The sequence below is a fragment of the Neoarius graeffei genome, chromosome 18 (assembly GCF_027579695.1).
Source record: "Neoarius graeffei isolate fNeoGra1 chromosome 18, fNeoGra1.pri, whole genome shotgun sequence".
Lineage (NCBI taxonomy): Eukaryota > Metazoa > Chordata > Actinopteri > Siluriformes > Ariidae > Neoarius > Neoarius graeffei.
Window position 1 is genome coordinate 30,097,180 of NC_083586.1, and position 127,473 is coordinate 30,224,652.

General features: G+C 41.9%; 2 protein-coding genes across 2 annotated transcripts; one reads left to right on the plus strand and one right to left on the minus strand.

Moving 5' to 3' along the window:
• Positions 1 to 5,202: 5,202 nt before the first annotated feature.
• gas6 (growth arrest-specific 6) lies at positions 5,203 to 61,782 on the plus strand. Its single transcript, XM_060898660.1, has 15 exons — positions 5,203 to 5,490; positions 5,714 to 5,874; positions 15,091 to 15,115; positions 15,253 to 15,309; positions 16,153 to 16,275; positions 20,503 to 20,622; positions 23,575 to 23,700; positions 25,161 to 25,282; positions 25,529 to 25,647; positions 37,521 to 37,710; positions 39,654 to 39,818; positions 56,384 to 56,552; positions 56,714 to 56,856; positions 60,543 to 60,750; positions 60,835 to 61,782. The coding sequence occupies exons 1-15, from the start codon at positions 5,418 to 5,420 to the stop codon at positions 60,984 to 60,986; spliced, it is 1,953 nt and encodes a 650-aa protein (XP_060754643.1). The 5' UTR covers positions 5,203 to 5,417; the 3' UTR covers positions 60,987 to 61,782.
• A 4,171-nt stretch (positions 61,783 to 65,953) lies between these two features.
• On the minus strand, positions 65,954 to 121,586 carry LOC132866696 (transmembrane protein 255B). Its single transcript, XM_060899480.1, has 9 exons — positions 121,541 to 121,586; positions 116,240 to 116,382; positions 113,127 to 113,189; positions 85,273 to 85,362; positions 83,599 to 83,679; positions 69,011 to 69,096; positions 68,696 to 68,855; positions 66,655 to 66,804; positions 65,954 to 66,181 (listed from the first exon to the last, which is right to left on the minus strand). The coding sequence occupies exons 1-9, from the start codon at positions 121,584 to 121,586 to the stop codon at positions 65,954 to 65,956; spliced, it is 1,047 nt and encodes a 348-aa protein (XP_060755463.1).
• Positions 121,587 to 127,473: the final 5,887 nt, after the last annotated feature.

A 127,473-nucleotide genomic window follows, 5' to 3' on the forward strand; every position in this document is an offset into this window, starting at 1 on the left:
CAGACATTTACAGACTGTTGTAAAGAGAAAAGGGGATGTCTCACAGTGGTAAACATGGCCTTGTCCCAACTTTTTTGAGATGTGTTGTTGTCATGAAATTTAAAATCACCTAATTTTTCTCTTTAAATGATACATTTTCTCAGTTTAAACATTTGATATGTCATCTATGTTCTATTCTGAATAAAATATGGAATTTTGAAACTTCCACATCATTGCATTCCATTTTTATTTACAATTTGTACTTTGTCCCAACTTTTTTGGAATCGGGGTTGCATTTGCATAATTAATAATTAATTAACCAGTTCCTTTAGTATCACTTGGATGACAAATAGCATGTTCTAGCAGTTTCTGTAGTCAGGATCAAGCTTGCGATGTGAGAAAGGAATCTGTAGAACCTGCTGGTTGAGGTAATGAAGGTGTTTATAAAAGGTCAAGTATGATGGAATTTGTAGCTATTAGTAGTTTTAGATGATGGATCTCCACCCAGGTGATGTCAAATGTCCAGTATATTCAACAAGACTTAGGATGTTGGACTAGACCCATCCATCCGTTATCCGTAACTGCTTATCCTGTGCAGGCTCACAGGCAAGCTGGAGCCTATCCCAGCTGACTATGGGTGAGAGGCAGGGTACACCCTGGACAAGTCACCAGATCATCGCAGGGCTGACACATAGAGACAAACAACCATTCACACTCACATTCACACCTATGGTCAATTTAGGGTCACCTGCATGTGACTATGGGGGAAACCAGAGCACCCAGAGAAAACCCACGCAGACACGGGGAGAACATGCAAACTCCACACAGAAAGGCCCCCATCGGCCACTGGGCTCGAACCCAGAACCTTCTTGCTGTGAGGTGACAGTGCTAACCACTACTTCTGATTACACAGTGACTCTGGATGGCCTTTCTGTTTCTTCACGTGCAGCAGTAAAAGACCTCGGAGTGATTATTGACCCCAGTCTTTCATTTGAAACTCACATTGATAACATTACCCGGATAGCTTTCTTTCATCTCAGAAATATTGCTAAGATAAGAAATTTAATGTCACTACATGACGCAGAAAAACTAGTTCATGCTTTCGTTACCTCCAGGTTAGATTATTGTAATGCCTTACTGTCTGGATGTTCCAATAAGTGCATAAACAAGCTCCAGTTAGTTCAAAATGCAGCAGCAAGAGTCCTTACTAGAACTAGAAAATATGACCACATCACGCCTGTCTTATCCACACTGCATTGGCTCCCAATCAAATTTCGTATTGATTATAAAATACTACTGTTGACCTTTAAAGCACTAAATGGTCTCGCACCACAGTACCTGAGTGAACTTCTGCTCCTCTATGACCCGCCACGCCTACTTAGATCAAAAGGTGCAGGCTATCTGCTGGTACCTCGTATAGTGAAGGCTACATCAGGGGGCAGAGCCTTTTCTTACAAAGCCCCACAGTTATGGAACAGCCTTCCAAGTAATGTTCGGGAATCGGACACAGTCTCAGCATTTCAGTCTAGGCTGAAAACATATCTGTTTAGTCAAGCCTTTTGTTAATGGTGTTTATGAGGTAAAGGAGTAGATCTGGAGGGTCCTCAGACATAGAGTGTTTTGGTAAACTGGGATGTATGGATGCTGTCAGTCCCCACTCGCTTGCTCACTCGAGTTTGTTGACGGTGTAGTGGCTGGCTGCTTTATGTCCTGGGGTTCCCTCATGCCTGTGTTACCTTCTGGCTCTCCCCTTTTAGTTATGCTGTCATAGTTAGTTGCCGGAGTCCCTACTTGTACTCAGTGCAATATGTATACTGTTCCTACTTATTCAGGTGACATTGGGCATACCTAACAACCAGTGTTTTCTCCCCCCCCCCCCCCCCCCCCCCCAAATCTGTCCCTCTGAGTTACATGGAGTCAACAGGAAATCTTTTGGTGGAGAGGGTGGAGACCTCGACTGGTTATTGTAGCCTGCAGGGAATCAGCCGTCAGACATTCTGTCGCATGTCCCAGACCCGGTGAAATGTAACTGAATTGTCTTGGCCAGCCCTAAGGGTCCCATCTGCATCCCATCATTGCTGAGGAGTGTGCTCCCATCACCCAATCAAGCATCCAGCCAGAGCAGGTCATGATATTTTTTAACCATATTAACATGCCATTGTTGTGTATTATGCCTGATGTCAAGACTCTCGTCTCTGCGAACCTACCACACAGACTTAATACTTGTGTCATTTTTAGGGCATACCTAACAACCTGTGTTTTCTCTCCCTCCCTCCCCCCCCAATCTGTCCCTCTGAGTTACATGTTGGTCCTGAGATTGAGATGCTGACCTCTTCTGCCCCTTGGACCTGCTTGATCCATCCTGGTGCCCTGTGTCTGGTTGGAGTTTTATTGCATCGCTCCTGTGGAGGACGGCCCCATGAGGACAGTTGAAAGTTACACCTGGAGGACGCTCTGGACTCTTACAGTAACGCTTTTATGGCTGAGGACTACAGTTGACTTGCTAACTTTAGGACTGCAGTTGTCATGAACAGTTTTGCACTCAAATTTCCATCAGTGAAGAGTTACAACATCAACGAAACTGTCTTCATGTTAAAACTGTTAATGTTATAGTCATGCTGTCTGTTGTTGCCCAAATGAGGATGGGTTCCCTTTTGAGTCTGGTTCCTCTCGAGGTTTCTTCCTCATGTCGTCTGAGGGAGTTTTTCCTTGCCACCTCGCCACAGGCTTGCTCATTGGGGATAGATTAGGGACAAAATTAGCTCATGTTTTAAGTCGTACAAATTCTGTAAAGCTGCTTTGTGACAATGTTTATTGTTAAAAGCGCTATACAAATAAACTTGACTTGACTACACCACCGTGCCACCTGGGCTAGACCCTTGGAATGGAAACTAGGACCATCCATCCATCCATCATCTGTAGCCGCTTATCCTGTTCTACAGTGTCGCAGGCAAGCTGGATCTTATCCCAGCTGACTATGGGTGAGAGCTGGGGTACACCCTGGACAAGTCACCAGGTTATTGCAAACAACCATTCGCACTCACACCTATGGTCAATTTAGAGCCACCGATTAACCTAACCTGCATGTCTTTGGACTGTGGGGGAAACCAGAACACCCAGAGGAAACCCACGCAGACACGGGGAGAACATGCAAACTCCACACAGAAAGGCCCCTGTTGGCTGCTGGGCTCGAACCCAGAACCTTCTTGCTGTGAGGTGACAGTGCTAACCACTACACCACCGTACCACCTGGGCTAGACCCATGGAATGGAAACTAGGACCAGTGTTTCAAAAACTGAGAAAGAAAGGAACACACGCACAACCATGCCATTATCAATACTGTGCTAAGAATGACCCAAATATCTACTCAAACATGGCAGGTGTATTTGATAAAAGGCTAACAGGTGTAGATATCAGGTGGGGGTATATAATAAAGTACCTACTGCTTAGCATTATTAACACACACACTCCACACAGAAAGGCCCCTCTCAGCAACTGGGCTTGCACCCAGGACCTTCTTACTGTGAGGCGACAGTGCTTCCGCTACACCACCATGCCACCTGGGCTAGACCCTTGGAATGGAAACTAGGACCAGTGTGTTAAAAACTGAGAAAGAAACACACACACACACACAAAACCATGCTATCATCAATACTGTGGGCGGCACGGTGGTGTAAATGGTTAGCACTGTCACCTCACAGCAAGAAGGTTCTGGGTTCGAGCCCAGTGGCTGGCGGGGGCCTTTCTGTGTCTGTGTGGGTTTCCTCTGGGTGCTCTGGTTTTCCCCACAGTCCCAAGACATGTGGTTAGGTTAACATGGGGCGGCCTTGAGCAAAGCAGCTAACTCTCGGGTGCTGTTAGTATGGCTGCCCACTGCTCTGGGTATGTGTGATGAATAAAGTTGTTCTTTCTTTCTAAGAATGACCCAAATATCTACTCAGACATGGCAGGTGTATTTGATAAAAGGCTAACAGGTGTAGATATGGGGCGGCATGGTGATGTAGTGGTTAGCGCTGTCGCCTCACAGCAAGAAGGTCCGGGTCCGAGCCCCGTGGCCGGCGAGGGCCTTTCTGTGTGGAGTTTGCATGTTCTCCCCGTGTCCTCATGGGTTTCCTCCACATGCAGGTTAGGTTAACTGGTGACTCTAAATTGACCGTAGGTGTGAATGTGAGTGTGAATGGTTGTCTGTGTCTATGTGTCAGCCCTGTGATGACCTGGCGACTTGTCCAGGGTGCACCCCGCTTTTCACCCCTAGTCAGCTGGGATAGGCTCCAGCTTGCCTGCGACCCTGTAGGACAGGATAAAGCGGCTACAGATAATGAGATGAGAGGTGTAGATACAGGGCGTCACGGTGGTGTAGTGGTTAGCACTGTTGCCTCATGGCAAGAAGGTCCGGATTTGGGCCCCGTGGCTGGCGAGGGCCTTTCTGTGCGGAGTTGTCATGTTGTCCGCGTGGGTTTCCTCCACATGCAGGTTAGGTTAACTGGCGACTCTAAATTGACTGTAGGTGTGAATGGTTGTCTGTGTCTATGTGTCAGCCCTGTGATGACCTGGCGATTTGTCCAGGGTGTACCCCGCCTTTCGCCCGTAGTCAGCTGGGATAGGCTCCAGCTTGCCTGCGACCCTGTAGGACAGGATAAAACGGCTACAGATAATGAGATGAGAGGTGTAGATATGGGGTGGCACGGTGGTGTAGTGGTTAGCGCTGTTGCCTCACGGCAAGAAGGTCCGGATTTGAGCCCCGTGGCTGGCGAGGGCCTTTCTGTGCAGAGTTTGCATGTTGTCCGTGTGGGTTTCCTCCACATGCAGGTTAGGTCAACTGGCGACTCTAAATTGACTGTTGGTGTGAATGGTTGTCTGTGTCTATGTGTCAGCCCTGTGATGACCTGGCGACTTGTCCAGGGTGTACCCCGCCTTTCGCCCGTAGTCAGCTGGGATAGGCTCCAGCTCGCCTGCGACCCTGTAGGACAGGATAAAGTGGCTAGAGATAATGAGATGAGATGAGGTGTAGATTTCAGGTGGGGGTATATCATAAAGTACCTACTGCTTAGCATTACTAACACACACACACACACACACTTCTAATGCACTGCAGTGTGTGTGTGAGGTAAATTGTGCACGTGAGCTCTTTCCTGACTGAGAGAGAGAGAGGGAAAAAAAAAATCTGCATTGAGGAATGGACCTCCCTGCGCGTGCAGCAAACTTTCCACCAATCAGAGTTCAGCATCGAGAGAGAGAGAGTGAGTGTCAGACTCTCTCTCTCTCTGTGTGAGTGAGTGAAAGAGAAGGAGAGAGAGAAAGAGAGAGAAGGTCGGTTGGTGTGCTCGGCTCTGTGGTATTTTGTCTGAGCTGAATGTAGAGAGAACGCTGTGGCTCCTCGGTTTGCTGTAACGGATAAACACACAGAAGCTTCCCGAGTTTGCCGCAGAGCCTGAGCCATGTCTCTGACCCCGGGGCAGCTTCTGTCGGGCTCCATGTTAATCCTGCTGTTGGTCGGCAGCTCCTCGGAGTGTAAGTAAACAAACACGAAAGCGAGCTGTGATGTTATTCTTAGTGTTAGTGTTGCTGTAACCTGCAGCCGGAGCTAACACTCAGTGCTGTGAATGTGAAGGACAGAGACCGAGCTGCTCAGCTAACTTCACTTCACTGCACTTCACCTCTCTCTCTCTCTCTCTCTCTCACACACTTTCACGGTGCTGTGTTCAGTAACTGCTGTGCACTCGGTGTTTCACAGTGTCCTTATCGCCTGAAGAAGCCAACCAGTTCCTCAGGAGACACCGGAGAGCGAACCAGGTTTTTGAGGAAACCAAGCAAGGGCATTTGGAGAGGGAGTGTGTGGAGGAGAGGTGCACTAAAGAGGAGGCGAGAGAAGTGTTTGAAAACGACCCTGAAACGGTACAGCTTTGGTTTGTTTGTTTATATAACATTAGCATTGTTGAGTTCTTGTCCTTGGCCATCATGACCTCGCAAAACGCTCAAGTGTCGTGATTGATTTAAATCCGTGTGCTTCTGCTAACCGTGTAGCTTATTCGTAGGATCCGTTAGATTCGATCAGAAACGAGTCGATTCCTCGATTCGAGTTGTTTCTGTGCGTTTTAAACACACACACACACACACACACACGAGACGCAGGATTTTTAAATAAAAAAGTAGCAGAGATTGATTATGCATTTTGATTTGATTTTAATATTGTGCTGTTTTTTAATACAAGATACCCTTCTGGCCTGTACTGTCTTTTTTTTATTTTGTGGAATCGAATTTAATTTGAATCAGAGTCGAGTCTGATTCCCTCCCTATATATATGATGTATGTTTTAAACACACACAGATGACACAGGATTTTAACATTTAAAAAGTAGTAGAGATTGATTATGCATTTGATTGATTTAATATTGCACTTTTTTTTTTAAATACAAGATATTGTGGAATCGACTCCACAATTTGAATCAGAGTCGAGTCTGATTCCCTCCCTATATATATGATGTATGTTTTAAATACACAACAGATGACACAGGATTTTAAAATTTAAAAAGTAGCAGAGATTGATTGATTGATTATGCATTTGATTGATTTAATATTGCACTTTTTTTTTTTAATACAAGATATTGTGGAATCGACTCCACAATTTGAATCAGAGTCGAGTCTGATTCCCTCCCTATATATATGATGTATGTTTTAAATACACAACAGATGACACAGGATTTTAAAATTTAAAAAGTAGCAGAGATTGATTGATTGATTATGCATTTGATTGATTTAATATTGCACTTTTTTTTTTTTAATACAAGATATTGTGGAATCGACTCCACAATTTGAATCAGAGTCGAGTCTGATTCCCTCCCTATATAAAACGCGCACAGATGACACAGGATTTTAAAATTAAAAAAGTAGGAAAGATGGATTATGCATTTGATTGATTTTAATATTGCACTTTTTTTTTAAATACAAGATACCCTTCTGGCCTGCACTGTCTTTTTTTATTTTGTGGAATCGACTCCTCAATTTGAATCAGAGTCGAGTCTGATCCCCCCCCCCCCCCAATATGTTTTAAACACACAATGGCACAGGATTTTAAAATTAAAAAAGTAGGAAAGCTGGATTATGCATTTGATTTGATTTAATACTGCACTTTTTTTTTTTTTAATACAAGATTTTGTGGAATCGACTCTGCAATTTGAATCAGAGTCAAGTCTGATTCCCTCTCTATATATAATATGAGGTGTTTAGAATGACTGACAGCTCTGGCTTTTTTTTTTTTTTTAAATCCGAAAAGATGCTTGTCAGAGAGTGTTAACAATCCTGCACCCTATTTTCTATGCCCTAGTTTTATAATCACTAGCGATTTGATTTGTAACCCTGAATATATATTTGCTTTCCAGATATATGGAAAGCAATAGGTTTATTTATTTATTTACTTTACCAGGGGATACATATTGCCTATAGGCATTTTTCAAATAGATGAGGTTACTAAATGAAGGTTCCATCTGTTTTGGCGTATCACTACAGTGACGTGGCTGGTCTGACGGCTTCAGCCATCAAAGTGTCTAGGGAACGTTGCAGTAGTGTTTTCCCGTTGCCTTCTACTGGATTATTATAGAGGTTTTCTCCTCTCAACCATTCACACTCATGGACAATTTAGAGCCACCGGTTAACTTAAGTGTGGGAGAACATGCAAACTTGTCACAGAAAGGCCCCCGTTGGCCGCTGGGCTTGAACCTGGAACCTTCTTGCCGTGAGGCAACAGTGCTTACCACTACACCAGTGTGCCGCCCAAATAAAGATTAGAATACTCCTAAGGTACTTTGCTGATTGTATGGAGCGATTTCAGGCATACTCTGTGTCTTAAACTTCATTACGACATTTCCTGTGCATATTTTCCCCTCAGTGTTTCCATATACACCTAGCCTAGGCTCAGTATTCTGACATTGTACAGGGAGCCAATATTATTTGTAAACTTTCTCTCTATTCCTGCAGACGGTGCTACTAGACGGCACGTGTGATTTTTATGGCTATCTATATGCACTTTTTTGAAAAATATTGAATGCCTGTAAGCTCTAAACGGCGTCTTGAGTCAAGAAAGTGAGCACGTAGGTGATTTATGTAAACAAATCACTGTCTAATGTCTGTGACATTAGTGATTGTCCCAGAGCAGCCACTTAAAATAACGGTGATGACGGAGTCACTCGGGAATGTCTTCATCTCAGATATGTTCCTTCTGGGCGTCCTGTTACACGAGCACTCGTGTCTGTTGCGCTGTTCTCCCCACTCCGTGCATATGAATGTATTATACCTGCTTTCATTCTGCGAGATGCCAAGTGCTATTATTAGACTGGGTTTAATTAGTGAATTTTTTTTTATTTTTTATTTTTTTTTTTTTATGCACCAGTGGGCCCTTTGAAGGGAGAATAAAGGGGCCCAGGCAACTGAGTGTGCACTATATACAAGGAAGTAGAAATGAAATAAGAAGGAAAAGATAGAGTGGTGGCGGCACGGTGGTGTAGTGGTTAGCGCTGTCGCCTCACAGCAAGAAGGTCCTGGGTTCGAGCCCCGGGGACGGCGAGGGCCTTTCTGTGTGGAGTTTGCATGTTCTCCCCGTGTCCGCGTGGGTTTCCTCCGGGTGCTCCGGTTTCCCCTACAGTCCAAAGACATGCAGGTTAGGTTAACTGGTGACTCTAAATTGAGCGTAGGTGTGAATGTGAGTGTGAATGGTTGTCTGTGTCTATGTGTCAGCCCTGTGATGACCTGGCGACTTGTCCAGGGTGTACCCCGCCTTTCACCCGTAGTCAGCTGGGATAGGCTCCAGCTTGCCTGCGACCCTGTAGAAGGATAAAGCGGCTAGAGATGAGATGAAGATAGAGTGGTGGCCATCCTTAATGCTGTGACCCTATGTGTATATGTGCAGGGGTTCAGTGCTCTGTGTGACCATCGCTCATGGTGTCCAAGTGGAGATATGTGTATTATTCATGGTGCAGTTGTGGAATCTGTATCTGACTCAGCAGAATTGTGACTCGGCAGCTTTCAGACTGCAGCAGCTATACAACTGAACTGATTAACCTGCAGCTGCAGAATGAAGCACACACACTCAGTAATGTGCTCTTAGTCGTGTGCACCTCCTTATCTGTCGTTGTTGCCGTGTATACACACACACAATCTGTAAAGAGAGCAGAACTGTAGATAATGTCAGATTGTTTTGACAGCCTTACGCAGCGTCACAACATTTCTGTCCAGAGTTGCATTAATTTTTCACCGAGATTCTTGTCTTGATGATGGGAGAGTCGAGTCACTCTGTAAAGCCTTCTCCAGCACATCCCAAAGACTTTAAATTGGGTTAAGGTCAGGACTCTGGTGCTTAATTCTTGTGTGAAAATGATTCGTCATGCTCCCTGAACCACTGTTTCACAATTTGAGACTGATGAATCCTGGCATTGTCATCCTCGAATATTCCTGTGCCATCAGGGAAGGAAAAAAAAACATTAAATGTGATAATCTGGTCATTCAGCAGGGTTTTTTCTAGAAAAATTTAGTATGAGGGCGCTCACCATGGCGAGGGAGTGAAGCGACGGGGGGGGGGGGATGGTGCCGGTTGTCTGTCCCCCCCCCTTCCGCCGTGTGAAGCCTTTGAAAAATTGAGGCTACAATGGGATATTCTGAGGCTATCTGAGAGGGAAATTGTAACAAATTGTCTGTCAACATTGAAAAAGAAAGAAGTAATCTAATTCTACCCCGGACAGTCTTTGGCTTTCTTCCGTTTCATGCCGCGGGATGACATCTTTAAATGCCCAAGTGTCAACAAAAACAACTCGCGAAGTACTTCTGTCAAAAGCTCCCGCGCCGGTGGGTGAAAGGTCATTCAGTCTCAAGAAATCTCGCTCTACAAGTCAGCTGACCTTGTATGTAACCCATGTCAAATCTCGCAAGAGAAGCCGCAACAAGTAAACAACTAAACAACATGGCGCCTCAGTCTGGAAAACGCCAATTCGGGTTGTTTTTGCACCGTCTGGCGGTGTATCTACTATGATTGGAATATTTTTGGAGCAGTTATAACGTGTTTGATGATCAGACACATTGTCACTTGGTGTTGCTGGGATGTTTTCACGGAGAAAAGCTCGTTTTGAGAAAGATTGCATGTTGTGCAGTAGCATATAAGCGCATGGCCTAAGTGTGACTTGGGGTTCAATCGGCATTTCGGTAAGAGGGTGCAGCGCCCCTGTTCCCCAGTTTAGACGAAAGCCTGATTCAGGTCGTCAGCTGACTTCATTTTATTGCCACATAATGTTCCTGAGCCTCGACCTGATCAACTGAATCAACCCCAGATCATAACGCTGCCTCCAGAGGCTTTACAGGGGCCACTATACATAATGGGTGCATCGCTTCATGCGCTTCCCTTCTTACCCTGACACACCCATCACTCAGGAGTCAGGTCAATCTGGACTCATCGGACCACATGACCTTCTTTCATTACTCCAGAGTCTAATCTTTATGCTCCCAAGCAAAGTTGAAGCCTTTTCCCCTGATTAGTCTCACTAACAAGTGGTTTTCTTCTGGCCACACAGCTGTTTAGTCTCAATCCTGTGAGTTCTTGTAGCACTGCGAGTGTGGGAATGCTCTTAACTTCACTATTAAACATAGCCATGAGGTCTACTGTTGAAATTATTGACCAAGTCTTGATAGTTAGTTGAGAATTTTTTTTTTTTCCGACCATATTTCTTCCATGAAGTTGATGGCTCGCCACTATCTTTCAGGGTATTAGACTAATAATGCGTTGGACAGTTCTTAACCCAATTCCAGTCATTTCAGTTATCTTTGCTTTACGCAGGTCATTAATTTGACCCTTCTGAAACACAGTAACATCTTTTCCATGAGCACGGGATACGTCTTCCGACATGTTTGTTTCAGAAATGCGAAGCTACTCACTGCATCAGTTTGGGTTAAAAGAACTGTTGCCAGCTGAAACACATTCATCACTGCACTAATTATCCAATCAAAGGCTCCTATGTGTTTGCTTATTTAAATCCAGATGGCAACTTTTTTTCTGGCCATATATTTAAGTTTTTCCATGAAATCGAGTCATATATGAGCTGATGAGGTGCATAGCGCTGAGTTGGCTATAAGTCATGTATGACGAGATTGAGTGATTGGATTCTATCCACATTCACTGGATTTTGAGAAACGGAACATTTTTATTTTTAGCAAATTCGATAAAGGGCGGCACGGTGGTGTAGTGGTTAGCGCTGTCGCCTCACAGCAAGAAGGTCCGGGTTCGAGCCCCATGGCCGGCGAGGGCCTTTCTGTGCGGAGTTTGCATGTTCTCCCCGTGTCCGCGTGGGTTTCCTCCGGGTGCTCCGGTTTCCCCCACAGTCCAAAGACATGCAGGTTAGGTTAACTGGTGACTCTAAATTGACCGTAGGTGTGAATGTGAGTGTGAATGGTTGTCTGTGTCTATGTGTCAGCCCTGTGATGGCCTGGCGACTTGTCCAGGGTGTACCCCGCCTTTCACCCGTAGTCAGCTGTTTCTACAAAACATCTGACAAAATAATTTCCACTTATAATCTAAACAAACTGGCGAAATGGCAGGAGCAATTTGCGAAAAGCACGATAATAATTCTTGAAAAATTAAAAAAAAGATACGTTCTTACCATCAAATACTTTTTTTATTTCTTTTTTTTTTGTGTGCGTGCATTTTTTGGGGTTTTGTTTTCGAGTAGAGTTTTTATTTTGTCCTCGGTTGGTTCAGTTCACTGAGCTCTATGTAAAAATCTAGAGAGCTCATAGGCTCGTCAGAGTAAAGTCATCTGGCCGCCATCTTACCACTCTCATCGTGGAGCGGAACGGTCATTTAGGCTACTGGAAGCTATACAAAACTGAAAAAGTTATTTGTGTAGTTGGTGAGAGAAATTACAAGAAAAATGCCTGCTTGTGCAGCATTGAACTGTACAAACAGTCAAGTCAAAGGTTGTGGACGGACATTTCACCTAGTGTGTGATCATTTTTACACGTGTGTGTGCACAGTGCCATTTGCATGGACCCCCTATGGACCCTTTTCACGTGACGTCACGACAAACGCGGCCGCCATTTTGGACGTGTACTACCAGTAGTTTACCACAGCCAGCATTGAGGAACGGCAGCAAAGAAAGTGTTTATTTTCAGCAAGACTTCCATCATGCCACTATATTGTTGTGCACCTGGATGTAGTAACCATCAACAAACAAGGCAAGGGTTATCATTTTATCGGATCCCGGTAGATGCTGACCGACGGAGAAGATGGATAGCGGCATACCAGCGCTTGTGTAATGACCACTTTGTTGGAGGTAAGACGAATAAAATTAGCCAGAAAAGGCATTACATTGCTGTTAACATTCCATTCTAGTTTACTGTAATTATGATCCGGCAGCTATTTACACCGGATCCAGTGTAAATAGCCGCCGGAGCCAACGTCCGAGGTTCCGGAGCGCGCTTGCTCGCGGCCCGGCCGGACGTTGGCTCTGGCAGCTATTTACACTGGATCCGGTGTAAATAGCTGCCGGATCATAATTACAGTAAACTAGTAAATAGTTTTCTGCATCTCGCTCCTTTTTCTTTCATGTTTGTTGCCTTCAAACCGATTTGAGCCGAAGTCCACTACATGTCCAAAATGGCGGTCGCGTTTACGAAGGTCACGTGACTGAAAAGGGTCCATAGTGTTTTATGATGGCTTGCAGGAGCAAAAAGGAAAAAAACAATAACAAAAAACGCAGAAAATCTGTCTCCTCGTCTTGTGTATTTTTGTTGAAAATCTGACCTTGATATCTGGGATGAACACTGTGACTGTCAGATTTTTGATGGAAATGTCCCAGACTGCATCAAAGCCAAAGTCTAGACGTTTGATATTGAATGTGAGAGCTCAAGCTCGACAGCTCAAATTCAGAAATAAAAATGAATGGAGTAAATTTAGCCTCAGGAGCCTAAATGAAGGAAGGACCATAGACTGAGGCAGAACTGGTAGTGAGGCATACAAATAGAGGGAGAGAGATGTTATTGTTCTAGTTTGGTCGGAGTTATTTTCATGTACCTAAGGCTAAGCACAGCTGACAGTGTAGATCATCTACACGTCACACCCACTTTCACAAATTGATAAAATGGGCATGATCGTCTGTTTTAACTGCATGATTTGAGTTTAAATCGAGTGCAAATATATTGACAAGTACTCTTAAATCAGGGTTGGTCATATTTCCTGGTCAACGCCATATTTCATGGACGGTGTCTGATAGATATGATTTCCTGTACGAGGAAAAATTGAAATAATCTCAGTAAACATAATTATAGTACTAAAAGAGCCGTTCAAAAAAATTTACCAGAGACTGGACTGTAAAGGGGAAAAAACCAAAACAAAACCCAATAACAACGAAGTGGCGCACTATAAAGATACGTAAGGAATGTGGGTAAAGTTGAGAAAATAAGAGGAGGTAATGAAAGGGGGGGAAAGTCAGGAAATGCTTTTCTTGGGACAAATTTAATCAGATACGACGGTTTAACACGATGTGAGTAAGATGGTGGCCAGATGGCTTCATTCGTCTATACAGCAGGGAATAGGCTATGAGCTCTCCAGATTTTTTACATAGAGCTCAGTGGTTCATTAACACGTGCTGCCAGTTTCTTGTCTTTTTTTTTTGGCAGTTGGCAAACCGACTTAAAAGTGCATTACCGCCAACGACTGGGCTGAAGTGTGGAACAGGAGATATTGGGCGTGGCTGGGGGACGACAACTATACATTCTTTTAGCTATTTTTGTTTCTTTTGAATACTTGATGACAAAGTGATGTATCTGACTTGATGCGCTCCACCATTTTGTTTTTCCTCTACTCACGGTATACGAGCTGATATCCTAGTAGTAGAGTCAGGGTGCACAATTGCTCATATCCAGTAAATAAATAAATATAATATATAATGTGCGTATGTATGTATAAATATACAGTATGTGATTTTATTTTATTGCCACCCTTTATAAAGTTTAGTTAAAAATCATTATGGAAAAAAAAATCCACTTTTTGGTGAAGTCGCTTCATCTCCCACTGAAAACATGAGAAAAATCCAACCTTTAATTGAAATAAAATTTATGAGAAAAACAAATCCCTCATCAAGAAATAATTATTTTTCCAAAAAAAAAAAAAGTGCTACTATTATTGGCACCCCTGGAAAATATAGTGAACGCAGTGTAATGGTGGATTTTTTTTTTCTTTTTTCCCCCAAACCCTTTTTATTAATCTTTACAAGGGGTGCCAATAATTGTGGAGGGTGCAGTTTATATGGATAGACAGGATGATGATGATGATGATGATGCCTCAAAAAAGTCTCAAGGAAGACAGTTGTGCAGCTTGGCCACACCCCATACCGCTGCAGGGTTTGATCAGTTTCCAGAGACGCACATTTTGCACACTGTAATAAGTCTGGTTCCCGACACAAACGGATGAAAAGATCTTCAGGCCCAACATGTTCTGACAGGACAGTGAGATTAAAGGCAACTTCAGAGCAAAAGTGGTTGCATCACATCTTCCAGCTCCAGTGTTGCTCAGAGTGTGGGAGTTACAGTGGAACTGGGAATAATTTCTCTAACCGGAAATCTACGCTGGATTGCATTTGTAGTACCTCAAAGCATGTCTTTTCAAACCGATTAAAGCAATGTAGATTTAGTAACACTTGGCTTAATATGTTTTGTTTAAACTACTTTCTAATGCCCGAGCGGCATAAGAACGCATGATTGCTCTCGTTAATCATATCACGAATATGCAGTTTGAAAATGTCTTCCTGCTATCCTGAATAACTAGTTGGAAATCTGTCACCGGCCAGCACAAGAGGGGTTCAATATCGCACTCTCTCTGATGATTTGCATCATATTAGCACGAACCAAACTTCTCAATATACCACGTTAATCGCAGGTTGTTGTTTTGTCCCATCACTCTAATCTGTTAATTTTTTTTTTTTTTTGGGTAAAATCACTAATGTTACGTTTCTCTTTACCATGTTCGATGAGCTCACAAACTGGGCTTGGTTAGAAGACTCTGTAAAAATTGTTTTATAAATAAATAACGAGTTTGTGAAGATGGTGTCTAATCACTGCTCTTGCTATCCTTTTTCAGGACTATTTCTACCCCAAGTATTTGGGTAAGTTCTGAAATATGGGGGGGGGGAAACCCCTCTATTTGTCTAAACCTCAAACGAGACATTCGTAGATTATGCAGTTTAATCAAGCTTGTGTCGGAAGGTGCTTAAGCATAAATGGTGTCCCCCTGTGTCTTCAGCATGTGTGGAGAGATTTACAGACAAGAAGAAGGAAGACCTGGTCACCTGCGTCCACAGTGAGTGATGCTGTTTGTGTTCTCTGTTTGTCCGTCTCACTATTTATAAATAGTTTAAGAGGAACACAGTGCTCCGTGGCTTCTTGGTGTACTGTATGTGTGTTGCTAGAGCACTGCATTGCAGTGGTTTTTGAAGGAGCAGATAAGACACTCGGAACGAAGGCACATGTCTGTGTCTAGTCTGCAGCCTTGGTAGTGTACGCTTGTTAGATAAATGCGGGTATCTCGGTGCTTCTGGGTCGCGTGTGCGTACGCAAGCACATGACGTGATATGAGCTGGTAGCACTGATGCATTCTGGAGGCTCGTCCTTCGCCATAGGCTTCCGCTGACTCAGAGGCAGCAATGTGCCAACTCAGAATCCTTTCTTCCTATTGGTCCGTCCGTCCAGGAGCCCTGAGTCAGTAACAGTGATGCTGCGACTCTGCAGTACTCTCTCTGGCATGCCCTCTCTCTCTTTAACTCTCATGCTCTCTCATGCACTCCCACTCTTCATCCTATTCCACACGCTTTCTCAGCTCTGCCCAGACATGTCTGGACTTGGTGTAGTGAGTAGTGATACTTTGCAGCGTCAGCAGGCAGATCAGGGACTCCAGCTTTGTGCGAAAGGAAACTGAAAGACGATATTAAGCATTTCATAAACTAAGATGCAGCTGTGAAGGGAACTGTATGTGGTGGATGTTTTGGTTATTAAATAACTCGTGAGAATGAAGGGAGGGAAAATGAAAAGCAGGGATTTAGATCCATATTTGTGTTTTGACCCTGAATAATCAATCGAACATTCTGTCCTCTGGCCAAATTTCTTTCTCTCTCTCTCTCTCTCTCGCTCATTTTTCCCCTCTCAGACATTCCAAACCAGTGCTCCCCCAATCCTTGTCATCACATGGGGACGGTGCGCTGTGAGGACAAAAAGGGTGCGTTCCAGTGCCACTGTTTCACAGGTTGGACTGGTCTCAGCTGTGAGAAAGGTAAGACTCCTCAGTCATCTTTACGTACAGCACTGTTCGGCATTAAAATGACATCTGCCCCCAGAAATTCTACTGAACTACAGCACCAATTTTAGTGCTCATCGAATCCCTTTAGAGAATTAGAAAGGTCTATTATTAGATGCAGGTGGATTGGGAGGAGTGCCTGCTGCGTCCTCTTCTGCCACTCTGATTTGGCATGACTGCACATATTTCCTCTCGTCCTCTAAGGCGTCCCTTCTCCTCTTTTACAAGCTCGTGAGCAAATGGTCATGATGTTTGTGTTTTAAGTAGTAATAACAAAATTGTTCTATGCCCTTTGGCATGGTAGCTGTCTGACACTTGGGCATGCTGAATGAATAAAAGAAACGGGTAGAGGAAGAAGAATTAAATTAGCAAAAGGAAAAGTGAAAAAGGTATGGTTTCTGCTGAGACTTAAAATAGTGCTGATGAATTGTGCACGTCTCCACTGTATGTGTGAAAGCTCATGGCTACACTGTTCTGTGAACGGTTCCTTTTTTTTTCCGTCTGATGTGCCGTTAAATCAGGAATAAGTTGTACTTAAAGGGGAACAGAGGGCAATATATAGAGTAAATATACATTAACGAACCTTATTCAAGACTTACAAAAGTTTTTTTGTTCTAAGGTTGGAAAGTTATAGTGTTTTTTGAAAGTAGCTCGAGCAAACTATTTCCGCAGTTTGAACAGCCCGCCATGATGTTAATTTTATCCAATCAGAATGCACGTTCATTTTCTCTGCGTAACACTCATGACGTATGTATGTGCCCAGTTGTGTTGGCTCATTGAGGTTGGGACTAGCACGTGTGAATCAGAAAGTAGGATGAATTGTAAGTGATCGGCTACACAATGCCACAGTGTGTTGCTTTCGGGTGTAATAACAGGACCGATGGAAAGCATAACGATCCTCTTTTCACTCGTTTCCGCTGAAAAACACCAAGCGAGTTCGAGCTTTCTTCTCTTCTTTCGTCATCACCGGAGTCGAGAGTACCTCTCCTAGGTTCAAACTGGTACCCTTCTAAGCCATAGCCTGCTTGCAGTGTGTCTTGCGGGATCTCTTCGTATGATTCGACAGAGCTGTCGCTTTCACTTGATGCGCTCGACGCCATGATTACACGCTTCTCTCCTAGTGCAGTGGGTAGGGCTGACGTCACGGTCTTTTAAAAGTGGCGACTCTTGTGCCGTTTAGCGTACCGACTATTATATTTACAATTACCAAGATATTTCGTTGTTTTCTAGTATATAAATTTGATAGAATACTTAAGAATACGTTACTTTGTCACATCAGCAACTGTATATATTATATTTGGTACCCCTTTAACTACAGTGAACCAGTGTGCTCTGTATGTAAAAAATATTCAGCTATCGTTGCAAGCCATTTGGTTTTGATGAAACGGATTCAGCTCTGCAGTGGAATATTGTGATCTAGGGCTGGGTAATATATCGAGATCTTGTCACGATATCCTTTTCCAAGATAATTTTGGTACTTGTGGAACACCATCCAATTTGTTAAATGGATGCCAGTTTAGTTTTGAATCACCTTTTTTTTTTTTTTTTCTCCTTAGTTTCTATTTTGTTTGAAGCACACTATATGGTCAGAAGTGTGTGGTTATCTGACCATCACACCCATATGTGCTTGTTGAACATCCCTTTCCAAAGTATGGGAATTACTATGGCGTTAGTCCCCCTTTCCTCTTATAAATGTTCTGGGAACGTTTTCCACTAGAATTTGGAGCGTGACTGGCTATTGGGGGCCCATTCAGCCATAAGGGCATTAGTGATGTTGGGTGAGGAGGTCTGGGGTGCACTCAGTGTTCCAGTTCACCTTAAAGGTCTCAGTGGGGTTGAGGTCAGGGCTTTGTGCAGGACACAAGTTCTTCAACTCCAGCATTGGTGAAACTTTGTGCGCAGGTGCATTGTCATGCTGGAACAAGTTTGGGCCTCTTGGTCCTCGTGAAGGGAAATCTTGGCATTGCAAAGGCGTCCTATACAATTGTGCGCTTCCAACTGTAGCAAAAGTTTGCGGAAGAACCTTCTATGGGTGTGATGGGCAGGTGTCTGCAAACATTTGGCCATATAGTGTATACATTATGGGTATTTTGAGGCATAGAAATTCGTAACAAGAAGGACTAGAGCATACATGTCAACCTTTGGTCAATCAAACCTGTATAACCAACCTCCAAAATCCGTATTTCCCTTATAAAATCCGTATAAGATGCAAATTAAAATAATTTACCTAAAATTTGAATGATAATTAACAGTGATGTATCCCAGTTACTTTTTATTCAATATTAATAACAATAAACCTTCAGAATGAATACAAAGCTCCAATGTTTGACAAAAACACAGTGTTATCAGCGTAGTTACGAAGGAAATACTTCGTTGTTTGGAGACAGGTTTCACCGAGCGGCTATTATGCGCGAGACTTCATATTAGCCACAAAGTCAGGAAAATCTGTTCGTAAAATTACGTTATAATGACCAAATACAATGAAAAGTATTTTTCCAGTCTCACCTGTGAAAGGTAATCCCATGTGATCTCGTTTGGACGGTAAACCTGTTGGTACAGTTAAAGGAATACGCCACCCCCAAGTGAAATTGAGTCAGTCCCTGCAGTCCCTAGAGTTGGATGAGTGAGCCAAAGCGTTTTGTAGCCGACCCAGCCATTGTCCTGATCTGGAAACGCAGGCGCAAAGACACCACGCAGCACCTGAAAACCCTGGTTTCCCTGGTAACACTGGTGTATTGACGGAAGTTGAGGGGTTTCAGGTGCTGCGTGGCGTCTTTGCGCCTGCAGCGGTGCTTTGCCTGTGCTGTGGCCGAAAAAAATAGTTCCATATATAAGTTGGTCTAGTAAATCCCTTTGTGTTAATTTGCATTGATATGTGTACTCGATGTGAATGTACAGGTCATGAGAAATAATTATAAAAAATTTTGAGTTATTTGATTCACTTTTGCAACGACAATGCTAGCTGGACACGCCGGATTACAGCGACTACGCTAAGCTAAAGCTAACCGGGACGTTTCCAGATCAGGACAATGGCTGGGTCAGCTACAAAACGCTTTGGCTCACTCATCCAACTCTAGGGACTGCAGGGACTGACTCAATTTCACTTGGGGGTGGCGTACTCCTTTAAACGCAGCACATGAATGAGGCATCTTTATTCTCGGCTACTGTCTATGTAGACGCTATACCAGATACGGTTGAAGAATCTCCACTTTGCCACATCCAATATGGCGGCGAGGATGACGTATGATTCTACGCAGAAGGCGGCGTCTATGTTTATATGTCTATGACTTCACGGTTGGCGGGATTCTCGCAATGCGGTGTGCGCATGATCAAAAGTGGAACGAAGTCTCGCTACCACAAGATAACGCGCGATTTCATAAGACTCTTTACTGGCTGTCTGTGGTGTACAGTACGTTTGTAAATGTCGTGCGCTCTTTTATCATCGTGGGAACTGATTATAGCTCTAAATAAATATTGAAGTTTTTTTAAAGAATCCGTATAACTTTATTTATACGCCCGTATACTACGTTTATTGAATCAAATCCGTATAAAATACGGACATTCCGTATAGGTTGACATGTATGCTAGAGTTATGCCAGTGCATTTGTCATGGAGTTGGAAAGAAATCCAGTTACTGACTGGTGTATCGCTGGATTTTTCACCGTTATATTACTTGCGCATGTGAACCTATTGGGTAATTTTGTTAAATATCAGGTTATTTTGCACATGCAAACACCTTCATAGTCCCGTGTAGCAACACTGCTGCAGCTCTGAGTCAGCTGTCGGAAAGAAGAGAGAAATTCTGTCCCAAACACACAGAGCGAAGGGATTATCTGCAGTGCACACATCCACTATGACTCATTCACCTACAAGTGTGGAATGATAAGTAGATGAAAACAGGAGGGAAAAGATGTGAGAAAAAGGAGCTGGAGCTCAGCTGTGGAAAAGCACGTCATTGCTGCAGTCATTTACGTGTTACGGTTGCATTAAAATCACCCGAGGAAGTTACTTTCTGCTCTTTCAGTTGAGGGGAAAATGTGAGGTGGGGGGAGAAAACACTGAGCTAATGTGTCACAGAGTCTTCTTGTAGTCCAACCCATTCAGTTTGACCATGGTATTCAAATCTGATTGGTTTAGTAAAATCCCACCCATGTTTTTGTGACTGACTCATTTTCGTTCACTGTCTCCTTCTCTGACTGGCAGATGTAAATGAATGCAGTAAAGAAAACGGGAACTGTGATCATGAGTGCAGTAATACAGTGGGGAGTTACCACTGTTCCTGTCGGGACGGTTACAGGCTGTCCGGCCACCACCGCTGTCTGGGTAAGTTAGAGAGAGTAAGATAAAACCCACTCGGAACACAGTACTAAGAGTGAAAATAAAAAGCTGCAAACACACTTCTGTTCCCACAACAAGCTAATCACGTTTATTTACCAGAAACCTTTAATTTATGAGTTCTCCATTCTGATTGGTCAGTAGGTTTTGATTTAATTTTCCATAACAGCAGTTCTGGAAGTTGCACGTAAACCGGTTTTGACCAGGGATTTTAATAGGTTTTTGAACAGGAATTTACTGGGATTCAATTATCCTGTACAGCAGACCTGGGCATTTTACGGCCCGCGGGCCCCATCTGGCCCTTTGGTTCATTTTGACCGGCCCGCGTAAGGTTAATTAGAAATTACAAAATAAACGTATTTTCTAATTTTACCTCATGCATGGACTGAATGTGCATTGCTTTTATTTTGAAGTTGTGTTCAACAAAAACGCACTGCGCGCGACATGAAAATGACATGAAATCCCACAAAACCTAATCCCCCGATAACTACTTCCGTAATTTGTCCAGACCAACCACAAACTTGTACGTCATCCTTCAAACCATCCAGCCAATCACATCGTGTGACATCACCAGCAGGTGCCGGAGCCGATCTCCGGCGAAAAGCACCAAATGAGGTGATTAAACTACAAATGTGGGCATCATTATTATAATATGATGTATCTTGCTTGATATTTGGAGTAGAAAGACAATATTGTGATGTCTTTATTGTGTTTTGGGGTGAATGTGACTGAAAAAAAATGGTACATTCACATTTTGTTAACCATTGTTTTGGGAAATTTGATTGAATAAATGACATTTTTTGCAAGGCAACCTCGTTTTTTCCATACTCTTACCAGTCTTAGCAGCTTGTAAAAACAATGTTATTTATTGCTTTATATAAAGAAATACAATTAATATTATGCAGAATTTAGTTCCGCCTTTTGGTCCGGCCCTCCACAAAATTTTCTGTTTCTCATGTGGCCCCATGGAAAAAATAATTGCCCACTCCTGCTGTACAGGGTTGCAGGCGAGCTGGAGCCTATCCCAGCTGACTACGGGCGAAAGGCGGGGTACACCCTGGACAAGTCGCCAGGTCATCACAGGGCTGACACATAGACACAGACAACCATTCACACTCACATTCACACCTACGGTCAATTTAGAGTCACCAGTTAACCTAACCTGCATGTCTTTGGACTGTGGGGGAAACCGGAGCACCCGGAGGAAACCCACACGGACACGGGGAGAACATGCAAACTCCACACAGAAAGGCCCTCGCCGGCCACGGGGCTCGAACCCGGACCTTCTTGCTGTGAGGCGACAGTGCTAACCACTACACCACCGTGCCACTCGTGACTGAAATAGACAAGTGATTTAAACTTAACAGCGTAATCCGTATAAAAGTGCAGAAACTCATATCAAATTACATGCTTTGAAGCCAGAGGTGGACAGAGTACCCAACTTCTTCATGACTTCAGTCAAAGTACAGATCCCACTGATCAAATGTGACTCCGATACAAGTGAAAGTTGTCCAGTCAAATTTTTACTTAAGTTAAAGTCCTGAAGTACTTGCTTTTAAAAATACTTAAGTATTAAGAGTACATTTTCTGTCAACGCATTGTTGTATCATTGCCACAACGCTTACAAAACCTAATGCCGTTACCAAAAACAGAAACATGAATTCACAAAATGAACGCATGCTGTGCATCATGGTGGTTTAACATTAAGCTAGCTAGTCAGTGAAGCTCCACCTGACATGCTAGCAAACTCTTTTCAAACTCAAAATCATATTGGGTAGCTAACGCTACTAGAAAAGAAACATTTCTACATTGTTTATTTGGCAAGATTATGCTAAACATATTTCTGAAAGGACTTCACATAAGTTAACGTTATTCGTGTTCGCATAACTGTTTTTACATGCAAATTAACAGTGTTCAAGTTAGCTAGCTATGTGTTAACGTTAGCCATGGACAAGGCTACGGCAACTTGGCGGGCAAATCCATAGAAAGTCATTTGACTAACCAGACTGCATAGCTATTGCAACGTTATCGCTAGCTCTAAAAGCACAGACAACTTCGTTACAAGCTTTCTCTTGGAGTAAAACGTTTATATCCCTCAATATGCTTCCGCAGGTTGGACGGCGAGTTTTTGTAGGCCGTGATGTGGTTCGTTTTCGGCAAACAAAGCAAACATTTAAAACGAAATCAATCTTTAATCCTTTCAGAAAACTGAAACATGGGTTCTGGGTAAAGCCATGAGTGCGTTCATTCCCCAGAAGAACCGCCTCCTTCCATTCTGTCATCAACTGATCGTGTTAAATAACTCTGCTGAGAAATCACTGAACTTGATTTTATACAGTCTATGGACGTGACGTGACCCGAGTGATTACTGATCGGCTGCCTCAGTGTCACCTGCGAAAAATCCAATCGTGTTTTAGAAAAGAAAAGAAAAAAAACATCCACTTTCAAAGCTGCTTCATAGTAACGAGTAACGAGGACCTTGATAGAAATGTAGTGGAGTGAAAAGTACGATGTTTGTCTTTCAAATGTAGTGAAGTTAAAGTCATAAGTTTCCAAAAAAAATACTCAAGTAAAGTACAGATACTCGGTGTATTTAAGTACGGTACTCAAGTAAATGTACTTCGTTATTGTCCACCTCTGTTTGAAGCCGATCACTTGAAGTTCTCATTAGCTAATCTTTTTATGTGTAAATTTAGACACTGTTAGGGGCATGAATAGGATACAGACTTTTTTTTCTTTCCAAAATTTATGGAATTTTCATCAATACCAGATTTCTTCTTGTGTAAAAACTCCCTACGTTAAAAAAAAAAATACACGCTAAGCTTGTGTGCTAAGAAGTCTTCTCTTTTTTTTTTTTTTTTTTTTTTTTTCCACCGTTGTTAAATATAACTGATTGTGATTTATAAATTATAGATCATTTTCTTCCTCCTTCTGTTCCAGATGTTGATGAGTGCACAGATGTTCCAGGGGTGTGTGGCACTGCACAGTGCAGGAACCTGATAGGGGGCTACGAGTGCCGTTGTGATGCTGGCTACGTCTACAATAACGAGACCAAAACCTGTAATGGTGCGTCAGATTTCTGTTGGCTGATTCATACGTTCTGTGTAACAGTACATCCAAAAACATAATATCCCCATCAGATAAAATCCAAAGGTGATCTAGAGTAGCACTGTGCAGTTACAGACGTGCATGAGCATCAGATATCACACGTTTTGGCAAGCCAAGCTAACTTGCACATTCTACACAATGGCACCGTCTTCCAGGAAATGCAGCGTAATAACCTGTGATTAGAATCCAAGATTTCTGAAATTATTTTTTCTGGCACCAGTCTGAAAGAACATATTATCAGTCTTAGTCATTTCAACAGTCTGGGAAACCGAGCATGGTTCAAATCTTTAAAGGAACAGTCCACCGTACTTCCATAATGAAATATGCTCTTATCTGAATTGAGACGAGCTGCTCCGTACCTCTCCGAGCTTTGCGCGACCTCCCAGTCAGTCAGACGCAGTCAGACGCGCTGTCACTCCTGTTAGCAATGTAGCTAGGCTCAGCATGGCCAATGGTATTTTTTGGGGCTGTAGTTAGATGCGACCAAACTCTTCCGCATTTTTCCTGTTTACATAGGTTTATATGACCAGTGATATGAAACAAGTTCAGTTACACAAATTGAAACGTAGCGATTTTCTATGCTATGGAAAGTGCGCACTATAATGACAGGCGTACTAACACCTTCTGTGCGCTTCGGCAGCGCATTGATACGGAGCTCAGATATCAATGCGCTGCCGAAGCGCGCAGAAGGTGTTAGTACGCCTGTCATTATAGTGCGCACTTTCCATAGCATAGAAAATCGCTACGTTTCAATTTGTGTAACTGAACTTGTTTCATATCACTGGTCATATAAACCTATGTAAACAGGAAAAACGCGGAAGAGTTTGGTCGCATCTAACTACAGCCCCAAAAAATACCATTGGCCATGCTGAGCCTAGCTACATTGCTAACAGGAGTGACAGCACGTCTGACTGACTGGGAGGTCGCGCAAAGCTCGGAGAGGTACGGAGCAGCTCGTCTCAATTCAGATAAGAGCATATTTCATTATGGAAGTACGGTGGACTGTTCCTTTAAGGCTGTCATGGTGTGAGCTTTGAGTGATATTTTACAGCACAAACAAGCTGAATTATTTTAGTGTCTACGTAATGTTTTACGGCTTTTGTTTAATTTTGTTCCATGTTTTGATTTGAAACATATCAGCGTAAGCCATAACAATAACACTTTTCTAAGATTTAGGTACCATATCACAGACTGTAAGTAACCCTGGGAATGTGTACTGATCTTACTTTGTGTTAATGTTCTTATGTTTACACTGCCTTTTTTGGTCTTGGCTTATTATGTGTGGCATCAAAGTGAATAGTTCAGACATCAGAGATTTTATTTATTATTTTTTTTGTTTTACTTGTACACACATGCTTCCTTGTTGTTGCTGTCTGGAGACAGCAAGTGACTTATTCTGTTTTCTTCCTGTTCATTAGACGTGGATGAATGTGAATCACCTGTGTGTGAGGAGCAGTGTGTCAACACGCCTGGGAGTTTCCGTTGCTACTGTGATGGCAGACAGGGCAAGAAGCTCGGGCATGACCTAAGTAGCTGTGAGGTAATGAATAGGTTTCATTCATCTTCCATATGGGAAACCTTATTTCACTGCCGTGCACATTTTACTCATACATAGTGTAATGCCTACGGAACGATGACTACAGGAGTAACGGTGGTGCCCTGATCCATTCAGAAAAATATTGTCATGTGATTTTGCATCTGCTTAATTGAACACATCTGCTCTTTTCCATTTGACTGCTGTTTTTATTACTCTGTATGCTTACTCTTATACATGTACACGCTTCAGCGTATTGAGCCTTGTCTGGAATTGAACATGAAGAGAAACGCACGCTCTTTGTACCTGGGACGCATGTTCAGTGGAGTTCCTGTGGTCAAGCTACGCTTCAGACGCCTAGTTCAGACTGGGTGAGCACAGCACACTTACTGTGTTGGCAGATTTATAATAATCGTCTTGTCAGATAAGACATTTGTTTTAATAAAACTTTTTAATAACCAGGTCACAAACTAAAGATGCAACCAGTATAAACAGAACAACCCTTATAAAAAAGAAGTATACTTCAAGTTCATTTTGTAAAAGTAAACTAATGTAATGCTTCTTGGGACTAAATTGGCCCACTTTTAGGCTACATCCACACGACAACGGCAACGAGATGTTATTTAAAAAAATATCGTGTCCACATGGGCAACGATCAGTAAGATATCAGGTCCATATGGCAACGCAACGCTTGCTGAAAACGATGCAATACACATGCCACACCTCTAGGGGCGCTGTAAGACGGTCCCTTCGGAGACACCAGAACAATAGAAGAAGTAAGGACGCATGCGCATAAACTATTATGCGCGAGACTTCATATTAGCCACAAAGTCAGAAAAATCTGTTCATAAAATTACGTTATAATGACCAAATACAATGAAAAGTATTTTTCCAGTCTCACCTGTGAAAGGTAATCCCATGTGATCTCGTTTGGACGGTAAACCTGTTGGTACAGTTAAACGCAGCACATGAATGAGGCATCTTTATTCTCCACTTTGACCTATCCAATATGGCGGCGAGGATGACGTATGATTCTACGCGGAAGGCGGCATCTTTAATGGTCCAGAATAAATTGAATGCTACACGTTGATGGATTAATTTGTTCTTCTACGCCCTTTTTGAGGAATGTATTGTAGGACTTAAACCAACATCTGAAGAGGTGAGATCGCTCCTTTTTTTTTCCCTATTTTTGCTGGCGGGATTGACTCTGCCCTAAGGGCTATTTTCTCTCTCTCTCTCTCTCTCTCTCTCTCACTCTCACTTTGCACCATTACACAATAAATATTCACAGTGAAAATATTTTGTAAGCACGTTTCATGAACCAAGTTATAGGATTTGTTGACAACTCGCATCGAGTTCGTTACACTTCTACCCGGCGTGAAGCACTGACAGTCATGTGGTTGTGACGTCATCGTAAACAAATCCGTTCTACTCATCCAGACGACTTCGCAACGGCAACGTTGTCAGATCTTTCCACTCTGGGACCTGTTCTCAAAAGATTGCATTTTGGGGCACCCAAAACACCGGTGCCGTGTGGACGCCAGGCCTAAACGATAAACAATTGTATCGGATTCACCTGAATCCGTTGCCGTGTGGACAGCGCCTTAGTTTATAAAAAGTATACGAGAAGTAAACTGAGTATACAACTAGTATTTTTTTTTTATTTTATTTTTTTTAATTTTGTACTGCAAGTATACCGCAAGCAAACTTTTATATTTTACTAGTTCTATACTTGTAGTCCACTCTTTAGTTTATAAAAGTATACTTTATAGCATATTGGTAATATACTATTCGTTACTGGTTATATAGGCCTACATCTAGTCCACATTTTAGTTTTGAAGTATACTGCAATTACCCTTCTGTTAGTTTTCTAGCCCTAACCCTTACCTCATGCACACTACCAGTAGACATCGTACACTACCGTTCAAAAGTTTAGGGTCACCCAGACAATTTTGTGTTTTCCATGAAAAGTCACACTTTTATTTCCCACCATAAGTTGTAAAATGAATAGAAAATCTAGTCAAGACATTTTTCTGGCCATTTTGAGCATTTAATCGACCCCACAAATGTGATGCTCCAGAAACTCAATCTGCTCAAAGGAAGGTCAGTTTTATAGCTTCTCTAAAGAGCTCAACTGTTTTCAGCTGTGCTAACATGATTGTACAAGGGTTTTCTAATCATCCATTAGCCTTCTGAGGCAATGAGCAAACACATTGTACCATTAGAACTAGGGATGTCCCGATCAGGTTTTTTTGCCCTCCGATCCGATACCGATCATTTGATTTTGAGTATCTGCCGATACAGAGTCCCGATCCGATACTTCTTATAATCCATAAAAAATAAAGACGAGGAAAGAAACGGATCCAGGATGTTCCTCATTTTTTATTTAACACCTTATTTTAACATCCAACAACTCCGTTAGCAAACAGAGCACTTACGTGAGGCAGTTTGAACAATAAATAACAAATTTTAAAAAATAACCTTAAAATACCTGGCAGGAATGTAAACAAATAAAAAAAATAAAGTGCCACAGTGCCGGTAATTAGCTTTTAAGAACGCATCTCACAGTGGTGTACAGTCATTTCAATTAAGGAAATGAACGTTTTTCTTGATGAAAACAAGCATTTCTACCCTTTCAGGTTTGAGCCCGTTTCTTTTGTCATCCAACGAAAAAAAAAAAGATCTCATGCTTTGCTTTCCGCTTCGAACTGCTTCCGTGTTCAACTTTGCCGGCAACAGGCAGCCAATAACCAATAGCGTCTCCGCTACAAAGTGATGTCATGCCACACGCGTTGATGTTGCTGTGTTGAGACAAGAGGTCTGGTCTCACTCCGTGCCAACGCATAGCTATTGATGTGTTAAAAATGAGATTATATAGATATATATCCGATCCTTGATCGGGAGGCAATGCCCGATTCCGATCGAGTCTGAAACCATGTGATCGGGCCCGATTTCCGATCACGTGATCGGATCGGGACATCCCTAATTAGAACACTGGAGTGATAGTTGCTGGAAATGGGCCTCTATACACCTATGGAGATATTGCACCAAAAACCAGGCATTTGCAGCTAGAATAGTCATTTACCACATTAGCAATGTATAGAGTGCATTTCTGATTAGTTTAAAGTGATCTTCATTGAAAAGAACAGTGCTTTTCTTTCAGAAATAAGGACATTTCAGAGTGACCCCAAACTTTTGAACGGTAGTGTAAGTGTTTTGGACCTTAAGGTACAATGAAGTTATACAGGTAAGAATTCACAAAATAACAGATACTCAGGATTAAGAACATATTCGTTTTCTTTTAAACATCAGAATTTACTACAGGGCAAGTACACTTAAACATAAGGCACAAATATTTTAATACTTTTTTGTTAAGTATATCTTGATCAAAAGTTTAAGTATAAGCTTAATATACTTAAAGGAGATAGACAGACAGAACCTTTATTTTTAAATAAATTTGAGTGGATAGTATCTCCATCCTTGACTCTTGTATGCTGCATTAATGGGAATTTTAAAAATATATATTTTTGAGAGTTAAAATTGACCGCAAAGTTGGCATTCGAGCTGAGCCAGCCAGCCCTGAGTGCGTGATGTCACTGCAGTAACCGGTTTTAAGGCCGAGGCCTTTGACAGCTATAGACCAAAGTCATATAAACGAAAATTTATGGTGAAAGTAAGAAACACTGTTACCGACTTGCTCAACTAAGACTGATTTGACTTCACTGATTGTGGGTTGACTCTCATTAAAACAGGATGGGTGTTATAACTTATGTAACATACATGTACATGCATGCATTTTCACTGATAAAACGTAAAAGGCTAATTAAATAATCAGATGAACTGAGACAATCACATTCTGAAGCAAATTAAATAATCTTATACCGCTAACTTAAAGGTCATAGGCAAGGGTCAGAGGTGAAACGTAGAATATCAACTTTATTGTCTAGAATGGTGGTTCTCAACCGGTGGGGCCCGCCCCCCTGGGGGTGTGTGTGAGTAGGCTAGTATGAGGGGAAAAAAGTCAGGAAAAAAAATCATTTAAAAAAAATCACGAAAATTCCCATGTCGAAAATGCAAGTGGTTGGACTGCTGTAACACAGAAACAAATCAACCACACAGTTTCATTTCAAATTTACCAATCCAGGGGGTAGTATTTTGAGCCTGTGATGCGATGTCACGTAACTGCTAGGCTAGCCTACTATATAAGCGTCTGCACACGCGTTGAGCTTCATTCACTCTAGTCTAGTCTCTTACCAAGTTCGCTTGTGCCAGCTCTCGCTAGTCTCTCTGTTATCAGTGTTGATATCGATCTACTTTAGGCCTTTACTTCAAACCCAAACAGTCGTTTTAAAGACTAATACCACAAAAAGTCTTTTTAAAGACGATCCCAATCTCAGCCCTAGCTATTTTTTTAACTGCTAAGCGTGCACTTCACTAATAGGGTAAGCCTCTGCCTTTTTCACCGTGTTGCAACACATATGACACACGCGACTAATCACTCACTCACTCAGGACTACAAACTTAAGTCTTCAAATAAACTTGGTATTGCCTGCAAAATTGTTAAACACTTGCATTAAAGAACGTGCATAAGTGCCATCTGATTAGTCCCCGATACTTGTCTCTTAACATAGCCACACATCCAAATTATAATTAACAAAAATGGAGAGATTTCTAGTGAGGACCACCAAGGCAACAGACGCACCACCAGCTGCAAAAAAGCTTCGAAGGTACGATGAAGCAAACTCATAGAGTTTTTGGATTTACAGCCACGGTTGATCTGAGACCTCAGTGTGTCGTGTGTGCCGAGGTGCTAGCAAACGACAGCATGAAGCCCTGCAAACTTAAAAGGCACCTCGAAACAAAACATGCTGCTATTAAAGATAAACCGGCAGAATATTTTAAAAGAAAGCTTGATGGCCTCCATCAGCAACAGGCAGCCATTTCAGTGCACAGCACTGTGTCTAAACAGTGTTTGGAGGCAGCGTATGTAGTGGCCAAAAGAATAGCTAAACTGGGTAAACCGCATACAATTGCCGAGACTCTCATTTCGCCGGCTGCACAAGACGTGCAGAATAATGATAGGAGATAGTGCAGCAGCCAAACTCGGTGCAGTACCACTGTCCAATGACACAGTCGCTAGGAGGATTTCAGACATGTCGAATGACATCAGAGAGCAACTCAAACGCTACGTTCACACTGCAAGGCTTAATGCTCAATTCCGATTTTTTTGTGAAATCCGATTTTTTTGTGAGGTCGTTCACATTAACAAATATATGCGACTTGTATGTGATCCTCAGTATGAACGAAAAGCGACCTAAAAGTGTTCCGCATGCGCATTGCAGGATACGACGACGTCACACGCAGTGAGCATGGCCAGTGTTTACGGAAGTAAAACCGCCCGGTTGCGGTATGACTCATCCAATCTAGCTTGAATAGCTGCATCCCCCCAAATGGAAATCAGCTCCCTAACCTCTGCGTCCTTCCATTGAGAAGATTCAGAACCTTCACAGCCCGAAGCGTCCCTCGCACTGATGTCATGCGCAGGGGCGCAGATACGTTTTTTGAACTGGGGGGGACAAAAAACTGGGGGGGGGGGGACAAAGCTGCCAGCAAACCAACCCCAACCCCGATATGCCTGTCAAACTTGTTGTTAGTAACCATAGCAACCAAGCTCGAGCTCGCAACCTGTGCAGTCTGCGCAGCTCAACCAACCGAATATCAGTCTTTGTTTTGTTTTATGTGAGTTGTTGCAACTATGTATACACTGCTGTGCACCTTAATAAACCGAATGGTAATTAGTCTCTTGATTTTTCCGTGAGGTTTGCCTTATGCAAAGAAAGACAGCATAGACGTTTTTTCCTCCCTATAAGTGGGGGGGACCGAACAAGGTGAATTTAAATATGACTCGTCCCACCCTCTATCTGCGCCCGTGATTATGCGCCATGTTGTTGTAACTTTTTTTGAGAGACCCGCCGCCTACTTCAGCGCAGAATAGTGACGTTTGTGGCTTGTTGATAACGTGTAAGTCGGATGAATGCGACCTGGCGGTTCAGACTGAAGTCGCATATGAAAAGAGCGGATAGGAATCGGAATTAGCACCACATATCCAAACGGCCTGGGTCGGATTTGAAAAAATCGGATCTGTGTCGTTCATATTGTCAATAAAAGATTGGATACAGGTCACATATGGGCGAAAAGATCGGATTTGAGTCACTTCAGCCTGCAGTGTGAACGTAGCCATAGAGTTCATAAAACAGAGTCCTTACTACGTGCTGCAGCTGGACGAATCCACTGATATTGCTGGGCAGGCACAGCTCCTCGCCTATGTCTGGTATCTGCGTGACAAGGCGATTGAGGAGGATGTACTGTTTTGCCGGCCTCTTCAGTCGCACACTACAGGAGAAGCCATCTTCAATGTCCTTGATATTTTTATCCGTGAAAATGGTTTGGCTTGGGACCGATGCGTTTGCCTGTGCACGGATGGTGCATGGGCAATGATGGCCCGCGAGCGTGGCCTTGTTGCTTGTGTTCAGCAAGTAGCTCTACTTGTGAAATGGACACATTGTATGGTCCATCGCGAAGCATTAGCTGCTAAAAAAATGCCGGTTCTCTTTGACTCCATGCTGAACCAATCCGTGAAAATGACAAATCTAATCAAATCACGGCCGCTAAACTCTCGCTTGTTTGGGGTCCTCTGTCAGGAGATGGGGTCAGGGCACGAACAGCTGCTTCTGCACACTGAAGTTTGCTGGCTCTCCAGGGAGCGGGTGTTGCAGCGGTTGTATGAGCTGCAAGAGGAGGTGAAGTGTTTTTTAACAGAAATCAGATCTGGCGAAGCATCTGGATGACACTATGTGGCTTGCGTCTCTGTCCTATTTGGTCGATATATTTGACCGTTTGAATGACCTCAACCTGTCTCTGCAAGGCCGCGAAACTCATATTTTGCTCCTTGCAGACAGAGTAGACGCCTTCACACAAAAAATTGACCTCTGGCATGGCCGCATCAGTCGAGGGAACTGCGACATGTTCCCCAGCCTTGCAGACTTTAGCACTGATGCAGGCACGTCACACGATTTCTCCTCTCTATTTCAATCAGCGTCCGAGCACCTGTCTGCAATGAGAAAATAATTTGCGACGTACTTTAAAGAGGATTATCGCTCTTTTGCGTGGGTTTGAGATCCATTTGTGTGCACAGCAAACGAGCTGTCAATTGATATGCAGGAACAGCTTATTGAGCTGAAGAGTGACAGTAGGCTGAAGGAACCTTTTACCTCCTGCCCTCTTTCATCATTCTGGGCAGCACTGATGCAGGAATACCCTCAACTCTGTGACTTCGCCTTGAAGGTTCTCCTCCCTTTCGCGTCCACATATTTGTGTGAGGCGGGATTCTCAAAAATGACTGCACTCAAAACGAAATACCGCAATCGTGCACAAATCGAGGATGATTTGAGGCTATGTTTATCAGACATTGCACCAAGAATTGAGGATCTTTGCAAGGCAAAGCAGGCTCAGGTCTCATATTAACATCGCCTACCTGCAAGCTTCTGTAAAACATGCAGATGATATGCCTATTATTAGGCCTAGTAATAATAACAATAATAAAGCATAAATTCATATCAGAGGTCTAGTGCCAATTCCCAGTTATAGCAATAGCCTAGTAATGATAATAGGCCTAGTGGTGGTGATGATGATGATGATGATGATGATGATAATAACAGCAAAACATGTAACCTCATAATTGTATAGCTATAGCCTAGTAATGATAATAGGCCTACCACTACTCATAATAGTAATAATAATGATGCCTGCAAGCTCACATTAGAAGTCTGATGCTACTTCCAGTTATAACAATAGCCTAGTAATGATGATAGGCCTACCTACCGCTACTACTACTACTACTAATAATAATAATAATAATAATAGTGTGGGCCTAAAAATAAGTCTATCTATCTATGCAAGGTGGTGTAGTGGGGGTGGGGCCGGTAAGTGTGTGTGTGGGGGGGGGGGCTCCAACTGCAATGAACCAGCTTTGGGGGGGCCCAGCTTGAAAAAGGTTGAGAACCCCTGGTCTAGAAGAACGACCCAAAAAGCGAATTCAATCTTCCTGGTGTCTAATTTGCACCCTAAAATTGAATAAAACGGTTAAAATATACTGTTTTGCCCAATTTCCAAATTTTTGTTTACATCTCACTTACGCGCACTTTCATTGCCAGGGGACCGTCATCGTGACGTCATTTAAGCCAAACAGACTGGGAGCAGCTCTGTTTTTACTTGCGAACCGAGTAAACGTGTACGGACTTTGGTCGTGAGAGGTTGTGTAAAATGTCTGATAGCGATTTTGAAGTAGAAACTCTCCAAATTGAATATCGAGAGGTGAAACCATGTATGTATGAACCGATGGCCGTTGTGAAGCAATCGGTGAATGTGGCTCACTGGTTTGACCGTGTGGCCTCGGAATCAGGCAGCGACTCGGCCGACTCTGATCGCAGTGACCCCGGACCTCAACAAGACTTGCGCCCAAATGATTTATCCTGGTAATTATAATAAATTCTTACTTTCGTCGTAATACTAAATAACAGCCCTTTTGTAGAATAATTAAACCGCCCTCCCTAGTGGATATACGGTAGGTAACGATTACTGGACAGCGCACTGGTAAGCCACGTTAGCCTGCCATCCGCAGCATTATACTATTTATAGCCTACTCTAAGCGAGGAAATATCCCTTTGTCTCATTTCCACAATGATTGTACAGGATCCCTCAGGATTCTTGACTTGTCAATTGCAAACGGAAGTAAAAATATTTACCTCCAATCATCTTTTTGCTTGAGTGTCACTGCTCTGTTTCTTCTTTGATTGCTTGATTTTGTTTCACGCACACAATCCACTCACTCCGCTTCGTCTCCTCTTCCGGAAAAAAAACAACCCTCTGGCTTCATGCACACAATCCACTCTCTCTGCCTCATCTCCCCTTTCGGAAAAAGCCAACCCTCTCACTCCGCCTCTTCTCCTCTTTCGGAAAAAGCCAACCTTCTCGCGCCACCTCTTCTCCTCTCTCGGAAAAAAGGTAAAAACTTCTTCCTGAACTGGTCCCGTTGTTACAGTTCACTGCACAACAATAAGGCATGGGGTTTTTCTTTGGAAACTCCTGAACGCACGTCTGCACTCAAGCCGAACGGCAATGCAAGTAAACGGAAGTGGACTCAACTCAAGCGGTTTGTTTGGCTTAAATGACGTCACGTGCTGAGTGGTCACGGAAATAGCCGAACAGAAATTCGTCCCCCTACCCACGCTAACTTATTTTAATTATTGCTTATTAACAATACTTCTTTGGACCAGAAGAAAATTACAGAGGGGTTTTTTAACATATAAAGTTTCAAATGTGCATAAAATTAAAACCGTTGCCTATGAGCTTTAAACACACAATACAAGTTACATGTATTAATCTAAATGCAGGTAAACAGTCAGTACGTTTACATGCACGTCCAAATCGAGCTGCTGTTGGTAATCGAGCAAAGGGTCCCAGCAGGGGTGCCAGAGAAATCCAATCCTACATGCAGAAGTGAAATCAGGCTATTGTGCAAGGTGCATTGTGCACCCGAGCCACACGTGGCGCTACACGCCCCATCGTGTTGGTACACTTCCGGTTGTCGTCATGAAGAAGAGCTTATAGTGTTGCCAGATACTGCTGACGTTTTCCAGCCCAAAACGTGTTCAATTCCGCTAAAATGCACTTAAAACCCCCAATCTGGCAACACTAGCAGTTCCGTGTTCAAGCTGTTAGGCTTTTTTTTTTAAGACTATGGCTACAAACTGTCCGGCGCAGACCACTGTTTTGTAAGACAACTTATTTTGCACAATAATATTTTTCTAAAGTCCATTTTTTGCTTACAAAAAAAAAATTTTTTTTTGCTTACAATTTAACTTATGTCTTAATAAACACACAAAAAGTTCAATTGTTTTGTTTTTATTGACATTCTTCAGATGTTGGACATATAAACACACACACAAATACAATGACTTGTTTATGTACACAATTCACAGCTATGCAACAGCTGTACAGATGTATTTGGTGATACAGTAAGTGAGCTAAATTTTAACAGTGCAAACAATGCCACAAAAAGAAAAGATTCATGTCGTTGTCATGATTCGTTGTCATGCCGACCGAGGCTCTTGTGTTTCCTGCTTGTGGTCTCGTCACTCGTCACTTCCGGAAGTAGCTCGACAAGTAGCTCGATAGGGTATACATGCACAAACTAGCTCGGCAGAAATCGCATAAACTAGGTCGTGTAGCTCGATTCCGAGAAATCAAGTTCGGTTCAATTTCAGCCGAATTAAGGTGTATACATGGCATTTTGAACTTCGATTTCAGTCGAGCAACGGCAGAAATTCGATTCTCTCTATGTGCATGTAAACGTAGTGACTGTGTTTTTGTTGTGTATCCAAATGAGAGCTGGAGCTTATTCATCTGTGTTCTCGCTTCTTGAAGGCCGATCTTGTGGCCGATTTGTTTTGAAACAATCTGATTTTCAGTTGTTCGTTCAGTTCTCTGTTCATTCGCTTCTTCCACGTAAGGGCGAGATGGCAGCAATATCCAGTGGAGAAATCAGACGGCTGCTTCACTCATTCTCCATTTTCTCCATACTGAGTACTCCGCCATTACTGCTTGGCTCAGGCAATTACTAAAACCCAGGACGGAACGGGACGTCACCGGTTTTGGCAACAACTGTGGGGAGGTCACTGCCCGAGTGATATGTCCCGTCCCAGGTTTTACCAACAACCCTCGGCTCACGCTCCGGGAGAACTAGTGCAACTAAACTTGCTTTCCTTTTCTTGTAGTTTTTCTTTAACTGTTGGTACTGCACCCTCTTTCAATACGGGCTTACAGCCAACGCTCCTCAACAGATCAAAGGTCTCGTACGAGTCTTCAGTAAAATGTGCAGAGCAGAGGAGAAACCACTTCGTAGGCGCCCAATGTGCCTGTGAACTTCTTACAAAACGCGTCCAAATCTTTGCAGTTTGAACATTCTTGGGCCATGAATGCAACGTAAATCCGCCAGCAACACATCTACGTGGCATGGCGATAAATTGGCTCAAAATGGAGGATCGGAGTTGCAGTCAGCTGTGTTTTAGTATAGCGGAAATGGTGATGAGGCCAATAGACTTCCTGCTGTGACGTTGTGGATGTCAAAGTCATTCACTCAGACCGCTACCTATATAAATCACTTTAATCGTTAATTACTATATTAGATTTATTGTTAATGCTTAAAACTATTCCTGTGCCATTCTTGAGGTCTCAAGGCATTTATAAACAAAAGTGAGGCCATGGCTCTGCGTATCTGCTTTAAACTTTTCAGTATAAGCCAAGTATACTCATGTATAACTAAGTATATCTCTAATGGCCCTTTTCCACTACCCTTTTTCAGCTCGCTTCAGCCCGACACGGCTCGCATTTCGACTACCTCAGAGCAGCACGACTCGGCTCGCTTCAGCCCTGCTTAGCACCCAAAACTCACACGGTTTTGGAGTGGCGCTGAAGCGAGCCAAACCGAGCCGAGTGGGGCTAGGGGCGTGAGGAGACACTCCCCTGTGCACTGATTGGTGAGGAGGAGTGTCCTCACATGCCCACACACGCCCCGCGAGCACGCTGGGATCTGTAAACACCGTAAACCCGGAAGAAGAAGAATTACGAATTACGAGAATTTCTGAAGCCTTATGCGCCTCGCCTCATCTATACGCTCTTACCAGTATCTGTTGGCGTTGTTGGTGACAACAAGCCACAGCACCAAGACAAGCAACACTAACGACTCCATGTCCTCCATGTTTATTGTTTACTATCCGGGTCGTGAGACTACCGCTTAAAAGATCACTGATGTCACTGTTTGCGCCGCCTAACGACATCACGTGACGTCCACCCACTTTCGCTAACTCCACCCAATGTGTCCACCCACTTCCAGCCAGCACGGTTCAGCGCGGTTGTAGTCGAAATGCAACTCCAACAGCCCCGCTCAGCTCGACTCAGCACGGCACGGCTCAGCCCAACTCAGCCGCGTTTGTAGTGGAAAAGCGGCATAAGTAAATAAAAAGTAAACTGAAAGCATACTCTCTTAGTTTAAAAGTAGTATACTAGAAGCACACTTGAATAAACTTTCTTTTTTGTAAGGGAATACATACTTTTCTTTTTGTTCTATTATGAGACTACACTAGCTTGCGTACTGATTTAATATTCAGTCTCTATTCCCATCCAGCTTCAAAGCAGAGTTTGACCTGAGGACTTATGACACTGAAGGAGTTATCTTCTTCGCTGGTGGTCACTTAAACAGCTCCTGGATCGTATTGGGAATCCACCACGGGAGACTGGAGCTGCAGCTGAAATACGGAGCTGTGAGCCGGGTGACCAGCAGCGGCCCTTCAGTTAATGATGGGCAGTGGCACAAGGTAAGCAACACTTGAGGGCTCTTTCAGTCTTTTCTGAGTAAGCCATGATGTATATTAAGGATATATCAAGCCTCGACGCCAGGCGTTGCCCGATTTGCCCAATGAAGATGCTCGGGCAGAAATATTTTAGCGAGTTAGGCCCGTTTGGGTATACCTATGGTCAGCTTCTTTAAGCACAAAAATTATTTTTGAGCGAGTACAGTACAAAAACAAGACGTATTAACCAGCATCCTCACTTCCCCTGTGATCACCGTTTTGGTAGGTTTTTTTTTTTTTTCTTCCTGATTTGTAATGGCAATTCTGATTGGCTCGCTTCAGGTGCGCGTGCGCATTTGTGCTTTTCATCACTACGAGTGGTCACTGGTGCCCTTTACATTTTCCCGGGTTGAATCCAGGACGTCCACATATATATATGTTTAAAAAAAAAAAAAGAAGCTAGTGGCAAGTACGATCAGTGAATAGAAAGACATGCTTTTGTGTCTCAGATAGTAAACCACACCCTCTACAGTAAATATAGATCATTTACATAGTGAATTATCCCATAGATAAATATATCTTACCCCATTTATTGTTTGACATTGGCCCATCATGCATGTGAAGTGAAGATGGTTGGTAAGACAGTACTGCAGTACAGACTCCTGTTTTGTGATTTAGTTTTATAATTCATCTTTGCAATATTGCTAGTCATTGTTATCGGCAAAACAGTGTGTTTTTGTGTCCTAAAAAGACGTATTACGTACTAGTACTGTACATAAGTCTTGCATATATACCGCAAAATTTTAGGGCAAAAGGAAATTCAAGGGGGGGGCAAAAATCTTTTGAGGCCATTTAAGGTGTCAGAAGTTAAAGTGCATATCACGGGTAAATTCAGGAGCAAGATCAATGTAATTCTCCTATTTTATATTAAACTTTTGGGCAAATATCTGTTGCATTTTGTGCAGTTTTTTTTTTACCTTGCGCAATACCAGAAAAATTCAGTTGAAATCAAGCCATTTGAGGCGAATTGGTCCGCCTCTGAAAAAACTCGGCATTTGGATTTCCCGGCAAACATTGATTTTCGTGACGTCGCGTGCAGGACGCCTCCCTCTGAATCCTACGCCAGCACTGGTTTGTTTATGAGAAAACGACCTGGTGGTTTTCTGCAAATTTCTTCAACGTTATCGCGTAATTATTAAAATGGTTAACAGATGTATCGTAGGAGGGTGTAGCAACACCAATCTTGATGGGATTAGTACTCATCGTTTCCCAAAAGACCGGACAATGAGGGAGAAATGGGAGCGCTTCGTGTGAGGCACCTGGAAAAATTGGCTACATGCTACAGACTACAGCATTACTTGTGGTGCTCGCTTCACAAGGCCCAACGACTTTGAGAACTATTTGCAGTGGGAAATGGGCTTTGCAAGGCAACTTGATCTGAAAAAAGACACAGTTCCATCTAGCACTCAGGTGACAATTCCATATGTCAATGCAAAATTGCTAGCTGCTAAACTTGGTCTACACAGGCTGTGCACTGAAACCGTGCAAAGCTCGCGCAGCCTGCTGGCGCTTCTGCAGGTGACGTCACGAATCTGGCTCCAGACTCCCTTGAGATTTTTCCAGATGCGTTTTGTTTTAATTTTTTTTCTGCTGTAGACAGATGGCCTTGTGCAAAATTACCCTTCTGGATGAGTGTGTAAAGGGACATACTTTCATAAAAAAAAAAAAAACACGAAATTGGTCCAGGATATGCGTTTTAATGTTGAGGCCTGGATATATGTGAACCTCACTACTAGCCACTTTTTCTTCAGTACATTTTAATCCTGTGGGAAATGTACATTATCAGTAACACATGGATATACTGTGATTTTACATCAACAATTCTATAAATTGTACTTTTGTGTTCAAAACAAGTAGAAGCTTAATGGTGCTAAAAAATTGACTGACTTTGTCCAACCGTCTGCTAGATCTCCGTAGAAGAGCAGGGGCGAAGCCTTGTGATAAAGATTGACAGGGAGGCAGTGATGAAGATCGCAGTGAATGGAGATCTTTTTACTCTGAAGAAAGGCATACATGAGCTTAACCTAACTGTGGGAGGAGTTCCCTTCAAAGAGAATGGACTTCTTAATAAGGTAAGGATGGAGTTAAGCACTTATTCTTCTCTTAATCTATTCAGCATTTTTAAGTTTTGTTACTCTCACTCAGGATCTTTCTTCTTACCTTTTTTTTTTTTTTTTTAAGGATGCTCTTTCTCCCTCAGTTTTCAACCAATCATCACCAAATGTCACATGTAGAATACCTCTGGGCTGAATTACATTGCTATGACTTTTGGTGGTGATCTGGATCACTGAACAGGATTGATCCATGAACCCCCACCCCCATATCACTGATAACTCTGCCAATTTTCATGATTTTTTTTTTTTTCAATCAGGGTTGGGAGGGGGTTTGTTCAGGGCGGCAGAGCACAACTTTTCCTTGACCATCAATTGACAAAGGTCAGTTAACACAAATTACTGTGACTTTAGTCACAGCCTCTATCTAGTTTTGTTTTCTTTTTGTTCTTTCTCAGCGGACATATTTTACATCGACGTGGTATTATGATTTACATGAAATTAGTTTCGGACACACTGTCTTAAATCTAAAACGCACAAAGGCGTAATAGCTCATCTGCTTGTACTTCCAGACCCTGGTTTCCCTACATCAACAATACGTTTTCCCCTTCAAAACGTCTTTCCTACTCTGAGTGGTTTGCCTTAACATTCAGTGTGAAGACACTTTCCCCTTCCTTCATTACATGTTATTACAGTTTAAAGGTCTCTTGATTCACTTTCTTGTTGTGCAAAACTTGCATCTTATTATCTAGATTTTAATGTATGGGCTGCCAGTCATGGACATTCCTCCAGTGAACAACTCGACGAATAAGAAAAATCCTGGAAGACAAGATGCAAAACCAAAAGGATGAACGATGTACTTGGTTAACCCTTGGAACCCAACGGACATGGATTGCATCCAAATTCGCATCCCTCATTCTTGGTTGAATTGCTCATGAAGTCTGCATTGCAGCACATATCTCATGAAACAGCGCAACTTGGCCTTTTCAACAGTACAAGTTGCTTGTCTCAACAACGAAGTATTGGCAAGAAAAATAATTTAGAATCAGCATAAAATTTTATCATAGTTACAATCTGCATACAGCTCTGTGTCCATCTCCACATGCATTACCCATGAACTTGTCAGTACATAGATGTGAACCACATATCACAAAGAGTTGAACTGGAGCTTTATACTGATGCTAGTCATATACTGTATCTTGCAAAAGTATTCATCCCCCTCAGTGTTTGTCTTTTGTTGCATTACAAACTGAAATTAAAATGGATTTTTGGAGGGTTAGCACCATTTGATTTACACAACATGCCTACAACTTTAAAGGTGCAAATTGTTTTTTGTGACACAATAAGATGGAAAAAATAGTGTGCATAAGTATTCCCCCCCCCCCAAAAAAGGCAATGCTTTATAGAGCCACCTTTTTCTGCAATTACAGCTACAACTCTCTTGGGGTATGTCTTTTTATTAGTTTAGCACATCTAGCCACTGGGATTTTTGCCCATTCCTCAAGGTAAAACTGCTCCAACTCTCAAGTTAGATGGGTTGCGTTGGTGTACAGCAATCTTCAAGTTTTGCCACAGATTCTCAATTGGATTGAGGTCTGGGCTTTGACTAGGTCATTCCAGACATTTACATGTTTCCCTTTAAACCACTCCAGTGTAGCTTTAGCAGTATGTTCAGGATCATTGTCCTGCTGGAACGTGAACCTTTTTTTTTTTTTTTTTTTTTCTTTAAGCAATGGCTTTTTTCTGCCCACTCTTCCATAAAGCCCCACTCTGTGGAATGTACAGCTTAAAGTGGTCCTATGGACAGATACTCCCATCTCCGCTGTGGATCTTTGCAGCTCCTTCAGTGTTATCTTTGGTGTCTTTGTTGCATCTCTGATTAATGCCCTCCTTGCCCGGTCTGTGAGTTTTGGTGGGCAGCCTTCTCTTGTCAGGTTTGTAGTGGTGCCATATTCTTTCCATTTTGCTATAATGGATTTAATGGTGCTCCCTGGGATATTCAAAGTTTGGGATATTTTTTATAACCCAACCCTGATCTATACTTCTCCACAACTTTGTCTCTGACCTGTTTGGAGGCTCCTTGGTTTTCATGTTGCTTGCTTAGTAGTGTTGCAGAGTCGGGGTCCTTCCAGAACAGGTTGATTTATACAGACATCATGTGACACTTTGATTGCACACAGGTGGATCTTAATCAACTAATTATGTGAGTTATGAAGTGAATTGGTTGGAGCAGCTCTTTAGGGGTTTCATATGAAAGGGGGTGAATACCTATGCACACTCCAGATTTCTGGGTTGTTTTTTTTCATCTTAATTATTGTTTGTGTCACAATAAAACAATTTGCACCCTTTAAAGTGGTAGGCATGTTGTGTAAATGAAATGATGCTAAGCTCCTGAAAATCCATTTTAATTCCAGCTTGTAATGCGACAAAACAGGACAAACACCAAGGGTGATGAATACTTTTGCAAGATACTGTATGTACAGTATTTGGACATACCAAAATAATCATGCTATGACTACAGATGAAAGTTTTGCGGAGTAATATCTTTGCTAATTTTTTCATACGCCTGTTTGAGTTAAATGTCAAAGTCACGAAGTCCCTCTTACTTCACAATATACCACACATCACAGTAAAAGCAGAACTTAACATTTCTGATGATTCTAGTAATTTCTCCGTATGACACAGCGTTATTGAGTAATCTGGTTTTAAAATTGCAGCAAGTAAAATAATAACATTTGCAAATTGCTAAATCAGAGCATCCCACAGTCACATTCTGATATTGCCAGATTGCAGATAACCTCCCTTACACAGCATTTTGTGGTGAGAGACGTGTAAAAACATTTCATAAGACAGTCTTTTTTAAACTTGATGTACAGTGGGGTAAAGTATTTAGTCAGCCACCAATTGTGCAAGTTCTCCCACTTAAAAAGATGAGAGGCCTGTAATTTTCATCATAGGTACACTTCAACTATATGAGACAGAATTGGGGGAAAGAATCCAGGAAATCACATTGTAGGATTTTTAATGAATTAATTGGTAAATTCCTCGGTAAAATAAGTATTTGGTCACCTACAAACAAGCAAGATTTCTGGCTCTCACAGACCTGTAACAACTTCTTTAAGAGGCTCCTCTGTCCTCCACTCGTTACCTGTATTAATGGCACCTGTTTGAACTCGTTATCAGTATAAAAGACACCTGTCCACAACCTCAAACAGTCACACTCCAAACTCCACTATGGCCAAGACCAAAGAGCTGTCAAAGGACACCAGAAACAAAATTGTAGACCTGCACCAGGCTGGGAAGACTGAATCTGCAATAGGTAAGCAGCTTGGTGTGAAGAAATCAACTGTGGGAGCAATTATTAGAAAATGGAAGACATACAAGACCACTGATAATCTCCCTCGAGCTGGGGCTCCACACAAGATCTCACCCCGTGGGGTCAAAATGATCACAAGAACGGTGAGCAAAAATCCCAGAACCACACGGGGGGACCTAGTGAATGACCTGCAGAGAGCTGGGACCAAAGTAACAAAGGCTACCATCAGTAACACACTACGCCACCAGGGACTCAAATCCTGCAGTGCCCCCTGCTTAAGCCAGTACATGTCTAGGCCCGTCTGAAGTTTGCTAGAGAGCATTTGGATGGTCCAGAAGAGGACTGGGAGAATGTCATATGGTCAGATGAAACCAAAATAGAACTTTTTGGTAAAAACTCAACTTGTCGTGTTTGGAGGAGAAAGAATGCCGAGTTGCATCCAAAGAACACCATACCTACTGTGAAGCATGGGGGTGGAAACATCATGCTTTGGGGCTGTTTTTCTGCAAAGGGACCAGGACGACTTATCCGTGTAAAGGAAAGAATGAATGGGGCCATGTATCGTGAGATTTTGAGTGAAAACCTCCTTCCATCAGCAAGGGCATTGAAGATGAAACGTGGCTGGGTCTTTCAGCATGACAATGATCCCAAACACACCGCCCGGGCAACGAAGGAGTGGCTTCGTAAGAAGCATTTCAAGGTCCTGGAGTGGCCTAGCCAGTCTCCAGATCTCAACCCCATAGAAAATCTTTGGAGGGAGTTGAAAGTCTGTGTTGCCCAGCGACAGCCCCAAAACTTCACTGCTCTAGAGGAGATCTGCATGGAGGAATGGGCCAAAATACCAGCAACAGTGTGTGAAAACCTTGTGAAGATTTACAGAAAACGTTTGACCTCTGTCATTGCCAACAAAGGGTATATAACAAAGTATTGAGATGAACTTTTATTGACCAAATACTTATTTTCCACCATAATTTGCAAATAAATTCTTTAAAAATCAGACAGTGTGATTTTCTGGATTTTTTTTTTCTCATTTTGTCTCTCATAGTTGAGGTATACCTATGATGAAAGTTACAGGCCTCTCTCTTTTTTTTAAGTGGGAGAACTTGCACAATTGGTGACTGACTAAATACTTTTTTTGCCCCACTGTAAAGGTTAATATAAAAATGTGCATGTATGATCATATAAGATGGAAGATGTGGATAACCTAGATTGTTAAAAACAACCCAAGATCATAGTCAGGGGTCTACAAACCGTTGGTCATTCAGTGTACCATGACCTGATTCACTTTTTCTCTCTCACTGGAAACCTGAGTCAGTTTGTTAATCTACCCGTTTTCTCCAGACCAGCAATGTTCGAGTTTCTCCTGGCAAGTTTCGGTGCCCAGTTCCTGGTCCATTTCTTTTTACTTTCTCTTGTTAAAGTATCGTTCTCCTACTACAGTTACATGAACACATTCATTCTTTCCTTCCCACCATTAGACACTCTCATTGCTGATCGTCTTTTGGAATGTCTCTCACATTTACGGATGGTAGATCATCAACTAAAGCTAAAACTAGTGAGATTGATCGGCTAAATATTTCTAAATATGCATGTTCTCAGCTTTATCTTGTCAGTTCCTTTAAGAAGTGCCTGAAAATGTATGTCTTGATGCGTACATGAAACTTCATTGTAGAGTTCGACAAGAAGTTATCGTTCTCATCTTGGGATGAATCGAGAGTTTTGTTTCAGGTTGGCCACTTGTATACATTCAGAGCTTCCTCATGTTTACTGCAGCTGTTTCCTGTAGTTGCTTGTAAATAATGTACTGTATCAAACCCTGAGGCTTTCCTACACGGCCATAAATGGACCACATCCACTTGATGACAGTGGACTAATCCTGCCATCTTTAGACTACCAATATACCATGGGAGACACCCATGAAGATGCAAAAGGGACAAGCATGAACACTCGTCTCCATACCAGCACACAGGTGGTTGTACGAACTTCCCCTGGCTGCCTAAACGTTGCATGAGACATTTAGTAGACGCTTTTGTCCAGAGTGACGTACAACGAGCACACGCACATCCCCATTGCTGAAGAAGCAGTTAGGGTTTGGGTGCCTTGCTCAAGGACACTTCAGCCATGGATTTTCCTGCCGCTCCAGGGAATCGAACCAGGGCTGCTTCTCTAATCTTCAGGCCATGGCTGGTGAAACAAGTCACTTGCTTTCTTTAATCTTTCTCTTTAAAAGCACAGACAAAAATAAATCTGTGTTATGTATTGTACTTGTATATCAGCACTGATTTCTTTCTTGCAGTGACTTAAACAAAGCACTTTTTAGTAGGTCAATATGGACCAGAGCATTCATCATATATTTGACTGTCAGCAGAATTTCTAAAACAGAACTAGACAGTGATGTACAGTATATGGCCATGTCATGATGACCTACACTGCCGTTCAAAAGTTTGGGGTCACTTTGAAATTTCTTTATTTTTGAAAGAAAAGCACTGTTCTTTTCAATGAAGATCACTTTAAACTAATCAGAAATGCACTCTATACATTGCTAATGTGGTAAATGACTATTCTAGCTGCAAATGTCTGGTTTTTGGTGCAATATCTCCATAGGTGTATAGAGGCCCATTTCCAGCAACTCTCACTCCAGTGTTCTAATGGTACAATGTGTTTGCTCATTGCCTCAGAAGGCTAATGGATGATTAGAAAACCCTTGTACAATCATGTTAGCACAGCTGAAAACAGCTGAGCTCTTTAGAGAAGCTATAAAACTGACCTTCCTTTGAGCAGATTGAGTTTCTGGAGCATCACATTTGTGGGGTCGATTAAATGCTCAAAATGGCCAGAAAAATGTCTTGACTATATTTTCTATTCATTTTACAACTCCTCTCATTATCTCTAGCCGCTTTATCCTGTTCTACAGGGTCGCAGGCAAGCTGGAGCCTATCCCAGCTGACTACGGGCGAAAGGCGGGGTACACCCTGGACAAGTCGCCAGGTCATCACAGGGCTGACACATAGACACAGACAACCATTCACACTCACATTCACACCTACGGTCAATTTAGAGTCACCAGTTAACCTAACCTGCATGTCTTTGGACTGTGGGGGAAACCGGAGCACCCGGAGGAAACCCACGTGGACACGGGGAGAACATGCAAACTCCACGCAGAAAGGCCCTCGCCGGCCACGGGGCTCGAACCCGAACCTTCTTGCTGTGAGGCGACAGCGCTAACCACTACACCACCGTGCCACCTCATTTTACAACTTATGGTGGTAAATAAAAGTGTGACTTTTCATGGAAAACACAGAATTGTCTGGGTGACCTCAAACTTTTGAACGGTAGTGTAAGCCTATTCCCTGAACCCCGTTTCCAATCCCCTAACATAAGACATAAAATAGAACGTTGGACAAAGTTTTACCAAGGAACAGCTAACTACTTTTTTCAGCCCGTTGATCTACAATGTCACGAATGTGAATTCTACTTCTTGCAAGCTCAGCAGTGCTTGTTTTTTTGTTAGAACAGCCCAATTCTTCCCACACAACAGTCCCAGGCATCATAAAAAGCACCATCTTTTGTTTCTTCTTATTGCAAGTCCTATTGGAAAAACAATACCAGTGTTCGAAATACCCGTCTGCAGTCTGCATTTTGCAGAATGATTTTCAAGATTGCAAAAGAAAAATTAAACAACCTGCAATTTTGCAGAATGAAAAAATCAGGCTCGGGATTCAATGGTTCTCAATTTAGCAAACTAGCGGCGCTGTAAATAAACTGAAACCTGCGCCGCGCGAACCTGACGGCGTTTTCCAGGTCAAAGTTGAGCAACATTTACGTAATACTGACGAAAGGTGACGACAACCAAATAAGGGCAGTTGCCATTTTCCGATGTAAGATTTCGTCACTTTTAATACCCGCCGGGAGGACCTGACAACTACCTTGGCAGTATTCGGCAGTTTCCGCCATGCATCTCCCAGAATTCAATGCTGCACAACAAACATGGCTTCAAAGAAGAGGATTGTTTCTTCAGGGCAAGAGTCCGACAAAAACGCCAAGAAAACAAGGACGATTTTGTCATATCTCGGCAAAATCGGCAGCCAGCGTGACTCCAACAACAGCGACAGATCACGCGTCCGTGAGGGTGACAAAAATGAAGACAGTTGCTGTTATAGTTGCATACATATATATTGGTAAATTGTATAGGTTTGTATATGTTATATTGTTGAATCATGCAAAATTATACTGATGTCCCTTTTGAAGACAGCAACAGTATTTTACCTTTATTCATAGATACTTTTGAATATTTTGTTTTCTCATACCAAGCTACACTAATACATGTTTTGTGTACATGTTCTATTTTTTTTTACTCGTGCTGTCTTGCCTGTGGTGCAGACTAGCACAAAGTAAAACAGTTGCCCAGTAAGAGAAAGCTCATAGGTTCAGTTCTGTAGCTCTCAGTTCTGCCATGATTAGGTTGTACCCAGTTCTCTGTTGTTAGTTTAGAGCAGTGAAGCCCCTGCAGTAGTTCTCAGTTCAGTTCATGACCTTGCACTTTAGAAGCCACGCAAACACAATGAACCCAAACGTCTTTCCATTTGCCAGTTGGGTTTTATTCCTGAATGGCATCAATTCTTTGCATCATCGTAAGATGTAACGGAGTGTAGAATTGAAACCTTGCTTTCAATTTAAAACTACAGGTTGCAGATGCAAACACTGAATGAAGTACATTCTGGGTAACAATCTATTGTTCAAGCTAGAAACGTAATCTTGACAAAATGTAACATGACGTGTAACATGAAGATGAATGTTTTTGTTTCTTGAACAGTTGTGTTCTATTTTTTTATTGTGGTGATCCCTTTATTAGTATGCTGTGTGGAAGGATAATGTGCGAGTGTGATGAGTCAAGTCAACTTTATTGTCAAATATGCTATACATGCTCGACATACAGCACAGATGAAATTTCAGTCCTCTCTGACCCACGGTGCAAACAGGCAATGCAATAAATAAAATAGAATAATTGAAAAAACCAAACAATATAAACACTCTAGATAGAAACTAGACATAGACTAAACAGTATAAATAAACAGTGTAAACACTAGATAAGAACTACTAGAACATTTATGAATTAGTTGTTATACTTCAAGTTGTAGTAGCCCGTAGTGTCCGAGCGAGCGGGATGAAAGACCTGTGGAGGGATCATGGAATGATAACTTTGCTGCAGAGAAGGATCTGTGAAGACTGAAATTAAAACTAGAGTGAGAGAATAAAGAATTACAGTAATGCTATGAGTTGTAAAGCTAGATATGATGTAAATATAGGCATTATTAGGTTGAGAAGGGTGTAGTATGGAGGCTTGTGTATTTGCAGAAAATATTTCCAAATTGCAGAACAAAATTGACATTCTGCAATATTGCAGAACACTGGATAAAAGTATTTCGACCACTGAATACATAAAAACGATAGCCACTTTGAACTGTAGAATTACGGGTAGAGCTCCCTTTTTTTCCCTCCCCCCACTCTCCACCAGGAGGCAGCCATGTCTCATAAATGGGCAGGTGAACATGCCTCATGTCCAGCAGTGACCTGGATGCTGTCAATGGCTCACAAAATTTCATATGGCCCTTTTCCACTACCCTTTTTCAGCTCACTTCAGCTCGCTTCAGCTCACTTCAGCCCGACACGGCTCGCGTTTCGACTACCAAAAACCGGCACGACTCAGCTCGCTTCAGCCCTGCTTAGCCCCTAAAACTCGCACCGTTTTGGAGTGGGGCTGAAGCGAGCCAAGCCGTGCCGACTGAGGCTGGGGGTGTGAGCAGACACTCCCCTGTGCACTGATTGGTGAGGAGGAGTGTCCTCACATGCCCACACACGCCCCGCGAGCGCGCTGAGATCTGTAAACACCGCAAACCCGGAAGAATAATAATTACGAATTACGAGAATTTCTGAAGCCTTATGCGCCTCGCCTCATCTATACGCTCTTGCCAGTATCTGTTGGCGTTGTCGGTGACAACAAGCCACAGCACCAAGACCAGCAACACTAACGACTCCATGTCCTCCATGTTTATTGTTTACTATTCGGGTCGTGAGACTACCGCTTAAAAGATCACTGAATCAGTGACATACAGAGCATCGTGGACGAGTTCGCGGAGCGCAAGGCTCGTCGTATGCCCTTCAAATAATGCGCGCAGTAGGCTATTGATGTTTTATTATGAGCCATGTACAGTATGTCACCTAATGTTTTTTTGTTTCTGAGTTACATGTTCGTTTGAAGGACTTAATGTACAAAATAACATAGTTGCACCCCGTAGTGCTGAAATTGGTAAACACAGTGCATTCAGTGAGGTTTGCACCGCCCTCCTTTTATTTCTGACTCTTCCTGTCACCGTTGCAACCTCTGAGCGCTCATTCGTATGCCCTTCAAATAATGTGCGCAGTATAGGCTATTGATGTTATTATGAGCCATGTACAGTATCCTAATGTTTTTTGTTTCTGAGTTACATGTTTGTTTGAAGGACTTGATGTACTAAATAACATGGTTGCACCCCGTAGTGTTGAAATTGGTAAACACCGCAGTTGCGGACATTTTGTAGCCTAAAATGATGTTATGATAAGCTTTAATAAAGGGCCCGGTCATTTGCCCCGCCCCCGGCCCGGCTCTGACTTGTTCCGCCACTGTCACTGATGTCACTGTTTGCGCTGCTTAACGACATCACGTGACGTCCACCCACTTTCGCTAACTCCACCCAATGTGTCCACCCACTTCCAGCCAGCACGGTTCAGCGCGGTTGTAGTCGAAATGCAACTCCAACAGCCCCACTCAGCTCGACTCAGCACGGCACGGCTCAGCCGCGTTTGTAGTGGAAAAGCGCCAATAGTTTGCCATCAGAGTTCAGATGAGGATAGGTTTCTGAGTGTGTTAATATAAATGAACAACATGCTGGATGAAGATAGCCTGGCAGGCTATACTAAATGTGAATATTTAGTCTGGCCTCGATCCATAGACATTTCCGACGGGTGTAGGAGGAACAAACCGCTGTCTTTCAAACTGTCTCTGTGCGTATAGGCCAACGCTCTGACCAATCAGCGCAACAGTGACTGTGACGTAGTCAGAGCGACAGAAAGCAGTGGGGGAGGCCTTGAAATAAATAATTTTTCAAAATGCGTATTAATTAATAAACAGGTTCTAGATATTAAGAAGTTTGGAGATAATGACCACAAGTTTGGAGTCTGTACCACATACTTAACATACACTCTTATTTTTTTTTCAAGTGTTTTTCAAGGGTTTGCTTAAACTGTTTTTGAGAGTTTTTATTTAGTGGTGTTTGGTGAAATAATTTCCCTTAAATTTAAAATAACGGGAAAATAAGAAACAATCAAAGTAATGTTTCAAAGCTGTTTATTAATTCTTCGTACTGCACAAACTAGCCCCATCCTTTTGGCTACGAGCGGAGCCAGCTGGTAGATCAGACTTTTGCCATAGCCGGTCGGCAAAACAGCGAAAACGTCCTTCTTGAAAAGGAATGAGCGGAGAGCCTCTTCCTGCTCATGTTTCAACGAAAACTCCAAGTCTAATTCTTCTAAAACTGATTCCAAAGCGGAGTCAAACGCGCGCTGTTCACTAGCGGTAGCCATCTTTCCTGTTGCGCTTTCTCCAGCGTCACGCAGCCTTGTCGTCACTCCTGCAAAAGCCCGCCCAAAGAATCCAAACAAAAACCTTGCGTTGTGATTGGCGGGCACGGTTTGATGCCCAGGGTGTTTTTGTTTATATGGTGCGAGGCTAGACCCATTCGCTAGGCAAAAATATTTTTGGCCGCTAGGCGGGTGGGTCTAGTTTACTAGGCTAGGATGAAGAGGCACAGCTCACTGAAAAGTTGTATGCTTCACCAGGCCATTGATAAAGCATTGTTTCTGGAAGTTTTTTTCACAATTGATTGTCAGGAGGCTTACGGCTCCAAAGGCCAAATGATTCCATTATTTATTTATTTATTTATTTATTTTAAATTTGTTTTTTTAAACAGGACATTGGGTAATAGCAGTGTGGGAAATAAGTCAAGTTTATTTGTATAGCGCTTTTAACAATAAACATTGTCGCAAAGCAGCTTTACAGAATTTGAACGACTTAAAATATGAGCTAATTTTATCCCTAATCTATCCCCAATGAGCAAGCCTGTGGCGACGGTGGCAAGGAAAAACTCCCTCAGACGACATGAGGAAGAAACCTCGAGAGGAACCAGACTCAGAAGGGAACCCATCCTCATTTGGGCAACATGACTATAACAGTCCTAACATAAAGTCAGCTTCACTGATGCTATAAACCCCCCTCCCCACTGACGGAAACCCGACCGCAAAACCATTCACGATGACTGCAGCCCTAAAGTCAGCAAGTCAACTGCAGTCCCCAGCCACAAAAGCACCACTGCAAGAGTCCAGAGCGTCCTCCAGGCGTGACCCCCAACTGTCCACATGCGGCCGCCCTCCACAGGAGCGATGCAATGAGACTCCAACCAGACACAGGGCACCAGGATGGATCAGGCAGGTGCGAGGAGCAGAAGAGGTCAGCATCTCGATCCCAGGACCGACGTATAACTCAGAGGGACAGATTTTTTTTTGGGGGGGGGAAACAGGTTGTTAGGTATGCCCAATGTCACCTGAATAAGTAGGAACAGTAAGGCTGGACCGGCGGACATTTACCGGTAATTTTAGCATTTGTCCTAAAGCATCAAACCGGATGGCCCATGAAAAAAATTGTAAAGATATGGGTCTAATTTTCTTCTAAATGTTGCACTGGGCGAATACATTCTAACATGGCCTGTGAAGTGGGGGCCCCCGCAGGACCAACTTTAAAAATTCATAACTCGGCCACCGATGGTCCTAGCCTTGCCAAACTTTACAGGCCCCTCCCTCTCCCCGAGTGGCACACTAAATAAGACAATAATAATGCACTCAGTATTCACTGTTTTTGTTTTTATTTATTTATTTATTTATTTATTTTTAAATTGCACAATGCAGTTGAACTCGTGTTTTAGGGTTGACAGGATCTGGTTGATTTTAAGAGTTCAAGTTACATGAAACTTTGCAGTACAATATTATGTTAAGTGCCAAACTGCTAATCAGTGGTTATGCTGTTGTTGTTATGTGCATTTTTTTAATACATTTTTTTTTTTTTATAATTCATAATAAGAATGACAGTCACATGCTTTGTAGGATGTAGATTTATTTTTAAAGAGTTTTTATTTTCTTCTGTTTTCTAAGTTCTAGTTCAGCAGATTCTGAATGCCAAACAATATTACCATGTCTAGTTTTGAGTCATTTTAAAGCTATCGGTATGTGGCCTTTCGATTTCATAAAATCGGTGAAATTTAGTTTCTTCTGAAATTTGGTCATTGTGATGATTATTTTTGCAGTGTCCAAAAACAGGCCATTCTGTGGTTGGGGAGTTATTTAACTTGAGGGGATTCCCTAGCAAATAATGGGCATGAAATTACTCACTTTGCGCAGTCAAGCAGACAGAGGAAGTCCGTGTGTGCATGCGCAGGTTTACCACCATCTTTTTCTTTAGGCTTTATGGCAGCTGGCATCCAGTGTTGTATTACTGCCATCTACAGGTTTACCTTGACCATGCACTGACGGTTCCATCATTCTGTCGCTAAACAAACAGCTGATCACACCGAGGTGCTCGCTGACCGCCGATATTTATTAGTTTGGTCCTGCGTTTCCTTTCCTTCGCAACATAATGTCTTTTCTTCTCGCTTTGTTACTGTAGTCGGTCTTTCACATTTCATTTGTATCCTCCATTTTTCTCTCCCGTTTCAAATTTGTATCCCACAATGCCTTGTGTGAACTGGGAAAGCCCAGCACGTGATGCATGACGTAGTATCTTGAATTGGGTCATGGTGAAGCAGGAAAAATAGCGGCGAATTTAGGGCCACGTGACCCTGAATTCATTAATTGTTCTACTTAAAAAAAAAAAGGATAAAATGGGACGTCTAATTCAAATTCAGTAGCTTTTGGTCCACTAAACAAAAATATGATGTCAATGAAAATTCTTATTATGACCTAAACTTGAAAAATCTGAAAGTCAGTCTAGCTTTAAAAGTCATTTTGTTCCAAAGTTACTTGGAATCTCAGACTCGGTTTTAACTCTCTTATGTAAGAAGAATTGTATTGTTAATTACGAAATTTCTTATAGACTTATTATAAACATAGTCATCACTGACCATGTTTCATGAGTGTTATTATAGTACTTATATATGAATAGCAGTAAGTTGTAACCAGGGGCGATTCTAGCATCTGATCTTTGGGGGTGCTTAGCCCCCAGAGCTGACAGAGGCACCTGGCTTGAACGACAGTGTTTCCACGTTTATTCCGCATTTAGACTAGACTTAACTAGACATGAAGACTAGACTAGACAAGACTAGACTTATGCAATGTTTTAACAGAAGCTGACCCAATAAACTATGATATCTACACATTTACAACCACTGACACAAATATTTACGTTATATTTTTAACTAAACAAGACCTACTACTGCATTTGTAATGTTGGAGCTATTCATTTTGAACAGTGGTAATTGTTATTGTGTAATAATAGTGTGTATTATTATGATTTTACATTAGTAAACTCTGTTACATTAAATAAAATTGACTAGCACACGGTGGTCTAGCACCGTAGCACTTGTACAGCTCTGCACAAAAGTATCTCTATGGATGATAAATGTCATTTTTATCATTCTGTTCATAGACCAGGGAACCTCAATATTGCATTATGCATATTATTGTGTTGTGTTTAACAATTGTAACTCCAGTCCGTACCTTCACATCTCGCTATGCCAGTAATACTCAGGTGCTACTTCGAGTTCCTCATCGGCATGGAATCCAGTTAAAAAAAAACACCATGTCGTAGCAAGCACTCGCACGGACAGGCAACCCAATCAGAGGGGACACAGGGAGGAGAGGTATTTTACTGCTCATAGAGCTATCACGTAACAGGTGAATTCAAGAACACACACGCCCGCGCACACATTCATTGCGCAGTGCGCAAGGGCACTTATTTCTGAAAATTACGTCCAAAAGCAGCGTTTTTGAGGGTGCTGAGCTAGGGGGTGCTGAGTTCGTTTTTGGGGGTGCTTGAGCACCCCCAAAAATAGGCTAAACACGCCCCTGGTTGTAACCAACTGGAACAGCCTTGCCCCCCTCCATACTTTTTTTTTTTTTTTTTTTCCTAGACATGGCACCGACCTGTGTGTGCTCCTGTTTTCTTGGGTAGAACTTTAAGCATGTTTTTCTTGAATCTTCTGACATTTTCTTGTAAATTATATTCAGTTTGTACCGTAATTAGCAACTAATGCCTAGTGTAACTTGGCCTTTGAAGATCACAAAAATGTGCCTGGAAATAGCTGAGAAGCCTCTCCAGGCATCTAAAGCCCTTCAGCTTCCAGGGCTCTGGACCCCCAGCCGCATTGTTCTGGGCCTTTTGGCCCGTCGTTCGGACAGGCTGACATACATGTCAACCTTTTGGTCAATCAAACCTGTATGAGGGCAATTCCATGTAAATGTCAACCTCACCATGCAAAAATAAAGCAACATGTAATACATCAAAACCACTCCCAGAGATCTCACCTAGGCCTGTATTTTACAGATGTGAATAAGTTGAACCAATTTGTAACCAACCTAATATGTCACTGTCAGTCTTTCTTTCTTATAATGTAAAACCCAAGCTAAAATCAACTTTGATCATGTACAATTCTATATTATTGCCACAAGCCACAGAAATGTATGCTAAAATCCACAAAACAGCAAAACAATAGCCATCCTAAATATTATTTAAGAACTTTGATAGTTTTAGCTGATATTTAGACAGTTTTTCAAAGGGTTATGGTGGTTAAATTGCTGATTTTCTAAACATATGCCATGTCTATTTCAGAAGCGTCACATCCATAACGGAATTTCGTCACATCCATAACGCTGACTTTTCCTTCCGAAACTCTGCATGAAATACAAAATATTTTAAACAAAGATTTTTTAATATTCACCTTGGACCCCTCTATCAAACGGATATCTCCATTTCGACATTAGGTTTACGATTTCACAGAGTTTGATAAAAATGTACAGTCACCCAAGAAAAGTGATACTTTTTCTGTCACATCCATAACGTATCTTTTATTGTCATTTCCTGGCATGCCCCAGATGTACTATGGGAATTGTTCTTGTTCTATCACTTCTCCAGTATGGTACAGCCTTAAAATATGCAACACCTGTTTAAATACTGGGAGACAATAAAACATGCACTGGGTCATTTGTTGCCATTTTGAGTTCAAGTGTCACGTCCATAACGCTGGAATTGCCCATAACCAACCTCCAAAATCCGTATTTCCCTTATAAAATCCGTATAAGATGCAAATTAAAATAATTTACCTAAAATTTGAATGATATATCCAAGTTACTTTTTATTCAATATTAATAACAATAAACCTTCAGAATGAATACAAAGCTCCAATGTTTGACAAAAACACAGTGTCACTCTAATGTTCTGAATTGTACTCCATGACAGCTTTTTTAGCACTCTGCACCAATACCTCACTAGGCTGCATGTCACAGCAAGTGTCTGTGTTGATCTTGCCGGAGTGCCCATTCAGAATCTTTTCAGTCGCTACTGAAAGTCGCTCAGGTGGAAATACGCTTTTCAAACAAAATGTTACTTCCCGGTTGGCGGGATTCTCGCAATGCGGTGTGCGCATGATCAAAAGTGGAACGAAGTCTCGCTACCACAAGATAACGTGCGATTTCATAAGACTCTTTACTGGCTCTCTGTGCTTTCTGTGGTGTGCAGTACGTTTGTAAATGTTCTGCGCTCTTTTATCATCGTGGGAATTGATTATAGCTCTAAATAAATATTGAAGTTTTTTTTAAAAGAATCCGTATATCTTTATTTGTACACCCGTATACTACGTTTATTGAATCAAATCCGTATAAAATACGGACATTCCGTATAGGTTGACATGTATGGGCTGAAATTTGGACGGACAGACAACATTTCAGACTCTTCTGTCCTGTGACAGTCTGCTTAAAAGTCCTGATTTTCCATATTGTAATAGGTAACACTAATAGGGATTAATGCAACAGGGTGGGATGTTTTATTTATTTTTTATTAGAAGTATCATTCTGGTAGAAATGTGCACTTGTTACACTGCTGCTCTAAAACCCAAACATTTGGCTGGTCTTGTATGACCCATTAATTTAACTTGTCCCTTTATGACATTGTCTCTGTGTATATTTGCTTCAGATGAACCCACGTCTAGACGCTTGTATGAAAGAGTGGCACTGGTTGACTGATGAAGACACATCTATCCAGGAGACCATTCGCCACAACGAACGCATGCAGTGCTACTCCACTGAGGATCACAGCTCCTTTTTCCCAGGCCATGGGTTCGCCTATTTCAATCACAGCCATGGTGTGTTCAGTGTTTCCTGATTTACAGTCACATTAAATATGTTAATTATCTTAAATACAGGTACATTTATACTTGGTTAGTTGATTTTAATAGAGCCACATTTGTGCTTATGAGGGAAGAGAGTGGGAGACACCAGTCATTGAACTCACTATCTTACGCAGGCGATACACAGGTGCTCGGTGTGCAACTGACCATACGGCCAGCCTCTACAGCCGGAGTTCTGTTTGCACTCATTCGACAGGATACTGTGCCTCTCTCCATCTCCTTGTCTGACTACCATTCTGGAACTAAGCAATGGAAAGAGGTCAGTCAGTTTAGTCACACTGGTGTGTGTGTGTGTAAAATATTACATACAGTCTTGCAAAAGTATTCATCCCCCTTGGTGTTTGTCCTGTTTTGTTGCATTAAAATCAGAGCCTAATCTAGGGCGCGTAATTACGTGATAATGCGCGTTTTTTATCTGTCTGTCGCACATCCACTTTTTGGGCACGAGAGCGATATCGCGTATCTATTCATTTTGTCGCGCATTTATAAGTAGAGGGCGTGTAGTCGTGTTTTACTGAATCTTGTGCGTATCAATTTGTCAGCACCAGCTAGCAAGCACTGCGGTAAATATAGCATAGTTTACACACCAATCGGAAAATATCGGAAAGGACCGAAGTATTCCGAATGGTTTATTTAGCGGGTAAAACAGTTTTGTGAACTATTATATCATTGGTCACTGACAGCGCTCGAAACTAACGGTGTCCCGACGTCCCGGGGACCATAAAAAAATGTCATCGGGACACAAAATTATCATATCTGGGACAATCCCGGGACAATGGAAAAAATAGATCTAGAAAAAAAGTTCTACGTTAATATTATTTACAAAGCCGTAACACATACGTAGACATTCAGCTAATTTGTCAATTTTAATTTTAAAACATTAACAGCGAAAAATACATAGTAGCTACACTTTCGATGCACCTGCATCAGTAGGCTACAGAGCAGCGCATTCTGTTCGAGAATCTTCGGCCGGAGTCCGCATTATATGGACTTGGAATGGAATTGCTACTGCACACGCTGCGCCGACTCTTGCCAGAACAAAAATGCTTAAGTGGTTGAAGCGGACCGACCGCGGGGAAGAAACTGAAAGCCCAGATATAACGTCTCCGGGACCTTCAGGATCCAAAGTGTCATCGCCTGGTCTGCAGGCAACGCTAGCAACTGAATGAACTTAATGAACACTGTTAGACACGTTATAAAATACAACAGGAATGATGTGGATGATATTGACGGAAGATACCGTTCAACAGAATAAGTGAGTTTTCTTGGTGTCTTTCTAGTTCAGAAAGTTTAGTCAGTCAGCAACACAACTAGGCTCGGACCTGCCACTATGCTGATGTTGCTAACATTTGCACCCACGTTTCGGCAGCGAAAATTCATAAAATGGGTAATGGAAAGTTCATAAAAATGGATAACGGAAAGTTCATAAAAATGGATAACGGTAATGGTGAAAATGATAAGTTGGCCTTATAAGTGCCAACAGATATTCAAGGTATAAGTAAATGAAATGAACATAAAAGGGGTCTTATTTTCAACTAAAGTGTACTGCAGATGTAGGGAGTTGAAACATTTTCTGAATGAGCTAGTTGGCCCCTTTAAATAAACGGGTATCTATTCATACAGTGAGATCGCCAAAGTTTAATAAACTGAAAATGCAACAACTGTAATTTTGAAGTAGATGATGTATTGGACATGTGTCGCTTGTGTCTTGTGACTTATTGTAAAAATGATATAAAGGGTTCAAAATTGCATAGTTACAAATATAATAGTAACTTCATATGATAATATTAACCACTGGTTATTTCAGAGAGGAAAAAAATGGGGACACTATTGCTTCCATTCGGGACAATACAACACAGAATTCAGGACCACTGGGGGACACAAAGAAAAAAAGTTAATTTCAAGCCCTGGTCACTGAACCGGAAGACAGTGCATCTCGACCAATCGTGTGAAGTGTTTTAAAAATACCCAAAAGCATATGGCATATCGTTCTGTCTTATCCAAACATAACAATAAGTTTGTGTACAAATATGATCTTGGAGTAATTATATGACAGTGTGAAGACATACTAAGTCATTTGATTCTGACTGATAATGGTTTTTGAAGTTTGAATTTGATATTATTTTCCTAATGCCAGTATACAATTAGTTTGATAATGTTTGGTATTATGTAAGTTTTATTTAAAAATATTATGAAATATATTTAATCTGTTCTTGTGTAATTGTAGGTACTGTAAGATTGTAAATGATAGAGATTATATACTTTTTAGGAAGTCTAAATTTTGAGATTATCTCCAGTCATTAATGTCAATCTAGTTTAAACATGGGTAGATTCTTTAATGTTTTTCACTTTCATGAAAGGTGGTCTGAACAAAACAAATATGATAGCATTTTTAAATATTTGATAGTGATTTTATTTTATTCAGAAAGTCAGACTTTTCATCTTATTATTAATTAATAGTGGCAACACTACATGGATTTTAGACTTAACTATATCAAATGATGTAATATTAACCTAGTCATATTTGAAATGCAACGTTATACTACTGGTGGTCAAACTGGTAAAAATAGGCTAGTCACATGATTTTATAGTAAAACGGTAACCTAGTAATATAACAGAAAACTAGTCATATTTGTAAGGTTTTGCAGTATATAATTCTTCATATAGTTTTTGATCTAAAATCTTTACATTTTTAAAGTTCAGATCTGATCATAATGTTTGTGCAATACTATAAACTGTGGATAAGTGTTTGCTGATATGGTTTTCATATCACTGTATTAAAGGATATGTATAGTGTCATAATTATAATATATAGATTAACATCTGATATGAATGTTTGTTACATGTATTTAGTTTTATTAATAAAACTGTGGGCGGCACGGTGGTGTAGTGGTTAGCGCTGTCGCCTCACAGCAAGAAGGTCCGGGTTCGAGCCCCGTGGCCAGCGAGGGCCTTTCTGTGCGGAGTTTGCATGTTCTCCCCGTGTCCGCGTGGGTTTCCTCCGGGTGCTCCAGTTTCCTCCACAGTCCAAAGACATGCAGGTTAGGTTAACTGGTGACTCTAAATTGACCGTAGGTGTGAATGTGAGTGTGAATGGTTGTCTGTGTCTATGTGTCAGCCCTGTGATGACCTGGCGACTTGTCCAGGGTGTACCCCGCCTTTCGCCCGTAGTCAGCTGGGATAGGCTCCAGCTTGCCTGCGACCCTGTAGAAGGATAAAGCGGCTAGAGATAATGAGATGAGATAATAAAACTGTTCTGTGTTTAGATGTACTCTTGAAAATATCTACCAATGTATTACTTATTTTTCTGTCCCCACTAACTGGAACAAATGAGGGATATTTTTACCCATGTTAATATTTTCTGTCCCCTGTTTCTACAACTAGTGAGGGATCTGTCCCCTATTTTCAAATTCCTAGATTAGGCTCTGAAAATGGATTTTTGAGGGATTAGGCATGCTGTGTAAATCAAATGGTACCATCACTCACTTTAAAGGTGCAAATTGTTTTATTGTGACAAAATAAGAGGAAAGAAACAGAAATCTGGAGTGCGCATAGGTATTCACCCCCTTTCGTATGAAACCCCTAAATAAGAGCTGGTCCAACCAATTCACTTCATAAGTCACATAATTGGTTGATTTAAGATGTGGGTGTGTGTGTATGCTAATCTTTAATGTTATCCATGGGCATTTGAAGTTTTGTAAGGCTTTATTTGAATGGTACTGCTATTGGGACTTCATACCACATTTATAAGCATTTCATAAATAATAAACTAAAAGATCAGTTTCAGTCAGAATGATTATTTTATCAGCTGTGGAAATCGGAGTCATTTTCATTCTATACCCGTTTCCCGAGGTAAATCCAGAGTACCCAGTTGGTGCACTGTAACCAGCCACATAAATGCATTTTCAAATTAAGCAGCGTTTTATTTGTGTGTTCCCTCAACAGTACATATTGGTGTCCTTTGGCAATGTTATTGTGGCCAGTGCTGCAGTCCATCCGTGTGACTGGGAGACACACACGGTGAATGTGACTGTGGCCGGCAACAGCACCATACTGGAGGTGGATGGGCAGCTGGGCTTCACGGAGTCTGTGGAGGACTTGGAGCCTCTGGACCTCTCGTCGTCATATAGCACATTTATTGGAGGGTTGCCAGGTTGGTACATTTTGCAATACAGCAGTTAACTAGATATGCATCAAAACTAATGTACTGAGTACACACTTGGGTTTCTTTCTGCAGATGTTTCTCTGGTATCTACGCCGGTCTCTGCTTTCTACACGGGCTGCATGGACGTTTCAGTCAACGGCCATCTGTTAGACATGGATGAGGCCCAACACAAGCACAATGATGTCCGCTCTCACGCCTGCCCTCTAGTGGGCCCTCACCAGTGAAAAACAAAAGGTTAGCTGGACCAATCAGAGAAAAACGCCAGGGCAACCTCGCTCGGCCCTAGCTTAAGCTTAACCCTGCAACCAAATGCCTTTAAAAAGACAACTTTTGAGTAAAATTTTTAGTTCAAGATTAAACTTGATTTGTCTCTTTAGGACGGGCTGATAATGGCCTTACTGAACCACCCCATCTACATTATCCAAAAACCATGCACTCCTCCTGGTAACACCAACTCTTACATTTCAAACCTGAGTTTTATTCTGACATTCACTGCATACTCATGCCTCCAAAGGTAAATAATGTATACACAATCACAGACACTGTAACTTGTATAATTTATATTATACTCCTTGAGAAATGGGCGGCGAACACTTACATTAGATATCTGAAAAAGCACTGCGCCACAACACAAGCTACTGAGAGAGAGAGAGAGAGAGAGAGAGAGAGCGCGCTGTAACATAGAGTATATGTAAATACGTGACTGTACAATGCTTTTTAAACAGAAGACAAAGACATTCTGCTACCTTCACTTCTAGCATAAAAGGCCTTTATACACCACCAAAGGCTGAGTAGGTGCTCAAAGTCATTGTTTTATAATTTTATTTTTTGTCATTCTTTAAAGGTTTTTTTGTTTTGTTTGATTTTTTTTAAATCGACTGTATTATATTTGATTTTTTTTCTATGTCTCATGTTAGTCCTTGGTGCATTTAGTACTGGGGAAATCTCCAGTCTCCTCTGTCTAACTGGAGGCAGAGTGCTGTTTAAAAAAATAAATAAAAATAAAGGTGGTTGTAATAAGATGTTTGTTTGTGCTCTATTTTGTATAGAGCAGCAAAGCATTCTTTGGTCTGGATATTCTGTAGTGCAAGATTGTTAATATTGTTTGAGACTTGATTTATTTCTTACAGTCTCTTGTTCATGCTTTTAACAGAAGCCAAATGGACTGGGCAAAAAAGTAATTTATGTAGGCCTAATGCTAATCAAAGTTTGTCAAACATAGTCTGTCATAACCTATCAGAGTACAATTCAACTTTGATTCGAAGTGTTTGAGTAACTGCTCTTCCAGAAGAATCTGTAACGATGCCGTGACTCACCTGGATACGTTACAGTGGTGCTTGAAAGTTTGTGAACCCTTTAGAATTTTCTATATTTCTGCATAAATATGACCTAAAACATCATCAGATTTTCACACAAGTCCTAAAAGTAGATAAAGAGAATCCAGTTAAACAAAGGAGACAAAAATATTATACTTGGTCATTTATTTATTGAGGAAAATGATCCAATATTACATATCTGTGAGTGGCAAAAGTATGTGAACCTCTAGGATGAGCAGTTAATTTGAAGGTGAAATTAGAGTCAGGTGTTTTCAATCAATGGGATGACAATCAGGTGTGAGTGGGCACGCTGTTTTATTTAAAGAACAGGGATCTATCAAAGTCTGATCTTCACAACACGTTTGTGGAAGTGTATCATGGCATGAACAAAGGAGATTTCTGAGGGCCTCAGAAAGTGTTGTTGAAGCTCAGCAGGCTGGAAAAGGTTACAAAACCATCTCTAAAGAGTTTGGACTCCACCAATCCACAGTCAGACAGATTGTGTACAAATGGAGGAAATTCAAGACCATTGTTACCCTCCCCAGGAGTGGTCGACCAACAAAAATTACTCCAAGAGCAAGGCGTGTAATAGTCGGCGAGGTCACAAAGGACCCCAGGGTAACTTCTAAGCAGCTGAAGGCCTCTCTCACATTGGCTAATGTTCATGAGTCCACCATTAGGAGAACACTGAACAACAATGGTGTGTATGGCAGGGTTGCAAGGAGAAAGCCGCTGCGCTCCAAAAAGAACATTGCTGCTCGTCTGCGGTTTGCTAAAGATCACGTGGACAAGCCAGAAGGCTATTGGAAAAATGTTTTGTGGACAGATGAGACCAAAATAGAACTTTTTGGTTGAAATGAGAAGCATTATGTTTGGAGAAAGGAAAAACACTGCATTCCAGCATGAGAACCTTATCCCATCTGTGAAACATGGTGGTGGTAGCATCATGGTTTGGGCCTGTTTTGCTGCATCTGGGCCAGGACGGCTTGCCATCATTGATGGAACAATGAATTCTGAATTATACCAGCGAATTCTAAAGGAAAATGTCAGGACATCTGTCCATGAACTGAATTTCAAGAGAAGGCATGTCATCCAGCAAGACAACGATCCTAAGCACACGTCGTTCTACCAAAGAATGGTTAAAGAAGAATAAAGTTAATGTTTTGGAATGGCCAAGTCAAAGTCCTGACCTTAATCCAATCGAAATAATGTGGAAGGACCTGAAGCGAGCAGTTCATGTGAGGAAACCCACCAACATCCCAGAGTTGAAGCTGTTCTGTACGGAGGAATGGGCCAAGATTCCTCCAAGCCGGTGTGCAGGACTGATCAACAGTTACCGGAAATGTTTAGTTGCAGTTATTGCTGCACAAGGGGGTCACACCAGATACTGAAAGCAAAGGTTCACATACTTTTACCACTCACAGATATGTACTATTGGATCATTTTCCTGAATAAATAAATGACCAAGTATAATATTTTTGTCTCATTTGTTTAACTGGGTTCTCTTTATCTACTTTTAGGACTTGTGTGAAAATCTGATTTTGTTTTAGGTCATATTTATGCAGAAATATAGAAAATTCTCAAGGGTTCACAAACTTTCAAGCACCACTGTATGTGGGTAAACACCTATACTGAGACCTTCCAACAAAGTGGTGCATTAGTTGCAATAAATGCCAAGGACATGCAGCCATCTGGCTATAGAAGTTTCTCATCAGGATGTTTCTGGTTCTGTAAGACAAGCAACCCTAACAGTTATATACATGCATACTTGACCCCTTCTAACCCCCAGGACTAGTGAGAGGTGCCTGAATGTTATGAGGTACTCACACAACTTTTAACTGGAAATGTGCTCATACCACTGGCATGGTGATGCCCAGGTACGGTACCAGTGATGCAGACTTCCTGGAGAGGCATGCCTTTAGGTAATGCCCATGAGGAAGGGATACTACTTGTACTGTCGCATGGCACATAGAAGGCTTATGTATGAGGGGCTCTTGCATTCAGGTGTTTTCTGGATTGCTAGGTCTACACTTCCATTCAGGATGGAAGATTCATTTGGGGATGAAACCTCCAGGGTGTTCCGAAGTACCAATGGGAACTAAGTGCCTGCTGGCCGGTTTAGGGTTACAAATGGGACTCTGTGCTGAGTTCTGTCTCAGGTTGAAAGATGTACAAGGTCCACTTCTGTTAGTTGCCAAACTTGTTTCAGATCTGAGGCACCACTTCTGGGTGCAGATGCCAATCTGCCAGGTGTACACACAGTTTTGGTGACCTGTCTGCTGCACTGTACAGTCCCAGTAGGTAAGTCAGTTTCATTGAAGCTAACCATGGATAAGCCCACTTAAGGAGCTTACATGTAAGGCAAAGAATCTGTCCGACCTCCTACCACCTTGATGATTGATGTATCTGTTGCCAGAGGGAGCACCTTCAATTCTCGTTGTGTTCTGATCTCATACCAGGGGACCACACAGCTCCTGTCCTTGGTGACTCTCCAATGGGGTATCACTCATGTGGACACTCCTCCCCCCCTTTAAGTTGACCAACACAATAGAACTTGTGTCTCTCTATGACATGAGGACATGCCTCAGCCAGTTGTACTTAGGGTGCAGCTGCAGATAACACCCTTCTGAATGTCTCTTAGTTATGTTGAACCCAAGAGAATTAATGCTGAGGCTACACGAACAGAACTACTAGCTTCCACAACAGGAGCTGACAGCAAAGCGCATGGTGGCCTGCATGGGGTGACTGGGTGGCAGTATTCTCAATTAATCTAGTTTCAGGCTGATGAATTGTGTGGCCTGCTTGTCAGGAGCTCTTTTCTGACTTTGTTGCGAGACCAAGTGCCATAATACAAAGGTTATAGGGGCTTAGCAACAAAGGGTGGGTGGTATAGTGAAGGAAATGTACTAAACCACGGTAGCAGTACTTGTGTACCTGCCAGTCTGTAAGATGGTGGAAAAACCCTCAACAGAAAGATGAAGGAGGGATGTCTGTGGATAAGGTACTGGGTTAAGGATCATGACCTGAAATCCCAGCATCGCCAAGTTGCCATTGTTGGGCCTTGAGCAAGGCCCTCAACCTGTAACTGTTCAACTGTAAGTATCCTCTCAATTGTCTTTGGATAAAATCATCCGCCAAATGAGTAAAATGGAAACTGTTCCAGCCCCAGAATGCACGCTAATGAAATCCAGCTAACTTGGCAGACTCATGGAGAAAGCATGTGGTATAGCAATGGAATCCCACTGAACCATACTAGCAGCACACATACTAGACTTTGGGAGATGTGAATACGTCAAAAGAGATGGCAGTCATGGAGAACCCAATCAGGTGAGGGTATGCAAGGTGAGAGCTTCTACCGAGCAACAACACACAGCAGTTTGTAGAGCTAACTTGCAGTGATGAGAGAAAAAAACTATAATAAAGGAGAAGTCGTACACAGTTTAGCAACTAACTCTGAATGGAATACGTAGTAGTAATGGGGGGTGGGTGTGAGGTGAAGAAAAGGTAATGATGGCTGGACAAGTGTAGTACTGTATTTACTGCAAATGTGTCATACCATGACTTGACAGGAAGGTCTCAATATGCGTGCAAACACGTACAAGAAGTTATCCAGGTGGTTAGGAGGGATAAAAATAATATTTCAGATCAGGCTGTGATGTCTGCTAAAAACAGGACCAATCAGAATAAGTTCTGATTAACGAGTTCACCAGTTCATATTGTTCATACCGTTCACTAAAAGGCAACACCTTATTCTACACTTCTAAATATTTTACGAGAACCATACTCTAGTAGTCCTTTTCTAACATCCTGACAATGTTAGGCCAGGACTGTTTGTGCCCTCTATTTCTAAGCAATAAAATGGTTAACGAAGTCCTTCAGCAGGCATAGGGCGGAGGCTTTTCAAAGGGCCCTAATGAGTGTGGATAGAGCGAGGGTGCATTTGGAGTGAGCATATAGCCTGAGGTGTCTGGACAAGTGGACTGGGATGGAACTGAAGGGTTGCTGTTGCTGGGCTGAGTGGGAGGCTGGCTCTCTTCCAGTGGGGACACGGGCACCTCGGGGCTGGGCTGAGAAGGACTGGCTGCTGGGTAACTGTTGAGGTGCTGAGGGACAGAAGGATGAGAGGAAGAATTAAAAGTTGTTTATAAAACATTTTCCCTCGTACAGCTCATGAATGTCTAGTCCACCAAGTCAAGGAAACTGGACTTTTACGAGAACGGAAGAAACCCATTTGGATGAGTGTTGAGAGATCTTTTAATACAGTACAGGTTTAGCAATAATTATTCACAAACCATCATGAGGCAAAAAGTCGGCCATAATAGACCAACTCTAGGCTGAGTATGTGAGGGAGGGAGAGGAGTGTGTATGGGGATGAAGAAATGAAATGAAAGAAAACTGTCACTAATGATGTGGTTGACCACGCCCTTAATCATATCATAGGAGTTCATCTGTAAAAGTTCCTGATCTGTTTCATTAAAAGGTTTTCAGGAGAAACACACAGGATCACTGAGCGCTGCATCAGAGAACTCTCAGTGGTAAGATCTGTGAATCTATCCACACCTGCACACCTTATTACCTGCATGGGCACTGGATAATTGGGGTAAGCAGGCAGGGCTTGTCCAGATGGGCAGAATCCTGCATAAGTGACCATGTGCTGGGTTGGATTATAGAGGATGTGTGGAGGAGGAGCTGGCCTGGGAGACATCTGGGACTGAACAGCTGGAACCTGTGATGTTGGATGAGAGAGGAGTTGTGGAGCTGTGGTCAGCATTTTTGTACAATCTACTGTGTGATGCATTAAAGGAGAGTTGAAGTCATTTTTAAACTTGCTTTATTTCTTAATTAACGTGTTATTCAATGACGTTTTCGGTTTTAGTGACCTTATATCGTGGCTCGTATTGGCAACTAATTGCAATTATACTTATCGGCCTATTCGGTTTTTGGCCGTGTTGAATTTAGTTCGTTTGGTTCACGGCAGGCGTCGCTTATCCGTGTGATCTTCACAAGACTTGTGCGAGACTTCGAAACATGAAGTGTCGGCCAGACCACAACTAGGTGCAAAAAACACACTCGGCATCTTGTCTCATTTATTCCACCAAATGAACTGCTTTCCAAACAAAATATTGCACGAAAACGAGTTTAAATGACGATTGCTCATCTCATCTCATTATCTCTAGCCGCTTTATCCTTCTACAGGGTCGCAGGCAAGCTGGAGCCTATCCCAGCTGACTACGGGCGAAAGGCGGGGTACACCCTGGACAAGTCGCCAGGTCATCACAGGGCTGACACATAGACACAGACAACCATTCACACTCACATTCACACCTACGCTCAATTTAGAGTCACCAGTTAACCTAACCTGCATGTCTTTGGACTGTGGGGGAAAACCCACGCGGACACGGGGAGAACATGCAAACTCCGCACAGAAAGGCCCTCGCCGGCCCCGGGGCTCGAACCCAGGACCTTCTTGCTGTGAGGCGACAGCGCTAACCACTACACCACCGTGCCGCCCAATGACGATTGCTGATTTACTTTTTTCAAACTTTCCTGATTACTGTCAAAACTTCCGGCTTGATTACATCAGCATTCGAAAGAGAGGGCACGCGTGTCTTTTGACAACGTTGGCAGATGTTGGTCACTTTGATTTCTGCTGTACATTTTACTTCCGTCCTACGATGTCTTGCACAGGTCTCAACGAATCTCGTTTACGGACGTTGCTTTGACATATGGACTGATATATTACAGAGCATATTTCAAACACTCATAACTTGCTATAGCAGTGACAAAATAGCGATCAAACATGCATTCCTGTATTTAATAGAATTTTGATGATAAAAAAAAAAATTGCCTTCAGTTCTCCTTTAAAAATGCCCTACACAATTGAGTTTTAACTGCTGCTCTAATATAATTCCATATCAAGTAGTATTTATTTCTAATACTGACTATTCAAATGAATTAATAATAAAGAATTTTTAAAATATTTAATAGTGGATTATATATTTTTTTCAGTGTCTGATTAAATACTGAAACTTATTAGAAACATTTTACACATTTACCCTTGTATAAAATGCAAGGATGCATGAATATGCAAATCCAATGAGAAAGGAGAATATCTGATTGGTCCGTTTGTTGAAGATGGCACTGACTATTCGCACGGCATTGCGATAGACACAAAGATCTTTAATACACCCTTTTTTTGTGTGTTTAATTTTACAGAATGCTTAAATATATAGCTGCAGCATGTTATACATTCAATGGCCACTTTTATTAGAAACACCATTTTAATAAAATACCCCTAAACGCTCAGTCTCAATTATTCATAGCATTGATTCCACAAGGTGTGGGAAATATTCCTCTGAGATTCTGGTACATGATCACATCATTTCTGCAGATTTGTCAGCTGCGGCGACTCTCCTGTTCGACTACATTCTCAACATTTATCGTTAATCCTAACCTTTAAAATAAATCCTAGCAATTACGATGTTCATCACTAAACACTGCAGAGTCAAGTTCTCTATTTAGCTGTAAAATGTAAATTTGGTGCGGTGTTAAATTTCCCCAGAAGAGTTAATCATTTAAAAAAAGGTTTCGAGTTCAGGGGTAGTACAAGCTCTCACCAGGTCCTTGAAGGCTCCCAGTATGGCAGCAGTAATGATGCCCAAGAAAACTCCCAGCACATTGAGCACTACATCAGCCCACAGCAGTCTGTGCAGGTGTATCACGTCCCAGCAACTATTCACACCCGTAAACTCAAAGTAGTGTGTGTGGTACCCTGGGCTGGAGAGACAAACCCACAAACGTTTAACGTTTTTCACCCCGTTTGCCTTTATAAAGGATGTAAAGCCAACCTAGTTCAAGAGAAATGTCACATGTTAATACAGGTACTATATTACAGTATAATGTTTATACACTGCCGTTCAAACACAGCTCACCTCTCACAACTGTATAAATCACAGCAGTAACAGGTGTTTGTCTTCACCTTGAGCTTGCAATCTTGGTTATAGTTCTGACACACAACCTATGGCAAAAGGAAATAAGGGTCAGAGAGACAGACAAAAATAAGCAACAAGACTGTCCGTTAAACTCGTCCTATATAAGAGGAGCACATAAAATGGAAGTGCTGCATTTACAGTTGTGTTCAAAATAATAGCAGTGTATTTAAAAATGTGAGTAAAGCTCAAAATCCTTATAATAGTTTTTATTTCCATGCATTGGGAACAATGCACATTATATTCTACATCAAAACAAGAAGAAAAATGTATCAATATTTTAATTACTTTACAGAAAATGAAGAAAAATGAACATTGGGCTGTTCAAAAAAATAGCAGTGTCTGCATTTTTCATTACAAACTCCAAATATTTACTGTATAAACTGAAAAAATCTTAAGGATTTAGTATTCCTGTGAATCACTAAACTAATATTTAGTTGTATAACCACAGTTTCTGAGAACTTCTGGCACCTGTGAACAGGTATTCCAGCCCAGGATGATTTGACAACATTCCACAATTCCTCTGCATTTCTTGGTTTTGCCTCAGAAACAGCATTTTTGATGTCACCCCACAAGTTTTCTATCGGCTTAAGGTCCAGGGATTGGGCTGGCCGCTCCATAACTTTCATTTTGTTGGTCTTGAACCCTGATGCTGCTCGCTTACTGGTGTGTTTGGGGTCGTTGTCTTGTTGAAACACCCATTTCAAGGGCATTTCCTCTTCAGCATAAGGCAACATGACCTCCTCAAGTATTTTGATATATGCAAACTGATCCATGATCCCTGGTATGCGATAAATGGGCCCAACATCATAGTAAGAGAAACATCCCCATATCATGATGCTTGCACCACCATGCTTCACTGTCTTCAGAGTGTACTGTGGCTTGAATTCAGTGTTTGGGGGTCGTCTGAAAAACTGTCTGTGGCTCTTGGACCCAAAAAGAACAATTTTACTTTCATCAGTCCACAAAATGTTTCTCCATTTCTCTTTAGGCCAGTCGATGTGTTCTTTGGCAAATTGTATCCTCTTCAGCACGTCTTTTTTTTTTAACAGTGGAACTTTGCGGGGGCTTCTTGCCGATAGATTAGCTTCACACAGGCATCTTCTAATTGTCACAGTACTCACAGGTAACTTCAGACCGTCTTTGATCACCCTGGAGCTGATCATTGGCTGAGTCTTTGCCATTCTGGCTGTTCTTCGATCCATTCGAATGGTAGTCTTCTGTTTTCTTCCACGTCTCTCTGGCTTTGCTGTCCATTTTAAAGCACTGGAGATCATTTTAGCTGAGCAGCCCATCATTTTCTGCACTTCTTTACAGTATACGTTTTACCTCTCCAATCAACGTTTTAATCAAAGCACGCTGTTCTTCTGAACAATGTCTGGAACGACCCATGTTTCTCAGGTTTTCAGAGAGAAATGGATGTACAACATGTGCCGGCTTCATCCTTAAATTAGGGCCACCTGACTGACATCTGTTTTTTCACAGAATGAATGATCTCACTAATTAAACTCCACACTGCTATTATTTTGAACACGTCCCTTTCACTTAATTATTTGATTACACAGACTCAGGAACATACATATCATGAATGTTGGGTCTGTTGGTTTTCTATGACTCTACTACACCTACTGGTAAATTATTTGCCATGTAGTAATATAATTTCCACCAAAAACAGTGATTGATCTGGTTAGTCGTGTTGGACTGCTATTATTTTGAACACAAGTGTAAGTGTTTTTTGGTGCACTACTTCTTTTGACTGTTCCCATTAGGGGTTGCCATGGCAGATAATGTCCCTCCTGTCCTTCGTATCTTTGGTCTTCCTCTTACCTGGCAACTCCATCTCCAGCATTCTTTCCCCCAATATACCCTGGATCTCTTCTCTGTACATGTCCAAACTGTCTCAATCTCGCCTCCCTCGCTCTGTCTCCAAGCCGTCCTACATGTACTGTTCCTCTAATATACTCCTTTCTAATCCTGTCCAACTTTGTCACTCCCAATGAATATCTCAACATCTTCAACTCCGCTACCTACAGTTCAGCCTCCTGTCTCCAAAACATACAACTGTCTTACTACTGCCTTGTACACGTTCCCCTTCAGGCTTGCTGGTACCCTTCTGTCACAAATCACTCCTGACACTCTCCCTCCACCCATTCCAGCCTGCTTGCGCACTCCTTCACTTCTCTTCCTCACTTGCCATTACTTTGGACAGCTGAACCCAGATATTTGAACTTATCTGCTTTTACCACCTCTATTCCTTGCAGCTGTACCATTCCACTCTCCTCCCTCTCATTCACACACATGCACTCTGTCTTGTTCCTCCTGACTTTCATTCCCCTTCTTTCAAGTGCAGTGTTTCTCAGTCACTGGGCCATCTAGTAGGCTACAATTCCCCCCCAAGTTGAAGCTAATTTTTACTCGTAGTAGGGTAATATGGCTGAGTTGCATCCGATGTCACATCTGCCTCATTAAGCTACGGTCACACTACAGCTCGCGATGCTTTGCGATGGGTCATTGATGAAAATGAGCCATTTTGGTGGTGATGCATGGTGATATACACGTGAGCTAAAAGTTGTGGTCATAGCACGCGAACACTTGACGGTCACGCCTTTGTGCACTTGAGTCTGGCGCAGCTCGAGCGGCCGCGCTTGCTCACGGAGCACTTTGTGTGTGCTCTTGGGACCCAGTTCTTATGGGAAACACCTGATACTGATTTGAGTGCAATCAGCACACACGGATATGGACGCTGTTTTCACGGAGGCTTTGTGAAGTATCATTATAAACATGGCTAGAAACAAACGCGACCGTGATGACACTGTTTAAATACTCTGCTTTATGATTCTGCTTTGCTTTCATTTGTGTTTCGTTTTTGTAAATATTATGCCTGCTAATAAACACTCATCCTGCACTTAGATCTGTCTACCGCCGTCTATCTTGTGTCCTGATCCCCAGATCTTTAACGCAGCCATATATAAAAAGTTGTACGCCTCCATGCTCTTCCAGGTTTTCATCTGTGTGTCCGTGTAGAACGATGTCTGCAGCACCAGGTAGTTTGAGATGTCAGGGAACTTGATGGATGGATCATTTTCCAACTCCTAGGAAAAATCCTCCTTTGTTAGCGTGTAAGGATCTAATCCCATTGAGTGGTTTCTATATCCACTTCTTTTGAGTGTACTACTTGGTTTTAATAACTTGCTTGTTTTGCTGTACATAAACATGGCAATAAGTTCTTGTGTTAATGGACCAGACTCCACTTTTGGATCATTAATCCCTTTTGACTGCGAATGCCCTGCATGCATGGTTTTGTGTTGGCTTTTGGCACATCCATACAGTTTTAAATACAGTACCTACAATTAAAACCAGTTTGTGTTTTATTGCATTTATTTAATTCCTGGGCTCCCATCTGTAACAGGGAGTGATGTTGCATCCCATGAATAGCTTTATTAGATTCTAATCGGGGATCTTTTTTTAATGGGCTCCTACTTGTTACAAGTATGAATAGGTGGGCCTCAAAGTAGAAAAGGTTGAGAACCCCTGCTCTAGTGCACACCTATGTCTTCAAGTTTTCTTCCACTTGCTCCTTGTTTTCACTACAGATTACAATATCATCTGCAAACATCATTGTCCATAGGGCTTCTTGCTTGGTGTCGTCTGTCAAACTGGCCATTATCATTGCAAACAGGAAAGGGCTTAGGCCTAAGCCTTGGTGCAATCCAACATCCACCTTAAATGCCTTGGTCATTCCCACTGCACATCTCACTGCTGTCACACTGCCCTCATACATATCCTGCATACATCTCACATACTTCTCCACTCCTGATTTCCTCATGCAGTACCACAAGTCCTCTCTTGCCATCCTGTCATATGCCTTCTCTACATGCACAAAAACAGTGCAGCTCTTTCTGGCCTTCTCTGTACTTTTCCATCAACAGTAATGCAAATATCACTTGCTTTGATGGTCCACAGGTTTCACTTTTACTCACTATAAGGTACAATAAAGTAACATTTCAATAATATTCAGTAGCCATAGGGTCTACAGGTATGCATTTCAAACATCAAAGCATCAAATTTCACTAAAACTCCTTCACTAAAGCCCAAGTCACAGTTCCTCAACTTTGGGGTCACCCGAGATGTAGATAGAGTTGTAGGAGGTTTTTTTTTTTTTAGTCAAACCTTTATTTAAAATGTAGTTCTATGCATGTAAACTTGATTTATTGTGTAAATATTAAAATTTAAACATTTCTCTCATTAAAGTGGCCTTTACACAGAAGCTATTTAAAATAAACTATAATTTTTGTGCAGCAGTCATGGTGTCTTGCAAGAAACTTTACGAAATGTGAGAATTTTAGACCCTTAAACTGGCCACAAAGGCTAAGAACCCACTGGCCTAGTGAGCAAAGCCATATTGTACAACCCCAATTCCAAAAAAGTTGGGATGCTGTGGAAACTGTAAATAAAAACAATGTGATAATTTGCAAATCATGGAAACCCTATATTTCATTGAAAATGGTACAAATACAACAAATCAAATGTTGAAACTGAGAAATGTTATTGATTTTTGAAAAATAGATGCTCGTTTTGAATTTGTCAGCAACATGGTTTAAAAAAAGTTGGGAAAAGGGCATATTTACCACTGTGTTGCATCACCTCTACTTTTAACACCACACTGTAAACGCTTGGGAACTGAGGAGACCAACTGTTGTAGTTTTGAAAGAGAAATGTCCCATTCTTGTCTGACACAATTCCAGTTGCTCAACAGTTTGGGGTTTTCTTTGTCGTATTTTGTGTTTCATAATGTGCCAAACGTTTTAAATGGGAGACAGGTCTAGACTGCAGGCAGGCCAGTTTAGCACCTGGACTCTCTTACTACGGAGCCATGCAGTTTTAATACGTGCAGAAAGTGGTTTGGCGTTGTCTTGCTGAAAGAAGGAAGGCCTTCCCTGAAAAAGATTTTGTCTGGATGGCAGCATATTGCTCTGAAACATGTATATATCATTCAGCATTAATGATGCCTTCACAGATGTACAAGCTACCCATGTCATGTGCACTAATGCACCCTCATACCATCACAGATGCTGGCTTTTGAACTGTGCACTGATAACAAGCCGGATGGTCCCTCTCCTCTTAGCCTGAAGGACGTCGTGTCCATGACTGCTAAAAAGAATTTCTACTTTTGCTTCGTCAGACCTCGGGATAATTTTCCACTTCGCCTCAGTCCATCGTAAAAGAGCTCGGGCCCAGAGAAGGTGACAGTATTTCTGGATATTGTTTATATCTGGCTTTAACTTGCATTTGCGGATGCAGTAATGAACTGTTTTCACAGACGATGGTTTTCTGAAGTGTTCCTGAGCCCATACAGTGATTTCCACTACAGACACGTGTCTGCTTTTAATGCAGCGTCGCCTGAGGGCCTGAAGATCACAGGCATCCAATGTCAGTTCTCAGCCTTGTATCTTGCATACAGAGATTTCTCCAGATTCTCTGAGTCTTTGAATGATATTATGTACCATAGATGATGTGATCCCCAAATTTTTTGCAATTTTACATTTAGGAACGTTATTCTTAAATTGTTGCACTGTTTGCCCATGCAGTCTTTCACAGAGCAGTGAACCCCTCCTCATCTTTACTTCTGAGAGACTCCGCCTCTCTGGGATGCTCTTTTTATACCCAATCATGTTACTGACCTGTTAACAATTAACCAAATTTGGGGGGGGTTAGTATAAGTTTTTCAGTCTTTTGTTGCCCTGTTCCAACTTTTCTGAAATGTGTTGCTGGCATCAAATTCAAAATGAGTGCATATTTTTCAGAAAACAAAAAATTTCAGTTTCAACATTTCATATGTTGTCTTTGTACTATTTTCAATGAAATATTGGGTTTCCATGATTTTGCAAATCTTCACATTTGTTTTTATTTGTTTTAACACTGTGTCCCAACTTTTTTGGAATTGGGGTTGTACATATTACACCAGTTTAGGTACATGTCAGAAGAAACAGTTCCCCAAATGGAGTCAAAACAGCTCAAATGTTTTGTGTCTGTCTTTAGTTTTGCACTTTGCGCAGACGAGTAGCGACCGATCACCCAAAAACTTGTCCATAAAATTCTGCTTATTAGGTCATGTCATACAGACCTGTTACTGTAATGTTTAAACATGAATACTGAAATTTACACACAATGCTGTAAATTTATGGATATGGGCATTTTTCTCATAATGCAGTTTGATGAAATTTGTACTCTCTAGGCCCTACCTCCTGAACCTCACAGGCAAATTGTAGCAGAAAGTTAGAGGTTGTGCATTTGACAATATAGACTGTAACATATCTTGTCTGACTGACTACGTTTTAAAGGGTAGTGGAATATTGTGTAATTTATTCATTTTATTTTCTTTCCAGTAGAACTAGACATCTGTCCTTTTCTAGATGCATACAGTACCAGTCAAAATTTGGACACGCCTAATTCAGTGGGGTTTTTTTTCTTTATTTTTATTAATTAAGTCACTTCATGTCTTAAAGTAATGATGGACTGTCATTTCTCTTTACTTAGTTGAGTGGTTCTTGAGATAATATGGATTACTACAGTTGTGGAATAGGGCTACTTACTGTATTTTTGTTATTTACTATTTATAGTCTTGTGGTCACCATAGCTGTCCTAGCCTGCTGAGCCTCTATGGAGTGTCCCCTGGCCTAAAGAGTAGGGTTGGTCTGCGTGCACCAATTTTCACTTTAAATTCACGCAGTGCAGGCAGAAAGTCAGTCCTATAGGGATGGAGAAGAGGTGAAACGGCAGGTACTAGATGGTACTGGGAGTCGCAGTTTCAACTCTATGTAGGTGGCTCAGAAGTATGGGTTGCTTCCGGTTAACCTGGGACAACAGCAACATTTGGCAGCACCCTGAGAGACCAAGCAGCCCTCTTTAGGGATCGCACTGCTTATTCCGAATGAAGATGGACCTAGAAAAGGTGGTTCAAACAGTGTTTCTCACTATCACCTGGTTGGCTAGCTGTGGTCAACGGGCATCTCACCTAAGCGATAAAGTAGGCATAAAGAAGAAAACAGCAATGCTGAATGATGGAATGTTCACACAATGCATGACTCGGACGACAACGACCGTCCACAGAGATGTACAACTCTTGTAGCCAGGGAACTAGCCAGGCTGGACAATGAAACTGCAGCTGTCAGTGAAGTGTGATTTGCAGAACAAGGCTCTTTGACAGAACAAGGAGCAGGCTACACCCTCTACTGGTCTGGTAAAGGAAAGGAAGATCACAGACTCTCAGGCATGGGCTTCATAATAAAGAACTCCATTGCCAGCAATCTCGAGAGCATCCCAGTTGGACATTGCGACTGTCTCATATCTCTTCATTTGCCACTACGTGACAACCAGTTTGTCATGCTCATCAGCATCTATGCCCCATACTACAGGCAGATCCTGCTTCAAAAGAGGCTTTCTACACAGCTGAGAAACCTCCTCTGGAAAGTCAGTGAGCAGACAAAATCCTCATCATGGGTGACTTCAATGCCAGGGTTGGTAGAAACTTTGATGGATGGCCAGGAGTTCTGGGCCGGCACGGAGTGGGCAGCTGCAATGACAGTGGAAGGTTGCTTCTGGAGCTGTGTGCACAGAGGGGTCTGAGTATTACAAATACCCTTTACCAGCAGAAAGCGTGCTTCAAAATAACATGGCAAGACCCACGTTCCAAACATTAGTACTTGCTGGATTACATCCTCGTGCGCCAAAAGAACGTACCGGGCATACCCATGTCATGCCAAGTGCAGACTGCTACACAGACCACCAACAGGTCAGAGCCAAATTATGACTGACCATTAAACCACTGACAAAGAAGGGACCTCAGGTGAAGAAGCTGCAGGTGGACAGGCTGCATGGACTGAAAGTGGAGTTCCAGAACAAACTGGAAAAGCGTATGAACAACGATGACAGCTCAGAAGAGGAGGATCCAGACCCACTGGTATCGGTTGAAAACCATCCTTCAGGAGATGACCACTGAGATAGCAGGACATGCAACCAGGAAGAATGGTTTGACAAGAATGACGGTGGGATCCAGGATCCCCTTCAGAAGAAATGATCCTGTTTTAAGAGGGTCCTTGCCAGACCAGACGACAAGGCAGCTAAAGCAGCCTACAGGAATACATGTAGAACAAGTGGTGGCTAGACCTTGCAGAGCAAACCCAGCTTTATGCAGACACTGAAAACTCTTGTGCATTCTACGAGGCATTGCGCATAGTGTTTGGCCCTACCCACCAGGTGCAAGCACCCCTGTATTCATCAGACAGCACCAGCCTCCTCACTGACAAGAAATCAAGCCTTCACCACTAGGCAGAGAACTATGGAAAATGAGGTTCAAAGATTACTATTTTCAAGAGGTACAGGGATGAGGGAGGCTCACGAAAAGTAACAGAAAAGTAACACTTTTTCTGTTGCTTTTTGTGTCTGTGTGTGTGGGTCGTGCATGCGTACTGTATGTGAAGGTGTATGCTTATAATTTATATGGGTATATGTATGTATGTATGGGGAGGTGTGTGTGTGTGTGTGTGTGTGTGTGTGTGTGTGTGTGTGTATGGACATATGTAAATTACATTTAGTTTTTTTCTAAATACAAAGTCAGAAATACATTTTATTTATCTACAAGTATCAGGCATGAGCATCTAGACAGGTAACAAGGAAGCTTATTGTTATTCATCATTTAAAGAGAAGGGGTGGGAGTTTATAAATTATACTACTTCTCACTCCTTTTCGAATATGTATTTCTATGTATTATGTTTAAATGTTTATTTTATTTTTCTTTTTATTATTTTGCTTTTCATATTCGAATACTTCAATCAATTTAGAGACAAACAATCAGATTCCTCATCAGGCGATGAGGATGGAACTTGACAACCCTCCTATGCAAGAAGAGGTGAAAGCAGCCATCGCAAAGCTGAAGTGTCACAAGGCTCCTGGAGTCAATGGTGTACCAGCAGAGGTGTACAAGCTAGGTGGTGACTCTTCTTGAGCAGCTCACCAACTTTTTGAAGGTATGCTGGGAGAACGGGGTCATACCGCAGGCTCTCTGTGACGCCATCATCGTCTTCCTGTACAAGATAAAGGGAGAGAAATCGGACTGCTCAAACTACAGGGGCATCACACCGCTGTCCATAGCAGGAAAGAGGCTTGGTAGAGTCATCCTGCACACTCATCCCTATAGTTGCTGAGGAAAATCTACCAGAAAACCAGTTCAGCTTCAGAGCAACTTGAACAACCAACACGATTTTCATTTTGTGACCGATCCAGGAGAAAGGCCGGGAGCAAAATATGGGGTTATATGCAGTATTCATAGATCTGACCAAAGCCTTTTGATACGGTCAGCCGCGATGGGCTCTGGAAGATTCTCTCAAGACTGGGCTGTCCACCCAAGCTCCTCAGGATCCTACACCAGCTCCAGGAAGGCCAGCTGGGGCAAGTAAAACATGGTGGCGATCTGTTCAACCCATTCTCAATAGATAACGGGGGTAAAGCAAGGCTGTGTCCTCACCCACACACTCTTTGCCATCTTCTTCAGCATGATGCTAAGGGAGGCCAAGGAGGATCTTGCAGAAGGGATCTACATATGGTTCCGGACTGATGGAAGTGTCTCCAACCTCCAAAGACTTCTGGCTTGCACCAAGACTCTGGAAGAGCTGATTCTAGAGCTGCTGTTTGCAGATGAAATGTGCACCCCTGGCCCACAGTGAAGAAGCTCTACAAGTAGTCCTCAACTGCTTTGCAGATCCAGTGAAGGCATTTGGCCTTACAATCAGCCTTAAGAAGACAGAAGTATTATACCAGAAATCGCCACATGGAACCTGCAATGCCCCACATATCAGCATTGATGGAACACTACTCAGTTGAGCACTTCACATACCTTCACATAACCAAGGATATGGACAAGTGCCTCGCCAAAGCCAGTAGCTCTTTTGGCTGCTTGCAGAACCGTGTCTGGAAGAACCATTCCTTGTGCTTATCTACAAAGATCTTGGTGAACAGAGCTGCAGTTGTCACCATTCTCCTCTATGGATCCAAAGCTTGGGTTCTGTACCGAGAACAAATGCAGCTTCTAGAGCGCTTTCACCAGCGTTGCCTTCGTTCCATTATAGGCAATAAGTCGCAAGAATATGTGACCAACACTGAAGTCTTAGCACGCGCCAACATCCTCAGCATCGAGGCCACGCTCCTGACTGGGCAGGACACCCGTCATGTATAGAGGACATGCAAATACCCAAAGACGTGTTCTATGGAGAGCTATGCCAGGGCAAGCATGACCGAGGGGCCCATTGAAAGCATTTTAAGGACCAGCTGAAGCGCCAGCTTAGTGCAACTGGCATCCCAGATAAGGACTGGGAGAACATTGCCAGTGACAGAGACTGATGGAGGGCAACATCAAAGCGAGGAGCTGAGATCTTTTGAAAAAGCAAGGAAAGAAGCAGCAGAGGAGAAACAGTCTGAGGAAAGCTCTGGATGCTAGCAGACCCCCTGCCCAAGGATTCTCATGCCCTGTGTGTTCCAGAGTGTGCCGTGCAACGATCAGCCTTCAGTCAACAAAGGGCTGTCAGAGACTTTTTCTTCCCAGTGATCCTAGGGTATGAGGAATCCGCCATCATTTACTATTTTTTCTCAAATGCATTAAGAAAGCAAGAAATTGTGCTAATTACCTTTTGACAAGGCACACCTGTTAATTGAAAAGCATTCCAGGTGACTACCTCATGAAGCTTGGCATTATCTTAACCATAGTAAATGATGGCTGATTCCTCATACCCTAGGATCACTGGGAAGAAAGTCTCTGACAGCATGCCCTTTGATGACTGTGAAGGCTGATTTGGTCATTGCTCTTGCGGTCGGGGTCACTGCTCTTGCGGTCGACCGGTCGGAGTGCTGAGCGGTTTTCCTATTTTTATTTTTTCTATTGTGTTTTGTTTTGTTTGTGTTTTTGTTTTGTTTGTTTTATTACACTGTCAGAATGTATTTTTCCGGAATTACTTACACGCTGGCAGTTTTACACATGTTGGTTTATTCGATTGCTGCTTCACCCTCGGAGACAATAAGGATTACATACTTGCGGGAGCTGCTGCTGCGTCTCAAACTCAGTCCGGTTCCGTTCTCCCCGATATTCTTCCTGAGCAGATTCAGAAATGAACATCCGAGGCGGATCAGTCCAACTCCAGACAGAGACTTCACAAGGCGACCAGACGGGGAAAAAAGAAGGGAGGTATCAGAGCGCGACTTCAGCGAGCAACAGGTAAACAGCTGACACTGCCGGCAGTCATCCTCGCCAATGTCCGCTCACTAAGGAATAAAACGGACGAACTTCAGGCTAATGTGAACCATCTGCATGAGTACAGGAATGCTTCTATTCTGGCGTTTACTGAAACTTGGCTCAACCATGGCGATGACAACAAAGCACTGTACATCGATGGATTTGGCACCCCCATCAGGCTCGACTGTGACAGTGACGTCAGCGGTAAACAACATGGTGGTGGTGTGTGTTTCTATATCAACCCCTGGTGGTGCTCCACTGTCCACGTCAGAGAGAAGCTGAGCACTCCAGACATTGAGCTCCTGGCTCTGTCTCTTCGTCCCTTTTACCTTCCCAGAGAGTTCCCTCAACTCTTCTTCGTCCTGGTTTACATACACCCCAAATCTAACTCCACTTCAGCAACTGACCTCATCAAAAGCTCCCTGGACAAATTTGAACATTTATCCCCTGATTCCCCCAAATTCATTCTTGGAGATTTTAATCACTGCAATCCTGGAAAATCTTTGAAAGGCTTTGAACAATACATCCATTGCTCCACTCGTCTGGGAAAGACACTTGATAGATGCTATGGTTCTGTCCCAGATGCCTACAGAGCGGTCACTCTTCCTCCCCTCGGCTCTGCTGATCACCTCACCATCCTGCTCGTTCCTGCCTACATCCCAGTCATCAGGAAAATTAAGAAGGTTACCAGGACTATCAAGCAGTGGACTAACGAGAGTATAGCAATCCTCCAGGGTTGTTTCGAGTCTACGAACTGGACTAACCTCCTTTCCTCTTCTGATGACATAAACGAACAGGTGGATATCGTCTCATCATACATCAACTTCTGTGAGGAAAACATTATACCCTCCAAGACTGTTACCATCTTCCCTAACAATAAACCCTGGGTTACCAAGGAGCTAAAAACCGTCATCAATAAGAAGAAACGGATCTTCTTCTCTGGGTCAGAGATGGAGAAAAAGGAGGTTAATAAAGAGGTCAAGAGGGCTATTAAGATTGCCAAGCTGAACTACAAGAACAAAGTGGAAGAAAAGTTTTCTCATGGAAACCTCCGCTCAGCTTGGCAGGGCCTGAAGAGAATGGCGGCTGTTAACTTTCCTATCAGTAACAACTCTGTTAACATCCCTGGCAGTACACCAGCAGATCTCCCCAATGACCTTAATTCCTTCTTCTCCAGATTTGAGATCAACAACTCCACCCAGTTAGAGGACATCAGATCCAACCTCATACCTGATGACCTTTGCATCTCTTTCCCCACCACTGACGTAGTGAGGGCCCTTAAGAGGTCTAAGGTTAACAGTGCACCTGGAGCCGATTACATCAGTGGCCGGGTCCTTAGATATTGTGCGGAACCGGTTAGGGAGTGTTTTCCAGAAACTGTTTCAGACCTCCATCAACACAGGAACTGTCCCCAAATGTTGGAAACACTTAACAATTGTCCCCATTTCCAAGAGAAGCCCCCCCCATGGCCCTGAACAATCTGCGCCCAGTGGCCCTCTCCTCCCAGGTGATGAAGGCTATGGAGAGGCTTGTCAGGCAATACATTCTCACTCTGACCAATTCACAACTTGATCCGCTCCAATTTGCATATCAAAGCCATAAAGGTGTCGACAATGCCAAAGCCTTCATCATCAACACTATCCACAGACACCTGGAGCTTCCCAATACCTCCGCCAGACTCCTGTTTGCAGATTTCTCCTCGGCCTTTAATACCCTGCAACCACATATTCTGGCAGAGAGACTCCACCGGAACTTCAACATGAGCAGCCAGCTCATCCTCTGGATCCTGGACTTTCTAACCAACCGAACCCAGCGTGTCTGGATTAACAATAACCTGTCTGATCTCCTCACTACCTCCACTGGCTCCCCACAAGGCTGTGTGCTTTCTCCGCTGCTCTTCATTCTGTACACTGAGTGCAGATCAACGTACCCCAACTGTCACCTGGTTAAATTTGCTGATGACACAGTTCTCCTGTCACTCCTGTCCGGCCCTTCCCTCCATCATGGACCCGCTCTTCAGCAGTTTGTAGAGTGGTGTGACTCTTCCTGCCTGGAGTTGAATGTTAGTAAAACTAGGGAGATGGCGGTGACCTCCTCCAGCAGCCAAAGGGAACTGGCAGTGGCTGTCACCACTATGGTCCACGGTTTTCCGGTCGAGACAGTTGAGGAATACAAATACCTGGGAACCATTCTGGACTGCCAACTGAGGTTCTCTTCCAACACAGAAGGGATCCTGAGGAAGTGCCACCAGAGGATGTACCTACTAAGGAAACTGAACTCTTTTTCTGTCAGTCAGAACATCTTGTTGACATTCTATTATACATTCATTGAAAGTGTTTTAGCTTTTTCTATATGCTGTTGGTATTACTCCATTACTGTACAGGATAGGAACCGCCTGCATAATATTGTCAAGGTGTGTTCTAAGATTATTGGACTTCCTGCTCGCCACCTGAATACTGTGTACGAGCAGCAGGCTAGCGGCTTGGCTCGTCGAATTCTTAAGGACTCGACTCGTACTTTGTTCCCGGCATTTGAGCAGCTGCCATCTGGTTGCAGGTTCCACTGCCTGGCCTGTAAGACCCAGAGGAGGAGAGCAACCTTTGTTCCAAGTGTTATTCTCCTCCTAAACTCTAAGAAGTCTAAAACAGTTACAATAGCTTAAGTCTTCTGTACAATACTCTAGTGCAATATCACATGTCCTGATGTGCAATATCACCTTGTCACTTTAACTACAATGTCACTCTAATCATATTGTCATTTTAATTTTATCCACACGTCATTTTATTTATTTGCCATATTTTATCTGCTGCCCTTTTTTTTTTTTTTACTTTGTTACTGGCAACAGGCCTGCCATTGTACAAAATACACGGTTTTGTGTTTTGTTTTTTTGCCCACCCATTTTTGTGATTTTATTCTTTTTGTGATTTTATTTTCTTGCTCTTTTAATGTACCGCTCTTCGCCCTTCTAATTGCCCTTCGGGGATAAATAAAGTTTTGTCTAAGTCTAATAGTGTGCAAAGCATTATCAAGATAAACGCTGGCTACTTTGAAGACTCTAAACGTTATATTTTTTTAAATACTTTTGTTTACCACATAATTCCATATGTTCCAGATGTTATAGTTTTGATGTCTTAAGTATTGTTCCATAATGCAGAAAATGGTCAAAATACAGAAACTATGAACAGTAGACCAGGGGTGTACAAATGTTTTGACTGGTACTGTGTATTGTAAGTGTTTGTTTTATACTCACCTCATTGTAGTAGTTGTCATAGGCATAACCTGTGCTGCTGGCATAGAACTCACACCTTCCTTCCATTAGTGGTCTCCTGTCCTAGAGTAGAAACAAAAAGTTTGTTGAATCAATAAAACTGTGAACTCTGCAGTTGTATTGATTGATTGATTGATTTCCCACAATTAAAATTAAAAGGGTTCCCCCCATACAGAATGTCTAACAGAGGTAAAGCAAGCAATGTGCTGGATGCACCATTATTAAAAATCAGTCACCTCTGATTATTTGATTGCTTGCAGTTATGCTATACTGAAGCCTTTTTAGCAAAGGTTTAAAACACACTACACGGACTTAATGAACGTTAACCAACCGCACGTTTTTATTGACTCTGTCTCTGTGGCTTTATTAGAGCAAGATGTTCGGTTCGGCTCCAGGCTGCTGCAGAAAGCGCCATGTTCAGCACGTGGCGTCACGTTCCATCTTTCTTACCCAAATAAACTTCAAGAATGGCAATTATTCATCCTTGAGCTGACTAATGATTTCTCATAATTTTACAGCTAACGTACAGCGTAGGCATATATAAAGCCATGGCCAAATGTGAATGAAGGAAAGCAGGGTAGCTATTAAAACCTGCTGACTGTAACATTAATAAACTGAAAGTTCTAAGGGCGTAATCAGACTGCACAGATCTTATATACCATATTTACAGTAGCAGGAACTGATTCAAAGAATTAATCTACTTGTAGTATAATTTACAGTTTAAATGTGTATGGGTTTTTTAATTACTTAAAGAAGACTATCTAACACATACAGTTGGTAGTTACTTTATTTTATTTAATTTAAACCCTGGTCTGTCACAATGCACCAAAACACCCATTTCATAAACTCTCCACCTCAGAGAAACACTAACATGACCATTTATCTCTGGCTTTCCTGTGTTCCTTATGGGCCATAGATAATCTCAAGCTTACATACGCCACTGAGACAAAAGTGTGTATGATGCACATACTGTACTTGAGTGGGGTATTCGGACATCATAAAGAGATGGTGACTAATCTATGTTTAACGTATTTGCAATTTCTCCTATACATTAATGTAACTGGAAATCAGTAGGGAACAAAGTCATCAACGGGTGTACAAGCTGAAAATGTATCCTCTATCTCCTAAATAAACTGAAGGTGTTGCGTGATCTTTCTTTAGTTGATTTGTGTACCGATGTTACACAGAAATTCATTAAATTAACATTTTTGGATTAACACACCTGGACCACATATAAAGCATCCCACACATTTCATAGCACTGGATTTAATATTTAAAAAACAAAAAAAAGATTCTGATTATTGAGATCGGATTGTCCAACATCCTACCCTTCCCTAATAAAAGAATGTGTATTAGGACGAGGTGAGGGACAGATCAGAGTGTGACCTCTAAGGTTCAGTGGACTGCAGTGAGATGGAGGAAAATGGGAACACTGAGCCACGGGCACCCAGACGGCCGAGGCGAGGCTGCTGTTTGATTACATCCACAAAGTTTTATTACCAAAGCTGACACCAAAAACTCAGACGACAGAAGAAATTGTATAACAAAAAGATAAGGAGGTGACCATTTATGGATGTGCTTTATGTAAGTCTATGCTTGTAGAACTCTGTATACAAGGTATAACATGGAAACACTCAATTCCCATGTGCTGCTTACGATATACTCAGCTGCGATGATGCCGTCCACGATGGCGCAGAAGAAGCAGGAGATTACACCCAGGCTGATGAAAATGATGGAGGCCACTAACTGTAAGAGAAAAGCAAAACAAACTTGGATGGATCAGAAGCTGAAGAACAAAGAAAGATCATGCATACAATTCAATCTTCAGACAGTGTGTACTTGTCAGTTTAACACATGCATGCTACCTAATACAAGTTATTATGCTTCTTAGTAACTACCACATACTATTCTGACAGCACTGTTTTGATATTTGATGATACTGCTGAAGCTACTGTTCGATATATGATATTATTTAATAGCCTCTGATCAACACGCATCCAGCTCGGCTCAGAATGTGGGGTAAACCTACCCCAGATTAATTTGCGAAAGACGTTGTAGAGAAAGACTATTTTAAAGTATTAGGGTTACGGACAAATCACCTTGATTGTCTATTTATGTACACATCAGATTAAAAATATGAACTTTTTTTTTTTAAACACACCAGTTGTCTGTCCTAATCTAATCATAATCAATAATAATCTATTTATGATTCATTACAACGGTTGTCTTTTAAAATTGATACATCGATCCAGATCATCCATTCATTGCACTCCTTATACATACAATCCACTCCAAAATTATTAGGACAGCAGGACCAATGCTTGTGTTTTGGTATATAATGAAAACATTTTGGTTTGATCAAAAGATTAACACGAGATGACGGATGCGAATTTTTGGCTTTCGTTTCCTGATCTTTGCACGTAAATGTGTTAAACAACTTAGACTTTATTACCCTTGGTGTCAGACCACTCAAATTTTAGATGAGCAAAAGTACTGGAACAGAGTCTTAAAGTAAATGACACATGATATTTGGTTGTATATCTCTTGTTTGCAGTAACTGCATCAAGCCAGTAATCTCCTGACATCACCAATCTGGTGCATTCTTCTTTTGTGATGCTTTTCCAGTGCAGCTTCTTTCAGTTGTTTGTTTTGGGTAGTTTCTCCCTTCGATCACGTCTTCAGGAGGTGAAATGCTGCTCAATTGGATTAAATCTGGTGATTGGCTTGGCCAGTCTAAGACCTTCCACTTTTTCTCTCCCGATGAAGTCCTTTGTTGTGTTGGCAGTGTGTTTTGGGTCATTGTCCTCCTACATGCTGATGTTCCTCATAATTAGATCAGATGCATTTCTCTATAAATTAGCAGACAATGTTTCTGCAGATTTCTGAATTCATTCTGCTGAGATCATCATGAGTTACATCATCAATAAACATTAGTGAACCAGTCAGAAGCAGATATGCAAGCCCAAGCCATGACACGACCTCCACCGTACTTGACCAATGAACTCCTATCATGAGCAGATCCTTTCCTTCTCCACACTCTGACCTTTCCATCACTTTGGTAGAGGTTAATCTTGGTTCCAGGACTTTTGAGGCTCATATCTGTAGTTGTCTGCTTCTTCTGGCCCGGTCTCTAGATTTCTGCTCTCAAAGGTGTTCTTCAAAAGGTGGGTTTTTGATAACTCCACCCCAACTGGTCTTCATGTTAGTTTATCCTTTTTAGCAACAATTGCAGTCTCCACAGATGAAACCCAGAGTAGACATTCAGAACTATTAATTGTTTAAATGACCAATCTAACAGGGCATACCTGTTCCAATATTTTTTGATCACTTAAAGAGGGTGTTCAAACAAAAGGTGCCATGTTCCAAATTAACACATCTAGATGTAAAATCAGGAACTGAAAGCGGACATTCTGATCTATTGTCTTTTGATCGCAAAATGAAATGTCTTCAGTGTATAGTAAAAACAAAAAACTGGCCTTGCCATTCCAATACTTTCAGACTATACATATTGTAGTATAGAAATAAGCAGGATTAAACTACTTTATGAGGGATAAAATTCTCATATGTCCGAAGTTTTTATTTTTCTGTTAAGCTGCTTTGCGACAATGTTAAAAGCGCTGTACAAATAAACTGACTTGATTTGACTATTAAAGTGCAACTTCACCCCCAGCTCTGAGCTGAACTCCACCCACTGCATAATTTTGAAAAATGATAAAAAGTGGGCAAAGGGCTGAGGATGGATGGAGAGGGCGAAAACTCCTGTGAATGAGGAGTCTCGATCAGCATATATTTGAAAATGAGTGCAGTTTCACAGACTCCCACTCAAGGGTGGGGGCTGCGAGAGGTGGGCTGCCCACCTCTGATTAGAGGGGGTTAATATTCTTTTCTTTATATACACATCATCATTACCTAGAGAAATCCCAAATGGTTGACTCCATGTCAGTAGCAGCCTTTAAGGGTTGAGAATTATTTTAACCAGTAGATGACGGTTTGAGCCATTTTTTAACTCATAAAATGCCAATTTTATAAAAAAGGTAATTATCAATACGAACGCAAACATTGACGTGATTCATTACAGTCATATGATTTAGTTTACAGCTAAAACCAAAATCAACACACATTTAAGTGTGCAGTACCTCTTTCATAGAATATTAATACATACTATGTATACTGTGCATACAAAGTCAGTTTGCATCCCTCAGGGCTTGAAATAAAAAAAGAAAATGCACATCGACAGTGGTGCTTTAAAGTTTGTGAACCCTTTATAACTTTCTATATTTCTGCATAAATATGACCTAAAACATCATCAGATTTTCACACAAGTCCTAAAAGTAGATAAAGAGAACCCAGTTAAACAAAGGAGACAAAAATATTGGTCATTTATTTATTGAGGAAAATGATCCAATATTACATATCTGTCAGTGGCAAAAGTATGTGAACCTCTAGGATTAGCAGTTAATTTGAAAGTGAAATTAGAGTCAGGTGTTTTCAATCAATGGGATGACAATCAGGTGTGAGTGGGCGCCCTGTTTTATTTAAAGAACAAGGATCTATCAAAGTCTGATCTTCACAACACATGATTATGGAAGTGGACGTTCCATTTCTGCAGACCTCGGAAGAAGAGTTGTTGATGCTTATCAGGCTGGAAAAAGTTATAAAATAATCTCAAATGAGTTTGGACTCCACCAATCCACAGACAGATGGAGGCAATTCAGGATCACTGTTCCTCTCCCCAGGAGTGGTTGACCAACACAGATCACTTCAAGAGCAAGGCATGTAATAGTCTGTGAGGTCAAAGGAATGCAGGGTAACTTCTAAGCAACTGAAGGCCTCTCTTACATTGGCTAATGTTCATGAGTCCACCATCAGGAGAACACTGAATAACAACAGTGGTGTGCATGGCAGGGATACAGGAGGAAAATCACGGCTCTCCAAAAGAACATTGCTGCCTGACTACAGTTTGGTAAAGATCATGTGGACAATCCAGAAGGCTATTGAAAAAAATTTTGTTCATGGATGAGACCAAAATAGAACTTTTCAATTTAAAGGAGAAGTGTTATGTTTGGAGAAAGGAAAACAACACCTTATCCCATCTGTGAAACATGGTGGTGGTGGTAGTACCATGATTGCATCTACATTTGGGCCAGGACGGCTTGCCAATCTCAAAGGAACATGTCAGGACATCTGTCCGTGAACTGAATCTCAAGAGAAGGTGGGTCAAGCACCAAGACAACAACCCTAAGCACACAAGTTGTTCTACCAAAAAATGGTTAAAGAAGAATAAAATTAGTGTTTTGGAATGGTCAAGTCAAAGTCCTGACCTTAATCTAATAGAAATGTTGTGTGAGCAGTTCATGTGATGGAACCCACCAACATCCCAGAGCTGAAGCTGTTCTGTACAGAGGAATGGGATAAAATTCCTCCAGGCCGATGTGCAGGACTGATCAGGAAGATACATACAGCCTGCAGTTGCTCAACACCCCCCCTCGTCCACTTCCAACCAGGGGTGAGTGCACAGTTTCAGTGACAAAGGCGGTACTGCCACCACCAGCAACATAACACCACCGGGGAGTGTCTTATTAATAAGGCCATCAGCTTAACTTCTTTCTTCAGACCTTTGATCATATCCAGCTTGAAGGATATGCCACTCAAGCTGGATATGTAAGAATGGATCATTTTCCTGAATAAATAAATGACCGAGTATAATATTTTTGTCTCATTGGTTTAATTGGGTTCTTTTTATCTACTTTTAAGACTTGTGTGAAAAGCTAATGCTGTTTTAGGTCATATTTATGCAGAAATATAGAAGATTCTAAAGAGTTCACTTTCAAAACCACCACCACCGTGTTTTGCGATTTATCAAATAAAAAGGATTTATTTTGTGGTTGTATTATGCAAAATTCCAATGCTACAGGAAAGATTTTGCGAAGTCCCATAAAGTCAGGACAGATTTATCAAGCAGAATGAACAAAACTGGCCAAGCAATATGGCAGTTATAAGATATATGACAAGAAGAAATATTACAATATTACAATATTAAATATTACAACTCGGAGGATCTAAAAGCTGCTGTTATCATGGAAAATGGTCAGTATTCGAGAATATTTATACCACACAGAGAATGTGAGATGCCACGCATTTGAACTGATATAATCTTGTTTTTTTGTAGTATTAATATCAACACACACTGTGCGACCATTTTATTACTTGTGATAACTAACTGTATGTAACACCCCGAGTATCTCAGTATAACACACATCTTCATTTTGTACTTCAATTCTTGCAATCCAGTCTCCCCACACACACACATCCATACATGGCCATGTGTTTTGTAAATGTCCTTGTCCCTAGTTGATAACTTCAGTGTCTGGATGTGGACTGGAGTAATAAAGGAAATGTACAGCCTGTATAACTGTCTGCCAACCTACTCCTTTATGGGTAATTTACTGACCAAAGGCAGCCTGAAGGGCAACACTACACTCAGCGATGGGCAATCGCATTCACCATTCTGATTCCACAAACATTGCACAAGCAGTGTTACTGTAAATAATTAAAACTTTTACACTTGGAAATATCTGCTTTTCTGAACATTCTTGCCGACCCGACACAGAATCCGCATCGGTTTTTAAGAACTCGCGTGAACTTCGGCCCGTTTTCATTTCCTGGAAAACTCGCTGACCTGCCAAACAGAACCCCCAGACTGATCATAAATTTTGCCACTCCTAAAAATCCTGTCCAACTGGGAGGTTTTTTTAATCAGGGATGGTTTGTAGAGTGAAATCATTAGTAGATGATGAACAGTGGATGCGGTAAATGCCGCTCTACAGTCCAGCCAAAAAAGGGACATTAAGCACATGTGAGCTTGTGGATACTGAGCTAAAATCACGGCTGTGGTCATTCTGAACTCCTCGTCCATCTGCTGGTCCGCTATGAGATTCCCTGCAATGGTGCTGTTGATGAAAGTGCTAAAGTTGAAATAGAGTGCTTACAAAAAGGACATTACATCCATAACTTGAATTCTTATTATGTTTAAAAATCAGGTGAATAAAAGTATGCATGTGGGTAAGACATGATTTAACGTGTACATCAGTGTTAAAATGCTTCAATCTAGCATTCTAAAGAGTTCTCCAGTTTGTCCTTCTGGGGAAACCCTTAATGGGTCTATGTAGAAGTCTGTAGCTTATCAAAGAAGACCATTAACTATCCAATGAGTGTCGTCCCCCCCAGTGTACATCTGCAGTCATTGCTTTTGAATGAGATGCTGGATTGAAGGGTTTCCCCACCCCCCCAGAAGTTTGGTTTTCAAATTTCTGAACCAGTAACTGAGTCATTGTGGTGACCTGCCAAAGGCATTACAATCAAAAACATCTATATCAATATTTATAAGATGGATGATAATGTATTTTTATACAAAACGTCAGGCATTGAGCTCTTTCACTCACTGGTACTTCTTCCGGCTGCTCCAGTTAGGGGTCACCACAGTGGATCTGTTCTGCATATTTGATTTGGCATAGGTTTTACACCGGATGCCCTTCCTGATGCAACTCTCCCCAGTCAATCCGGGCTTGGGACCGGCACCGAGTACACACTGTCTTGTACAGCCCCAGTGGCTGGGTATCTAACCTGCATGTCTTTGGACTGTGGGAGGAAACCGGAGCACCTGGAGGAAACCCATGCAGACACAAGGAGAAGATGCAGACTCCACACAGAAAGGCCCACGTCGGCTGTGAGGTTTGAACCCAGAACCTTCTCTCAGAGGAAAAAAAAAATTTAAAAATGAGGGTGTGGTACTAAACACTACTTATTGCTGGCATGGAACCCTCATAGAAGCCACAGTTAGAAAAGCAGCTTTGGGACTGAAAGGTTGCCAGTTTGATTCCCTGGAGCAGCAGGGATGGGTGACGTGAGCAAGGCACCTTACATGAGTATGTTGTATGTCCTCTCCGGATAAGAGCATCTGCTCAATGCCTGTATAGTAATGTAATGATAAGGTGCATGTAGTGGATCATTAAAGTATTACCTTAAAACCTATTAAAAGTGTAGTAGAGTGTACGATGCAATACATTCTCATTACCATGTAAAAGATAGACTAAAAGATAAGAAAGATGTACCCGTGAGAGTACTACACCAGTGATAACTAGAGGTACAGTTTAGTATTCTTTATTCGGATTGTGTGTTGATGGAATAACAGGTCACATACGATTACGTTGCCATTATTTAGTAATAACCAAGTTGAAAAAAATTACTTGAGTTAAAAAAAAATCCTTATTCTTAAATGCAAGCAAAATTACACCCCACAGACTTGACTATCTCAAGCAGGGTGAACTTCTGCTCAAGTCTTTTCATTTGCCACCTGCAAACTAGAAACTGTAATAATTCCAATCCGAGATAAAGTCCATTGGACCTAATAATTTCCACAAGCAGTCATTTCACGCACCTGTAGAAAGACAGAGGCAGAGACAATGGGCCCTGACAGCAGAGTTAACGCACATTTCTGGCCAGCTGCTATCTTATAAAATACCCACACACTCGCTCCTTTCGTCTTTAATGACCTGATCCCAAAACCCAGCCAATCGGAGCATTTACACCGTCAGCATCTCTACGCACCATAGTGAAACAACTGAGAGGAAGGGGGGAAAAAAGCATCTGTATCACTGCATAAGTGTCTCGGTCAGCTCGACGCCAAACAGAATAGCTTGGTCAAGTGATCGATGACACCAGTGGTCACTGGTTTAATGAGAACTGTAGGGTCTGGAGGTTGAATTATGACCCCTGACAAGAACATTGCTTTGGTCACAAGGTGACCTAGAGAAGAGCAAATGCTGGAATGTTTTACAACAGAGGACACACACATAACAAAGTAGGATGTATGGGAGGGTGCATTAGGGTGAAGTTCATCCAGGTACATCAACCCTACACAGAATATTAAAATGTACCTTTCCCGTCACTTCCGTGGGAATGTTAAGGATACATTTGGGGTTTTTTGTACATATCTTTCGATAAAAGATGCACGTATGTATCTTTCACCTGGAAATGTGGATATAGTGTACCTTTATTAAAATTATTTAATGTACATAATTGCACCAGGTGGCACGGTGGTGTAGTGGTTAGCGCTGTCGCCTCACAGCAAGAAGGTCCGGGTTCGAGCCCCGTGGCCGGCGAGGGCCTTTCTGTGTGGAGTTTGCATGTTCTCCCCGTGTCCGCGTGGGTTTCCTCCAGGTGCTCCGGTTTCCCCCACAGTCCAAAGACATGCAGGTTAGGTTAACTGGTGACTCTAAATTGAGCGTAGGTGTGAATGTGAGTGTGAATGGTTGTCTGTGTCTATGTGTCAGCCCTGTGATGACCTGGCGACTTGTCCAGGGTGTCACCCGTAGTCAGCTGGGATAGGCTCCAGCTTGCCTGCGACCCTGTAGAACAGGATAAAGTGGCTAGAGATAATGAAATGAGATGAGATAATTCCACCATAATTGCCTTTTAGAGTAAAGCTTTAAAGGAACACTCCACACACACCTTTCTAGGTTAGAAATATAGGTACAGTACTTACTAAATGGTACAAAAAGGTGTACCTCAATCCCAGTGACAAGGGAAAGTACAGTACTCGCTCCCCCCCCCCAAAAAAAAAGTGTGCAGGAAGCAGGAAATGCAACACAATTCTGTGTGTTAAGTCTTCAGTAATTCTTACTGTAGCATACAATCCTGTAGAAATACAGAATTAAAAGGTAATTCAATTAATTTCTCAACAATTTTGGCATCACAAAAGAGCGTCATTCTGGCAATGAAACCAAAAAGTGGTTGATTTTTATCGTGTGAATTCAAGTGAAGTCCCAGCTGAAAATGTGTGCATATTTCAAGTGATAAAATCTACTGTCAAGTTTTGGCCCTAACACAGCTCTCTAATTCACATACGATTACGCCTATGTGACTATAATTTATTTATTATTTGTGTGGTTTATGTACAACCCGGATTCCAAAAAAGTTGGGACAAAGTACAAATCGTAAATAAAAACGGAATGCAATAATTTACAAATCTCAAAAACTGATATTGTATTCACAAAAGAACATAGACAACATATCAAATGTCGAAAGTGAGACATTTTGAAATTTCATGCCAAATATTGGCTCATTTGAAATTTCATGACAGCAACACATCTCAAAAAAGTTGGGACAGGGGCAATAAGAGGCTGGAAAAGTTAAAGGTACAAAAAAGGAACAGCTGGAGGACCAAATTGCAACTCATTAGGTCAATTGGCAATAGGTCATTAACATGACTGGGTATAAAAAGAGCACCTTGGAGTGGCAGCGGCTCTCAGAAGTAAAGATGGGAAGAGGATCACCAATCCCCCTAATTCTGCACCGACAAATAGTGGAGCAATATCAGAAAGGAGTTCGACAGTGTAAAATTGCAAAGAGTTTGAACATATCATCATCTACAGTGCATAATATCATCAAAAGATTCAGAGAATCTGGAAGAATCTCTGTGTGTAAGGGTCAAGGCCGGAAAACCATACTGGGTGCCCGTGATCTTCGGGCCCTTAAGGCCAATTTATGCTGACAACGCAGTCCTCACAGATGGCGTCGCAGATGGCGTCTGTGTAGCCCCCCCCTTTGCAGACGTTCTGCGCGCACCTCCCAAAAATTGTGACCACCGCAGAAGCCTCGCAGACAGCGTCGCAGACAAGAGGGCTCTGATTGGTCCACTCTACATCCACTGTACACGCACTTCCGCTTCCCTACTTTCCCGGTTTGGTTTGTTTTCACTACCGCCATTTTTAAAACACGAGCAAAGATGGAGCAGCACGAAGAGCGGTTGATCGAGGAAGTGAGGAAGTACGTACATCTATACGACTCCAGTTCTAGTCATTATAAGTAACCAGAGGATAAACACTCCACTAACCACACCCACCAACTACTCCTAGCAATTTTGCGACTTCGCGCCCCCTTGCGTTGTGGCGGTGAATAACATCGCGCACGCCTATTACTCCCCGCTCAATGATAAATTACAACTGTCTGCGAAAAGCTATCTGCGAAAGCCTTGTCGCAAGAGCATGCAGAGGCCCTTAGACGGCACTGCATCACATACAGGCATGCTTCTGTATTGGAAATCACAAAATGGGCTCAGGAATATTTCCAGAGAACATTATCTGTGAACACAATTCACCGTTGCCAGCTAAAACTCTATAGTTCAAAGAAGAAGCCATATCTAAACATGATCCAGAAGCGCAGATGTCTTCTCTGGGCCAAGGCTCATTTAAAATGGACTGTGGCAAAGTGGAAAACTGTTCTGTGGTCAGATGAATCAAAATTTGAAGTTCTTTATGGAAATCAGGGACGCCGTGTCATTCGGACTAAAGAGGAGAAGGATGACCCAAGTTGTTATCAGCGCTCAGTTCAGAAGCCTGCATCTCTGATGGTATGGGGTTGCATTAGTGTGTGTGGCATGGGCAGCTTACACATCTGGAAAGACACCATCAATGCTGAAAGGTATATCCAGGTTCTAGAGCAACATATGCTCCCATCCAGACGACGTCTCTTTCAGGGAAGACCTTGCATTTTCCAACATGACAATGCCAAACCACATACTGCATCAATTACAGCATCATGGCTGCGTAGGGGCGGCACGGTGGTGTAGTGGTTAGCGCTGTCGCCTCACAGCAAGAAGGTCCTGGGTTCGAGCCCCGGGGCCGGCGAGGGCCTTTCTGTGTGGAGTCTGCATGTTCTCCCCGTGTCCACGTGGGTTTCCTCCGGGTGCTCCGGTTTCCCCCACAGCCCAAAGACATGCAGGTTAGGTTAACTGGTGACTCTAAATTGACCGTAGGTGTGAATGTGAGTGTGAATGGTTGTCTGTGTCTATGTGTCAGCCCTGTGATGACCTGGCGACTTGTCCAGGGTGTACCCTGCCTTTCGCCCGTAGTCAGCTGGGATGGGCTCCAGCTTGCCTGCGACCCTGTAGAAGGATAAAGCGGCTTGAGATAATGAGATGAGATGAGATGGCTGCGTAGAAGAAGGGTCCGGGTACTGAACTGGCCAGCCTGCAGTCCAGATCTTTCACCCATAGAAAACATTTGGCGCATCATAAAACGGAAGATACGACAAAAAAGACCTAAGACAGTTGAGCAACTAGAATCCTACATTAGACAAGAATGGGTTAACATTCCTATCCCTAAACTTGAGCAACGTGTCTCCTCAGTCCCCAGACGTTTACAGACTGTTGTAAAGAGAAAAGGGGATGTCTCACAGTGGTAAACATGGCCTTGTCCCAACTTTTTTGAGATGTGTTGTTGTCATGAAATTTAAAATCACCTAATTTTTCTCTTTAAATGATAAATTTTCTCAGTTTAAACATTTGCTATGTCATCTATGTTCTATTCTGAATAAAATATGGAATTTTGAAACTTCCACATCATTGCATTACGTTTTTATTTACAATTTGTACTTTGGCCCAACTTTTTTGGAATCGGGGTTGTATATTATGTGTAGCATGCAGTGTCTTGCAAAAGTATTCATCCCCCTTGGTGTTTGTCCTGTTTTGTTGCATTACAAGCTGGAATTAAAATGGATTTCTGGAGGGTTAGAATCATTTCATTTACACAACATGCCTGCCACTTTAAAGGTGAAAACCGTTGTTTTATTGTGACACAAACAATAATTAAGATAAAAAAAAACCCCACAAATCTGGAGTGTGCATAGGTATTCACCCCCTTTCATATGAAACCCCTAAATAAGAGCTGCTCCAACCAATTCACTTCACAAGTTACATAATTAGTTGATTAAAATCCACTTGTGTGCAATTAAAGTGTCACATGATGTCTGTATAAATCAACCTGTTCTGGAAGGACCCTGACTCTGCTACACTACTAAGCAAGCAACATGAAAACCAAGGAGCCTCCAAACAGGTCAGAGACAAAGTTGTGGAGAAGTATAGATCAGGGTTGGGTTATAAAAATATCCCAAACTTTGAATATCCCACAGAGCACCATTAAATCCATTATAGCAAAATGGAAAGAATATGGAACCACTATAAACCTGACAAGAGAAGGCCGCCCACCAAAACTTTGCCCACCGGGCAAAGAGGGCATTAATCAGAGATCCAACAAAAACACTAAAGATAACACTGAAGAAGCTGCAAAGATCCACAGAGGAGATGGGAGTATCTGTCCATAAGACCACTTTAAGCCATACACTCCACAGAACGGGGCTTTATGGAAGAGTGGCCAGAAAAAAAAGTCATTGATTAAGAAAACACATTTGGAGTTTGCCCAACAGCATGTGGCAGACTCCTCAAACACATGGAAGAAGATTCTCTGGCTAAATGAGACTAAAATTGATCTTTTTGGCCATCATGGGAAACGTGATGCATGGCGCAAACCCATCACCCTGAGAGCACCATTCCTACAGTGAAGCATGGTGGTGGCAGCATCATGCTGTGGGGATATTTTTCATCTGCAGGGACAGGAAAGCTGGTCAGGACTGAAGGAAAGATGGATGGCACTAAATACAGGGCAATTCTGGAGGAAAACCTCTTTGAGTCAGCCAGAGGTTTGAGACTGGGATGAAGGTTCACATTCCAGCAGGACAATGACCCTAAACATACTGCTAAAACTACACTGAAGTGGTTTAAAGGGAAACATTTAAATGTCTGGAATGGTCTAATCAAAGCCCAGACCTCAATCCAATTGAGAATCTGTGGCATAACTTGAAGATTGCTGTACACCAACGCAACCCATCTAACTTGGAGTTGGAGCAGTTTTGCCTTGAGGAATGGGCAAAAATCCCAGTGGCTAGATGTGCTAAGCTAATAGAGACATACCCCAAGAGACTTGCAGCTGTAACTGCAGCAAAAGGTGGCTCTCCAAAGTATTGACTGATTTGATTTTTTTTTTTTTTTTGGGGGGGGGGGGGGGGGGAATACCTATATGCACACTCCAAATTTCTGTTTTTTCATCTTATTGTTTGTGTCACAATAAAACAACGATTTTCACTTTTAAAGCTGCAGGCATGTTGTGTAAATCAAAATGGTGCTCATCCTCCAAAAATCCATTTTAATTCCAGCTTGTCATGCGACAAAACAGGACAAACACCAAGGGGGATGAATACTTTTGCAAGACACTATGTATTTTTAGAGAAATATCAGTTAATTAGCTATAGGTGCTATAGCAATTGGAATCTGTTGCTGTTAACTCTCAATATGATTCCAAAGAGCCGTCACCGCCAGTGAAGGAAACCATCATTAGGTTGAAAATTCAACATACCACACCTAGGTGTGGCCAAATCAACTATTTTTTAAACATTCTTAAAAAGAAAGAACTCTCTGGTGAGCTCAGGGACACCAAAAGGCCTGGAAGACCACAGAAAACAACTGTTGTGGGTGATCAAGATGGCATGGGTTAACCTCTAGAATGGATCATTTTAACTGTTTGGGCTTGGACTCTAGAATTGTTAAATTAGGTTGTGTTGGTGACGTGGTAACATTAAGAATAACAAGTAGGTATTAGAGATGTTAATGTCAGGCTTCCACACTATACCGTATTATTTTGATTCTTAAGGCATGGATTAAACATTCGACGATACCACTGAATCTGCTTCACTGAACTGCGTTGAATTTATGAATGATGACGGCACAGAGAAGCACTATTTAAAGTATCAATATTTTTTACACACCAGTTGTCTGTCCCTTTTCAATAATAATCCATTTGTAATCTATAATAACTGTTGCCTCGATTCATTTCAATCTTTGCCTTTTGAACTGATCCAACTCGATCCAACTTTTCCATTTTCTAATTATTGTGGTACAGCAGAGGAGCGCAAGATGATATGTGGTCTCGCCAACATGCTATCGGACACGAGCGATCTGGCAGTAGCATGATAGGGCTTGTTGCGCGTTAATGTGCAAGACAGACCCACTGCTCCTCAATGTAACTCGGGTGGAGAATTAGGAGTATTCACCCAAACTACTGTCCGCATAAAAGTGTGATCGTATAAGCAAGATGTTACACGAGTGAGTACATACAGTGCACCATATCAGTGTGTATGAGAATGTAACCAAATACCACACATGCTTACACACAAACACTGCACCTCTGTGTGGGTATGTATGTGGATCAGCGTGGGCATGTGGCAGAGTCTACACCATTAAATTTTAAGAGGTATTCTGGGACTTGTGCCAAGATGGTGGGCACAGAGAACAGCTCCTTAAATCATACACAGAGGTCTCAACAAACACACTTGGATCCACTTGGATCCACACTTGGATCCTAAACCCCGGTCACTATGTTACCAAAGCACAGATTAAAATAACACAGTTTTTAAAAGATTAAGAAGCCTTGAATTATGCAAGAAGCATTGAGCGTGTGTTGTTGTAAGAGTATATGTTCGGGGTGATGTGTCAGTGGAACACTGTGTGCTTTTCTAAATTCCTCAGAAATTTGTTTCAGTGGAGAAGGAGGGTGACACAGCGATATGGCAACTCAGGTTACACTAAAGCCAGTCACCATTAATTAATTAAAGGATGACTCCGTTACTGCAGGTGATTAAGGAAGGACACTGGCCTACATTTATTACAATCCATAGTAACAATACATTCCCTTCAGATTTGTGTTTCATACAGAAGATTAATATAATACTGTATCATGTTTAGTTTTGGAATTCTATTGAGAGAAAATCAGAAACAGCAACATGTCTGATTTTGCTTCATCCAGAACCCGAGTACTATATTACATTTCCTACATTTCCAACATGATATTTTATTTTAACAAATTACTAGCTTTAGTTGACGTCTATCTTTGGGCAATTGTGCAAGCAGGAAAAAAAAAAGACAGGAATAACATTCACTCACTGTATTGTGTTTAACAATATACAGCTCTGGAAAAAAAATTAAGAGACCACTTAAATTTTTTCTTAAATCAGCATCTCTATGTATGGCAGCCATTTCATTCCAGTGTCCGTGTTGGAATTCAGACACAAGCACACTTCATTTTACGTCATGAGGTAGTGATTAGGTGATCGCCTGAACCAAATCTTATTTAACAAGGAAAAGTATAAAAACCACTGCTGTGGTCATCACTATCCTCTTGCAATAGGACCAGTCTGGATGGCAAAAACAGAGCAAGTAATACCTTAAATTTAACTGGAATACAAAAATATCTATTCATCATGCCAAAAGATTCAAAACAAAAAGCTTTGAGTGAGAAAAAGAAAGGTTCAATTCTGGCTTTACTGGCAGAGGGATACAGTGAACATCAGGTTGCTTCCATCCTCAAAATTTTAAAGATGGCAGTTCATAAGAACAAGGTCAAGCAGCAGACGCTGGGGACAAAAAAAAAAAAAGTTACAGACTGGCAGAGGGTGAAAACGACTCTCCATTGACTGGGATGATCGTCATTCAACAACCGTAGGATGACATCAAGTGACCTACAAAAAGAATGGCAAATGGCAGCTGGGGTTAAGTGCACGGCAAGGACGCTTTGAAGCAGGCTCTTCTGGGTGAGGCTGAATTCATGCAAAGCGAGAAAAAAGCCCTTCATCAATGAGAAGCAAAGAGGAGCCAGGCTGAGGTTTGCTGAAGACCATAAGAGCTGGACTGTAGAGGACTGGAGTAAGGTCATCTTCTCTGAGAAGTCCAATGTTCAGCTTTTCCCATCACCTGGTCGTCTAATGGTTAGACGTACCCCTTTTCCACCAAATCAGTTCCAGGGCTGGTTTGGGGCCAGTGCTGGTGCTGGTTCACAACTTGTTCAACTTGCGAGCTAGCTGAGAACCAGTTTGCTTTTCCATAGCTCGCGGTGCTAAGGGGAGCCACGTCATTACGTCACTGTATACATCAGTTACATCGCTGTGTTTGCATAAACCTTGGCATGAACATCGAAGCAACAACAATATGGAGAAGAAGAAGCAGCAACAACAACAATAATGGATGACTTCACGTTTGTACAGCTGCTGCTTCTGGCTTTACGGTGCTTCATTGGGATCAGAAAACGGCAGATCCAATATGTTTGTCTTGATCGGCTTGGTCCGCGTAGCACCCTCCAGTTTCGCCTGGACTTCATCTGTGGACCATATCGCTAGGAGACAGGTTGTCTCCTCCACAGACCACCGGTGCTTTACTGCATCCATGATATCTCGTCGCTTAAAAATGGTGACCTTTCGCGGTCTTGCTATTGTTGTTGGTCTTAACAACTCCGCCCCCCCGCTGACGTAAGCAGTTCTTTCCTCTGGCCCAGCAAAGAGCTGGTGCTAGCCTGGAACCGGTTTTTCTGGCCCCAGAGCCAGTTCTTTGTCAGCGGAAACAGAAAACCCAGTTCCAAACTAAGCACTGGCCCCGAACCAGCCCTGGAACTGATTTGGTGGAAAAGGGGCAACGGAGACCTGGAGAGGCCTACAAGCCACAGTGTCTCGCACCCATTGTGAAATCTGGTAGAGGATCAGTGATGATCTGAAGGTGCTTCTGCAAGGCTGGAATGGGGCGGATTTGTGTTTGTGAAGGACACATGAATCAAGCCATGTCCAAGGTTATCCTGGAAGAAAACTTGCTTCCTTCTGCTCTGACAATGTTCCCTAACTCTGAGGTTTGGGTTTTCCAGCAGGACAATGCTCTATACCACACAGCCAGGTCAATCAAGGTGTGGATGGAGGACCACAAGATCAAGACCCTGTCATGGCCAGCCCAGTCTCCAGACCTGAACCCCATTGGAAAACCTCTGGAATGTGATCAAGAGGAAGATGGGTGGTCACAAGCCATCAAACAAAGCTGAGTTGATTGAATTTTTGCACCAGGAGCGGCATAAAGCCACCCAAGAGCAATGTGAAAGACTGGTGGAGAGCATGCTAAGATGCATGAAAGCTGCGATTTAAATGTCAGGGTTATTCCGCCAAATATTGAACTCATCCTAAGTTCAAACATTAGTACTGTGTTGTTTAAAATTGAAACTTATCTTGATTTCTGTGCATTATTCAAGGTCTGAAAACACGTCATTTTTTAAAAATTTTGACCAGTTTTCATTTTCTGCAATTAAATGCTCTAAGTGACAATATTTTTATGTGGAATTTGGGGAAAATGTCAGTAATTTATGGAATAAAACAAAAAAAGTGTTTATGTTTCTCAAACACATACCTATAAATTGTAAAACCAGAGAAACTGATAATTTTGCAGTGCATTTTTTCCCCAGAGCTGTATGTAAACAATGTATCTACATCTGTGGATAATCTCACCTGGATACCATGGAGTTGTACCGAAGATCTGCTGCTATAATCTTAAACACATCCTTTCAACACTTCCTTTATCTTGTACACGTGTACACTAATGATTTATAATCTTGCTATCTGATGTCACTCAGAAGAGGACAGGTTCCCTTTTGAGTCTGGTTCCTCTCGAGGTTTCCTCCTTGTGTTGTTTCAGGGAGTTTTTCCCTTTGCCACTCTCACTAGTAAAGTGACAATATTATTAGGACTTGTATCAAGAGTAAGTTGACTAGATAATGAACTGGAGAGAGAGAAGTGCTGTCTGTAAGGCATTAGCTAGACCAGGGGTTTTCAAAGTGTGGGAGAGTCAGGGCCTCTGCATGCTCTTGCGACAAGGCTTTCGCAGATAGCTTTTCGCAGACAGTTGTAATTTATCGTTGAGCGGGGAGTAATAGGCGTGCGCTAGGGCTGTGCCGATAGACGATGCCATCGTCCATCGACGATGGTGGTCATCCATCACGATGGAGAGCCACCATCGTGATACCACGCCCCCTCCTGTCATAAGCATGCATGTACGGTATCATCTGGGCCTATTTAACCTAAAAAGTTAGTTTTTTGTTAGTTTAGTTAGTTAGTTTTGTTTAATATATAAACATAACATAATTATATATAATTATATAAATCATTATAAAGTAATATCCTATTACCGCTTGTTCACGTAGGCTATGGTGCAGGGACGTGCTAGTGAACATAACATGTGGTTACACAAATACAGTATGCTACTAATAATAAATTTTGACTTCATTTTTTAGCCTACACTATACTTTTAATGTAAAATTTGTCATGTTGTTCAAACAAATAGCCACTATTAACGACTTCAGTCGGGAAATATTGCACCTTATCAAACGGCAGTGAAGCGCAGACTTCGGCAGAAGTCAAATAACTTTAATCTGGTAAATAGCCTACTTTCAGACACAAAATGGTCCACTCTAAGCCATAATGTCAAACCAAATGGAAGAATGAAGGTGATTCTGATAAATGTAAAGACAGTAAAAAAAAAAAAACAATATTAAATCATGATTTTAAAAGCTGGTGCAGTAATTCAAACACTAATAAATTGGAAAAATTAGCGCGTTCAAGTGCGCACTAAAGGCCGAAACGCATCTTCAATTGATATGGTGTAAATAAACAATGAGTAATAGCTTAAGTGTAGTTTCTTCGCATAGTTTGAATCCTAGTCTTTCATTGTTAGAGCTGATTAATATCTTGCCGTGATCAGTGAGTGCTCGGGGAGGTTCATTTCCACCTGCGCTTTGCGCAGCTCATTTCTCCGAAGCCAGCTGTGCGCAAACGCAGTGTTGACTGCTCGGCAAACTCCAAACGCTCGGTCTGTACTGGCCCTCTGTTGCGCAAGCGAGTTGGTTATGGCCAGGTTCAAATTGTGCCCAAAACAACTTAACCACGGCCATTTCAATTGCCTGATGGCTGCGACAATATTCGCCCCGTTGTTATGCAGTCGATCTTTTTCTCCTCTATTTTCCATTCGGCAAGTGTCTCGCGCAATGCGTCTTCTAAATTGTCCGCTGAATGTGTCTCTGGCATGAAACTCGTCTGCAGGCATTTGGACTGCATTGCCCACTCTCGGTCCACATAATGTACGGTAGCTGACATATAGGGCATCAATGTTGCAGCTGGACCACATATCCGTTATCAAGGCCAAATATTCCACATCACCTAGCGCTTTTTTTTCTTTACGTGCCAAAGCCTCGGATGAGTATCTAATACTTTTAATAATAATAATAATAATAATAATAATAATAATGTGGTATTAACCCCCCCGCCCACGATATGATCGTCCATCACGATGTTTGCACTGTAAACATCGTCGATGCCAATTAAGGGGACATCGCACAGCCCTAGCGTGCGCGATGTTATTCACCGCCACAACGCAAGGGGGCGCGAAGTCGCGAAATCGCTAGGAGTAGTTGGTGGGTGTGGTTAGTGGAGTGTTTATCCTCCGGTTACTTATAATGACTAGAACTGGAGTCGTATAGATGTACGTACTTCCTCACTTCCTCGATCAACCGCTCTTCGTGCTGCTCCATCTTCGCTCGTGTTTTTAAAAATGGCGGTCGTGAAAACAAACCAAACCGGGAAAGTAGGGAAGCGGAAGTGCGTGTACAGCGGATGTAGAGTGGACCAATCAGAGCCCTCTTGTCTGCGATGCTGTCTGCGAGGTTTCTGCGGTGGTCACAATTTTTGGGAGGTGCGCGCAGAGCGTCTGCGAAGGTGGGGGGGCTACGCAGATGCCATCTGCGACGCCGTCTGCGAGGACTGCGTTGTCAGCATAAATTGGCCTTCAGCCCCCCCTCAGAGAGCAAATAAACAACAGCGCCCCCCCACAATTTTTGTTGTTGCTATACTTAATGTTCCATTCGTATTTTTAAAAAAATGGTTGTTGTACACATTATTTTTTTCTTTTATACATTTTAAACATCTGTGCTTTTTGAAAACATCTTTTTTTACACACTTAAAACATCTGTGCTTTTTTAAAACATTTTTTTTTTACACATTTTAAACATCTGTGCTTTTTTTTTTAAAAACATCTTGTTTTACACATTTTAAACATCTCATAGCATCGTTAGCTAGCACCTCTTGGCAGACAACACACTGTGGCAGTGGAGCATCTTCAGATCCAGTCCATGAAAATCCAAACTTTAAATAATCGTGGTCATACTTCCTTCTTTTTTTGCTTGGCCCAGACTCTGTCTCCTCACTCACTGGAGCTTTAGGTACTAAAAATCGATCCATTTTGTCTCTGGCAAAGGCTAGCTGAAGTTCGCTAATGGGGCTTTTCCACTACCAACACGGCTGAGTTGGGCTGAGCCGTGCGGTGCTGAGTTGGACTGAGTCGAGCTGAGTGAGGCTGTTGGCGTTGCATTTCAACTACAACCGCGCTGAACCGTGCTGGCTGGAAGTGGGTGGACACATTGGGTGGAGTTAGCGAAAGTGGGTGGACGTCACGTGATGTCGTTAGGCGGCGCAAACAGTGACATCAGTGACCTTTTAAGCGGTAGTCTCACAACCTGGATAGTAAACAATAAACATGGAGGACATGGAGTCGTTAGTGTTGCTGGTCTTGGTGCTGTGGCTTGTTGTCACCGACAACGCCAACAGATACTGGCAAGAGCGTATAGATGAGGCGAGGCGCATAATTTGTCGTAATTCTTCTTCTTCCGGGTTTACGGTGTTTACAGATGGTGGTTCCCAGCATGCTCGCGGGGCGTGTGTGGGCATGTGAGGACACTCCTCCTCACCAATCAGTGCACAGGGGAGTGTCTCCTCACGCCCCTAGCCCCACTCGGCTCGGTTTGGCTCGCTTCAGCCTCACTCCAAAACCGTGCGAGTTTTGGGTGCTGAGTAGGGCTGAAGTGAGCTCAGTCGTGCTGCTCTGTGGTAGTCGAAACGCGAGCCGTGTTAGGCTGAAGTGAGCTGAAAAAGGGTAGTGGAAAAGGCCCATAAATGTCCGCAATAGTAACTTCAGCTGTGTTCACATATATACCAGTACGATAGTGGTATAACTGTATCGATACAAAGTATACCGGTACAGTTTAGTGCATCTGTCCACACTAGCGAGAAATGTTTGCGGTTTTCTTTCAAGGTAGTTGAAATGCGCGTGCACGAAATGTTTCCGTGGTTACCGAGTAACTTCCTTCCGAGAATATGGCGGATGAAACAACGTGTGTGTGCTTTTTGTTGTCAATGTACAGTCTGTATTTCTGGTGGTCATTTATTCAGTCGAATAGTATAAAACGCGCGAGGCAGTTGAGCATCGCTCATCTCCCCAAAGCTCCAACAAACACATAACTTTGTCTTTGCTCCATGTAGCTCCACGGTCGTTTTGAGCCATTTTGACGTTTTATTTACAGCTGGAAAGCACGGGCGTATTGTATTGTATTGTATTGTATGAATAACCCGGAAGAAGTAGGAATGGTTCATTGCGCATTATGTTTCTATCGATACAGAACCGCTTCATCTGTCCACACTACAGCGAAGGGCTACAGTACCGATACTGTACCGGTACGAAACCCATATACCCTGTCCACACTAGGGATTTTGTACTGATACGATACTACTTTTGTACCGCAACACCTGTCCACACTAGCAACTATACCGGTACTGTAGCGGTATAACTGTATCGGTACGAAACCCACAAATGTATGATTATTTATATGATTCGACTGAATAAATGACCACCAGAAATACAGACTGTACATTGACAACAAAAAGCACACACACGTTGTTTCATCCGCCGTATTCTCGGAAGGAAGTTACTCGGTAACCACGGAAACATTTCACGCACGCACATTTCAACTACCGTGAAAGAAAACCGCAAACATTTCTCGCTAGTGTGGACAGATGCACTAAGCTGTACCGGTATACTTTGTATCGATACAGTTATACCACTATCGTACCGGTATATATGTGAACACAGCTATACATTTGTGGGTTTCGTACCGATACAGTTATACCGCTACAGTACCGGTATAGTTGCTAGTGTGGACAGGTGTTGCGGTACGAAAGTAGTATCGTATAGGTACAAAATCCCTAGTGTGGGCAGGGTATTATTCTGGTTTATTTTTCCTCACGTTGCGCTCCCCCTGAAGAACTCTGGCGCCCCCTAGGGGAGGCGTGCCCCACACTTTGAAAAGCCCTGAGCTTGACAAACCATAAATTTTGCAGTATAAACAGTCAATGCTTCAAGGAACTCTTGTCAAAGGAACATAATTACGACACTAATTTTATTTTCTAGGATAAGTATTTGCCTTTAGCTTCTTAAACCAAGGAATCCTGAATGGCTCCAGACTTCCACACTTAGTTTAATCATTTTTCTCTGTTTTACGGAGTTACTGGATAAAAAGTCATCGGGTTTAGGAACTATAAAAGTGCATAAGAGGTGAAATTGGCCGCAATATGGAGTCTTAAAAACTGGGTAGCACCAAGAACGATTAAGCTTTAACTAAAGTTTATCTAAACGTCCTGCTGTAACATCTTTAAACCTTGTTAAAAATATTAAATATAGCACTTGTGATATCCTTTGGTAAGGTGAATTTAGATAAGTTGAGTATTAAATGACAAGTTTAATCATTTTGCGACTGTATTTTCTTTAAGATCAGAACTGAACGCACTTAGGGATGATATAATTAGGTGGACTACAATCCACCTGAAAAACCTGTCAGAGTTAAAGGGTTTGTTAGTTTTCACTCAGAAGGGAAGAACAAAATATTGATTACTATTATACATATGGCCCACTTTTTCCATGGAATAAAAACATTTATTTTTTTCGCGGTCCGGTTTCCATCAAATCCTGTGCTCTGATTGGCTGGCGAGCGGGTCCGTATCCTATGATACGGACCCCAGATATGGACCCCGGTTACAGACCTCTGGCGACTCGCTCGTTCACAACAACAACAAACACAGTAGCATTTTTTGTCAACGTTTATTTTCGCATTTCTCAGTATAATAGAATTAATTTTACAGCATGGATAGCGATAATGACAGTGTTCACAGCGAAAGCGAGTTTTACTACCCTGAGGAAGACAAAATAAAAGAAAACATTTCAAGAGAAAACTGAAAACCTGTAACTGTTGCTAACGCCGAACAAAAACATGGCTGAATCCTGAATGACTCCTATTTGTATAAATAGGGGACTACATAGGCGGCAAAATGTAGTTTTTTTCCTGCCATGGAAGTGCACTTGTATACCGTGGAGGGAGCAATTTGCATTACAGCCGTGAATGAGGATTCAAAATGCCGGCTAGCCTTGGCTTCGTTTTCCCTTTCGGACGCTCTCGTTTTCTGTTAGAATTTGGTAAAGAAAAAAATAAATATATTATTTACCAGCTTAAGGTCAGTCCGTATGGTGAAATACCGTGACCTCGGCCTTGAATACTGACCTCAGCCCAGAGGGCCTCGCTCAGTACTTTCAAGACCTCGGTCACGGTATTTCACCATATGGACCTCCCAGCTGGTAAATAACATATGTATTCTATTCCCTTCTGGCAGGTTTATTGATGGGATGCAATATTGTTACAATATTGCACATTGTCAAGACAACACGACGTCACGTGTCAGAGCTCATGCGAAGATCCAATGGCAACTTTTCTGTTGCGCATGTACACAATCATTTCTTCATCGGCCGGGAGAGAGAGAAGACGGGGTTAATTCAGTGCTTGGTTTAAGCACCAAATAAATAAACTGAAACTAAAAGACGCACTGAACACCCAAAAGGCTACCAAAACTTCATTATATATTCTTCATGCATATTTACAAGAGAAAAACATACCAATGGACATTGAAAAACTGGAAAAGAAACATCGGAGATGTAAAACTTCCGCGCTAGTGAGTAACTCGGACAGTTTGTACATAAACATGGCCGCGAGGTTTGCTTAATTAAAAGTGGAAGATGCGCTGAACTCCCGAAAGACTGGATATTCTTCATGCATATTTACAAGAGAAAAACATACCAACGGACATCGAAAAACTGGAAGAGAGAGCAGTAGTGGAAATATAAAGTTCTATTTGGAGGTGAGGAAAAGTGACAGAGACTTTTACAAGAGGACTTCACTCGTGGACTTCACTCAGCAAAGCCCTTTTGTTTTGAACAACTGTAATGGAACAATTAACTACGACCAAAAGTAACTGTGAACTTGAACTGTCTACCTGTATATAGCGTGTATACAAGTTGGGTTGTTGTTCAGGCTTTTTGGATTTGTACCATTTTTATTGTTAGAACTTTGACTTTGTACAGTACATTGAATTACATTCAATCAGAATCAGCATTCAATATTCGTAAGTTCCCCCGTTCTTAACTTCATCTCATCTCATTATCTCTAGCCGCTTTATCCTTCTACAGGGTCGCAGGCAAGCTGGAGCCTATCCCAGCTGACTACGGGCGAAAGGCGGGGTACACCCTGGACAAGTCACCAGGTCATCACAGGGCTGACACATAGACACAGACAACCATTCACATTCACACCTACGGTCAATTTAGAGTCACCAGTTAACCTAACCTGCATGTCTTTGGACTGTGGGGGAAACCGGAGCACCCGGAGGAAACCCACGCGGACACGGGGAGAACATGCAAACTCCGCACAGAAAGGCCCTCGCCGGCCACGGGGCTCGAACCCAGGACCTTCTTGCTGTGAGGCGACAGCGCTAACCACTACACCACCGTGCCGCCCCCGTTCTTAACTTATATCTGATATACCATGAAAAAAGTGGGCAGCACGGTGGTGTAGTGGTTAGCGCTGTCGCCTCACAGCAAGAAGGTCCTGGGTTCGAGCCCCGGGGCCGGCGAGGGCCTTTCTGTGTGGAGTTTGCATGTTCTCCCCGTGTCCGCGTGGGTTTCCTCCGGGTGCTCCGGTTTCCCCCACAGTCCAAAGACATGCAGGTTAGGTTAACTGGTGACTCTAAATTGACCGTAGGTGTGAATGTGAGTGTGAATGGTTGTCTGTGTCTATGTGTCAGCCCTGTGATGACCTGGCGACTTGTCCAGGGTGTACCCCGCCTTTCGCCCGTAGTCAGCTGGGATAGGCTCCAGCTTGCCTGCGACCCTGTAGAACAGGATAAAGCGGCTACAGATAATGAGATGAGACCATGAAAAAAGCCAGTCAATATTAATTAAATATTGACCTCAAGTGTAACATTGTGGCTGTTTACTTATTCAAACCAGTAAATTTATCAGCATTAAGGTTTTATTTAGAGTATAAGGGAAAAAATATCACTGATTTGTTAAACTATGTTGAAAATTAGGGGCGGCATGGTGGTGTAGTGGTTAGTGCTGTCGCCTCACAGCAAGAAGGTCTGGGTTCGAGCCCCATGGCCGGCGAGGGCCTTTCTGTGTGGAGTTTGCATGTTCTCCCCGTGGGTTTCCTCCGGGTGCTCCGGTTTCCTCCACAGTCCAAAGACATGCAGGTTAGGTTAACTGGTGACTCTAAATTGACCGTAGGTGTGAATGTGAGTGTGAATGGTTGTCTGTGTCTATGTGTCAGCCCTGTGATGACCTGGCGACTTGTCCAGGGCGTACCCCGCCTTTCACCCGTAGTCAGCTGGGATAGGCTCCAGCTTGCCTGTAGAACAGGATAAAGCGGCTAGAGATAATGGGATGAGATGTTGAAAATTAAGTGGTGTAATGCAACTCTAATTTCCTCAAATTAACACAGCCCTTTAAATGAAACCCTAGAAATACACGGGTAATAATAATTAAAGTGCCCATATACCGGTAAACAACGTCTGAGTAAATTATAAAGCTGATTATTGGCATGTGCTTGTGATACACATATCCATGCCTGCTCATTTGGAATTAAAACAGGCTTAAGGTTATATTTAACTCTGCTGTTGAGAAATGTTTGCGAGAAAAGCTTATTTGAAGTTGCCTCACTGAGAGAAAAGATGGATGCTGAAAGTTAAGCATCAGTGTTTTCTGGAAAATTCAGCCTTTCACCAATGTTAATATAATTTTCCTTCAGGCTCATATTTAAAGCCATTAACCAATGACAGTGGACATTGCTGACTGCATTTCGACTCGGGCAGATAACAAAGCAAGACCCATTTATTCTGTAATTTTATTTGTCATGTCTACCCAGGTAAAATGTTGTTTGCAATAAGATCCCTGCGTCGTTCAAGTGTAACACAATCATCCGGTGGCAGAAATAAACAGAAGTACCAAAATCAAATTGTGATCGATTCATGCGACATTGCAAATGACAATAATACTTTGGTCAGAAATAATCCTAAAGAGAAAAACGCGCACTGGAGAAAATGACTGAGAAAAATCAACCTGCATTATATAAAGTCGTTCAGCTTGAATTCATGTAAATGTATCGCTCGGATCTGGAGAAAATCAATGGCTTTATCTTATTCTTGCATTTTAAAAATAAAAAAGGGTGGAGTGTTTTCTTATTTAAATCACATCTGAATACCTTCTAACAGGAAATGATGGAGAACATATTACTTATTTACAGCAATCAAGGTTAATAAATTAATTACTGTACAATCATTGCCTTTCCTAGATAGAGTGAAAACACCTTTTGGGACAAAAGCATGTAAATTAATTCGTAAAACATTTACCGGTAAAAGTCTACTGTACAATAGAACATCTGAGGAAAAACAGAGCTTTTATATATATATATATATATATATATATATATATATATATATATATATATAAATAATGCCCTCCACAATTATTGGCACGCCTTGTTAAAAAAAAATAGCAAAAAGGGTTAGAAATAATTCCACCTTTTACTGAAGTCGCTTCATCTCACACTGAAAAAAAATGAGAAAAATCCAACTTTTCATTGAAATAAATTTATTCGGGGGGAAAAAAATCCCTCCTCAATAAATGATTATTTTCAACAACAAAAATATGTGTGCCACTAGTATTGGCACACCCGCATTTAATACTTTGTCCAACCTCCCTTTGCCAGTAAAACAGCATTGAATCTTCTTCTAGAACATTTTTTAAGGTTGGAGATACAGAGCAGGGCATCTGAGCCCATTCCTCTTTACACAATCTCTCCAGATCATCCAGAGTCCTCGGCCTTCTCTTGTGCTCTCTCCTCTTCAGCTCAGCCCACAGGTTTTCACTGGGGTTCAGATCAGGGGACTGAGATGGCCCTGGCAGAAGTTTGAGTCTGTGCTCAGCAAACCATTTTTGTGTTTGATTTGGACATATGCTTTGGATCATTGTCCTGCTGGAAGATCCAGTGACGACCCAGTTTTAGTTTCCTGGCAGAAGCAGACAGGTTTTGATTTAAAATGTCCTGGTATTTCCTGGAGTCCATGATGCCGTGTACCCGAAGATGATTTCCAGGGCCTTTTGGAAGAAAAACAGCTTCAAAACATCACAGAACTTCCACCGTATTTTACAGTTGGGCTCGGGTTCTTTTCATTATAGCCATCCTTCTTTTTAAGCCAAACCCACCTTGAGTGTTTCTTGCCAAAAAGCTCCATTTTTGTTCCATCAGACCACAGAACGCGGTTCCAGTCAAAGTTGTAGTAGCATTTCGCAAACTTCAGGCGCTTATGTTTGTGGTTCACTAACAGAAAAGGATTTTTTTGTGGCAGACCTTCCAAATAATCTGTTGGCATGGAGGTGGCGTCTGATGGTGCTTTTGGAGACTTGGAAACCAGAAGATTTTACTTTTTCTTGTAATTCACCAACATCAGTCCTTGGGGATTTTTTTTGTCTCTTTAACCATCATCCTCACTGTACATGGGGGCAAAATAAACTTGGGTCCTCTTCCAGGCGAGTTTGTCACAGTTCCAGTTGGTGTTCACTTTTTTATTATTGCCCTAACAATAGGGTGGCCTAGTGGTTAGCGTGTCTGCCTCTCGATCGGGAGATTGCAAGTTCTACTCACGGTCGGGTCATACCAAAGACCATCATAAAAATGGTGCCTTCTGGCAAGGCACGCTGCAATACAGATGTGAGTGGGGAGTCAAACTCTTGCGGTTACCAGAGGACTAGCCCCCCACTGTAACCCTAGCTATGTAACATAGACGAGAGGCCGAGGGCTACGAAACGGAGATCGGCGCCGCCAAACGTGCCATGAATGGTGTGGGAAGGACTTTGACTTGGCCTAACGGTAGAAATTTTCAGGCAAGTAGGCATTTCTTTTTATCACCATTCCCCAATTACGAAGGTCAACACACTTCATTTGGTATGTGTGCTCTCTTATCTTTCCCATGTTGGTGGATGATTAAGGGAATTTGTTCTCTGTGTCGCCTCATATTTGTTCCCCAGTTAATCAGGAAGTCATGGGTTACAGCTTGGAAGTTCCTACACACGCCAATCAAATCAAACATGTACAATTTAAATGGGAAACATGCTTCAGTTACATTGTGTTCATTATAATTTCCAAAGGTGCCAATAATAGTGGCGTGTGTTTTTGTTGAAAATTATTTCTTGATGAGGGATTTGCTTTTCTCTGAACACACACACGGCTCATACCTTATTATCATACAAGCCAAGTTACATAAAGACAACCTAAAATCAAAAATCTTGGGCATTTTTCCTTCACGATGTCACTTTTTTCCAAGTAAAACAGATTTGGGTAAAATGTGATGATTAATATTATTCATTTTTTCACTCTCACTGTATGCATGATGTAGTTACACATCAGTAGATGTTTAAAAGTAGACAAAAAAGTTATTACATTTAGATATAAGAGTTTTGCGATTGTGAAGGATAGGAAAGGTCAATTTAGATTTTTTGTGTGTGTGTTTAAAAACTATGTTCAAAACCATGAAGTGAACGAGCTGTTACTCACCATGGGTCTGCGATTCTCCACCACATTGAGCCCAACAATGCCCAAGAACGTCCCGAAGCTTAGCTACGAGAACAAAGGAAGAGTTTATAGAAAAAGTCAGTTTATAGACAGTTTGTTTTTAAGTCCTAAAAATCGATTGGCAATCCATTTGTTTATCTAAAGAAGAAATGACAGGACCTGCCTGAATCCCAGATCAAACACAACCCCACCTTCAGCAGTGAGTTCGGACAGCAGTCAACATGACAGTTGTGTCATCAATGAACGCAACAATTCCCCCCCCCCAAATTTCATGCCTTTTTAGGTGGGATTTTTTACACTTTTTATTGACACTGCTTATAATCTGTTTTGATAAGATTAATTTCCCATGTCTAAACATGCTCCATACATAAATTAATGCATGTAGCTTAATCTCCAGCTTAAATGTGGATATATTCAACCTACACATGCTCCAGACAGGTGCACCCATGGCACTGTGTCTGGAGCGCACTTTTGTTTTGATAACTCAAGGTCTTCCCCCAAAACACTGGCTCCTAACTGACTAGGAAAAAGAAATTTTGGCATGTGACTGGGGATATCCTAGTGCATTGTGGGATGTGTGCATGTGCAAATTTCAAACCATATTATACTACAGCTTGTTCAGTACTCAAACCATACAGCTGAACCATCAGTGAGTTGTGAAAATGTGTCACAAATTTTCCAGGTTTAAAAGGTCATAGGCAAGGATCGGAGATGAAACGTAGAATATCAACTTTATTGTCTAGAAGAACGACCCAAAAAGCTAATTCAATCTTCCTAGTGTCTAATTTGCACCCTAAAATTGAATAAAACTGTTAAAATATACTGTTTTGCCCAATTTCCGAAGGTTTGTTTACATCTCATTTACGCGCACTTTCACCGCCAGGGGACCGTCGTCGTGACGTCATTTAAGCCAAACAGACTGGGAGCAGTTCTGTTTTTACTTGCGAACCGAGTAAACGTGTACGGACTTTGGTCGTGAGAGGTTGTGTAAAATGTCTGATAGCGATTTTGAAGTAGGAACTCTCCAAATTAAATATTGAGAGGTGAAACCATGTATGTATGAACCGATGGCCGTTGCAAAGCAATCGGTGAATGTGGCTCACTGGTTTGACCGTGCGGCCTCGGAATCGGACAGTGACTCGGCCGACTCTGATCGCGGTGACCCCGGACCTCAACAAGACTCACGCCCAAACTATTTATCCTGGTAATTATAATAAATTCTTACTTTCGTCGTAATACTAAATAAGAGCCCTTTTGTAGAATAATTAAACCGCCCTCCCTAGTGGATATACGGTAGGTAACGATTACTGGACAGTGCACCGGTAAGCCACCTTAGCCTGCCATCCACAGCATTATACTATTTATAGCCTACTCTAAGCGAGGAAATATCCCTTTGTCTCATTTCCACAATGATTGTACAGGATCCCTCAGGATTCTTGACTTGTCAGTTGCAAGCAAGCAAAATGTTTACCTCCAATCTTCTTTTTGCTTGAGCGTTGCTGCTCCGTTTCTTCTTTGACTGCTTGATTTTGTTTCATGCGCACAATCCACTTGCTCCGCCTTGTCTCCTCTTCCGGAAAAAGCCAACCCACTCACTCCGCCTCTTCTCCTTTTTCGGGAAAAGCCAACCCTCTCGCTCCGCCTCTTCTCCTTTTTCAGAAAAAGTCAACCCACTCGCTCCGCCTCTTCTCCTTTTTTGGAAAAAGCCAATCCTCTTGCTCCACCTCTTCTCCTCTTCTGGAAAAAGCCAATCCACTCGCTCTGCCTCTTCTCCTCTCTCGGAAAAAGGTAAAAACTTCTTCCTGAACCGGTCCCGTTGTTACAGTTCACTGCACAACAATAAGGCATGGGGTTTTTCTTTGGAAATTCCTGAACGCACGTCTGCACTCAAGCCGAACGGCAATGCAAGTAAACGGAAGTGGACTCAACTCAAGCGGTTTGTTTGGCTTAAATGACGTCATGCGCCGAGTGGTCACGGAAATAGCCGAACAGAAATTCGCCACGATCCGCGCTAACTTATTTTAATTATTACTTATTAAAAATACTTCTTGGGACCAGAAGAAAATTACAGAGGGTTTTTTAACATATAAAGTTTCAAATGTGCATAAAATTAAAACCATTGCCTATGAGCTTTAAAAAATAAATAAATAAAATAAATAAATAAATAAATAAATAAATAAATGTAATGAGACAGACTGATCTCTTGTGCCCAATACGGTGCCTTCATTTCAATTATTTAAGCTGAGGAACCAGCGTTTTGCCACTTCTGAACACCAGCAACCTTGTTTCAGAATCATCAGTTATATGCAAATGAGGTTAAATACACCAAGATATTTCCTTCATGGTGTTTATAGCCACATTTTAAATGACTGCCAGAAGCATGGTTTGGCTACTGAAAACATTTTCAGTTGAACTTACTGGCAGAATATAAGATTTATTTATTTAAATTTTTTTTACATAATTTAAGCCTAATTAACGGATGTATGCAAATTTGCTTGTATATGCAAATTAGCTGGTTGAGATACTTGAAAGATGTTCATGGCCCACAGAAACTTCCAGATATTATTCTAGCAATAAAATAAAATGAAAACCTATCTATTTTACCATTTATCCTCATAAACCGTCTGTAAATTAGATAATTTTATGCTAATTAGTCTCATTAATTATGCACAGAAGTAAAAAATAAAATAACAAAATTGAAACACCTGGCTTCTGTAGCGAAAAACAATGTAGCACAGAAAACTGTCAAATTTGGCGATTTAGTAACAAAAGTAGACCAGTTTTACTCCCAGAATTAGCACTTTTTTCTTTAAAAAAAAAAATTGTTCCTTGCTAATTGCCCATTGTTTTATACAGGCCCACTTCTCTGAAAAGAACAATATTCGAAACCTAAAAATGTCCATGAAACTGAACCACTGGACCAATTTGCCTGAGTTTTCTTTAATTAATCCGCATATTTCAAAGATGAATAATTTATCAGTTTTACTCCTCTTGGCCATACTTCAAATTTCTGTCTGAACTCCCCACCTACAGTTCACATCCCTTACACTGATGACACTAGAAGAGATGGCGCTTGTTCAGATGGTGTTACTCACTATGATGCCGGAGTAATAACCAGACACTGCCACGTTTCCAGTGCGGGTTGCAGCCAGGAGGCCGATCAGCAGGATGATGATGGACAGAGCGTGTAAAACCACGGTGCACCACATCACTGTGCAACGTCTCTTTGAGTACTGCTCTGTGGGATCATTCAACAAAACACACTCAGTAACTTCCAAACATCTGAGTCCACTACACAAAATAAGGTTCCTCAGTGTTTTTTTTTTATAAGTTATGAGCTTTAGCTTTCTAAAAGGTTTTACTTCAAACATTTCCTAAAAGGGATGTATGGTTCTGCATACAATCTTTAAGGGTTTTCCAAATGGTTCTACCACGAACATTTTTTTAAAGGAGAACACTCCCCTGTTGGGTTTAAATACAGACTTGAAGGGCTCTTCAATGAGGTTTTACTGGGAACCTTTTCTCAAAAGAGAACAGAAATCAGAGAGAGAGACACAAAAAAACTGGGATTTTACATACAAGAAGTTGCCTTCTGTATACAGTGTCTTGCAAAAGTATTCATCCCCCTTGATGTTTGTCCTGTTTTGTCGCATTACAAACTGGAATTAAAATGGATTTTTGGAGGGTTAGCGTCATTTGATTTACACAGCATGCCTACAGCTTTAAAGGCGCAAATAATTGTTTTATTGTGACAAACAATAATTAAAAAAACAGAAATCTGGAGTGTGCATAGGTATTCACCCCCTTTCGTATGAAACCCCTAAATAAGAGCTGCTCCAACCAATTCACTTCATAAATCACATAATTAGTTGATTAAGATCCACCTGTGTGCAATCAAAGTGTCACATGACCCATCACATGATGTCTGTATAAATCAACCTGTTCTGGAAGGACCCTGACTCTGCAACACTACTAAGCAAGCAACATGAAAACCAAGGAGTCTCCAAACAGGTCAAAGTTGTGGAGAAGTATAGATCAGGGTTGGGTTATAAAAATATCCCAAACTTTGAATATCCCAGGGAGCACCATTAAATCCATTATAGCAAAATGGAAAGAATATGGCACCACTACAAACCCGACAAGAGAAGGCCGCCCACCAAAACTCACAGACCGGGCAAGGAGGGCATTAATCAGAGATGCAACAAAGACACCAAAGATAACACTGAAGGAGCTGCAAAGATCCACAGCGGAGATGGGAGCATCTGTCCATAGGACCACTTTAAACCGTACACTCCACAGAGCACGGCTTTATGGAAAAGTGGCCAAAAAAAAAGTTATTGCTTAAGAAAACACGTTTGGAGTTTGCCCAACAACATGTGACAGACTCCCCAACCACATGGAAGATGATTTTCTGGTCAAACGATAACTTTTTGGCCATCACGGGAAACGCCATGTGCGGCGCAAACCCAACACCCTGAGAACACCATTCCTACAGTGAAGCATGGTGGCGGCAGCATCATGCTGTGGGGATATTTATCATCTGCAGAGACGGAAAGCTGGTCAGGACTGCTGGTCAGGACTGAAGGAAAGATGGATGGCACTAAATACAGGGCAATTCTGGAGGAAAACCTCTTTGAGTCAGCCAGAGGTTTGAGACTGGGATGAAGATTCACGTTCCAGCAGGACAATGACCCTAAACATACTGCTAAAGCTACACTGGAGTGGTTTAACGAGTGTCTTGGAACGGCCTAATCAAAGCCCAGACCTCAATCCAATTGAGAATCTGTGGCAGAACTTGAAGATTGCTGTACACCAACACAACCCATCTAACTTGAAGGAGTTGGAGCAGTTTTGCCTTGAGGAATGGGCAAAAATCCCAGTAACTAGATGTGCTAAGCTAATAGAGACATACCCCAAGAGACTTGCAGCTGTAATTGCAGCAAAAGGTGGCTCTTACAAAAGTACTGACTTTTTTTTTTGGGGGGGGGGATACCTGTGAACACTCCAGATTTCTGTTTTTTCATCTTAATTATTGTTTGTGTCACAATAAAACAACAATTTGCACCTTTAAAGCTGTAGGCATGTTATGTAAATCAAATGGTGCTAACCCTCCAAAAATCCATTTTAATTCCAGCTTGTAAAACAGGACAAACACCAAGAGGGATGAATACTTTTGCAAAACACTGTACAGTGTTTAAAGGTTCCTCCATACGAGAGAAAAAAAAACTGAAAAAATGTAAAATTTGTTAACCTTTTTTCTAGATTTGTTTTAAATATATCATTCAGCAAATACATGCTGAATCATATAAATGTCACAGATTAATAATTTTTTTTCAAAATATCACCATTATGTGATAGATTTTTTTTTCCAGTTTGAGAAATCCTTGAAATAAACAAATTGAGTATTTAAATAATCAGGTACAGTCGAGGTGACGCAAGATGTTAACAGAGCGGTACAGTACATTTCAATTTATAATTTTGGGAGATGTATTAAGCAAGTATTGGAGTACTTTTCTTTTTAAAAGACCTACTGCCATTCAAACAATAGGCAGGCATTAAATATTGACCAACATCTGGCACGGACTCCGCTTCCTCCTCGACTGGCATCCTCCTCCTCCTTATAGCATTCAGGTCTTTTTTCTTTTTCTAACTTATACTCAGGAATGAGAGTCTCGTTATTTATGACTACCAATAACAGTAGTCGCTGTGAATTCAGACATTTGGACTGTATTGGAACTACGGCTTGACTAAAGGTGGGGATGTGAGGAGATGATGATGATGATGATGATGATGATGATGATGATATTCTCCCAAAAACAATCCTGCAGCCCCAAAATTATCCATATTAATCCATGATCCCTGTTTTTCTCCTTGGGATTAATGTTAAGTTTCTTCAGATATCATTCAATGCATAAGTCGCTTTGGTTGTCAAATCAGGTGCAGTCGAGGTGACGCAAGATATTAATACAGCTGTAAATTTCAGTTAATAATCTCGGTAGATGTATTAAGCACTAAATTTTAATCATGTCACATTAACACTGCAACTAACTGATTCATAGCTACCATGCTCCAGGGTAAACTGGCGGGTTTCCCATCACTTCATTGCACCAATATCTAGATAGATACACATCTATACTTTCGAAAATATGTACAATTAGACCAGCATGACAAAGTTTTATATCATGCAGATGTGGATTATCATCAGCGCTCCTTAATATCATGATCATATTCCAGAGGTAAAAGGTAAAGTCTCAGATAACAACATAATACACGAGTAAATCACATATCTCTGATGTACCACATCTAACTCAACATGTTTAAAACAAACCCATCTACACTGAAAATTATTCTCACCAGAGCCACAATACATAAATGTGGTATCATACTGCTTCGGTCACATTTGAAAATAAGATGAATGTTGCATTTAAACAACTCAAAATAAGCAAAAATACATCTTATTAGGTTTACATTGTTTGTAAATGCATCTAAACCAGATGTTTATAAATGGACACATGGTTAATGGAGTTAAATGTTTATGTAGTTATAATTGCATACATACACAAAAAATCATATATATATATATATATATATATATATATATATATATATATATAGAGAGAGAGAGAGAGAGAGAGAGAGAGAGAGAATAAATGTGTGTAATATATAAAATGTGTGGATGTGTATAAATGTGTGTGTAATATTAATGTGTGTGTGTGTAAAATTTTATATATATATATATATATATATATATATATATATATATATATACACACACATATATACAAATTTTATAATATATATTACACACACACACACACACACACACATATATATATATATATATATATATATATAGAGAGAGAGAGAGAGAGAGAGAGAGAGAGAGATACACATATATACATATACACAAATTTTATAATATATATTACACACACACACACACATATATAGAGAGTATAAATGTGTGTAATATATAAAATGTGTGTGTGTATAAATGTCTGTGTAAAATGTGTGTATATATACATATACACACATTTTATATAATATATATTACACACAAACACACATTTATATATGAGTGATTCCACGCTTATGGGTACTGAAATGGGGACATGAACTTATTTTTAAAAATTCACCTAAAACCATTTCTTTTTTTACCATCAGGTCACAAAACATGTAATCTTTAATGAATGATATGTTAAAAGATGACTTTAATTTTCTGAAATGTAATAAAAACATATTTATATGCCAAAGTCAAGCCTATGAGTTCCAAAATGATGTCTGTTCCATTACTTCTGTTACGATTGTCCATCTCGCGTCTGTTACAAATTAATTACAATCTAGCTATATACCATGCTAATCTTATTGAAAGAATGTGTATGTTTATTCTACTACACATGTTTATTAATTATATTTGCTAAAACATCACCTTCCTATGTTTCAAAAAGTAATTCTACATTGTTAAAATTGAGAATATATATGTCCACAACACTTCTGTTACATTCTGACTTTGGCATATAAATATGTTTTTATTACATCTCAGAAAATTAAAGTTATCTTTTAACATATCATTCATTAAAGATTACAGGTTTTGTGACCTGATGGTAAAAAAAAAAGAAATGGTTTTAGGTGAATTTTTAAAAATAAGTTCATGTCCCCATTTCAGTACCCATAAGCGTGGAATCACTCATAGATAGATAGATAGATAGATAGATAGATAGATAGAGTGTATAAATGTATGTAATATTAATGTGTGTGTAAAATTTTATATATATATGTGTGTAATATATAAAATGTATGTGTATAAATGTGTGTAATATTAATGTGTGTGTAAAATTTTATTTATATATATATATATATATATAGAGAGAGAGAGAGAGAGAGAGAGAGAGAGTATAAATGTGTGTAATATATAAAATGTATGTGTATAAATGTGTGTAATATTAATGTATGTGTTTTATATATAAACATTTTATATATTATATATTACACACATTTATACACATACACAACACATTTTAAATATATTATATATAAATAAATGTTAGACCTGCATTAAAAAAAGTCTTCAAAAGCAAAAGAAGCATAAATATTGTGTTTTAACACACAATACTTTTATTTCTAATTCAATGTGGTTACAAATGCTCAATAACCAACAGAGTCTTTAACTTCCTGAGGTGAGCAAGATGAAGTGTTTAAATACCAACGAGTCTTAGTTTTACCGAGAAGAGAAAAAAACAACAAAACCCCCTAAGGTTGAGAAATGATTTCGGGCTTTTACTCGGAGTGAGAACGGTACAGTGTGCTGGACAATGAGCCTCAGTGCAGACACACAGTGAGTCCGGCTGAGCTGAACAGCAGAGTGAGTGAACGCAGCACGGTCCCCAGCCGCTTACCTGCAGGCTCCGGGTCTGAGCTCGGCGAGCTGGAGGGCTGCTGCATCTTTCAGGGGCTTCAGACGCCAAAACAGGGGAAAATCTCAAGCAAAAAGTTTTTAAATATAAGAAAAAGATGTTATTTTTCTTCTCCGGTAGAGTTTTCGGATAAAGCCGAGGCTGGGGTGTGTGTGTGTGCGTGTGTGTGTTCCTCCAGCAGGTGTGCTGCTGATTAACTGATACTCGGGGTGCGTTCACAAACCCCGCTACTGTTAAACACCACACAGAGGCGACACCTCACGGCTAAAGCCATGCATTTACCAAACTTCCTGCTATATAATACACTAGTGCATCTCAAAACATTCGAATATTGTGAAAAAGTTCAATATTTTCCATCAGTTATTTAAGAGTAAAAATGTTATATATTATAGACTCATTACACATAAACTAAAATGTTTCAAGCATTTTTCTATTTTAATCAGTATGGCATACAGTACAAAAACAAAAAAATCTCAAAATATTAGAATATTTCATTTCGAGTTTGAGTAAAACAGTATGAACACAGTGCATCTCTCGGTCTAGTTCAGTACACACAACCACAATCACGGGGAAGACTGCTGACTTGACTGTTGTCCAGAAGATGATCACTGATGCCCTCCACAAGGAGGGTAAGCCACAAAAGGTCATTGCTGAAAAGGGTGGCTGGAAAAGGTGCACAAGCAACAGGGATGGCCGCAGTCTTGAGAGGATTGTCAAGAAAAGTTGATTCAAGAACTTGGGAGAGCTTCACAAGGAGTGGACTGAGGCTGGGGTCAGTGTATCAAGGCCCATCACGAACAGACATCTTCAAGAAAGGGGATACAACTTTCGCATTCCTAATATCAAGCTACTCCTGAGCCAGAGACAATGTCAGAAGTGTCTTATCTGGGCTAAGGAGAGAAAGAAATGGACTGTTGCTCAGTGGTCCAAAGTCCTCTTTTCAGATGAAAGTACATTTTGCATTTAATTTGGAAATCACAGTTCTAGAGTCTGGAGGAAGAGTGGAGAGGCACAGAATCCAAGGTGTTTAGGGTCCAGTGTGAAGTTTCCACAGTCTGTGATGATTTGGGGTGCCATGTCATCTGCTGGTGTTGGTCCACTGTGTTTTATCAAGTCCAAAGTCAACACAGCCATCTACCAGGAGATTTTAGGGCACTTCATGCTTCCATCTGCTGATAAGCTTTTTGGAGATGCTGATTTCCTTTTCCAGCAGGGCTTAGCACCTACCCACAGTGCCAAAACTACTACCAAATGGTTTGCTGACCATGATATTACTGTGTTTGATTGGCCAGCCAACTTGCCTGACCTGAACCCCATAGAGAATCTATGGGGTATTGTCAAGAAGAAGATGAGAAACACCCGACCCAAAAATACAGATACGCTGAAGGCCGCTATCAAAGCAACCTGGGCTTCAATAACACTTCAGCAGTGCCACAGACTGATCACCTCCATGCCACACCGCATTGACACAGTAATTCATGGTAAAGGAGCCCCAACCAAGTATTGAGTGTATAAATGAATATACTTTTCAGAAGTTGGACATTTCTGTATTGTAAATCCTTTTTTTGATTGATCTTAGGGAATATTCTAGTAATTTGAGATACTGGATTTCTGATTTTCATGAGCTATAAGCCATAATCATCAAAATTAAAACAAAAAAGGCTTTAAATATTTCACTTTACATGTAATGAATATATAATATATGAAAGTTTATCTTTTTGAATTAAATTATGAAAAAAGAACTTTTTCATGGTATTCTAATTTTTTGAGATGCACTAGTAAATACTTAACAGCCTGTCCTGAATGTGTGCAGGGTTTTTATTTATTTAAGCAGTTGCAATATTGGAATTAAAAATACACAAGCAATAAATGTTGCTTTAATTTTACACAAGATGAATGGCATAAATTAAAGTGCAACTTTTATAAACGAGCTCAAAGGGCTAAGCCTCTGTCTTTCAGAAGCTTTGAGAAAGGAGAGAAAAAGAAAAAAAAACACACAGCTGTCAACAAATGGCGATGTGGACTTTTGCAGAACGCAGTGCAACAGGACAGAAGAGTAGGAGTCTGAGACTGATTTCTTTCCAGCCCAGACTGTAGATTCATGCAGACCATCAGTGGTGTCCATGAAATAACCTCTAGATTTGGTTTCCATTTGGGTGTGACCGAGAAGGCACACCGCTGATGTAAAGACCAAGAATGAATCTCATCTCATCTCATTATCTGTAGCCGCTTTATCCTGTTCTACAGGGTCGCAGGCAAGCTGGAGCCTATCCCAGCTGACTACGGGCGAAAGGCGGGGTACACCCTGGACAAGTCGCCAGGTCATCACAGGGCTGACACATAGACACAGACAACCATTCACACTCACATTCACACCTACGCTCAATTTAGAGTCACCAGTTAACCTAACCTGCATGTCTTTGGACTGTGGGGGAAACCGGAGCACCCGGAGGAAACCCACGCGGACACGGGGAGAACATGCAAACTCCACACAGAAAGGCCCTCGCCGGCTACGGGGCTCGAACCCAGAACCTTCTTGCTGCGAGGCGACAGCGCTAACCACTACACCACCGTGCCGCCCCCAGGAATGAATCATTTATTCTTTTTCGCTCCCTCCAACCCACCCAAAATACATTTGGAGGAGAAACAAAAACGCACATTAAGCACAAATTATACAGAAGCACAGAACCACAAGTTTAGTGCTCATCATGCTTGGCATTCAGATGAAAAATAACACCAAAAACACAAAGCTTGTATAGCATTAGAGTTGAAACAATTGTAGAAATAAAAAAGTGGGGGTGTGGGCAAAAACACCCACAACCAAATAACACCACACACACAAAACCCACCATCACAATGACCTTTGATCATGCGAGTGTGCAATAACTTGCCCAAGATGCTATCAATAACATCTTGTAATACAAGAGAGTCATCAGGAGATGATGTATCCCCCCCCCCATGAAACCCCACTCCAAATTTTCCTAAGTTGAGTTGGTTGCCATGGAAATATGGAAAAAATAAAAAAAAATCACAGAAATCCCAGTGTCAAAAGGCACAACTTCTCTAGTCACTTAAAGCTCATAGGCAACGGGTTTCAATTTATGCACATTTGAAACTTTATATGTTAAAAAACCCTCTGTAAATAAAAGTATTGTTAATAAGTAATAATTGAAATAAGTTAGCGCGGATCACAGCGAATTTCTGTTCGGCTATTTTCGTGACCACACGGCGCGTGACGTCATTCAAGCCAAACAAACCGCTTGAGTTGAGTCCACTTCCGTTTACTTGCATTGCCGTTCGGCTTGAGTGCAGACGTGCGTTCGGGAATTTCCAAAGAAAAACCCCCATGCCTTATTGTTGTGCAGTGAACTGTAACAACGGGACCGGTTCAGGAAGAAGTTTTTACCTTTTTCCGAAAAAGGAGAAGAGGCGGAGCGAGTGGGTTGGCTTTTTCCGAAAAAGGAGAAGAGGCGGAGCGAGGGGGTTGGCTTTTTCCGAAAAAGGAGAAGAGGCGGAGCGAGTGGGTTGGCTTTTATCGAAAAAGGAGAAGAGGCGGAGCGAGTGGGTTGGCTTTTATCGAAAAAGGAGAAGAGGCGGAGCGAGTGGGTTGGCTTTTTCCGAAAAAGGAGAAGAGGCGGAGCGAGAGGGTTGGCTTTTTCCGAAAAAGGAGAAGAGGCGGAGAGAGTGGGTTGGCTTTTACCGAAAAAGCAGAAGAGGCGGAGCGAGGGGGTTGGCTTTTACCGAAAAAGCAGAAGAGGCGGAACGAGTGGGTTGGCTTTTATCGAAAAAGGAGAAGAGGCGGAGCGAGGGGGTTGGCTTTTACCGAAAAAGGAGAAGAGGAGGAGCGAGTGCGTTGGCTTTTTCCGAAAAAGGAGAAGAGGCGGAGCGAATGGGCTGCCTTTTACCGAAAAAGGAGAAGAGGAGGAGCGAGTGGGTTGGCTTTTACCGAAAAAGGAGAAGAGGAGGAGCGAGTGGGTTGGCTTTTTCCGAAAAAGGAGAAGAGGCGGAGCGAGTGGGTTGGCTTTTTCCGAAAAAGGAGAAGAGGCGGAGCGAGAGGGTTGGCTTTTTCCGAAAAAGGAGAAGAGGCGGAGCGAGAGGGTTGGCTTTTTCCGAAAAAGGAGAAGAGGCGGAGCGAGTGGGTTGGATTTTTCCGAAAAAGGAGAAGAGGCGGAGCGAGTGGGTTGGCTTTTTCCGAAAAAGGAGAAGAGGCGGAGCGAGAGGGTTGGCTTTTTCCGAAAAAGGAGAAGAGGCGGAGCGAGAGGGTTGGATTTTTCCGAAAAAGGAGAAGAGGCGGAGCGAGAGGGTTGGCTCTTTCCGGAAGGGGCGGAGCGAGTGGGTTGTGCGCGTGAAGCCGGAGGGGTTGGCAGCCGGGTAAACACGCCGCTCTGCGCTCTGATCACGTGCAGGAGGTTCATGTGTGAAGAATCCCCGTCTGTTGGAGAGTTGAGGCGTCAGACAGAGAAGCTCAAACCTGACGCTGTTCCAACAAAATTCGAGCACAAAAGCAAGCAGTCAAAGAAGAAACGGACCAGCAATGCTCAAGCAAAAAGAAGATTGGAGATAAACATTATTACCTTTGCTTGCAATTTTTCAAGTAAAGAATCCTGAACAATCATTGTGGAAATGAGATGAAAGGGATAGTTTGTCATGGCTACCTGCCAGCATGCTATTGACTCACATGATAAAAGTGATATATCTGTTCTAAAGCAAGTGTTCCTAATGAAGTGGCCGCTAAGTTGAAGTTAATTTGTCACCGCTAAAGTGATACCTACGGGCATGCTAACGTGCTAACGGCTCTCATGCTATTTGCATGCTCAGTGGATGTGCGCGTTTATAGACACGTGTTCCTAATAATGTGGGCATTAAGTTGAAGTTGATTAGTCACAGCTAACATGCTAACTGCTAGCCTGCGCACATGCCCAGTGTGTTCTTACAAGTGTTCCTAATAAAGTAGCCACCAAGTTGAAGTTGATTTGCAGTGGCTACCTGCTCGCATGCTATTGCCTAACTTAATGTTTGTATGAGAAACCCCATTAAATGTCCTGATATTACTGAATTGTTAAATTAGCCCTGTATGTTTCTCTCCAGCAAAAAAAAAAAAAAGTATATTTAGAAAAAGTGGTTAAATAAATGAACATTGACTGGCAGAGCGAGTGTTAGCAGGTATGATGGAAAGAAGGAAGTTGGGCAGTGTGTGTGTGTGTGTGTGTGTGTGTGTGCGTGCGTGCGTGCAGGAGACGAGGTGGAAAGGAAGCAAGGCCAAGAACGTTGGAGATGGATGCATGTGCAGGATGAGCTTGAAATAGTGGAGCCTAAGATTAAGTGGTACATTGTGTGTTTGTAGACCTGGAGAAGGCATACGATTGAGAAGTATATCAGAGTGGTGCAAGACATGTATGAGAACAGTGAAACAGCAGTGAGGTGTGCAGTTGGAACGACTGAATGGTTCAAGGTGAAGGTGGGACTCCATCAAGGATCTGCTTTGACTCCTTTCTTGTTTGCCATAGTGATTGATAGCTTGACGGATGAAGTGAGGCAAGAGTCACCATGGAACATGATGTTTGGGGATGATATTGTGATATGTGGTGAGAGTAGAAAGGAGGTTGAGCTGGGTTTGGAGAGATGGAGGGATGCGTTGGAATGAAGGTGAGCAGGAGCAAAACAGAATGCATGTGCATCAGTGAGAACGGGGATGGGAGTGTAGTGAAGATGCAAGGAGTAGACGTAAAGAAAGTTGGTGAATTCAAGTACCTGGGGTCAACTGTGCAGGAAAATGGGGGCTGCGATAGTGAGGTGAGAAAGAGAGCGCAGGCAGGGTGGAGCAGGATTTTGGGAGTCATTTGTGATCAGAAAGTCCCAGCAAAAGTGAAAGGTAAAATATATAAGACAGTAGTGAGACCAGCTGTGATGTCTGG

What these genes read in the sequence shown, in the direction of transcription:
- gas6 (XM_060898660.1), top strand. Translation starts at nt 5,418, where the DNA reads ATGTCTCTGACCCCGGGGCAGCTTCTGTCGGGCTCCATGTTAATCCTG. An exon ending in CCTGGTCACCTGCGTCCACA is followed by an intron (nt 15,310 to 16,152) that starts GTGAGTGATGCT and finishes TTCCCCTCTCAG; the next exon opens with ACATTCCAAACCAGTGCTCC. An exon ending in CGGCCACCACCGCTGTCTGG is followed by an intron (nt 20,623 to 23,574) that starts GTAAGTTAGAGA and finishes CTTCTGTTCCAG; the next exon opens with ATGTTGATGAGTGCACAGAT.
- LOC132866696 (XM_060899480.1), bottom strand. Translation starts at nt 121,586, where the DNA reads ATGCAGCAGCCCTCCAGCTCGCCGAGCTCAGACCCGGAGCCTGCAG. An exon ending in CTCAGACCCGGAGCCTGCAG is followed by an intron (nt 116,383 to 121,540) that starts GTAAGCGGCTGG and finishes ATGATCCCACAG; the next exon opens with AGCAGTACTCAAAGAGACGT. An exon ending in ATTATCCAGTGCCCATGCAG is followed by an intron (nt 66,182 to 66,654) that starts GTAATAAGGTGT and finishes TCTGTCCCTCAG; the next exon opens with CACCTCAACAGTTACCCAGC.